Source organism: Rana temporaria, chromosome 4 (assembly GCF_905171775.1).
Source record: "Rana temporaria chromosome 4, aRanTem1.1, whole genome shotgun sequence".
NCBI lineage: Eukaryota > Metazoa > Chordata > Amphibia > Anura > Ranidae > Rana > Rana temporaria.
Window position 1 is genome coordinate 366451015 of NC_053492.1, and position 144179 is coordinate 366595193.

At 43.5% G+C, this 144179-nt stretch overlaps 1 protein-coding gene across 1 annotated transcript; it reads left to right on the forward strand.

The window, feature by feature from the left end:
* Window positions 1-26379: 26379 nt before the first annotated feature.
* LOC120935755 lies at window positions 26380-64204 on the forward strand (the record flags this gene model as incomplete). Its single annotated transcript, XM_040347815.1, has 6 exons — window positions 26380-27069; window positions 33631-33762; window positions 40365-40496; window positions 42652-42731; window positions 56440-56566; window positions 64043-64204. Coding segments are annotated over 6 exons (1323 nt in total), but the record flags the coding sequence as incomplete, so codon positions are not given.
* Between the last annotated feature and the right edge of the window lie 79975 nt (window positions 64205-144179).

Genomic DNA, 144179 nt, shown 5'->3' on the forward strand with positions numbered 1-144179 from the left:
TATACATTGTGACATCAAACAAATAAATAAAAAAAATTTGGGTTTACATCCACTTGAATTCCCAAAAACACATAACTTATTTTACCTCAGGAAATTTTTTGCCAAATTGAGATTAAATTTGTTTAGTTCACAAAAGTAAATATTGAATTTGTGTAAAGTGAAATGTCATTGTAATTTAGATAATAAAAGCAGGGAACCGATTGTTGTTGACTCTTTGTTTGTCCTTTTCTGCAGTTTTAATCGCAGCCAAAACTTAGCCTGTATTTAATTATATATTTCAATTAATTAAAACTGGACTCCAGGGAACTTAAAAATTCTCCCTTGCAGTAGAGCTGCACCTACACCTGCAATGGTTGTTTATATCTAGGTGGCACACAAAAGCAATTTTGCATACCAGATGCCCCACCCCTGCAGGCTCCTCTTTACTAGACCAACCCCCACAACATTCTTCCCCATGCTCTGGTAGTCTAAGGTCCTCGGACATCATCAAGACTGATGCAGGGTCAATAGCAGTGCATTACAGTGAGGACACCAGGGGACATTCCACTGTCAGAGCGTGGGGGAGTGACATCTGCCAGGGGAGTGGAAGATTAGGTAAGTAAAATTGCTTTTACTGTCTCCTAGACTAAATGAGCAGTTAAGCCTTGCAGTACAGACATGGTCCCCCTGCAAAAGAGAATTTTATGTTTAGACTTAGGCTTCAAATGTATTCATATGTATATATTTCAATATCATTTTGAGATCATTAAAACACAGATGGGTTGATTTAATAAATAGCTTCCTTTACCTTACTGCAGTCCTGGTTTCATGTCCTCATTGTTCGTTTTTGCTTTGATATTGCTGTAATTCCTCTCTGTTCTGGACACTTCCTGGTTGTCTGTTTCCTGAACACCACAGTACTGGGAGATTTCTCACAGTGGTGACTAATCAAGGAGGTGTGATTAAAACCCCTCAGCACCAATCCAGTTTCGTTTTGCAAAACCTTCACTGCCATCTATTGGCTCTCTGGCTCTGTACATCAGAGAACCAGGAAACAACAGCAAAAACGAAACTAAACTGCAGGCACATTATATGATTGTTTTTTTATCTATTTTTAATCATTTTTAAAAGGAATCAGTTAACTATTATGTCTCTATACCCTGTAAACAGTCATTTCAGCAAAAAAAAAAAAAATTCCTTTAGTGACCCTTTAATTTTGCATAGTGAGCATACTCTTTGCTAAGTTTGCAGCCTTTACTTAAAGTGGGAGTTCACCCTAAAAACTATTTTTAAGATTAGATTCATGCTCATTTTGTCTAGGGGAATCGGCTAGTTTTTTTTAAAAACAAAGCAGTACTTACCGTTTTAGAGAGCGATCTTCTCCGCCGCTTCCGGGTATGGGTCTTCGGGACTGGGCGTTCCTTCTTGATTGACAGTCTTCCGAAAGGCTTTCGACGGTCGCATCTATCGCGTCACGAGTAGCCAAAAGAAGCCGAACGTCTGTACGGCGCTATACGGCGCCTGCGCACCGACGTTCGGCTACTTTTGAAAAATCGTGACGCGATAGATGCGACCGTCGGAAGCCTGTCGGAAGACTGTCAATCAAGAAGGAACGCCCAGTCCCGCAGCCCATACCCGGAAGCGGCGGAGAAGATGTATCTCTAAAACGGTAAGTACGGCTTTGATTTAAAAAAAACTAGCCGATTCCCCTAGACAAAATGAGCATGAATCTAATCTTAAAAATTATCATTTCCGGGTGAACCTCCACTTTAAGTAAATAAACCACACAATATTATTTAGATTCATAATCTAACCAATTATAATGTTTGGCCTAATAGAGTGCAGATCAAAATGTGAACTAGTAGGGGCACTTATGCTGCGTACACAATATCATTTTTCGGGATGAAAAAAACTTCGTTTTACAAAAACGTCATTTAAAATGATCGTTTGTGGGCTTCACATTATTTTTCAGGTTCTGAAAAATTACAAAAAAATAAATTCAAACATGCTGCATTTTTTAACATCGTTTTAAACTATGTCGTTTTTCGGGTTGTAAAAAATGATCGTGTGTGGGCTAAAACGACGGAAAAAACCTGCGCATGCTTGGAAGAAAGTTATGAGACGGGAGCGCTCGTTCTGGTAAAACTACCGTTCATAATGGAGTAAGCACATTCATCACGCTATAACAGACAAAAAAGCGCAAATCGCCTTTTACTAACACGGAATCAGCTAAAGCAGCCCAAAGGCGAATGGAACCTCCCCTTTAACCACTAGAGCACCGGGCCATCGTCAAATGACGGCTCCACGGTGACTCTGAAAATTCAACAGGACGTCAATTGACGTCCTGTATTCTTGCGGCCACTGGGGGGCGCGCGAGCGCGCCGGCGGCGGTGCGCGCGCGGTGCGTCCCCGAGATGCCGATGCGCGTGCCTGGCGGTCGCGATGTCCGCCAGGCACTCGGAATCGGCGGCTACAGGGACAAGACGTGGAGCTCTGTGTGTAAACACAGAGCTCCACGTCCTGTCAGGGGAGAGAGGAGACCGATCTGTGTCCCTTGTACATAGGGACATAGATCGGTCACCTCCCCCAGTCACCCCCTTTCCCCCACAGTTAGAACACAATTTAGGTATACATATTAACCCCTCCCTCACCCCCTAGTGTTAACCCCTTGAATGCCAGTCACATTTATACAGTAATTAGTGCATATTTATCGCATTAATCGCTGTATAAATGTGAATGGCGCCAAAAACGTGTCAAAAGTGTCCGATGTGTTCGCCGCAATGTCATGGTGACAGTAAAAAAATCGCAAATCGCCGCCAATACTAGTAAAAAAATTAATAAAATAAAAATGCCATAAATCTATCAGCTATTTTGTAAACGCTATAACTTTTGCGCAAACCAATCAATATATGATCATTGCGATTTTTTTTACCAAAAATATGTAGAAGAATACATATCGGCCTAAACTGAGAAAAAAAAAACGTTTTTTTTTTAAAAAAATTGTGATATTTATTAAATAAAAAAGTAAAAAATAGTGTTTTTTTTTTAAATTGTCACTCTTCTTTTGTTTATAGCGCAAAAAATAAAAACCGCAGAGGTGATCAAATACCACCAAAAGAAAGCTCTATTTGTGGGAACAAAATGATAAAAAAATTGTTTGGGTACAGTGTAGCACGACCGCGCAATTGTCATTCAAAGTGCGACAGTGCTGAAAGCTGAAAATTGGCTTGGGCAGGAAGGGGCGTAAGTGCCCAGTATTGAAGTGGTTAAAGTGCCGTTGTACGTGTTGTACGTCACCGCGCTTTGCTAGATCATTTTTTAAAAACTATGGTGTGTAGGCAACATTGTTTTAATGATTAAGTTGGGAAAACATTGTTTTTTAGACATGCTGAAAAACGACATTTTCTTTCATGCTGAAAAATGATCGTGTGTACGCGGCATAAGATGTCTTGTATTATTGCATGTCCTCTTGAAAGAATTGTAAAAGCAATGTATTCAACTCATTATAAGTGCCAGACAAATCCTCCTTTACAGGACCTATGGGATGACATTTGATAGCAGGGATTTGTAGGATAACTACATATGTTACTTTAACAATGATGGGTAATTGTAATGTCTTGGTATGCAGCAACATCCGCGCCTGTCAAGGTTTTCAAATTTATGTAATTTACTGAATACAACTGAGTGATAGAGATTAACAGAAATACCTATGGGTTTCACAAATCTGCAGCTGCACTGCAATATATTCTTTGTCAATGTAATTCATACACCTGTTAGAAGGTCTTTTCCCATCAACGGTTTACAGCCGTTTAAAATGATTTACCCACAAACGTGTTAAATATATTTTTTTATTATTCATACATTTGACTAAACATTCATTGGGATAGCCTACATCATTTTTCCTGGCACTGAACCATCATCAAATCATCAAATGTAAGGAGTAAGCAATTGCATAATTCTCGTAGATTAATATTTAACCACTTAACCCCCGGACCATATTGCTGGTCAAAGACCAGGCCACTTTTTGCGATTCGTTACTGCGTCGTTTTAACTGACAATTGCGCGGTCGTGCGATGTGGCTCCCAAACAAAATTGGCGTCCTTTTTTTCCCACAAATAGAGCTTTCTTTTGGTGGTATTTGATCACCTCTGCGGTTTTTATTTTTTGCGCTATAAACAAAAATGCGGCGATCGCAACCGCAGGGCACGCGCGCTGGCATCAGGGGTAAGCGGGGGACACGACCTAGTGCGTGTCCCTTTGTGATGAACTTTCAAAAAGGAGCAAAGAAGGGGATGAAGTGTTCCTTTATATCTCTTGGTCTTCTGCTAGCTCGGCTGTGCGTGGCGCACTGCAATTTGGTAGCACGGTGGCATTGTGGGCATTGTAGTCTCAGTCCAACCCACAGCAACAGAGTCACTTCCTCTCACACTACAATGCCCACCATGCTTTGCTCTATGATGTAACTGAACTCAACAACTTCAACGGCATAGCACAAATCGGACATCAGAGGGAGCCAGATTCCCATCAAGGAACACACTGTAGTCTTTTAGGATATGTTTTGCAGTAACCTCTTGCTACACACTCCCCCCACTTGAAATCTTTGGTCCCCAAAGACAGTAGAGGTTTGAAACCTGTTACATGCTTAGTTCTATTAAAGAGGAGGAAAAACACAGTTAGAGTACACAGGAAATAAAAAAAATAGCTTTTTCATAAAACCCTGACAGAGGGTCACCAATGGGAATGGGAAGGGGGGTTGTCCTGTCTACAGGCCACCGTAACTAGAATGGCCCAGCCAGATGTGCCAGGGGGTGAGTTGGGGTTTTCCTCCACTAAAGGTGAAGTGGAAGGACCAGGCATCTCTAATGTCCTTTTTGAGGTAAACATGGCCTCTTCAGAGCTTTCACCCAATTGATCATATGTCAGTCTCTTGGGTGGGTGAATAGCCCTTCTCTCTCTCTGCTCTTTTGGGCAGACTCTGAGGCACAAAGCGCCTGTCACTTCGGGTAGAGACAAAGGAGGGTTTGTAGACTCTGGCAAATGAGATGGCCACAGCCAGTCCATTTCCATCTCTTCATCCTCACCGTCTTCATTATCCACCTCTTGGGGCACTGATTGCGACCTAGTGATGGGTCTGGGCCTTTGAGAGGCTTCTAGAGTCGCCTGTGAATCTGACAGTGGCGACAGACGAACTGCTTCCGACAGGGGCACCAAATGATTGCGGTGCCAAGTCTTTAGTGGGCCCACGCTCCCTTCTGGCCCTGGTAGTTGCTTGCAAACGACATAAGGCTGTGACTTCCTTCATAGGCAGTTTTCAGGCTTTTCCGCAGGTGATCTACATACCCTTTGTGGGAGGTGGCTGAGGTATGGTCGATGGATGTACCAAAGGCCAGATCTACTGGTAACCTGGCCTCTCTTCTGAACATTAAACGATAAGGGGAGTATCCTGTGGCATTGTTTGCAGTGTTGTTATAAGCATGCACAATGGCGGACACACACCTGCTCCAATGCTGCTTATTTTCTGAATTTAAAGTTCCAAGCATATCCAGGAGAGTTTGGTTAAACCTCTCTGGCTGAGGGTCTCCTTGATGATGATATGGGGTGGTCCTGGACTTTTTGATGCCTAACAGGTCTAATGCTGCGTACACACGGTCGTTTTTCGGCATGAAAAAAAATGAAGTTTTTAAAAACGTCATTTAAAATCATCGTGTGTGGGCTTCACATCGTTTTTCGGCTTCTGAAAAAAATTCATTTTTTAGGGTTGTAAAAAATGATCGTGTGTGGGCTAAAACGACGTTTTAAACCCGAGCATGCCCAGAAGCGAGTTATGAGACGGGAGCGCTCGTTCAGGTAAAACTACCATTCATAATGGAGTAAGCACATTCATCACGCTGTAACAGACAAAAAAGCGCGAATCGTCTTTTACTAACAAGGAATCGGCTAAAAGCAGCCCAAAGGCGAATAGAACTTCCCCTTCAGAGTGCCGTCATACGTGTTGTACGCCACTGCACTTTGTTCATAATTTTTTTTAAACGATGGTGTGTGGGCAACATTGTTTTTTTTTTTCATGCCGAAAAACGACCGTGTCTACCCCGCATAAGAGTCTTTTGATAAGGCTGCTCTCGAAGTCTCGAAGTCTCTTCCTTTGATCTAAATGAATGCATTGAGGAAGGCCATAGTGCACAAAAAACTTCTCCACTAAAATCTTGGCCACTGTTGATGCTTGCTAATCCCTTGTGTGGAATGCCAGGGCATATCTAGTAAAATGATCAGTCACCACCAAGATATTCCTCTGCGCACTCAGATCAGGCTCCAAGCATAGGAAGTCAATGCACAGCTCCATAAGTACCTGACTCTGAAGATGGCCCATTGGGGCGGCTCGGTGGGGCAAAGTCTTCCTCTGAATACATCTGATACAGGAGTGGCAGTAGCCCTCGACTTCAACTCTCATGCAGGGCTAGTAAAATCGGTCCCGGACTAAGTGGTAGGTCCTTTCTGGCCCTAAGTGGCCATGGTTGTCGTGGAGAGCAGCTAATACAGTCTCCCTGTGTTTCCTAGGTAAGAACAGCTGCCACTTTTCTTCAATGCCATCAGAGGGGCCCCTTCGGTAGACCACCCCTTGATGCAACTGCAACCGTTCCCACTCTCGGTGTAGTAGCTGGGCTTCTTTTGGGGAGTCAGTGAGTAGCATGTCGGGACATTGATCCTCCAGAGCCTTCAATGCCAAATTCCCTGGGGTCTTCCAACTGGTCCCTTCAAAGGTCCTTCTTTGAAAGTTTTGGCAGACCGTCATCTCCGACTTGGGTAGCATTTAGGGACACCAGCAGCAGAAACTCCAATGTCTTTAGCCCTGGGTCCTCCCTTTGCTTGATGTTCGGCTCCCTGCTACAAGGCTAACACTTCTTCAGGTGTCAGCTGGGTCCACTGTCCTCTGGGGTCACTAGAACAATGAGGCCTTCTAGACAGGGTGTCTGCATCTCTGTTCCCAACCCCTGGTCGATACTTCAAGCTGAAAGTGAACCCCGATAGGGCAGCCAACCACCTGTGTCCCATGGCATCCAGCTTAGCAGTGGTGTGAAGGTAGGTGAGTGGATTGTTGTCGTTCTTGATCATGAACTCTGCTCCGTAGAGGTAGTCTCTCAATTTATCCACCATAGCCCACTTTAAGGCCAGGAACTCGAGTTTGAGTGAGGGGTAGTTCCTTTCAGTGGGCGCCAAGCTTCGACTCACATAGAACAGGCCGCTTCTTAATACAGTACTCCACCAAGTCTATCTTGACTGGCATCAACATGTAGTTCATATGGCTTGGTGGTATCCGCATAGGCTAGGACTGGGGCAGTTGTTAGGCTCCATTTCAGTTGTTTAAAGGCCTCCTCACACTGGGCAGTCCACTGGTCCTGAATGGAATCTCTGGGTCTTCTGGGCCCTCGCAGGCTTAACTGAGTCTGGGACTTCATCCTCTCCTTCACATCTCAGTAGTTCATTCAGTGGGCAAGCTATTTTCACACAAATCTTTAGTAATAGGAGCAGAATCTCAAAAAACGACCGAAGTTCGGTCACATTAGTGGGTCTTGGCCAGGAGGTGACAGCTTCCAGCTTCTCAGGGTCTGTGGCCACTCCATCAGCAGACACTATGTTTCCCAGGTAGTAAACTGAAGGCTGATAAAACTGGCATTTTTCTATGGCAAGCTTCAATCCTTCGTCATGGAGTCTCTACCAGAACCTTCTCCAAACGCTCTTCATGCTCTTCCAGAGTTCTGTCAAACACTATAATGTCATACAGATACACCAACACCTCGATCAAGTTCATGTCACCCACTGTCTTTTCCATCAGCCTTTGAAAGGTGGCTGGGGCTCCAGACAGGCCTTGAGGCATGTGATCAAACTAAAAAAAAAACACTGGGGTAATAAAGGCAGTTTTCTCTTTATCCTCAGGATGCATGGGGATTTGGTAATACCCACTCTTCAGATCCAGTACACTGAGCCACTTGGCCCCTGACAGGCTCTGCAGAGCGTCTTCTATGCGGGGGGTGGTATACTGATCAGGGATAGTCCTTCTGTTCAGCGTTCTGTATTCAATGCACAGTCTCAGTGACATTTTTTCCTTTTTTATTGACACATTTAAAAAAAATTGCACAATTGAAAAATATTAGAATATATAGAATAGTGGAAAAGTCATTTGTATATAACTTTCCATGCTTTGTAATAGAAACAATATTCTGTAATTTTAAACATGGCAAATTAATAAAAAGATATATATGCATAGAAATTACATAATCTTTGAAAGACATCATTGGCAAAATAAAAGCCCTGTTTGCATCAAAACATACACGTGTACTGTATTGCTTTGTTTCCTAAATAATGACAAGGTTATTGCCAATAAAATGTAAGTAAAATGTTTTGGTCTATAACGATTATACAGGTGTGAGAGCTGAAATGGTTAAGCAACACCTTCCAAAGCCATAGGGGGGAGTTTTCTAAGCCATGCCAAAAATTGAAGTTATATTATTCAGAAATTAAGTGTGAAATAATGTTATATACAGCTGTATGCTAATAAAGTACATTTTATGATGTATGGAAAGTCTGAGGATTAAAACAACATTCTTGTACATGGTGAAAAAATCTTGATGAATACAACTTGCCCCAAAATATTTTTTATGGTCAATTGATTGTCCCACTGCCATTCCCAGACATTTTCTTGCATCACACACAAATTACAACACTGGGACAGATCATCTGACTCTAGCAGTAGGGATGAGCCGAACACCCCCCTGTTCGGTTCGCACCAGAACCTGCGAACACACCAAATGTTCGTGTGAACTTTAGAACCCTGTTAAAGTCTATGGGACTCGAACATTGGAAATCTAAAGTGCTAATTTTAAAGGCTAATATGCAAGTTGTTGTCCTAAAGAGTGTTTGGGGACCTGGGTCCTGCACCAGGGGACATGTATCAATGCAAAAAAAAGTTTTAAAAACGGATTTTTTTTTCGGGAGCAGTGAATTTAATAATGCTTAAAGTGAAATAGTAAAAGTGAAATATTCCTTTAAAATTCGTACCTAGGGGGGGGGGGGTGTAAAGTAAGCATGTGAATTAGCGCATGTTTCCCGTACTTAGAACTGTCTCTGCACAAAGTGTCATTTCTGAAAGAAAAAAAATAATTTAAAACCGGACTCGCCGCTATAATGAATTGTTGGCTCCCGGCAATTCAGAGAGAATTCATTCATAAAAAAAAAAGCGTGGGGTCCCCCCAAATTCAATTACCAGGCCCTTCAGGTCTGGTATGGATATTAAGGGGAACCCCGCCGTCAATTTAAAAAAAAAATGACGTGGGGTTCCCCCCAAATATCCATTCCAGACCCTTCAGGTCTAGTGTGGATTTTAAGGGGAACTCCACCCCAAATAAAAAAAAATGGCGTGGAATTCCCCCAAAAATCCACACCAGACCCCTTATCGGAGCACGTAACCTGGCCGGCCTCAGAAAAGAGGGGGGGACAGAGAGCGGCCCACCTCTCCTAGACCGTACCAGGCCACATGCCCTCAACATAGGGAGGATGTCCCCATGTTGATGGGGACAAGGGCCTCATCCCCACAACCCTGGCCGGTGGTTGTGGGGGTCTGCAGGCGGGGGGCTTATCAGAATCTGAGGGGACCCCCAGATCCTGGCCCCCCCATGTGAATTGGTAATGGGGTACATTGTACCCCTACCATTTCACGAAGGAAGTGTAAATAGAAAGAAAAAAAAGAAAAAATCCAGTGGTGGTAACCCACTCGGTCCCGGCTCCCCGCTCCAACGTTGTCGGTATCCAGCAACGGTTGATCTCCTCTCCGGTCCAGCGATGAGAAGATCGTCCGGGATCCAGAGCGCAGCATCGGAGACAACCTGGCGAATGACGCTGCTGAAGCTGTGACATTTCATTTATAGGTGAGGCGGGGCCACCCGTCACGTGACCCCGCCCCCTCTAATGCGAGGGGAAAGCCTGGGATTCCCCAGTGATGTAGCAGAGGGTGCGTCAGAGGGGGACGGGGTCACGTGACGAGTGGCCCCGCCTCACCTATAAAAGAAATGTCACAGCTTCAGCAGCGTCATTCACTGGGCTGTCTCCGGTGGAGACAGGCGGCAGGCAATGCTGCGCTCTGGATCTCGGACGATCTTCTCATCGCTGGACCGGAGAGGAGATCACCCTTTGCTGGATACCGACAACGTTGGAGCGGAGAGCCAGGACCGAGTGGATTACCACCGTTTTTTTTTTATAAAGGACTTTTTTCCACGGTGTGTGTGTGTGTGTTTTTTTACAACTATTTACACTTCCTTCGTGAAATGGTAGGGGTAAAATGTACCCCATTACCAATTCACATAGGGGGGGGACAGGATCTGGGGGGTCCCCTTTGTTAAAGCGGTCTTCCAGATTCTGATAAGCCCCCCGCCCGCAGACCCCCACAACCACCGGCCAGGGTTGTGGGGGTGAGGCCCTTGTCCCCATCAACATGGGGACATCCTCCCCATGTTGAGGGCATGTGGCCTGGTACAGTTCAGGAGAGGGGGGGGCGCTCTCTGTCCCTCCTCTTTTCTGCGGCCGGCCAGGTTACGTGCTCGGATAAGGGGTCTGGTGTTGATTTTTGGGGGAACTCCATGCCATTTTTTTTTTAATTTGGGGTGGAGTTCCCCTTAATATCCACACCAGACCTGAAGGGTCTGGAATGAATATTTGGGGGGAACCCCACATCATTTTTTTTTTAAATTGACAGCGGGGTTCCCCTTAATATCCATACCAGACCTAAAGGGCCTGGTAATTGAATTTGGGGGGACCCCACGCTTTTTTTTTATTTTTTATGAATGAATTCTCTCTGAATTGCCGGGAGCCAACAATTCATTATAGCCGCGAGTCCGGTTTAAATGACTTTTTTCACTTCAGAAATGACACTTTGTGCAGAGACATGTGGGAAACATGCGCTATTTCACATGCTTACTTTACACCCCCCATGGTATGAAATTTAAAGGAATATTTCACTTTTATTGTTTCACTTTAAGCATTATTAAATTCACTGCTCCTGAAAAAAACTGTGTTTTTTAAAACTTTTTTTTCATTGATACATGTCCCCTGGGGCAGGACCCAGGTCCCCAAAAACTTTTTAGGACAATAACTTGCATATTAGCCTTTAAAATTAGCACTTTAGATTTTTCCCATAGACTTTATCAGGGTGTTCCGCGGCTTTTTGAATTTGCCGCGTACACCCCAAATTGTTCGTTGTTCGCCGAACAGGCGAACAGGCAATGTTCGAGTCGAACATGAGTTCGACTCGAACTCGAAGCTCATCCTTATCTAGCAGGAAGACCCATAAAACTTAGCATTCAAGAAGCATTAAGTGGCTTCTGGAAGTAGAAAATGAATGTAGACTATGGGGCGGATTTACTAAAGGCAAATAGGCTGTTCACTTTAGACAGAAGGTTGAACTTTGCAGGGGTTTGCAAAAGAGCTTAGTGAATGGTGTGACGTTTCACTTTGCAAAAAACACCCAATCACGTGCAAGAATTAAAAAAAAAAATTCTTGCACATGTTTGGATGATGGAAATCATCAGATCATCAGAATTAACTCATTCACTAAGCCAACGCTGTATCTTGACCTAGGCCAACAAGGCCCAGGCTTAGAGCAGCACTTTGCAGGGGAGGCAGCATGAAAAGAGTCCCCGCCGGCTTGCGCTACACATTTAGTGCAGTGCCAGTCTTATGCGGTGGACTAGGCTGCAAGACAAATCGGTCTGGTGCCCCCATAAAGCGGCTGCACTGCTACCGGTATGATAGGGATGACGCATACACAAGAGACACTGACATGGTCACCTATACCTGTCAGGTAGTAGGACTCTCCTGCAATCCTTTGCTTGTGTCAGTTGTACATATTAGGGAATCTTAATTTTACTTCTGTTGATTGCTAATGAGAAAAATAAACAGATATATGTATTTGTTCCTGCCCCCAATCCTTCCCCTGCTCACTGCCTGGACCACATACCTTCATCACTCTGCTATATGTTTTCTGCTGCACCACTGGCATGGTTATATCCTTTTAGTCCTCCATAAATTTAGCAAAAATGTGTGCTTACAATAAAATATAGACACATTCTCCTGGCAGCCAAGCTTTTGATTGCCAGGAAATGGAAGACTAGTGTGGCTCCCAAACTTACAGAAGTGGTTACCTTAGTACAAACTCATTACACCTATGAAACTGTCCTAGCTAGGGGCAAGCCCACATACACCAGCCTACTGAACCTCTGGAACCCCTGGACCCTTTGGTACTCGACCAATTTTAACCATTGATGAATTATTACCTATGATACGAATGTTCTTTCAGTGCTGCTCTTCCCCCCCCTTCCCCCACTCCTCCCCTTCCTCCATTTTCCCTACCCTTACCCCCCCTCCCCTCCCCTTTTCTCATTTTCCAGTGCTCCACATGCACTTTGTTAAAGACCCAAACTTACTGCTAGTATATCACCATTTTTTTCATTGTTCTGTTGACTACTGTTAACTTAGCTTTGTGACTTTGTGCGTTCCAGGTTAGGGACGCGCCCACTTTGAGTTTACTTCCGTGTTTAACGTCAATGCCTACTCCTTATATGTTCTTTGATGCATTTTATTGATGTTCTTGTATAACTGTACACTTTGATAACTTCAATAAAAATATTTGAAATAAAATAAAACAGACAACACTTCTTTTTCCATTTTGGATAGAGTAAGGGATGGTTATAGCCCCTGTTATTTATTTATTTTTGCCATTCAATTATTTCTCTTTATTTCCTGCCCCATAGCCAAACAGGAAGTGAGAGGAAATCTCTGCAGATTAAGGGAACCCCCCCCCCCCTCCAAGGCCCTCAGAACTAATGTCCCCACTGGAAAATTTGAGGACAGGTCTTAAACAGGAGGGGGTGTGACCTTGACAGGAAGGGGTGGGTCATATTTAAATTAGGGGTTGCACGAGTTTAGTCAGGCCTAGGGCAGCACAAAACCTAAATACATTACTGCACTAAGCTCTGGGCAAATTTGAAAATGTTACCAATATTCTTAGGAAAGTACCCACCCACATGGGTGAAAAAGTGCTGCTCACCCCGAAATATATAGAACAAAAACAAAAAGTGTTCCCAAGGGCTATCAGGCAGCAGAAGAAATCAGACTTATATGAAAATGTATGTATAGAAAAGGATTCTTTATTATTAACTACTTGCCGACCGCCCACCGTCCTTTTACGGCGGCAAATCGGCTCCCCTGCGTCAGAGCCCGCAGTATAACGTCGGCTCTTGCGCAGGCCACTAGGGGCGCGATCGCCGCCGGGCACACGCGATTGCTCGTTACAGAGCGGGGACTGGGAGCTGTCAGGGGGGGAAATGCTGATCCTCTGTTCATACAATGTATGAACAGAAGATCAGTCATTTCCCCTAGTGAGGCCACCCCCCCTACAGTTAGAACACACCCAGGGAACATACTTAACCCCATCCCTGCCCCCTAGTGCTAACCCCTTCACTGCCAGTGGCATTTTTATAGTAATCTAATGCATTTGTATAGCACTGATCGCTATAGAAATGCCAATGGTCCCAAAAATGTGTCAAAAGTGTCCGAAGTGTCCGCCATAATGTCGCAGTACCGGAAAAAAACGCTGATCGCCGCCATTACTAGTAAAAAAAAATATTAATAAAAATGCCATAAAACGACCCCCTATTTTGTAAACGCTATAACTTTTGCGCAAACCAATCAATAAACGCTTATTGCCATTTTTTTGACGAAACATATGTAGAAGAATATGTATCGGCCTAAACTGAGGAAAACATTTTTTTATATATATTTTTGGGGGATATTTATTATGGTAAAAAGTAAAAAATATTCATTTTTTTCAAAATTGTCGCTCTATTTTTGTTAATAGCGCAAAAAAAGAAAAACCGCAGAGGTGATAAAATACCACCAAAAGAAAGCTCTGTTTGTGGGAAAAAAAGGACGCCAATTTTGTTTGGGAGCCACGTCGCACGACCGCGCAATTGTCAGTTAAAGCGACGCAGTGCCGAATCGCAAAAAGTGCTCTGGTCTTTGACCAGCAATATGGTCCGGGGCTTAAGTGGTTAAAGACGCTGTACACAAGGATTGGATGTCAGACGATTTCTATTGAATTAGCCAGCGGATGCTGCCCTACATTTGGCCGTGTGTACCAGGCTTTAGTGTTAGCATCTTAAAAGTCCTATATACTGTACATCAATTTGTTTGGTTTTTGTTTTCATAAGAAAGGTTTGTTTGGAAATGTAATCTTAATTTATTGATATTGTGAAGAGCCGCAGTTCAGAGGTGTCGATGTGGCCAGACCTTTGGACTTCAGTGCACAAGGATATGAAGCACCAAAAAATATGTCTGGAACCATATATTAGGTGTTCCTCTTGGTTCTACACATCTGCAGTATATGCTACAATGTGCAGCTGTTCTTCTAATATGAAACACAAGAGCCCATATTATGGCAGTATGCCGTGATTTTTTTAATTTTTAATTTTTGAGGTTTGCTAACATTCTGTCATATTGATTACCATTTGGTCCTCTTGAAAACAAATTACAGTTTGCAAGTTCTTTAACTTAAATCAAATTAACTGTCAACCTGGCTGCATTATACTGTATGTCTCTTCATTCAGAACTTTTGATTCAAATTTTATATACAGTCATCCACATATTTTATCACTAAAATTATTTCACAATCCACTTCAGAGGCTTTTTCTTCCTGCACAGCGTTTTTCAATTAAAATACAAGCCAATTTTAGTTTATTTTTGCATTTGTTTACCATTTTTGCAAAATAGCTGCTCTTCCCTTAACTAAAAGGAATGTTGTAATGAGCCTTTTGATATAAAATAATAAGACAACTGTAAGTGGCTGAGCCACCATTGCTATGTAGAATGTTTAGGCCGCTTTCACACTGAGGCGTCAGCGGTAAAGAGTCGCTATTTTTAGCACGCTTTACCGTAATTTTTGCAGAGGTTTTCGGCCACTAGCAGGGCGCTTTTAACACCCACTAGCCGCCGAAAAAGGAGGGCAGTGGTTCGACAGTGCTGCCCATTGATTTCAATGGGCAGGGGCACTTTAGGAGTGGTGTATACACCACTCCTACAGCCATAGGCGTGCGCACAGGGTGTGCCAGGTGTGCCCAGGCACACCCTAATCACACTGTGCAGCATACATTCCCCCTACTGCCTTGGTTCCCCCACTCCTTCCCCTTGCAGCGCTGCCAGCTTCCCTACTCTCCTCTCCCTCTGGCTGCAGGGATGTTTTAGGATGAGTGGGGGAAGGGGCCGGTAAATATGTAACTTACCGGCCCCTTCCCTTTCATCGTGAGTGATCGGTAGTATGTGTTTGAGCTTTGGGGTGCACACCCTAATGCTATAGGCTGTGCACGCCTATGCCTACAGCACTGCAAAGATGCGGCTAGCAGGACTTTTTTTTACCATCCTGCCAGGGATTTTATATTGGAGTGAAAGGAGAGACACTTTTAAGGTGCTTTGCAGGCACTATTTTTAGCGTCACAGCGCCCGCAAAGCACCTCAGTGTGAAAGTCTTTGTTCCATTGACATTAACCCTTTCATGACTAAGTACATTTCTGACATTTGTTGCTTGCAAGTTAAAATCCGTAATTTTTGCAAAAAAATTACTTAGAACCCCCAAAATATTATATATAATTTTTTTAGCGGAGGATCTAGAGAATAAAATGGCGACCATTGCAATATTTTATGTCACATGTATTTGCTCAGCGGTCTTTCAAATGCAATTTTTCCATGAATTAAAAAAAAAAACGAAACAGTAAAGCTAGCACAATTTTTTTGTATAATGTAGAAAATAATGTTACGCCGAGCAAATAGATACCCAACATGTCATGCTTTGAAATTGCGAACACTCGTGGAATGGTGACAAACTACGATTCCTAAAAATCTCCATAGGTGGCGATTTAAAAAATAAAATAATGGTTACCACATTAGAGTTACAGAGAAGGTCTAGTGCTAGATTTATTGCTCTCGTTTTTATGATCGCAGCAATACCTAACATGTGTGATTTGAGCACCGTTTACATATGCAGGTGCGACTTAGGTGTGCTCGCAGGGACAGTGGCACTTTAAAAAATGTTTTTTTCTTTTTTTGTCACTTTAAAAAAAAAAATTATCACTTTTAATGCTGTCACAAGTAATGTAAACATCCCTTGTGACAGAAATAAGTGGTGACAGGTACTCTTTATGGAGGGATCGGGGTCTAAAAGACCCCAAATCCCTTATTTGCACTTCAAAGTATTCAGATTGCCAAAAACGGCGATTCTGAATACTGTATTTTTTTTTTAATGGCGCTATTGGCAGGCAAGTAAACTGGAAGTGACATTGTGACGTTGCTTCCATGTTTACAGAATAAAGACTGTATCGAATGCGTTTCCGGCTTCCCTACAGTCTTAGCCGAGGGAAGTGCTAGTGCCGGTGGGACGAGAGGCCCGGGAAGAGCGGCGGAAGGTGGGCGGCGGAAGGGGGGGACATCCCCTCTTGCTCCTCCAGTTTAACAGCCGAGTGGCTTTTAGCCACATCGGTTGTTATCCCTGAAGAGCCGACCGCCCGCTCTAAAAAACGGTACCAATATGATGCCTGCAGATGATTTTTTTCGTTTTTATTTTTTAATAAATTTGCAAAGATTTCAAACAAACTTCTTTCACATTGTCATTGTTCTGTCCACCAGACTTTTATTTTGATTACCTGTATCTATGCTACTAAAATAAGATTTAAAGGGATGGTAAAGGTACAATTTTTTTCCCTAAATAGCTTCCTTTACCTTAGTGCAGTCCTCCACTTACCTCATCCTTAGATTTTGCTTTTAAATGTCCTTATTTCTTCTGAGAAATCCTCACTTCCTGTTCTTCTGTCTGTAACTCCACACAGTAATGCAAGGCTTTCTCCCTGGTGAGGAGTGTCATGCTCGCCCCCTCCCTTGGACTACAGGAGAGTCCGGACACCCACTAACACACAGTTCCTTTCTCTATCTGCAACGTAGAGAGCGTCCTGACTCACCTGTAGTTCAAGGGAGGGGTCGAGCATGACACTCCACACCAGGGAGAAAACCTTGCATTACTGTGTGGAGTACAGACAGAAGAACAGGAAGTGAGGATTTCTCTGAAGAAATAAGGACATTTAAAAGCAAAATCGAAGAATGAGGTAAGTGAAGGAGGACTGCACTAAGGTAAAGGAAGCTATTTAGGAAAAAGAAAATTGTACCTTTACAACACCTTTAAGGCCGAGTACTCACGACCAAACATGTTCGCTCGAAATGTCCGACGGGCTGTTTCCGGCGTACAAGGCTGTTTTTTCATTTGGCCCGCTGGCTTGTACACACCAGCGGACGATATTTCCCTGCGGACCTGAACGCGTGCACGTAATCCACGTTTGACGTCACTATAAAGGGAAAGGCCAAAGTCAATGGCGACGCCCTCTGTTCCGCTTTTGCTAGTTACGGCTTTGCTCGTGTTAGTGAAGGTTTGGTTAAAGCTGATTCGCGCTTCTCGGTCTCCAGGCTTTAGCAGGTAGTATTTTCTCGTTCAGTGCGTGTGCTTGTGGGTACGTAGTTGGCATTCGGGTACAGGCGTGCAGTTCGTTCTGCTTAGCAGATTCGTACTGTGCGTTCGTATCTGTGTGTCGTGCGTTCTTTGCAGGTACCGCTGGATTTGATTGTGCTTTCTGTTGGAGTGTGTTCTTGACTGACCAGCCGGCCGGTTTGAAGCCATGATGGAGCAGCAGCGTCAATTTTCGCGAGTTGGTGCTGTTTATGGGATGGCTGCTGGATATGTTCATTATTCCAGTACTTTGGCCAGAAACAGGGGGCGGAGGCGTTTCTGGACCAAGAATTGGTTGCGCCAGCGTGACCAGTTCTCACATATGCCTCTGCTTAGGGAACTCCAGGAGAATAATCCTAATGACTATAGGAATTTTCTCCGCATGACGGACCCCGTATTCAACAGTCTGCTGGAACTTCTGTCCCCCTATATCACGAGGCAGGACACTGTGATGCGCCAAGCCATCACGGCCGAGCAGAGGCTTATTGCCACGTTGCGGTACCTGGCGACTGGGAGGAGCCTGCAGGACCTCAAGTTCTCGACAGGCATCTCTCCGCAGGCGCTTGGGGTCATCATACCGGACACGTGTGCTGCCATCATTAAAGTTATGCACGAGGAGTATATGAAGGTAAGTTTCCTCATTTTAACCTCACAATGTGTCTTTAATAATGTGGCAAACTAACTTTTTATTTTATTTCCCAGATATGCTGTGTGTTTAACTAACGTTCCCTTTTCTCACTATGCATGTTGATATCAGCTTTTACATGTTCTTTTTATTTTGGCCTACCTGCATATTTTGATCTTACCCAATATTAACCTGTCCAGCATGCTATCTTCGGGCCAACCCCCACCATGCCACTTTTTTTTTTTGTTTTTGTTTTCTAAAAACAGTTTAAACACCCCCCACCCCCCCTTCAAAGTGTTTTTGTCCCCATCAGAGGGCTGTGGAGTCTCTTATTAATTAAGTGGGCCTATCTATTTGTGCCCCGAAATTCTCCCTTCATAATTTGCAAATGCTATTTTAAAAATGTAAAGTTGCACAAGGATGCTTGTATGATTATGTTTGCAATGTTTATGTGCCAAAGTACTAAATCTCTTTTTTTGTTTGTCCCCACAGCTACCCTCCACACCACAGGAATGGCAGTCTGTGGCTTCCCAATTTGCCGAGCGGTGGGATTTTCCTAACTGCGGTGGAGCAATAGATGGGAAACACGTCCGCATTGTGCCCCCACCCCACTCGGGGTCCTTCTATTATAACTACAAGGGTTATCATAGTATTGTGTTGATGGCGGTGGTGTCGGCACAGTATGAGTTTCTATATGTGGACGTGGGGAAGAACGGCCGGATGTCAGATGGGGGAGTGTTCGCACGGACTGATTTCTATGATCGTCTCCAAACTGGTGGTCTGGCATTGCCACCAGATGAAGATAATGTGGAAGGACTTCCGTTTGTGTTCCTAGCGGACGAGGCTTTCGGCCTTGGACCTCACCTAATGCGGCCTTTTCCCCAGAGGACCCTCACCTCAGAGAGGAGTGTGTTCAATTTTCGGTTGTCCAGGGCTCGGAGGGTAGTCGAGAATGCCTTTGGGATCCTCAGCAACCGGTTCCGCCTGTTCCTGACATCGATACATTTGGCGGAATATAAATTGAACACCATTATATTTGCCTGCTGCATTTTGCACAATTTTCTACGCAGGCACTCCCAGACGTACCTAGCCTCCATGGGCTCTGAGGCAGGACTACCCTCAGAGAACATTCCTGGCCTGGACACTGGTCGCGCTGGCTTGGCCCCCCAATCTGCTCGTGAGGTACGCGACAAATATGTTGAGTACTTCATGGGTCGGGGGGCCATTGCTATGCCAGATCATATTTCTTTCTAATTCGGCCCCCAAAGAAAGGAATATTCTCACAACTAATAAATAATTAGACCATTGGACTTTATACAGTTGTTTGTCATTACTGCTTTTTCTCTATTTTTCTGTCTTCCAGGTTATCTCCAAAAATAGTGCACTTCTAGTGCCAGATTTACTTACTCAGATGTATTAACTAACCACATTTGCACATTATTCACTCATCTACTAACTGGGTATTCAGTCTAGAAATAAGAAGCCACTCATTTTTCTGCTTTTGATGTCACAATATTTTTTATTGATTTTAGTCATTTTTTAACAAGAAATGTGTATTTTTAGGCAGAAAACATTTCCTGCAAATTTTTGTAACAAAATATTGGCTTTTAATTATTTATTTTTTTGTCTTTATTGACAGTGATTAGCAATAATACTGATCGAAACACAATGTAAGAATAATTTCACTGAAACTATACGCAAGAATTTTTGGGCTTGTCTCCTATATATCTATCTCTAGAGATATATATAGATATATATATATATATATATATATATATATATATATATATATATATATATATATATATATACACACTTCTAAACATAATTTTTTTAGACTTTGGTTCAAAATTAAAGTTCTTATTTAGTTTGGTTTTCAATAACCCAGACTAATTTATGTATAAATTTTTTTGGTTATTTTTTAGTTTTTAATTTTTTTTTGGGTATTTGTTTCGAAGACATTTATTTACATTTAGAAATGTTTGTGTATTGTTTTTATACAAAACATTTTTTGGCTTTGTATTTGTTTGTGTCTAATTTTTTCAACAAAATTTTAACACAACACAAATTTTTTTATTATTTTTTGAAAAATTAGTTAACTTCTTTCTTTAGGTGCGATTTCTTGTTCGTTTTGTGATCTGAAACTGTAAACATTTACAAACCAAAAAAGATCAACACCAAACAAAAATTTAAAAAAAGAACAGCAGTCAGTCATATGGATGGTGTGCTTTCACACTGGAACACGCCAAAATTTCTAAATGCACACATTCAGTGAAAACTCGCCAAATGTCATGGGTTAAACAGACAAATGGCCACATGTGCTATCTGACATCATGGGTGATCAATGTCTGTGTTTTGTGGGAGCAAACCCTTCCTCTCAACTACTTGAGGATCGAGGAGGGGTTTGTACCCACAAAGCACAGACAATAGATAGTCTGTGATGGCAGATAGCACATATTGGCACACTGTGTGTGCAATTAGAAATTTTGGCGTATTATAAAGTACAAAAATTAAAAAGGGTTTTGTGGGCGGGGGATGGGCGGGGGATGGGCTTCTGTGGTTCAGTCTTTGACACGGCCCATCATGTCAATGATATTTTTGTAATTTTGTTCGATGACTAGCATCCTTTGTCGCATGTTGTCCATTTCCGTGCTACACTCTGAAATGACATTTCGCACATTCTGCTCCATGACTAGCATCCTTTCCCGCATAATGTCCATTTCCGTGCTGCACTCCATTACCTGCTGTACAATTATAGAAGCACTTGCACGTGAAAAATGTGCTACACCATCTTCATCCCCTAAAAAGAAACAAATTGGCATTCAAAATATGTAAATAGTTTCCAGCCTATCTGCATATGTTTGGCCCTATTAATATAGGGGTGACACTGACCTGATGGCCTGATAATTTCCACATCACCAATTTCTTCATCTTCTATCACTCCTCCTTCTTCCACCACCTCCCCATCATCTTCTATCACTCCTCCTTCTTCCACCACCTCCCCATCATCTTCGACTCCTCCTTCATCCATCAATCCACCTTCTTTCAATTCGCCAAATTGTTCTTCCGCCACTTGCCCTTCATCTGCTATAAATTCTAAGTCCAAAATTACTTCTTCCTCCTCTCTTCCTTCCTCCTTTCTTCCTTCCTCTTCTCCTTCCACATCCTCTTCTCCTTCCACATCCTCTTCTCCTTCCACATCCTCTTCTCCTTCCACATCCTCTTCTCCTTCCACATCCTCTTCTCCTTCCACATCCTCCTCTCTTCCTTCCCCAGCCTCCTCCTGCTCAACATGTGGAGGTGTTTGATTTTGTGGGTGTCTGGCCCTCTCTGCCTCCTCCAATTGCTGGCGTCTTCTTTCCCCTATAAGAAATAATAAAAAACAAAAGGTATACTCATCAGCACACAGATATTGGATATCATAAATCGCACACATTGCATAGACGATACATTTATGATGATTTTTGGTTGTTTATTCTTTCAGCAATCCTCCATTTTTGGCGTAGTTCTAGGCCAAGCTCTGATCCTGCCCCTTTTTTGCAAAGAAGTGACACACATGGATGTCCCCCCAAAACATTAATTCTCGTCGACCCTCCAAATAAATATACTTAGATTTTTGAGACACAGGTGCTTTGCATTTTAAGATGTTAAAACATCATCTTTATTTGCATTTTGGAGAATGAATCTTGTTTGCCTGTCACATTCACTCAATTTAATTTCTGTGATTTTGCTATTCAACAATGTTGGAAAACCAAGTTTGGGGCCAGTCAGCCATGTCCAGGTGTGTTGTTCCTGGAGTAACGTCACATTTTAGCAAAACAATGTCATATTACACGTGTTTACTATTTCACGAAATTTGGTAAGGGTTGTTATTTGACATAAACACAATACAGTATCTACACGTGTTCAAAAGTACAAGCAGGCCAAGGAGGCAGATGTGAAAAAATACATGTCAACACATTATTGCAGACATTCCCCCCCCCCTTAAATAATATGGACTTACTTTTACGCAGAATTTTGAGTATCTTCTTCATGTGATGTGGCTCCCTCAATTTTAAATCGGACCAACGCTTCCGTAGTTGCTCCTTTGACCTGGTGACACCAAACATTCTCCTCATTCTCCTTGCCACCTTGTCCATTATGTGTGACTTTCTACGGTTCGGTGTTTTGTAGGGCCCACATTCACCATCATAATCCTTCCTCCTCATGATGTAAACCAACTCCACCATTTCTTCGAACGCCATATTAGTGGCTTTATATCTTTTAGGCCTGGATCGGGACGGTCCTGCCTCTGTCCCTTCACTTGCGCCATGAGACCTCCGTGCCCGCTCGTGTGACATCGCCATCTTTCCTTCCCACAGAGATTAGGGGCGTGGAAACGAGGAAATGTCCCGTCAGGGGCGGAGATGAGGGCGGGGATTCTTGCATATGCGGAGTGTCGCGAATGCCAACAACGTATTGACGTAGGTTACGCGGAGAATATTCGCGCGATTCCAGAACCTACACAGTTAACGCCATATTTACTTTTTCAATTGATTAGGGGCATGGCAAAGGTGACGAGGGCGGCGTTTCATACATACGCGGAGTGGATAAAAGGCGCTTGACGTGATTACGTAGGTTACGTGTTAATTCAGCGAGCGTAACAAACGAGGATTTTGAGAGAGGCAGGTAAGAAATTTAAACATGGGATCAGCAGCGGGCTCTAAAATGTAGAGCCATGGGATGGGGGTTTGGTCTGTTGGTTGCACAGTTTTATTAAGCTATTATGTCTCTTGGATACCAGAATGTGATTTTCGTACCCAAATGCTTTTGTATACATCACAAAATAGAGAGGTCAAAAATGCTGTGACTCATTATCAATTATGTAGGGTGTATTCAGATCAGGCCAAGTATTGTTCTGTGTTGGTTGGACAGAGGTCATTAGGAAGTTTCTTTCATGTAATCAATGCTGAGGGGCAGGATATCTACACATGCAATAGTGCCTTGATGAATGCTGTCATTTGTAATAATTGTGTATGGTTGTAGATTTCTATTATTTCCTGCAATGTAACCAAAGGGGCGGCATGTATAAAAAAAATGTTAGCTAAAACCAACCAATGGGGCAGAGCTGGCCAGCATTTTCTAAACAAGAGACACTGTGTTTGTATTTCTATATAGGTACTACTTTTTAAACAACATATTCTATCAATGTAAATGCTGAGGCTTTTTTTAATTGTGTTTTTGGTTTCTTTTTATTTTTTCAATCTAGAATAAAAAAGAGTAAATCATAATTTCACAATGGATCTCCTGCAGACCCAAGAGATTATCCAGCACTTGCTGGATAAATTTAGGGAAATGCCCATCCGGTGGGATTCAAAGCAGCCCACCTACCACAATAAGGACGTACGAGCGGCAGCACTTGAACAGCTAGCAGCATACATGAGGACATGGGTGCCAGAATGCAGTGCCAACATGGTGAAGGATAAACTTGCCAACCTCAGGGGCACATATAGGAGAGCGTACAAAGCTCACCAAAAGCAGCTAAGATCTGGAGCAGCAGCAAGACCACCAAAGGAACCCAAGCTGTGGTATTACAGCCAGATGTCATTTTTGCGGGATCAACTGGAAGGCAGGCCATCAATGTCAAGTCTGAATCCCAACCTTTCCTCCACGCTACCTCCCAGCGGGACTTCCCCAGATCACCACAGCCCTGCAGAGTCGGATGAAGAGGGCCTGGCTGACAGAGAGGCAGATCTGCGCCTCTACGATGATGAGGTATAGTAGTTTCATAACTATTTATGTAATAATCTTAATTATTGTTTGATTCTTGACTTGATATTGTTTAATAAAATACAAGCTGGGAAGTAAAAATCTAAAATCGTGGGCAAACAAATAGGTGTCAGGGATGACAACTGCAGGGGTCAGAGGGTGAGTCTGTTTTCAAGTTTAAATTCAAGGCAAAAAATAAGATTCAAGCATGAAAATGTGAGTGAGTATATTCCTAAATATATTACAACATGTCCCTTTTTTTTACACAGGAAGAAGAGACCAGCCAGGAGGTGGCAGATCCTCTCCTCACTGTCAGCCAGGACGAAGGGGTCAGTGGCAGCCAGGAGGAGGCCGGGCCCAGTGGCGTTCAGCAGCTCCCCAGGACAAGCACCACCAGCCAGGCTCCTCCCCTTTATATTAGGCCACCAGTGTCATGGTCTTACCTCTCTCCTGTCTCCTTCGTTTGACATGTGCTGGCGGCCATCTTGGTTTCTGGGACTCTTGTAGCCTCCCACCCTGCGGCTCCTCCTTCCCACTGGGAGGAGCTGGATGCCTGGCTCACATATATAGGAGCTCTGTGGCTTCAGTTCCTTGCTTGGTCCTCCTGTGTTCACATGCTTCTAAGACTGCTGCTGCTTCTGGTTCCGATCCTGGCTTCGTCTGACTTCCCTGCTGGTTCCTGATCCTGGCTTCGTCTGACTTCCCTGCTGGTTCCTGATCCTGGCTTCGTCTGACTTCCCTGCTGGTTCCTGATCCTGGCTTCGTCCGACTACCCTTCTGGTTCCTGACCTCTGGCTTCGCAAGACTCTGTTTAACCATCCGTTTGGACTTTTGCTTTACAGCTTGATTTTCAATAAAGCCTTCTTATTTTCACTTATCTCTTGTTGTACGTCTGGTTCATGGTTCCGTGACATTAGGACCAAGCCATGAATTTTGACGGTACAGGGCCATCCTCGCTACCCACGCTGGTTGCCAGACTTGATCAGCAGGATTACCTGTTGGGTCAGTTCGCCGTGGCGTTGCAAACCCTGCTTGAACGCACGGCTCATTTCGCTCCCGTTGCCGATGGGTCGGTTGTCGCTCCTGGGCCCGCTCCTACTGCCGCTCCGGTTGTTGCGCCAGAGTCTACCCCGACACCTGTTGTTGCGCCTGCGGTGTTTCGGGGTATGACCGGTTCTGCCCCCCTTCCACAGCGATTTGGGGGAGAGCCAACTCAGTGCCGAGGTTTCCTTAACCAAGTGGGCATTTATTTCGAGTTGCTGCCACATGCCTTTCCCACTGAGAGATCAAAGGTGGGCTTCTTGATCTCGCTGCTCTCGGACAAGGCCTTGGCCTGGGCCAGCTCTTTATGGGAGAACAACAATCCGGTGGTTGCCGAGTTTTCCGGTTTTGTTGCTTCTCTTCGGAAGGTATTCGATGTGCCGGCTCGCGCCGCCTCTGCTGCGAAGCTCCTTATGTCCGTCAGACAGGGTTCACGATCCGTAGCCGAATACGCCATTGAGTTTCGTACCCTGGCAGCAGAGGTGGGCTGGAATAATGAGGCTCTGGTCGCTGCTTTCTCTCATGGTCTCTCGGATGCCTTGAAGGATGAGGTTGCAGCTAAGGACCTACCAGTGGAGCTCGAGGCTCTTATTTCTTTCCTGATTTTGATTGACACCAGACTCAGGGAGAGACCTTCCTTTAAGGAGAGCCTGCGGAGGCCTCCTAACAGTTTGGCGCCTACGTTTGCTGTCCCACCCGTGCCTCCCTCTCCTCCCACGCCTCCTGGGGTTGACTTGTCTGGGGGTGAACCCATGCAGCTGGGGTTTGCTCGCCTGTCCGAGGGGGAGAGGGTACTCCGGAGACGCGAGGGCCGATGCACGTACTGTGGTCTCGGTGGGCATTTTCGGTTGGCATGCCCGAACCGTCCGGGAAACGCTCGCACCTGAGATCCTGTCGGGGGCAGATCTTGGGTGGAGTCTCCTCGTCCCCGGTTTCCCGTGTTGATAAACCACTGATCACTGTTGTCCTCTCTTGGGTCGGGGGCTCGGTGACGACCCAGGCGTTGGTGGACTCTGGTGCTGGTGGTTTTTTCATTGATAGTGAGTTCGCTGCCGCCAATTCCATTCCTCTGCAGGCTCGAGGTTCCCCGCTGGCTCTAGAGGCGATAGACGGCAGACCCCTCCAGCCGTCACACGTGACTCATGAGACCCTTCCAGTGGGGATAGCCATTGGTGCCGTTCACAGAGAGTCAGTCTGCTTCCAGGTTATTTCGTCTCCACACTACTCTGTGGTCTTGGGGTACCCCTGGCTCCAGAAGCATAATCCGACTTTTGACTGGAGATCGGCCGAGATCCTCTCATGGTCACCACAGTGTGGGGCTAGTTGCATCCATGGGCCTGTCAAGTTGCTGTGTACTTCCTCGGACTCCCTGTTGCCTCCTGAATACGAGGAGTACCGGGATGTATTCGATAAGGTGCGCGCAGTTGCCCTACCTCCGCACCGCCCATACGATTGTGCCATAGAGTTACAACCTGGTGCCGTTCCTCCTCGCGGCAGGGTCTATCCACTGTCGGTTGCGGAGAATGAGGCCATGGAGGAGTACGTGATGGAGGCGCTGTCCCGTGGTCACATTCGCAAATCCTCGTCCCCGGCAGGGGCTGGATTTTTCTTTGTGAAAAAGAAGGGCGGTGAGTTGAGGCCTTGCATCGATTATAGGGGCCTTAATCGCATCACGATCAAGAACGCTTACCCGATACCCTTGATTTCCGAGCTGTTCGATCGCCTTAAGGGGGCCACGGTCTTTACCAAACTCGACTTGAGGGCGGCATATAACCTGGTAAGGATCAAGGCGGGCGATGAGTGGAAGACCGCGTTTAACACCAGGACCGGTCATTATGAATCCTTGGTTATGCCCTTTGGGTTGTGCAATGCGCCCGCAGTCTTTCAGGAATTCATCAACGATGTTTTCCGTGACCTGTTGCAGCAGTGTGTGGTGGTCTATTTGGATGACATCTTGGTATACTCTGAATCCATGGAGGCCCACATTCTGGATGTCAAACGAGTGTTGCAACGGTTACGAGAGAACAAGCTGTTCGGTAAGCTTGAGAAATGCGAATTTCACCGATCCCAGGTAACCTTCCTAGGTTACATCATTTCCGCTGAGGGGTTCTCCATGGATCCTGAGAAGGTTTCGGCTGTCTTACAGTGGCCTCAGCCCAGTGGTCTTCGTTCCTTGCAGCGCTTTTTGGGCTTCGCCAATTATTATCGGAAGTTCATCAGGGACTTCTCCATGCTGGCCAAGCCTCTCACGGATCTGACCAGGAAGGGCAGTAATTCCCAGGTCTGGCCGCTCGAGGCCATCCGGGCTTTTGAGGCCCTAAAATCCGCCTTTGTGTCGGCCCCGATTCTGTCTCATCCCAACCCTGGGTTGCCCTTTGTCCTCGAGGTGGACGCATCTGAGACGGGAGTAGGCGCCCTTCTGTCTCAGCGTAGAACACCAGAGGGTCCGCTGCTTCCTTGTGGGTTTTACTCCCGGAAACTGTCACCCGCGGAGTGCAACTATCAGATTGGTGACAGGGAGTTATTGGCCATAGTGCAGGCTCTCAAAGAGTGGAGGCACTTGCTCGAGGGCTCCGTGGTTCCGGTTCTCATCCTGACGGACCACAAGAATCTGACCTACCTTTCTGAGGCCAAGAGATTGACACCACGTCAGGCCAGATGGGCTCTGTTCTTGTCACGTTTTAATTACGTGGTCTCCTACCTACCCGGTTCCAAGAACATCAGGGCGGATGCCTTATCACGGCAGTACTCCGAGCTGTCCAGGGAGGAATCTATACCGACTTCGGTCATACCTCCGAATCAGATCCTGGCCGCCATTCGCACCAGCCTGACCTCTCCCCTTGGTGAGCAGATTTTGGCGGCTCAATCTGGTGCTCCCTCTGGGAGACCCAACGGCAGATGTTTTGTGCCTGAGGAGTTGCGCACTCGGTTGTTGCGAACCTACCATAACTCCAAGACCGCGGGGCATCCTGGTAAGAATCAGCTGTCCTGGGCTGTTTCACGTCTGTTCTGGTGGCCTTCCCTACGTTCCGACATCGCCGCATATGTAGCGGCATGCTCCGTTTGTGCCCAGAGTAAGTCCCCTCGGCACCTTCCGTTGGGCCTGCTGCAACCCATAGCCACCGGGGAGCGCCCATGGTCACACCTGGGGATGGATTTCATTGTGGATCTCCCTGCATCCCGAGGCCATACGGTCATTCTCATGATTGTGGATCGGTTTTCCAAAATGTGCCACTGTGTTCCTCTCAAGAGGTTACCCTCTGCACAAGAATTGGCCACGATTTTTGCCTGGGAGGTCTTCCGGTTGCACGGTTTGCCCAAGGAGATAGTGTCGGATCGGGGGAGTCAGTTTGTGTCCAGGTTCTGGCGCGCCTTTTGCTCCCAGTTGGGGATTCATCTCTCCTTCTCCTCGGCCTACCACCCTCAGTCCAATGGGGCCGCAGAACGATCCAATCAGGCCTTGGAGCAATTCCTTCGTTGCTATGTCTCCGATCACCAGGACAATTGGGTTGACCTCCTGCCTTGGGCTGAGTTTGCCAGGAACACGGCGGTGAACTCTTCCTCTGGGACGTCTCCCTTCATGGCCAATTATGGGTTCCAACCTGCCGTGTTACCGGAGGCATTCTCTCCCCAGGATATTCCGGCTGTGGAGGATCACCTTTCCGTCCTACGCGCCTCTTGGGTACAGATCCAGAAGTCCCTTGAGGTCTCTGCGCAGCGCCAGAAACTCCAGGCTGATCGCAGACGAGCGCCTGCTCCTTCCTACCAGGTCGGAGACCGTGTATGGTTGTCCACTCGCAACCTCAACCTTCGAGTGCCCACTCCCAAGCTGGCTCCTCGCTTTGTTGGTCCCTTCCGAGTGCTTCGCAGGGTAAACCCGGTAGCCTATGCCCTTGCGCTTCCTCCTGGCATGCGGATCTCCAACGTGTTTCATGTCTCCCTGTTGAAGCCACTGGTGTGCAATCGCTTCACTTCCTCGGTTCCTCGGCCTCGTCCGGTCCAAGTGGGCAATCATGAGGAGTATGAGGTGAGCAATATCCTGGACTCACGCCTGGTCCGCGGTCGGGTGCAGTTTTTGGTCCACTGGCGTGGTTACGGTCCAGAGGAGCGTTCCTGGGTTCCCTCCGCAGATGTCCATGCTCCTGCCTTGCTCCGAGCCTTCCACGCACGTTTCCCTCAGAAACCGTTTTTTGCACCGCGGAGGAGGGGCCCTTGAGGGGGAGGTACTGTCATGGTCTTACCTCTCTCCTGTCTCCTTCGTTTGACATGTGCTGGCGGCCATCTTGGTTTCTGGGACTCTTGTAGCCTCCCACCCTGCGGCTCCTCCTTCCCACTGGGAGGAGCTGGATGCCTGGCTCACATATATAGGAGCTCTGTGGCTTCAGTTCCTTGCTTGGTCCTCCTGTGTTCACATGCTTCTAAGACTGCTGCTGCTTCTGGTTCCGATCCTGGCTTCGTCTGACTTCCCTGCTGGTTCCTGATCCTGGCTTCGTCTGACTTCCCTGCTGGTTCCTGATCCTGGCTTCGTCTGACTTCCCTGCTGGTTCCTGATCCTGGCTTCGTCCGACTACCCTTCTGGTTCCTGACCTCTGGCTTCGCAAGACTCTGTTTAACCATCCGTTTGGACTTTTGCTTTACAGCTTGATTTTCAATAAAGCCTTCTTATTTTCACTTATCTCTTGTTGTACGTCTGGTTCATGGTTCCGTGACAACCAGGCCGTAAGAAGAAATTGGGGGCAGTGGAGGAAGCCAGCCTCAAAATGATTCAGGAGGCGAGTGCCATCATGAGGGCCCCCCTCAACCCCACTGAGGCCTACAGTGCCTCCGTGGCACATGATCTCAATAAAGGCACGGAGGAGCAGAGGCAATTGGCCAAGGGCATCATCAACCAGGCCCTTTGGTGGATGCAGAGGGAGCTGCTGACCCCAGACACTGGGCTATGTGACCCGGCCCGGCTTGCGGAACATCATACTCCTGCTGCCACATCATCCCCACCTGCAAGGGCCCAGGGAAGACCCGCTGTAAGGCAGCCTGGAAGGAAGGTTGCAAGGAAGAGGAGACGTTGATGCCCTGCCTTCCATTTGATCCCCCACAAATGGCATCTTGTTTGGACTACCACAGCTTGGGTTCCTTTGGTTATGTGCTGCTGCTTCAGATTTTATTTTGTGTGCTTCCTGAGGTTGGCTAGTTTATCCTTCACCATGTTTGAAATGCAAGTTTGCATGTATTTTGCTAGCTGTTCAAGTGCTGCCATTCTGTTTTTGATCCTTTTTATAATTTGCTCAAATAAAAGCCTTTTTGTTGATTTGAAAAACGTGCCTATTGTTTGTAATACTGTGGGTATTATTTTAGGCATCAAACATTACAAACGAATAAAATGTTTAATCTAAAATATTCACTAACTCATGGGGGGGGGGGGGGCATTTGGTGTGCCAACATGGTAGACAATTTAAACAACCTTCAAAATAATCCTGTTAAATATACAAACAAAAGCAAAATCAAAACTATTTCCTATTAAAATATTCTAAATGGTGACATAACTATAAACACCTAAATAAAGTGGGAAAGATAACCATTAAACATTAAAAGCAAAAAATTTGAAATGTGGAGGACCACTAAAAATATGAAACGTCGGGCCAATAAAAGTTTGCAAAAATATTACTACATCACAGCTAACAAATGTCACTTTTCAGTATGGAACAACTCAGTTGAAATAACATGAGCTAAATAACTGATTAGTTATAGCAAGAGAAGAATGAATAAAACGACGGCATCAAGCGTTGTTTATTGTGTGGTTTGCTTCAGTGTTCTATTGCTAGAATTAATCTTTCTATTGACGAATGTGCCATATCCCAAACAAACGTGAGTTTTACCTGAACGAGCGCTCCCGTGGCCTCATTTAGTCTGAGCATGCGCGGGGTTTTTGTACGTTGGTTTTGTGTACTCACCACCAAACATGTCCGTTCGGACAGGATTTGAGCGGACGGTTTTAAAACAAGTTTGGAAATAAATGTCTGCTGAAAAACGGCCCGGCGGGCAAATGTACGGTGAAATTCTGTACGCTCGTAACTACACACGACCAAACATGTCTGCTGAAACTGGTCCGCGGGCCAGTTTCAGCAAACATGTTTGCTCGTGAGTATGGGGCCTAAGTGTTGTAATTTACATAAGACAATCATTTGCGGAGTGTAGGCTCCATCTAGTGTTCTTTTTTGGTATTGCTTCAGTTCTGTTATTTAATTCACTGTGTGTTTATTTAAGGAAGTTGTTAGTAAGCAGGGAATTCTGGATAGAATCTTCACAGGAAAAAAACAGCCACCATGTTTTGAGAAGACATTGCAGGGAGCAGGACATGTCTTGCTCAATCTATCGCTATCACCCCTTAGAGAACTTAAGTAAGTTTTCAATATCTCATCTTGTATTGTATATCGTTGTTTCTGCTATGTATGCTGTATTGTATGCAATAGTGTACTTATTGAGGTCTATTTCTGTTATTTTGTAGTTTCACCTAGCTTGTTCTAATAAACTGAGATCAAAGAAATATGGTATCTGAAGTTTATGGGATAAGAAGGTTTAGCTGAATGTCCTTGAGACATAACAGTCATTATGGGGCATTGTTTGTAGAATTTTGAGGAAAATAATACATTTAATACGTTTTGGAATAAGGCTGTAACATAACAAAAGTGGAAAAAGTAAAGCTCTGTGAAAACTTTCCAGATACACTTTAAATGTGCTTGTAGATATAAAAAATACTGCAAGCATAAAGTGTAGGCAGTAATCTTATTAGTCAACTTATTAGTTAGTTACTTTTGTTATACCAGATGCACTATTAGCTAGCTATGATCAGTGGTGTATCCAAAGTATGGCAGATATGGAAAGTGCCATGGGCGCCATATGAAGGGGGCGCTGGTGAGTGGCTGGCAGTTTACACACTGCTCAGAGATGACCCCAAGCAGAACACACAGTCCGTGCTCTCATGAGTCTCCTCTTCAAGAAAGCGTTTTAGTGTGTGGGTTAGGTGACTCCCCCCTCCGGCACATCCAAATGTTCTCCCTGCAGGGTGGGCGCTCACTCGCTGTTCCACGCCCGTGCAGTGTATACATGTGGGCGGTGGGAGGAAGTTGCTGTACATGGGAAGAAGAGCAGAGTTATTGCACAGCTGTGCCCCCCAATTAAAACGATCGGCATGTCAATTACAGAGCGATTCTCTGTGTGTGTCTACATCCCCCTCCTGTAAGCTCTCAGCTGCTGGAAAGTTAAACACAGAGAATCGCTCTGTAATTGCTGTGCAGATCATCCATTCCTCCATGTCCTGTTCAAAGTTTGCAGTCCGGGTCTCCTGCTTGTCATAATGACAGAAGACAGAGCCAGCTCCAGCAGCAGAGCTTCCACCCCTAAGCACACAACATCTCCAACCTGTACTGTGTGCAGAAGGGCTCACAGCAAAGCAATAAGATTCAGGGCTGCATGATGGTATTTCATTGTCCCGACTCCTGACCATCAATTGGAGGGGAGATATTTGCATCTCATCTCAGTGTTAGCCAATACTACTTTGTCCATGTCGCAGCCCCTCCCTCTTCCCCTCCCACCCGCCACATTTTGACTTGAGTTCCAGGAAGAAGAAGAAGCCAGAATCAGTTTGCTTGCACTCATGTGAATTTTTTTTCTTTATGTTTACTTCAGGAAAGGGGGGGGGGAGGTTCTGCAGCAGCAGGGACAGTCATAGATTCATGCTTTTAGTTCAGGTGATGGAGGAAGAGGGCAACATTATTTTATATATTCATGTTGTCATGTATTTACTCCAACACTATACTACCTAACTTGGCACTATACCACCAAACCTGGCACTATATCACCTAACCTGACACTACCACCCTAACCCGGCACTATACTATCCTAACCTGGCATTATCACCTAACCTGGCACTATACCACCCTAACCGGACACTACTGTGTATCACCTAACCTGGCACTATCACCTAACCAGGCACTATACCACCCTAACCAGGCACTATACTGCTCTAACCTGGCACTACACCACCCTAATCTGGCACTATCGCTTAACCTGGCACTATATTACTCTAACCTGGCACTATACCACCCTAACCTAGCACTATTGTATATCACCTAACCATGCACTTTGTGTTGGTCACATAAAATCTCAATAAAATACATTCACATTTTTGGTTGCAACATGACAAAATGTGTAAAATTTCACGGGGTATGAATACTTTGTCAAGGCACTGTGTGTGTCTGTATATCATTTTTATAGTTGGGCCCCCTACTTTTGTTCCTGTCCCCCCATGTGCCCCCTAAATATGAAAGCTAGAGACACCACTGTTGCACAGAAGACAGAGTGACAGCACAGCGGCAGGAGACTCAAGGGCCCCACACCTGCAGCCAGGAGCCACTTGTGCAGTGATCGGCGGCACAGCACTGTCCCGGGAGTGAACTGCAGGGACAGATGGCGCTGATCGTACCGTTGCTTGGGTATCGCTATGTCCTGAGGCTCAGGATGATGCAGAATAGTGTGAGCTGTAACGAGGGTGACGCTTTGTACCTGGCTCTCCTTGGGCACCAAGAGGGGGCAACTCAGCAAGAAGGTAGCCAAGACCATCAGGTGGCATGAAAAGTGGTTCACCCTCTTCCAGAATGTCCTCTTCTGCTTCGAGGGAGAGCAGAGCGCCCGACCCTCTGGACTCTACATGCTGGAGGGAGCCAGCTGCGAGAGGATCCCCCCACCCATAGTGGGCAGCAGGGTCAAGGAGATCATGGAGAAGAAGGTACACTCTACCAATGTCTTCATATATATATATATATATATATATATATATATATATATATATATATATATATATATATATATATACTGGGCTCCACTCCTCCCCCGGACACTAGCTACATGGAGTTAGAATGTTCTCCCTGTGGGGTTCCTCTCCCACTCCAAACACATGCAGGTAAGTAAATTGTACCCTGTGTACAGACTGGCAGTGCACATGGCTGTTCACATTCTACACTGACCCTACAATCATAGAGGACCCTACACATATCTATGTATGTAAAATATACAGTAAATATAAAACTTCTAAAACCATAAAGGTCCAAAGTTCAAATAAAACACTGTAGCAGCGCTATTCCCAGACCAGCGTCTGAAACACTTCTATATGTCCATAATATATAGGAAATCAGATGATAGTGCTGATAGATAAGCAGAGAAAATCTTCAATTAGTGCTTCCTTCACCAAAGGGGGCGTTCACCACGTGAGGGGATAAACCCCTTAAGGGGATGCACTCACCACAAGTAAGTAAAAGTAAAGCCTTGAGCATATGTCTCTCTGTATCTCCTGGATGTTGCACTCTCCACCAGCCAATGTGTTTATGTTCAATCAAATCGCCATCACATGGAAACAGAGGGAACTCAAATAGTGTGATATTGTTTTAAATAAATGTAAGTTTTATTGAGCCCCAAACACATCCCTTAATACATTCAGCGTACCATAAATATAATAATGACAAGCATAGATAACAAATAGATGCCAGTACTGTGCCTGTGAGTCTTTCTGGCCGGACAGCGCAGTGTGCTAAGAGCAGACTTTTTTTCTCCTGTTCCTGGTTCCAAAAAAGGCTGTACACAGTGTTAGGTCATTGGATTAGCGTCACGCCCTGACGTTTCGTCCTTAATTGACTTCTTCTGAGGGCGTGACTAGGCTAATCCATGACCCAGTATTAGTATCCCCCCGTGGAGCGCATCTCTGCTCTCATTGGCTCTTTAGCGGTCACGTGTGCGTGTCATGTTGCACATGCGCACACGCGATCCGTAACTGCAGCCTGGGAGGAGGAGTGGTTTGACCAGCAAGTGGAGCGTGTCTCCTCTCTTACTGGTCAACTACAATCACGTGTGCGCGTCATGTCGCACATGCGCCCTACGCGACCGGAGCCAACCCAGGGCGGAAGAGTAGCATCAACAAGTGAAGGGCATCTCCTCGCCCATTGGTCGGAACGGGCCACGTGAGCGCATCACACCGCGCATGCGCGCACTCGCTTAATTCTATGAATCATACAGTTGAGGGGCTAAAACATTTATACAACCCACATTTTCAAGGATATACCTTAATATTGATAAAGCATAGCGGTACTCTAAACCTAATGCATTTACATCTAACACCATCTTGGTTATAATACCGTGGGTATATTTATACACAGCAACGTTTCAAGATATGATGATAAAATCAACTTATAAAATATGATGACATTATTTAAAATATATCATATTGTTAAAAAAGAGAAAGAATAACACCATTTAAGAAAGGATAAAATACACCATGAGAGTTACAATCAACGCACATGACTAAAAAGTATACTTAAAATGGTGTATAAATGAAAGACCATGCATAGCATGCATTATAAAATCAGAAAATAATAAATATTATATATATTGTATATAAAATATATAAAATCAATAAGAAAATAAACCTGAGCCTGAGAAAACTTATTAAGCGTTACTAATAAAACAATTAATGTCCAATTCTATATTGAGGCCTTTTGGCGCTAAAACATCAGTAGAAAAAATCCAACGAGTTTCCCGTTTGGACAATTCACGTACCCTATGTGAGCCTCTCCAATTTTTTTCGAGGTGCTCCACACCCCAAAATTGAAGCCCAGAGGGATCTTGCTTGTGTTTAAGCTTAAAATGCCATGACACATTATGGTCCTTATAGCCTGACCGAATATTGTTAATGTGTTCTAAGATACGTACTTTCAGCTTTCTTTTGGTGCGACCAATATAAAGTCCGCGGTCGGGTGCAGTTTTTGGTCCACTGGCGTGGTTACGGTCCAGAGGAGCGTTCCTGGGTTCCCTCCGCAGATGTCCATGCTCCTGCCTTGCTCCGAGCCTTCCACGCACGTTTCCCTCAGAAACCGTTTTTTGCACCGCGGAGGAGGGGCCCTTGAGGGGGAGGTACTGTCATGGTCTTACCTCTCTCCTGTCTCCTTCGTTTGACATGTGCTGGCGGCCATCTTGGTTTCTGGGACTCTTGTAGCCTCCCACCCTGCGGCTCCTCCTTCCCACTGGGAGGAGCTGGATGCCTGGCTCACATATATAGGAGCTCTGTGGCTTCAGTTCCTTGCTTGGTCCTCCTGTGTTCACATGCTTCTAAGACTGCTGCTGCTTCTGGTTCCGATCCTGGCTTCGTCTGACTTCCCTGCTGGTTCCTGATCCTGGCTTCGTCTGACTTCCCTGCTGGTTCCTGATCCTGGCTTCGTCTGACTTCCCTGCTGGTTCCTGATCCTGGCTTCGTCCGACTACCCTTCTGGTTCCTGACCTCTGGCTTCGCAAGACTCTGTTTAACCATCCGTTTGGACTTTTGCTTTACAGCTTGATTTTCAATAAAGCCTTCTTATTTTCACTTATCTCTTGTTGTACGTCTGGTTCATGGTTCCGTGACAACCAGGCCGTAAGAAGAAATTGGGGGCAGTGGAGGAAGCCAGCCTCAAAATGATTCAGGAGGCGAGTGCCATCATGAGGGCCCCCCTCAACCCCACTGAGGCCTACAGTGCCTCCGTGGCACATGATCTCAATAAAGGCACGGAGGAGCAGAGGCAATTGGCCAAGGGCATCATCAACCAGGCCCTTTGGTGGATGCAGAGGGAGCTGCTGACCCCAGACACTGGGCTATGTGACCCGGCCCGGCTTGCGGAACATCATACTCCTGCTGCCACATCATCCCCACCTGCAAGGGCCCAGGGAAGACCCGCTGTAAGGCAGCCTGGAAGGAAGGTTGCAAGGAAGAGGAGACGTTGATGCCCTGCCTTCCATTTGATCCCCCACAAATGGCATCTTGTTTGGACTACCACAGCTTGGGTTCCTTTGGTTATGTGCTGCTGCTTCAGATTTTATTTTGTGTGCTTCCTGAGGTTGGCTAGTTTATCCTTCACCATGTTTGAAATGCAAGTTTGCATGTATTTTGCTAGCTGTTCAAGTGCTGCCATTCTGTTTTTGATCCTTTTTATAATTTGCTCAAATAAAAGCCTTTTTGTTGATTTGAAAAACGTGCCTATTGTTTGTAATACTGTGGGTATTATTTTAGGCATCAAACATTACAAACGAATAAAATGTTTAATCTAAAATATTCACTAACTCATGGGGGGGGGGGGGGGCATTTGGTGTGCCAACATGGTAGACAATTTAAACAACCTTCAAAATAATCCTGTTAAATATACAAACAAAAGCAAAATCAAAACTATTTCCTATTAAAATATTCTAAATGGTGACATAACTATAAACACCTAAATAAAGTGGGAAAGATAACCATTAAACATTAAAAGCAAAAAATTTGAAATGTGGAGGACCACTAAAAATATGAAACGTCGGGCCAATAAAAGTTTGCAAAAATATTACTACATCACAGCTAACAAATGTCACTTTTCAGTATGGAACAACTCAGTTGAAATAACATGAGCTAAATAACTGATTAGTTATAGCAAGAGAAGAATGAATAAAACGACGGCATCAAGCGTTGTTTATTGTGTGGTTTGCTTCAGTGTTCTATTGCTAGAATTAATCTTTCTATTGACGAATGTGCCATATCCCAAACAAACGTGAGTTTTACCTGAACGAGCGCTCCCGTGGCCTCATTTAGTCTGAGCATGCGCGGGGTTTTTGTACGTTGGTTTTGTGTACTCACCACCAAACATGTCCGTTCGGACAGGATTTGAGCGGACGGTTTTAAAACAAGTTTGGAAATAAATGTCTGCTGAAAAACGGCCCGGCGGGCAAATGTACGGTGAAATTCTGTACGCTCGTAACTACACACGACCAAACATGTCTGCTGAAACTGGTCCGCGGGCCAGTTTCAGCAAACATGTTTGCTCGTGAGTATGGGGCCTAAGTGTTGTAATTTACATAAGACAAGCATTTGCGGAGTGTAGGCTCCATCTAGTGTTCTTTTTTGGTATTGCTTCAGTTCTGTTATTTAATTCACTGTGTGTTTATTTAAGGAAGTTGTTAGTAAGCAGGGAATTCTGGATAGAATCTTCACAGGAAAAAAACAGCCACCATGTTTTGAGAAGACATTGCAGGGAGCAGGACATGTCTTGCTCAATCTATCGCTATCACCCCTTAGAGAACTTAAGTAAGTTTTCAATATCTCATCTTGTATTGTATATCGTTGTTTCTGCTATGTATGCTGTATTGTATGCAATAGTGTACTTATTGAGGTCTATTTCTGTTATTTTGTAGTTTCACCTAGCTTGTTCTAATAAACTGAGATCAAAGAAATATGGTATCTGAAGTTTATGGGATAAGAAGGTTTAGCTGAATGTCCTTGAGACATAACAGTCATTATGGGGCATTGTTTGTAGAATTTTGAGGAAAATAATACATTTAATACGTTTTGGAATAAGGCTGTAACATAACAAAAGTGGAAAAAGTAAAGCTCTGTGAAAACTTTCCAGATACACTTTAAATGTGCTTGTAGATATAAAAAATACTGCAAGCATAAAGTGTAGGCAGTAATCTTATTAGTCAACTTATTAGTTAGTTACTTTTGTTATACCAGATGCACTATTAGCTAGCTATGATCAGTGGTGTATCCAAAGTATGGCAGATATGGAAAGTGCCATGGGCGCCATATGAAGGGGGCGCTGGTGAGTGGCTGGCAGTTTACACACTGCTCAGAGATGACCCCAAGCAGAACACACAGTCCGTGCTCTCATGAGTCTCCTCTTCAAGAAAGCGTTTTAGTGTGTGGGTTAGGTGACTCCCCCCTCCGGCACATCCAAATGTTCTCCCTGCAGGGTGGGCGCTCACTCGCTGTTCCACGCCCGTGCAGTGTATACATGTGGGCGGTGGGAGGAAGTTGCTGTACATGGGAAGAAGAGCAGAGTTATTGCACAGCTGTGCCCCCCAATTAAAACGATCGGCATGTCAATTACAGAGCGATTCTCTGTGTGTGTCTACATCCCCCTCCTGTAAGCTCTCAGCTGCTGGAAAGTTAAACACAGAGAATCGCTCTGTAATTGCTGTGCAGATCATCCATTCCTCCATGTCCTGTTCAAAGTTTGCAGTCCGGGTCTCCTGCTTGTCATAATGACAGAAGACAGAGCCAGCTCCAGCAGCAGAGCTTCCACCCCTAAGCACACAACATCTCCAACCTGTACTGTGTGCAGAAGGGCTCACAGCAAAGCAATAAGATTCAGGGCTGCATGATGGTATTTCATTGTCCCGACTCCTGACCATCAATTGGAGGGGAGATATTTGCATCTCATCTCAGTGTTAGCCAATACTACTTTGTCCATGTCGCAGCCCCTCCCTCTTCCCCTCCCACCCGCCACATTTTGACTTGAGTTCCAGGAAGAAGAAGAAGCCAGAATCAGTTTGCTTGCACTCATGTGAATTTTTTTTCTTTATGTTTACTTCAGGAAAGGGGGGGGGGAGGTTCTGCAGCAGCAGGGACAGTCATAGATTCATGCTTTTAGTTCAGGTGATGGAGGAAGAGGGCAACATTATTTTATATATTCATGTTGTCATGTATTTACTCCAACACTATACTACCTAACTTGGCACTATACCACCAAACCTGGCACTATATCACCTAACCTGACACTACCACCCTAACCCGGCACTATACTATCCTAACCTGGCATTATCACCTAACCTGGCACTATACCACCCTAACCGGACACTACTGTGTATCACCTAACCTGGCACTATCACCTAACCAGGCACTATACCACCCTAACCAGGCACTATACTGCTCTAACCTGGCACTACACCACCCTAATCTGGCACTATCGCTTAACCTGGCACTATATTACTCTAACCTGGCACTATACCACCCTAACCTAGCACTATTGTATATCACCTAACCATGCACTTTGTGTTGGTCACATAAAATCTCAATAAAATACATTCACATTTTTGGTTGCAACATGACAAAATGTGTAAAATTTCACGGGGTATGAATACTTTGTCAAGGCACTGTGTGTGTCTGTATATCATTTTTATAGTTGGGCCCCCTACTTTTGTTCCTGTCCCCCCATGTGCCCCCTAAATATGAAAGCTAGAGACACCACTGTTGCACAGAAGACAGAGTGACAGCACAGCGGCAGGAGACTCAAGGGCCCCACACCTGCAGCCAGGAGCCACTTGTGCAGTGATCGGCGGCACAGCACTGTCCCGGGAGTGAACTGCAGGGACAGATGGCGCTGATCGTACCGTTGCTTGGGTATCGCTATGTCCTGAGGCTCAGGATGATGCAGAATAGTGTGAGCTGTAACGAGGGTGACGCTTTGTACCTGGCTCTCCTTGGGCACCAAGAGGGGGCAACTCAGCAAGAAGGTAGCCAAGACCATCAGGTGGCATGAAAAGTGGTTCACCCTCTTCCAGAATGTCCTCTTCTGCTTCGAGGGAGAGCAGAGCGCCCGACCCTCTGGACTCTACATGCTGGAGGGAGCCAGCTGCGAGAGGATCCCCCCACCCATAGTGGGCAGCAGGGTCAAGGAGATCATGGAGAAGAAGGTACACTCTACCAATGTCTTCATATATATATATATATATATATATATATATATATATATATATATATATATATATATACTGGGCTCCACTCCTGCCCAGGACACTAGCTACATGGAGTTAGAATGTTCTCCCTGTGGGGTTCCTCTCCCACTCCAAACACATGCAGGTAAGTAAATTGTACCCTGTGTACAGACTGGCAGTGCACATGGCTGTTCACATTCTACACTGACCCTACAATCATAGAGGACCCTACACATATCTATGTATGTAAAATATACAGTAAATATAAAACTTCTAAAACCATAAAGGTCCAAAGTTCAAATAAAACACTGTAGCAGCGCTATTCCCAGACCAGCGTCTGAAACACTTCTATATGTCCATAATATATAGGAAATCAGATGATAGTGCTGATAGATAAGCAGAGAAAATCTTCAATTAGTGCTTCCTTCACCAAAGGGGGCGTTCACCACGTGAGGGGATAAACCCCTTAAGGGGATGCACTCACCACAAGTAAGTAAAAGTAAAGCCTTGAGCATATGTCTCTCTGTATCTCCTGGATGTTGCACTCTCCACCAGCCAATGTGTTTATGTTCAATCAAATCGCCATCACATGGAAACAGAGGGAACTCAAATAGTGTGATATTGTTTTAAATAAATGTAAGTTTTATTGAGCCCCAAACACATCCCTTAATACATTCAGCGTACCATAAATATAATAATGACAAGCATAGATAACAAATAGATGCCAGTACTGTGCCTGTGAGTCTTTCTGGCCGGACAGCGCAGTGTGCTAAGAGCAGACTTTTTTTCTCCTGTTCCTGGTTCCAAAAAAGGCTGTACACAGTGTTAGGTCATTGGATTAGCGTCACGCCCTGACGTTTCGTCCTTAATTGACTTCTTCTGAGGGCGTGACTAGGCTAATCCATGACCCAGTATTAGTATCCCCCCGTGGAGCGCATCTCTGCTCTCATTGGCTCTTTAGCGGTCACGTGTGCGTGTCATGTTGCACATGCGCACACGCGATCCGTAACTGCAGCCTGGGAGGAGGAGTGGTTTGACCAGCAAGTGGAGCGTGTCTCCTCTCTTACTGGTCAACTACAATCACGTGTGCGCGTCATGTCGCACATGCGCCCTACGCGACCGGAGCCAACCCAGGGCGGAAGAGTAGCATCAACAAGTGAAGGGCATCTCCTCGCCCATTGGTCGGAACGGGCCACGTGAGCGCATCACACCGCGCATGCGCGCACTCGCTTAATTCTATGAATCATACAGTTGAGGGGCTAAAACATTTATACAACCCACATTTTCAAGGATATACCTTAATATTGATAAAGCATAGCGGTACTCTAAACCTAATGCATTTACATCTAACACCATCTTGGTTATAATACCGTGGGTATATTTATACACAGCAACGTTTCAAGATATGATGATAAAATCAACTTATAAAATATGATGACATTATTTAAAATATATCATATTGTTAAAAAAGAGAAAGAATAACACCATTTAAGAAAGGATAAAATACACCATGAGAGTTACAATCAACGCACATGACTAAAAAGTATACTTAAAATGGTGTATAAATGAAAGACCATGCATAGCATGCATTATAAAATCAGAAAATAATAAATATTATATATATTGTATATAAAATATATAAAATCAATAAGAAAATAAACCTGAGCCTGAGAAAACTTATTAAGCGTTACTAATAAAACAATTAATGTCCAATTCTATATTGAGGCCTTTTGGCGCTAAAACATCAGTAGAAAAAATCCAACGAGTTTCCCGTTTGGACAATTCACGTACCCTATGTGAGCCTCTCCAATTTTTTTCGAGGTGCTCCACACCCCAAAATTGAAGCCCAGAGGGATCTTGCTTGTGTTTAAGCTTAAAATGCCATGACACATTATGGTCCTTATAGCCTGACCGAATATTGTTAATGTGTTCTAAGATACGTACTTTCAGCTTTCTTTTGGTGCGACCAATATAAAGGAGGTCACATGGGCATTTTAAAGCATACACCACATAGTCTGTATTGCAGGTCATAAATTGTTCTATTTTAAATTCCTGGTTATTGGATGGAGACAGGAATCTATCTATTCCCCTTAATGGTCTTGATATGGACTGACATGCTTTACATCTTTTGCAGGCAAAGAAGCCATTCTGGTCCCAAAAGGACTTTGGTTTAGCAGGGGGATCCAGAACCTTTTTAACTATCCGGTCTCCATGGTTGGTTGATTTCCGGTAGATAAATTCAGGGTTTTGGGGGAGAGCATTCCCTATTTTCTTATCCAACTTTAAGACATGCCAATGTTTATTAAATATCGCCTCTACTTCTTTATATTGCATATGATACTGTGATATAAACCCCCATTCTTTACTATTTGTAATACTAGTTTCAGAAATAGGTTTTGGTTGTAAACACTTATCCCTTGGTATAGCCAATATATCTTCAACCAATTTTTCCATCACTATCGGTTTATATCCTCTGGCTTCAAACCTATCTGTCAGAGTCTTTGATTGTATCAGGAAATTGGAATCTTCAGAGCAATTCCTTCTTACTCGCATAATTTGTCCTTTGGGAATATTTCGAATCCATGAAGGACGAAACGTCAGGGCGTGACGCTAATCCAATGACCTAACACTGTGTACAGCCTTTTTTGGAACCAGGAACAGGAGAAAAAAAGTCTGCTCTTAGCACACTGCGCTGTCCGGCCAGAAAGACTCACAGGCACAGTACTGGCATCTATTTGTTATCTATGCTTGTCATTATTATATTTATGGTACGCTGAATGTATTAAGGGATGTGTTTGGGGCTCAATAAAACTTACATTTATTTAAAACAATATCACACTATTTGAGTTCCCTCTGTTTCCATGTGATGGCGATTTGATTGAACATAAACACATTGGCTGGTGGAGAGTGCAACATCCAGGAGATACAGAGAGACATATGCTCAAGGCTTTACTTTTACTTACTTGTGGTGAGTGCATCCCCTTAAGGGGTTTATCCCCTCACGTGGTGAACGCCCCCTTTGGTGAAGGAAGCACTAATTGAAGATTTTCTCTGCTTATCTATCAGCACTATCATCTGATTTCCTATATATTATGGACATATAGAAGTGTTTCAGACGCTGGTCTGGGAATAGCGCTGCTACAGTGTTTTATTTGAACTTTGGACCTTTATGGTTTTAGAAGTTTTATATTTACTGTATATTTTACATTGTTTTCCAGTTTTAAGCAGCAGCTTTTATCTTGTTTGTTTATCTGAATACCTGTGCCCAATATTACCTCAGTTTGCATCTTAAGCGCAGAGCAGGGCTGTAATTTAGAAGGAAGGGCGACATCAGCTATTTTGAGCACATATCTATGTATACCTCCATTCAGTCCTGTCCAGCTCTTGGCGGATTTTGGGCCAGCGCTCATCTAGGATAGTTTTTCGGACATGGGGGGTGGCATGCAGAATGTGATCACCCATGTACATTGCCACTGACAGGGGACCATCACCTACCAACATGGCTTTGGAGTGTGCTCACACCAAGAGAACATACAAACTACATGTAGATAGCTTCCTGGCCCAGATTCAAACCAAGTAAGGGTAGTCCCAACCACTAACCTACTGTTCTCCCTATATACCTGTATATACTGACAGTATTATCTAAAATATGGGTTTCAAATGTTATGACAGGGGTGCACTTTCAGTGCTTGCCATAGACGCCATTTTCACTAGATATACCTCTGACTATGATTGTTCTGAATTTAGCCGTTCTGTCAAGACTGATTCTATCTTACTGTTATTTTTGTTCTACAACGTGAAGGCTATATTATCTGTCTTACAGCCTTCACGGACACATGATTTTTGTTTGCAATACTTTTATTTTTGTTTTTTTAATGAAAATTCTTAATAAACATATTATATAAAAAAAAGAAGGTAAGTAATTGCACCCTTCCTTCCCCCCCCCCCAATGTAGCTGACCTTTACAGGAGATGTATGGGGTTTTGTTAAAACCCCCACCGGCTCTGAGAAATGAGTGATCACATAACCTCTGATCACTCAGTTCTTGGTCAGCTTGGAGCAGAGAGCGGTAACTATCAGTCACCACTCTCCACTTTGCCCCTCTAGCGCTCACAGGCAGGCAGGGTAAGGGGCAGGTGAAGCTGCCCTCAGCTTTCAGCCAATGCGCTAAGAGCCGGAGCCACCTGTCAATCGGCAAACAATATAGTCAGAATCCTTCCAGAGCCTGTAGTGGGTCAGCTGACAGTGGATTTTAGCCCATTATCGACTGATTTTGGGTCACAGGATTGCAAAATAAAGTGTACTCTTGTGAGCCACAAGGGAAGGATGACCAAAAAAGCTTTAGCCACACTTCTCTTTTAGTGACAAAATTATGTACTAATTATTTGAGTGTTTCTTTCTAATGTACTTGCATAAATACAGAACATTCCATTACAAGTGGGAAAATGTGCTGTCTGTATCTTGAAAAGAAAATAATCTATCGTCATGGAAATGTAGTATGACAGGAATCTAAGGAGATGAAAGATCAAAATATGCCAAATTTGAAAAAGTACAGGGAGACCTTGTTTCCTACAGCATACGTGCACGCATCATTACACGCTAAATTCCAGCCATTCTGGGAGCAGCATCTATTGATCGATTACCTAGTTGATTTAACAAGAACTGTCTGCATAAAAAGGGCTGTGAGCAACACTCTCTATGCGTAGATACCTAAATAGTTAGACATTTGGGTATTTAGGTATCAAAATTTATATTCCCATGAAAAAGCACCTTTCACTGAGCCTCTGTCCAGTTTTTTCTGTAATCTGAGCAGTGTGTCTTCCTTCCAAACTAATGCTGATGTTCGCATACACAGCTGCTGTTAGAAATCATGGGACCCTGACTGTACAGACTATCTGACTAACCCCCCCCCCCCCCATGCCTGGGTGGCTATGTGAGTGCAGGTGTATGACCACTCTTTCACATGGCCAGAGTATCCGTGGGAATAAGACTTTAATTATGCTTTTTTAATTATGTTTTCTTTTTTTACATTATTAATAGCCCTAGGGGGGATGGGGGGACTTTGGTGAAATATCAGGGGTCTAAACAGATCCCTGATTACTCACTTTTGAGACAGAGAAAGTGATTGAGGACACAAATCCCCAATCCTTCCTCTGCAACCCCAGCTGCTACAGAATAAACGAACAGGAAGCACTATATACAGAGACTCCCTGTTCTTTCACAAACTGAAGCAAAATTAACATGAGGCGGGGGCGAACAGGGCGATTGATGGGATGATGGGATCCTGGACAGGAGAGGGGGTGAAGGGGCAATTCCCTGAAACCGATCCCCTTTGGCTCCTCCTGCAGCAGCTGACATTCTGCAAAAGGGAGAGGAGGAGAAGTCATATGTGCTGCAGGGAGGGGGAACTGCCTACACCATAAAGCTGCCTGGGCCCCCTGTTGAACTGATGGGGCTTGGGCCCCTACGGAAGGGTCAGTTCTACCCCCTTATCAGCAGTCCTGGTCACATAGATAGTAGGTGCATTTAAAATGATAGAGAATCTGGTAAAAAAAAAAGAGAGGAGAGCCCAGTCACATAACCCATAAAAATTACAGTACTGGCTCTTCTCCAGCTATGAAGCTCTCATTGCTGCATTAAGCACACATAACTCAGTGGACAGCACAAGCTTCACATCATGGTTTGAATTCTATGAATGGGCCATAATATAAAATTTGCACTGTGTGTAACCCTGAAGAGTATAATGGACAGAGTATAGTGATATCTGTTGTTTATTAAAATGAGAACCCTTGCTTAGGCCTACTATAAACAAAGAAGTTGGCTAAAATAAATGGAGAATACTTAACAATCAGCAACTGTTAAGATAATAAATATGTTGGTCATTAATATGTATTGTACAGTATAGTGTACAAAGTGCAGGGGATATGAGTATGTATGTAATATCTTAGGGAACCGGGGTTGGTAAGGTATAACACATTTTATATAGTGTAGCGGTCAGAAATAAGTAATAAACAGCATAGCGTATATTGTTAAAAGTCAGATATTTTGAATTTGGGTTTGGCAAAATCTGGAAGGCAGCTGTCATTCCTGAGCCAATGAGCTACAGCTGGGATATTCCCTGCCCCGCAGCTGCACTTATTCAAAGAAGGGGGGATGGTGTTCAACATCATTGACCTAACTCCTGCTGCTGTGGGGTGAGGAATCTCCTGCCCACAGCTCATTGGCCCAGCATGGACAGCAGACTTCAGGATTTAGCTGAACCTAGAGCTGAACCAAAGCTCTTCCTATAGCCAGAAGTATGTAATGTACAGAGTGCAGGTGTCAGGGGTAAGCAATATACAGCATATAGGGATCAGGAGCATTTAACTTGCAGCCCAGTGTACAGAGTGCAGTCATCAGGAGTATACAACATTTTATGTAAAAGCTATATCCTAAGAGGAGGTGTTATTGCAGAGGCTCAAGTTGTGTAATGTAATGTAGCCACACAACTATAGAAGACTTTACTAATTTGTCAGGAGTATACAACATGCAGAGTACAGGGGTCAGGAGTATGTACTGTACCTTGCAGCCCAGTGTACAAAATGTAGTGGTCAGGATTATCTAATTTACAGCTCAGTGTACAGAGTGCAGTAATCAGGAGTATGTAACATTGTATATAAAAGATTTATTCAAGAGGGAGGGGTTGTTGCAGAAGCTCAAGTTGGTAATATGATTTAGCCACACATGTCATTAGAAGATTTGGAGGTTTGTTAACCCAAAAAGAAAAAATAGAGCCTGGTCCCTTAACCTCCCTGGCGGTATGATTCTTTCAGAAAAAGGTGCTGAAAGCGGTACCATTATTTGCAAGCAAATTTGGCGTTTTATATTGTAGGCCTGTAATTTTTAGAAATAACTCACTTAAATCTGACCAAACAAGAGTAGGCATCCCAGGTATGACATTTTTTTAAAAACAAAATGCTAAATTATAATATAATAAATAATTATAAATAATTATAACAAATAATAAAATAATTATAATAAAAATTATTCAATAATGTAATCAAATCAAAATCACTGAAATTTGCTCAGTTGCAGAATTGTCGCTGTCATTATTTATTTATTTTTATGACGAATTTCCCCACAAATCGCTATCGCACAATTCTGCAAGTGATTATAATTTATTATCGCTGTTTTCTAGCTGCTCTAAAACCATTTTTGACATAAAAAGACACTTTTGGTTGCTATGGACAATCTACAGTTTGCAGGCAGAAAGAAAGGTTTTTATTATATAAAAGTACATGTAGGGCACTGGGCAGACCACTAGGGACAAGGGGGGTGTGTATTTTTTACATACAGTACTGTAATCTATAAGATTACAGTATACTGTATGTAATGTGTTTGTTTACATTTTTGAATTTGGCGCCGTTCTCCGCTCCCGTGCGTCGTAACGTCGCAGGGAACGGAGATCGGCGGCACAGGAGGACGCTGTGTCAATCGAGCAGGGACCGGCTCGCTCACACAGCGCGGTGGCTTGGCTGGATCCAGGGACAAGGTAAGTAAACAGTGCCTGTGGATCTAGCGAGGTAAGCCCGAGTCTGACTCGGGGTTACCGCTCGCAGCATGAAAATCTAACCCCGAGTCAGACTCGGGAATACCGCCAGGGGGGTTAAAGCAGATTAAACAGAACAGTGCTTGTGCTGTGTAACCTCCCTCTTTCTAAACTGTAATAAAAAAACTGCCTGATGCTGCCGCTTCCTGTGCCTCACTCTTTGCGCTGACCACAAAAATCATGGCTGCTGAGCCCTGACCACCGTGGTCAGCATACGTCCCTCTGCTATCTGCAGATCTCCTCTCTCTCCCTCACCCCCTCCTCCCTACTTGTCAGCTCCACGTCTGTGTCTCTGTCTCCCCCCACATCCCCACCGTTATTAGTATAAATAACATTTTATAAATGGTCACTGCCAGCCCCTCTATTATAGTTAGGTATAGCATACTGTATACGTCTTTTTATAAAAACGAGGCTTGTAAATACTGATTAAGCGCGATCTTCAGGCTGGTCACGTGACTCTTGGACGGTTTCCAGGCCTACTGCAGGAGGGGCTGAACGGCCATATGACCTCTCCGGCTAATGTCAGAGGGAGATCTCGGCCCCTCCTGCAGTAGCCATGTATCGGAGATGTTAAGTGGCTGCAAGTCACGTGACCGGCCTGAAGATCGCTATAAATTGGTACAGTATTTACAAGCCTCGTTTTTATAAAAGACTAATATTTGTATGTATGGTTTAACAAACATTTTACCGGTAATCTACAGTCAATAGATGGTGCTGATGTACTAGCTAGGATTCTCTGTCTTCTGGTCTTTTTTTCTGTTTACATGCTTGTTGATAGTTTCAGTTCAATGACCAAGCACCATGCCAGTACATTTCTTTCTTGCCCCCTTTATAGGCTGCTGTGTTAATAGTTGTATATATTAAATCCTTTTCCATGTTCAGCATACTGTAGAACAAAACTGTGTATTATACTGCTCTTTCCTTCTCTGCTATCAAAAAGCATCAGAAAAGCAGAGATAGAGACAAAGCAGTGTATTTAGTACATTGCTTTATCACATGATCTTTCAGGGTAATCAGAGTGTGAAAAATTTCAAACTGCACATTTAGGTTACTTTGGGACATACTGTATTTATAAAGCAGTGAATGGAGCTTCCACTAAACATTCTTTGTTGGTGAATCAATTACTGGTAAGTAAATGAACTTTCTGCTAAAAATGTGTGTTTTTAAATTCTACAATGTAGAAAAAGTTGGATGTGGCACTTTAAGGAATGCTGAATTATTTTTAATATTTACACTTTTATTTGTGCTCTTGCTATACTTCCAGCGCTGTGGCAGGAGAGCCATATCTCTTATACCCTGAAGCTGTGCTGTTGTTTGTCTGCCCCTCCTTTCCTCTTAAGCCCTGTACACACGATCGGATATCTGATGGAATCTAATCCGATGGATTTTTTCGTCGGATATCCGATGAAGCTGACTTTCATCAGTCTTGCCTACACACCATTAGTCAAGAATCCGACCGTGTCAAAACGCGGTGACGTAAAACACTACGACGTGCTGAGAAAAATGAAGTTCAATGCTTCCGAGCATGCGTCGACTTGATTCTGAGCATGTGTCGATTTTTGACCGATGGACTTCTACACAGAGGATCGTTTTTTTTCTATCATTTTTTTTATCCATAGGAAACATTTAAAACATGTTCTATTTTTTTTCACAGATGAAAAACAAACTGATGGGGCCCACACACGATTGGTTTGTCCGATGAAAACAGTCCAGCGGCCTGAACCAAGTTTTCTGTGAATGGGCAAGGAGATGGAGGACATAGAAAGACACTGCCACTTTTTGGTATGAAAGAAAGTGTAAAAATTACAGATAGTACAGCATTCCCTAAGGGGACATACACATTATCAGATTTAACCACTTGGGATCCGCCTGCCGTCAATTGACGGCTACAGTGCGGATCCCAATTTCCAAACCGCCGTCAATTGACGGCCGCCCCTTAGGGCGGTCCCCGCGCGCGCTCCAGAGCGCGCTGCGGGGAAAATCTCTGTTGGCCGTGTCCCTCGGACACAGCCAATTACAGATCGCCGCGAACGGCCAATCAGAGTGGCCGTTCGCGAGGCGATCTGTGCGGCCAATGAGAGAGGATCTCATATGTAAACATATGAGATCATCTCTCATTGCCGTTTTACACAGAGACAGCGGTGCTGTCTCTGGAGAGGAGACGGATCTGTGTCCCTTGTACATAGGGACATAGATCGGTCACCCCCCCAGTCCCCCCCCCCTCCACCTACAGTTAGAACACTAAGCAGGGATACATTTAACCCCTTCCTCACCCCCTAGTGTTAACCCCTTCAATGCCAGTCACATTTATACTGTAATTAGTGCATATTTATAGCACTGATCGCAGTATAAATGTGAATGGCGCCAAAAATGTGTCCGATGTGTCCGCCATAACGTCGCAGTCCATTAAAAATCGCAGATCGCCGCCATTTCTAGTAAAAAAAATAATTAAAAAAAAATAATTCTGTCCCCTATTTTGTAAGCGCTATAACTTTTGCGCAAACCAGTCGCTTATTGCGATTTTTTTTTTTTTTTTACCAAAAATATGTAGAAGAATACGTATCGGCCTAAACTGAGAAAAAAAAATGTTATTTTTTTTTTAAATTGGGATATTTATTATAGCAAGAAGTAAAAAATATTGTATTTTTTTCAAAATTGTCTCACTTTTTTGTTTATAGCGCAAAAAATAAAAACCGCACAGGCGATCAAATACCACCAAAAGAAAGCTCTACTTGTGGGGAAAAAAGGACGTCAATTTTGTTTGGGAGCCACGTCGCACGACCGCGCAATTGTTAGTTAAAGCGATGCAGTGCCGAAAGCTGAAATTTCACCTGGGCAGGAGGGAGGTATATGTGCCCAGTAAGCAAGTGGTTAACTCTGTTTTACGTTGCAAATTAAAAAAAAAAGAGAAAAATAAATTGTGTGGTGTTTTTGCTATAAACATATTCACCTAGAGTTAATGTTTAGTAAATGTCATATTCACTGCTTTAAAAAAAGGACCCCTTTGTGTTGCCATACAAAACTTTCAATTTAAAGAACAAGCTTCTATACTCCTACATCTCATTATTATATAGGCATGCCTTATGACCTGTAAATCACAAGCCTTAGCTTAGAACTCCCAGCACAGGCCCAAAGACTAAAAATTGTAGCTGTCAAATAAATCCTACCAGTCTTGCTAAGCATCTTTCCATCACTAAAAAACAGGTAGCTATAATATGTTCACAAGTTAATGTCTTACCAACTGATACAATAATGGTGGAACCATCCTATACTTTCTTTTGTTCCTCTTTGGGCACCATCCCTCAGTTATAAAAATGGGGGAACTAATGCGCAAACCAACCTATCAAGGGCAAGGGAACTAAACTAATAATACCAATAAAATTAACCATTAAGCAGCAGCTACGACTAATAGTGCTCACACACTGGTAACAGATATAGAATGGGGGGGTGTAATGGCGCTTGCAAATATAAAAATGAATAAATAATCATAATAACAATTCCTATTAATAAAGTAATTTTCCAAGAATAATAAGAACAAATCCCAATTACTAGTGAGTAAATCCACCACCTGCTGTGGGTCTAAATGTGTTCCACTCTAGATATATCCAAGAATACCACCCAACATCAATAAAATAATGTGGAGGGTACTAAGAGTGAAATAATAATAAAAATACCTAATCAGGTAAACAGACGTGCCAATCGCAGCACAGTGTTAATAAGGTGAAAAACTGAAACAATATAATCACCATGAAGAAAAAATTCAGATAATAAAAGCAATAATTATTCATAAATAGTAAATAAATAAAATATTGTGAAAATCCATAAAGTGCTTCATCCACTAAAAGTGCATAGTGCAATATTCTGTGAAATACATAGTGAATATAGTCCAAAAAAAGTTTTTGTAGGCAAATTTCCCTGAAAATGAAATGTTCAATAACATGCACAGGTGGACAAGACCCAATCAATAATCTTTCTGCAGTGAAGGTGTCCCATATAATCCACCAAGGGATCAAACACAATCCATTGTAAATAAACAACGTGTCCAGTGCACAATCGTGCAAAAAAATATGTCCAAAAATAAAAATAAACAAAAGTCCATAGATAATACTTTAGTGATTGATGATAAGCGTGCACACGTGCTTGCAGATACAAACGCCAGGCTTTCCACAGTGTAAAGATGAGTGTTTTTGCAAGCCCCTTACCTTAAAAAGGCTTGTATTTAAGCCTATATAAATGCTGCTTAATGCGTGTCCCACAGCCAGCCTGCTGATCATATCCCATATAAGAAGGCTCATGGGGTTACAGCGATGGCACTCAAACAAAGAACAAGGAAGCCTCCATAGCATAAAATCATTTACAGTTTAATGTATAAAAAACGAGTAAACACTCACAGACAAAGCTGTATAATCAGCATGTGTAGTAGCATGTGTCTCCGCTCTGCGGCCGCGAGCAGATGACATCACCAGCAACCCTCCTTCTTCCTCACGCGTATCGTGAAAACCAACGTCACTTAATCATAGGAACTTTTTTTTTTTCATTTACATTTTTGGACATATTTTTTTGCACGATTGTGCACTGGACACGTTGTTTATTTACACTGGATTGTGTTTGATCCCTTGGTGGATTATATGGGACACCTTCACTGCAGAAAGATTATTGATTGGGTCTTGTCCACCTGTGCATGTTATTGAACATTTCATTTTCAGGGAAATTTGCCTACAAAAACTTTTTTGGGAATATATTCACTATGTATTTCACAGAATATTGCACTATGCACTTTTAGTGGATGAAGCACTTTATGGATTTTCACAATATTTTATTTATTTACTATTTATGAATAATTATTGCTTTTATTATCTGAATTTTTTCTTCATGGTGATTATATTGTTTCAGTTTTTCACCTTATTAACACTGTGCTGTGATTGGCACGTCTGTTTACCTGATTAGGTATTTTTATCATTATTTCACTCTTAGGACCCTCCACATTATTTTATTGATGTTGGGTGGTATTCTTGGATATATCTAGAGTGGAACACATTTAGACCCACAGCAGGTGGCAGATTTACTCACTAGTAATTGGGATTTGTTCTTATTATTCTTGGAAAATTACTTTATTAATAGGAATTGTTATTATGATTATTTATTCATTTTAATATTTGCAAGCGCCATTACACCCCCCCATTCTATATCCCTCCGTTATAAAATCAATGAGACTCCTCCTGCTCATAGGGCACGGGGAAGAGGACGTAAACCCTCTTTTTTTTTTTTTTTTTTTTAACCCCCTGCAAGGCAAAGGCATAATGAGCTAGTATGCATGAATAGCTTGCTTCCTCAGGATCCATGCCTTTTACATATACAGTAAATGATCCATTCTCAAACTACCAGTGTCTTTAGTCATGACATAAAGTATTAAACCCCCTTCGTGCCCAGACCAATTTTCAGCTTTCAGCGCTGACGCATTTTGAATAACAATTGTGCGGTCATACAACACTGTACCCAAATTATATTTTCATTTTTTTTCCCCACAAATATAGCTTTCTTTTGGTGGTATTTGATCATCTCTGTGATTTAAATTTTTTGCAATATAAACATAAAAAGACAGAACATTTTGAAAAAAAACACAATATTTTTTACTTTTTGTTATAATAATATCCCAATTTAAAAAAAAAAAAAAAGAAATGTCCCTCGGTTTAGGCCGATACGTATTCTTCTACATATATTTGTTAAAAAAAATTGGAATAAGCGTTTATTGACTGGTTTGCGCAAAAGTTATAGCGCCTACAAAATAGGGGATAGATTTATGATTTTTTTTTTTTACTAGTAATGGCGGCGATCTGCGATTTTTTTGTCAGACCTGCGATATTGCGGCGGACGTATCAGACACTTTTGACACAATTTTGGGACATTCACATTTATACAGCAATCAGTGCTATAAAAATGCACTAATTACTGTATAAATGTGACTGGCAGTGAAGGGGTTAACACTAGGGGGTGAGGAAGGGGTTAATGTGTATCCTGGGTGTGTTCTAACTGTGTGGGGGGAGGGGACTGACTGGGGGAGGTGACCGATGCTGTGTCCCTATGTACAACAGACACAGATCGGTCTCTTCTCTCCCTGACAGGACTTGGAGCTCTGTGTTTACACACAGAGCTCCACGTCCCTGCTGTGTCACCGACGATCGCGGGGTACCTGGCGGACATCGCGACCGCCAGGCACACGCATCGGCTCCCGAGCGATACGCCGGACACGTTGTTTCCCTGCTGCGTGCCCCCCAGTGGCGCGCACGGGGAATGACAATAACAGGACGTCCAAAGACGTCCACTCAGCACTTGAGAGCCGCGCTGTGGACGTCTTTCGTCCATAGCGCGGATCCCAAGTGGTTAAGCACCCCATATACTTCAGTATATTAAGCATGTGCAGAATATGGGACCCACATTTGTGTCTCCAATGGATTATTTACAACAGTTTATGAAACTCCAATATGGCGCCCAGGCAGAAAGAACAGAAAATGCTTGCTACACAGTTTGTTAAAATTGATGCAAAGTACATTGATCGCCCCAAGGGGATTTTTTTGTTTTCTTAGTTAAAGGGTCACTAAAGGAAAACATTTTTTAGCTAAATAGCTTCCTTTACCTTACTGCAGTCCTGGTTTCATGTCCTCATTGTTCGTTTTTGCTTTGATGTTGCTGTAATTCCTCTCTGTTCTGGACACTTCCTGGTTGTCTGTTTCCTGATCACCACAGTACTGGGAGATTTCTCACTGTGGTGACTAATCAAGGAGGTGTGATTAAAACCCCTCAGCACCAATCCAGTTTTGTTTTTCAAAACCTTCACTGCCATCTATTGTCTCTCTGGCTCTGTACATCAGAGAACCAGGAAACAACAGCAAAAACTAAACTAAAGGCACATTATATGATTGGTTTTTATCTATTTTTAATAATTTTTAAAAGGAATCAGTTAACTATTATGTCTCTATACCCTGTAAACAGTAATTTCAGCAAACATTTTTTTTTCCTTTAGTGACCCTTTAAGGAAGGAAAATTTAGCCCCGTCCCATTTTTGAGAAGTGAAAGCATATAAACTGTATTTGCATCTGTTGTTAATTTGCTTTACTATTCTGGAGGGGGAACTGTGCAAACTGATTCTCATTGTATATTCCAATTTTTAGGATTACATTTTACTACCAAATTTGGACTGTAGTGTGGCCTCCTTCCTTGGCACCTTTTTGTAAAATACCGACCCATAACTCACAACTAAAAGGTAGAAGGTCCTTTGCTTTGCCAACTCCAAAAAATAAAATAAAAAAGTGTACACTGTATTGGCATATTTCAATGTATTAGACCTCCTTACTCCTAACTCAGTGTTTCTCAACTCCAATCCTCAAGGCTCCCCAACAGGTCATGTTGTCAGGCTTCCCATTATTTTGCACAGGTGATTTGATCAGTTTCACTGCCTTCGTTTTTACCACAGCCGTTTCATCTGAGGGAAATCCTGAAAACATGACCTGTTGGGGCGCCTTGAGGACTGGAATTGAGAAACACTGCCCTAACTTAACGGACCCTGGGTAAGAGTTGGAACTACCCATGTAGTAGGTACATAGTTTTGAGTCCTTTTCCTAAAAGTTAACTTGCGGTGAGAAAATCATAGGTTTTGTCCTCAGATGGTCGATAGGCACAGGGTGATGACTTAATGTCTGTACATAGGCCTTGGTCATAATGACCAAGGCCTATGTACAGACATTAAGTCGCCACCCTATGCTCTGGGGGTTGCCTTGGATCCCTAAAGCAGGTTCCCATGGTATTACACAACTCCAAGTGGCCATGGTTGTGAAAATAAGAACGGAGAAGATCAACTACTGACTCACTGTAGACATTTTCCTGTACATCTACTATTATGGTCCCCAGCTGACATTTTAGGAAAGGCCTCTTCTGACAGCTAAATGAGTCACCTAAATTAGTGCCACACTCCCTCCAACACTGATTGATAGGAACAGTGGCTTCCCTGGCTCAGGTCCCCCTGATTTTAGGCCTGATTCGTCTTGCTGAATTACGGAGGAAGAGGCAAATGATAGCATAAGGCAGTATATGGCCTTGTGAATGCAGACAAGTTTCTGACCTTTAGATATTGGAATCCAGTGACTGATCTGTCTATGAATCCTAATTTTCCTACACTGGACATTTAGAGACAACTAAAACTCTCTCACTTTTTGTTTTTAGGGAAATGGGGATGTGACCTTCAGAACTTCTTCCATCTTTGCTAAGCCATTTCCACTGCAAATTGACAGTTATTAACATTGTAATACACACAATGGAACATTATTGCTCAACTTTCAGGACTGTAGACTATTGTTCCTATTCTGGCATCAGGTTCCAAAAATCATTAAGCCAGCTCATGGATTTTACTTTCAATAACAACCGCACCACAGCCCTACTGAATTTGAGGTCTTCGGCCAGTAAAAAGGTACAAAAAAATCACTGTGGATTCAACTGGAGAATGTGACCAGGACGTGCATTTCCAATAACTGGAAACAGTCTCCCACCTTGAGTCAGTGATTTGTCATAAGAAATTGAATTATATCTAAAGAATACCTCAAAATGTCTCAAGACAGAGAAACATACAAAAACAAGGTTTCCTATGTACAATTTCTGCATTTCACAGACCTTTTTATAAAGTTTATAGGGTCACACAACTACAAACTCTACTTAAGCTGGCCATAGATGAGTGGGGTTCCTCCATCCACACAAGCCCACAAGCAAGGTGCATGGAGGAATCCCCCTCACTGGATCCCCACCTTCCACCCCAGAATCTTACCCTCCTTATTACCCATTTATTCTTATATTCCCCAAACTGTTTATCTTAAGATCTACCTTTGCCTATCCAACAGCTTTTGTGTTTTTTTTAAACAGAAGAGTTGGTATACACCAAATTTTCCCCATCCCAACTATATTTGGCATTCAAGTTAGGCTACATTTCTGAATTACTGTAAATGCAGACATATGTCTTCCTTCTGTGTCTTCCTTCTGGGCACAACACAACACATAATATTGTAGATAACAGTTGTACTTTTATCATTGATGACTTTGAATTCGTAAATTCGAAAATCCGAAAATAAGAAAGAAAATCTGAAAATTCAAAAGAATAACTAACTAACAATAACTAACTAATTATAGGTATTGGAATTTCCTTTCAAACTTAGCTGTTATTAAACATAACGAATACAAATTTATCCGAAATAACAAATGCCGCATCTAAACAAATGGAACGGCACAAATTAATAATAAATAATAATTGTCATGATCACTTAAGTGCTCCTGCTCCCTATTCCAGCAGCCGGGTGTTGGCTGTTGCATCCTCCCTGTCTGTGTTCACCTGTTAGGCGATTGATCGGTAAAATGTCTCCCTGCCTGTGATTAGCGCAGCGCCGTGCAGTCTTCCTGGCTGGCTCTGCACGTGGGGTGTGTGAACACGCTGGAGCTCATCCCTAGTTGCCAGTACTTTTTTCCAGTCCTATTCAGATCCTGCTCATGCCAACATTTCCAAATGTGACTACAGTTTACATAACCATGCCTTTATTTGACTCTGTTATAGCAAAAGACGCTGACAAGTCTGTTGAATTCTCTACAGAACACCTCTCCAGCCAATTACCCCAGCCTGAACCTTCTACTCCTAGAAACTGAGCTTGTCCATTTACTTGTAGCCTTGAGCTCTGTTTGGAAACTTCCCCTAAATCCTCAGAAGTCTAGCCCCCTGGATTACCCCTGCCTTTGCCTGTCGCTAAACTCCCTTTGACGCACAGCCAGGCTAACTTGTCGGCAAGTTTCACTGCTGCTACACCTGGCAATGCAATTCAGATGGTTGCTATGCCCGGTGATGCGATTCTGACGGTCACTATGCCTTTCGATACGGCTCAGTCGGCCACTGCATCAGTTATGCCAGTCCAGTCCATGCCCGTTGAGCTTCCTGCTTCTTCCTATTCTGAGCTTTCTGGTAATGCGATTCAGACAGTCGCTACACCTGTCGATGCGGCCCAGCCAGCCACTGCATAATTTATGCCCGTCCAGCCTATGGCTGTTGAGCTTCCTGCTTCTTCCTATTCTGGACTTTTTGGTAATGCTAATCAGACAGTTGCTACACCTGGCGATGCGGCCCAGTCAGCCACTGCATCAAGTATGCCAGTCCAGCTCATGCCCATTGAACTTCTTGCTTTTTCTTATTCAGGACTTTCTAAAGCCTGGCCTCACCCTACTTCTCTAACTGGTCTAAGAGGTTTAATCCAGGGCCGGACTGGCCTACCGGGAGACCGGGAAAATTCCCGGTAGGCCGCCTGGTGTCAGTCAAAATAATCAGCTGAGCTGCCTGTGGGCCACCGTGGCGGCCGCCATCGCGGCCGCACTTTGCAATTATACGCGGCCTGCCCTATGCCTAGCTGCATTCAGTGTCATGTTAATGGTCACATCACATAATGTATGTTGATACAAAGCAGCGGCGGGCCGGCCGCCGGCGGGTTGCGGCCGCAATGCTAGCCGCTGCACTTTCCTTCCCGCGCTGTGTACTGTGGACTGGAGCAAACGTGTCTGAGGAAGGGGAGGAGCCGAGCAGGAGAACCGAGCGTCAGATCTTCCATCGTCCCGTGCGGCGCCAGCAGCCCAGCACCGCCCACTATGTTTCTCTACTCATGTGTGAAGGCAGAGCCGCAGAGGAGAAGCGCCGGCCACCTGTGGAGAACAAGGTAAAGAACAAATAGATTTAAAAATCCTGTACTGTATCTCGACTCTCTCACCATATAACGGTGCACCTCCCCGCCCCCCCCCCCTCCTCTCTCTGTCACCTACCTTAAACTATCTGTATGTATAATTCAGAGAGAGGGGGGGGGTGCACCGTGCAATGGTGGTGTGTGAGAGAGAGAGAGATTATACAGTTTACAATTTGCAGGGCAGAAAAGGTAGGTGCAGAGAGAGGGGGTGGGGGGTTGACCATGCAATGGTGAGAGGCCGTACTCCCCTCCCTCATCCCAGTGTCCCCACTGTGCTCCCATCCCAGTGTCCCCCCCCCCCGTACTCCCCTCCCTCATCCCAGTGTTCTCCCTGTGCTCCCATCCCAGTGTCCCCCCCCCGTACTCCCCTCCCTCATCCCAGTGTCCCCACTGTGCTCCCATCCCAGTGCCCCCCCCCCCGTAATCCCCTCCCTCATCCCAGTGTCCCCACTGTGATCCCATCCCAGTGTCCCCCCCGTACTCCCCTCCCTCATCCCAGTGTCCCCCCTGTGCTCCCATCCCAGTGCCCCCCCCCCGTACTCCCCTCCCTCATCCCAGTGTCCCCCCTGTGCTCCCATCCCAGTGTCCCCCCCCCCCGTACTCCCCTCCCTCATCCCAGTGTCCCCCCTGTGCTCCCATCCCAGTGTCCCCCCCCCCCCCGTACCCCCCCTCCCTCATCCCAGTGTCCCCCCTGTGCTCCCATCCCAGTGTCCCCCCCCGTACTCCCCTCCCTCATCCCAGTGTCCCCACTGTGCTCCCATCCCAGTGTCCCCCCCGTACTCCCCTCCCTCATCCCAGTGTCCCCACTGTGCTCCCATCCCAGTGTCCCCCCCCCCCGTACTCCCCTCCCTCATCCCAGTGTCCCCACTGTGCTCCCATCCCAGTGTCCCCCCCCCGTACTCCCCTCCCTCATCCCAGTGTTCTCCCTGTGCTCCCATCCCAGTGTCCCCCCCCGTACTCCCCTCCCTCATCCCAGTGTCCCCACTGTGCTCCCATCCCAGTGTCCCCCCCCCCGTACTCCCCTCCCTCATCCCAGTGTCCCCCCTGTGCTCCCATCCCAGTGTCCCCCCCCGTACTCCCCTCCCTCATCCCAGTGTCCCCACTGTGCTCCCATCCCAGTGTCCCCCCCCGTACTCCCCTCCCTCATCCCAGTGTCCCCCCTGTGCTCCCATCCCAGTGTTCCCCCCGTACTCCCCTCCCTCATCCCAGTGTCCCCACTGTGCTCTCATCCCAGTGTCCCCCCGTACTCCCCTCCCTCATCCCAGTGTCCCCACTGTGTCCCCCCCGTACTCCCCTCCCTCATCCCAGTGTCCCCCCTGTGCTCCCATCCCAGTGTCCCCCCCCCGTACTCCCCTCCCTTATCCCAGTGTCCCCACTGTGCTCCCATCCCAGTGTCCGTCCGTCCCCATACTCCCCTCCCTCATCCCAGTGTCCCCCCTGTGCTCCCATCCCAGTGTCCCCCCCGTACTCCCCTCCCTCATCCCAGTGTCCCCCCTGTGCTCCCATCCCAGTGTCCCCACCCTGTACTCCCCTCCCTCATCCCAGTGTCCCCACTGTGCTCCCATCCTAGTGTCCCCCCCCCCCCCGTACTCCCCTCCCTCATCCCAGTGTCCCCCCTGTGCTCCCATCCCAGTGTCCCCCCCCCCCCGTACTCCCCCTCCCTCATCCCAGTGTCCCCCCTGTGCTCCCATCCCAGTGTCCCCCCCCCCCGTACTCCCCTCCCTCATCCCAGTGTCCCCACTGTGCTCCCATCCCAGTGTCCCCCCCCGTACTCCCCTCCCTCATCCCAGTGTCCCCCCTGTGCTCCCATCCCAGTGTTCCCCCCGTACTCCCCTCCCTCATCCCAGTGTCCCCACTGTGCTCTCATCCCAGTGTCCCCCCGTACTCCCCTCCCTCATCCCAGTGTCCCCACTGTGCTCCCATCCCAGTGTCCCCCCCATACTCCCCTCCCTCATCCCAGTGTCCCCACTGTGCTCCCATCCCAGTGTCCCCCCCCGTACTCCCCTCCCTCATCCCAGTGTCCCCACTGTGCTCCCATCCCAGTGTCCCCCCCCCGTACTCCCCTCCCTCATCCCAGTGTCCCCCCTGTGCTCCCATCCCAGTGTCCCCCCCGTACTCCCCTCCCTCATCCCAGTGTCCCCCCTGTGCTCCCATCCCAGTGTCCCCCCCCCATACTCCCCTCCCTCATCCCAGTGTCCCCACTGTGCTCCCATCCCAGTGTGCCCTCTCCCCGTACTCCCCTCCCTCATCCCAGTGTCCCCACTGTGCTCCCATCCCAGTGTCCCCCCCGTACTCCCCTCCCTCATCCCAGTGTCCCCACTGTGCTCCCATCCCAGTGTCCCCCCCGTACTCCCCTCCCTCATCCCAGTGTCCCCACTGTGCTCCCATCCCAGTGTCCCGTCCCCCCGTACTCCCCTCCCTCATCCCAGTGTCCCCACTGTGCTCCCATCCCAGTGTCCCCCCCCCCATACTCCCCTCCCTCATCCCAGTGTCCCCACTGTGCTCCCATCCCAGTGTGCCCTCTCCCCGTACTCCCCTCCCTTATCCCAGTGTCCCCACTGTGCTCCCATCCCAGTGTCCCCCCCGTACTCCCCTCCCTCATCCCAGTGTCCCCACTGTGCTCCCATCCCAGTGTCCCCCCCGTACTCCCCTCCCTCATCCCAGTGTCCCCACTGTGCTCCCATCCCAGTGTCCCGTCCCCCCGTACTCCCCTCCCTCATCCCAGTGTCCCCACTGTGCTCCCATCCCAGTGTCCCCCCCCGTACTCCCCTCCCTCATCCCAGTGTCCCCACTGTGCTCCCATCCCAGTGCCCCCCCCCGTACTCCCCTCCCTCATCCCAGTGTCCCCACTGTGCTCCCATCCCAGTGCCCCCATACTCCCCTCCCTCATCCCAGTGTCCCCCCTGTGCTCCCATCCCAGTGTCCCCACTGTGCTCCCATCCCAGTGTCCCCCCCGTACTCCCTTCCCTCATCCCAGTGTCCCCCCTGTGCTGCCATCCCAGTGTTCCCCCCCCGTACTCCCCTCCCTCATCCCAGTGTCCCCCCTGTGCTCCCATCCCAGTGTCCCCCCCCCCCGTACTCCCCTCCCTCATCCCAGTGTCCCCACTGTGCTCCCATCCCAGTGTCCCCCCCCCCGTACTCCCCTCCCTCATCCCAGTGTCCCCGCTGTGCTCCCATCCCAGTGTCCCCCCCCATACTCCCCTCCCTCATCCCAGTGTCCCCACTGTGCTCCCATCCCAGTGTCCCCCCCCCCCGTACTCCCCTCCCTCATCCCAGTGTCCCCCCTGTGCTCCCATCCCAGTGTCCCCCCCCCCCCGTACTCCCCTCCCTCATCCCAGTGTCCCCACTGTGCTCCCATCCCAGTGTCCCCCCCCGTACTCCCCTCCCTCATCCCAGTGTCCCCACTGTGCTCCCATCCCAGTGTCCCCCCCCATACTCCCCTCCCTCATCCCAGTGTCCCCACTGTGCTCCCATCCCAGTGTTCCCCCCCCGTACTCCCCTCCCTCATCCCAGTGTCCCCCCTGTGCTCCCATCCCAGTGTCCCCCCCCCCCCCCGTACTCCCCTCCCTCATCCCAGTGTCCCCACTGTGCTCCCATCCCAGTGTCCCCCCCCGTACTCCCCTCCCTCATCCCAGTGTCCCCCACTGTGCTCCCATCCCAGTGTCCCCCCCCATACTCCCCTCCCTCATCCCAGTGTCCCCACTGTGCTCCCATCCCAGTGTCCCCCCCCGTACTCCCCTCCCTCATCCCAGTGTCCCCACTGTGCTCCCATCCCAGTGTCCCCCCCCGTACTCCCCTCCCTCATCCCAGTGTCCCCACTGTGCTCCCATCCCAGTGTCCCCCCCGTACTCCCCTCCCTCATCCCATTGTCCCCACTGTGCTCCCATCCCAGTGTCGTCCCCCCCGTACTTCCCACCCTCATCCCAGTGTCCCCACTGTGCTCCCATCCCAGTGTCCCCCCCGTACTCCCCTCCCTCATCCCAGTGTCCCCACTGTGCTCCCATCCTAGTGTCCCCCCCCCCCCCGTACTCCCCTCCCTCATCCCAGTGTCCCCACTGTGCTCCCATCCCAGTGTCCCCTCCCGTACTCCCCTCCCTCATCCCAGTGTCCCCACTGTGCTCCCATCCCAGTGCCCCCCCCCGTACTCCCTTCCCCCATCCCAGTGTCCCCCCTGTGCTCCCATCCCAGTGTCCCATATCTGCACCCATCCCCGGGCCCACCCCCCTTCTCTCTCTGTCACCTACCTTTGCTGCCCCTGCAATAAAATTGAAATCTGTATAATAATCTTAGAGAGGAGGGGGGAGGTGCAACGTGCAATGCCTTGTGAGAGAGATTATTATACAGATTACAATTTGCACCCCTCTCTGTCACCTTTGCTGCCCCTTGGGTGCTGATATTACTGCAATCTTGGGTGCTGATATTACTGCAATCTTGGGTGCTGATATTACTGCAATCTTGGGTGCTGATATTACTAGGGTTGCCACCTTTTCTTCAAGCCAAACCAAAAAACACTTTAGCGGCACAGGGGACGTTTTTTTTTCCGAAGTATACACAATAGGATAATAAAAGACCTGGGTCACCTTTGGGTGCCTCAAGGACAGTGGTAATGCAGCGCGCTGCGGAAAACAGTGGGTGTGGCCAAACTGCTCTTGCTGAAATCGTGGCTCCCCCTCAGTGATGCCAAACCTGCCCCCAGACAGCGGCCCGCATCTCCCGAATGGCAACATATTTTTGTGTGACTACCTCAGTTACTTGGGGAGCCACAGCCCAGTCTAAATAATGTGTCCGGGTTTCAGGCAGACTGAAACCCGGACACAAGATCCCAAACCCGAACTGTCCGGGTGAATCCTGGACAGGTGGCAACCCTAGATATTACTGCAATTTTTTTTTGTTATGGTTATCTGAAAGATGGGTTTCAAATGTTTTGACAGGGGCGCAGTTTCAGTGCTTGCCATAGGCGCCATTTTCACTAGAAACGCCTCTCCTTTTGCCGTTGCACCCCTCTCTCTCACCATTCCAGCCCGGCCCCTCTCTGGCTCTCTCATGGATTTCACTCTTTTTTTTTGGGCTGGTATATTAATGCTGTGGGGCTGGTATGAAATTATTTCCAGGGCTGGTTTTCATTCCCAGTCCGGCCCTGGTTTAATCCACCCTTTGGATAAACTGCCTCATTCTTTTTTCAGGGCTCTTTGCACCCCGCTCATGTTTCAGCTGTCAGGCTCGACCCCTGTGACACGTCCGCTGCCAACCAGCTTGACCTCGTGGATCCACAGACCTCTGCCCAGTCTGATGGTTCTGCGATGGATGTCCAACTGGTCTTTGAGGGTCCGGGGGCCCCTCCTTAGATGGGGGGTGATGTCATGATCACTTAAGTGCTCCTGCTCCCTATTCCAGCAGCCGGGTGTTGGCTGTTACATCCTCCCTGTCTGTGTTCACCTGTTATGCGATTGATCTGCTCAGTCATCTGATATAAGCAAACTGAACACTATCCCTTGCTTGTGATAGAGACAGAGACCTGCATTGTTCTGATCAAGCCTCCCGTTTACCTGCACTACTTTGCTGTTAGATCTCCCTGTGTATGACCCGGATCGAATATCGGACCACCCCAAACCTCTGCCTGCCGTATTACATGGACCATCTTGGAACCACGCTATCTGCTAAACTGCAATTAATCTGTTGTTTTCTCTATTCGCATCTACCCAGGTGGGCTGGCCAGACTCTATAGCATTGTGTTTAAGTCCTGGGGGGAACCAAGTACCGGTAGGCCTGTTTGCCTAAATGAAATACAAAAAAATGTAGCACTAATAAATGATGAACAGACACTAATTGTCTATATTGGACACCAATTGAAACGGTGTAAGCAAATATAAGTCCGTGAGGTTCTCATAAACCCAATAAATAAATAAACGGATGAATGATGAAAAGAGAAAGACACTGATGGCCTAAGTCCAACATCAAAGGTGTGCAGAAATATAAGTCCATATGAATAAACGTGAACTTGATAGATGAGTGAAACAATTCCAACAGTAGTTATTGTGAACCCACGGTGATTCTTATTGAACTAAACATATAGTGATAATACCCACCACCAGAGGGGGAGGCTTACCAGATGGATTGAACCCAAGTGAGCATACGCTCAAAGGGTCAATAAAGCTTTAGGTAAATAGATGAGAAGATGTACCAGCAAACACCAGATATGCGATCAGCAGGAAACAATGAAGTCTTCACTTGATAACAGATGGGGGAGGTATCAGCAGCTTGGAGATGGCTCATGGAAAATTAAAACCATACCCAGGGTACATGAAGGAAAATAAAAGGCACATAGTGTAATTCCGTACAAACATGGAATGTGTAATACCGGTTAAAAACACTTACAGTTTGGTTGAAATAAAAGGACATCAATATAAGAATGTGCATGGCAGCAGTAGAGTCCCGACGCGTTTCGCAATAACTTGCATCGTCTGGGGTAAGACTCCACTGTTGCCACCATGCTTAAATATACAATGTGCCCCCATGGGGATACTCCCCACTGTTTGCCTAAATGGGAAAGGGGGCTACTATAGGTGAAGCGCACAGTAGCCAGCTATAGTGTCTGATTACCTGCGTTGGGGTAGACGTGACATTTGTGACAATAATAATAACAATAAAAAGTTTTTATTATTATTATTGTTATTTATTATTATTAATTTGTTACGTTCCATTTGTTTAGATAAGGCATTCATTATTTTGGATTATTCATAACTTCGGAAAAATTTGTAGTCTTTACGTTCACTAAGGCCTCGTACACACGGACGGACTGTCCGCTGAAAACGGTCCGCCGGACCGTTTTCAGCGGACATGTCCGCCTGGAGATTTCTGTCTGATGGTTGTACACACCATCAAACAGATATCCGCGCAGACACGATACGCGGTGACGTGGCCGCGCCGTCGCCGTGACGATGACGCGGCGACGTGTGCGGCCCTGGAAGTTCAATGCTGCCACGCATGCGTCAAATCACTTTGACGCATGCGAGGGCTTTCGGCTGATCGGACATGTCCGGTGAGTCTGTACAGACGACCGAACATGTCCGACGGACAGGCTTCCAGTGGACATGTTTGTTAGCATGCTAAGAAAATTGTCCGGTCGGACGTACAGACGACCGAACATGTGCGCTGAAACTGGTCAGCGGACCAGTTTCAGCGGACATGTTCGGTCGTGTGTACGGGGCCTAACAGCCAAATTTGAAAGGAAATGGCAATACCTATAATTTAATAGTTAGTAATAGTTAAGTTATTATTAGTAAGTTATTATTTCATATTTTCAGATTTTTGAATGTCGAATTTCCGAATTTTCGAATTTCCGATATTTAAATATCTAAATTTAAGAATATTCTTAAAAATTTGTTAATAGGGTAAAAAAGGAATTCGGAACAAAACGAATTGCACATGTCTACAATTTATGCACAGTTTTTTTTCCTGGGAACCTCCGTGCAATCACTACAGAGCCAGTGGACTCCACTGGGGCATAGGAAATAATACCCTAAAATGAACAACTAAAACTGCTGATGCAGAATCTAGTGTTCTCCATCTTACTTTAACAGGTTGTTATTCACAGGGCTTTTTTTTAACAGCACCTCCAACACTAAATGTTTGCAATGGCAAGGTTAGTTCCCCCTCATAGGCTGTTCTGAAGGGCCCAATGATGGCAGCTGCTGGGAGATATATTGTTGCTTGAGGGTGTTGGGTTATTATGTTGCTAGTGGGTCAATTGTTGCTGGGAGGGATCTACTGTTAAGGGAGGGTTCTCTTGTTGCTGGCTGCAAGAGGGCCTATTATTATCAGCTGCTGGGAGATCTATTGTTGCTTGGTAGAGATGGTACTGGGAGATGGGTATGGAGTAGAAACAAGGGATGGTGCTTGGAGGTGGGTAGGGGCAGAGACAAGGGGTGACTTTGGAGAAGGGAGGTTCTTCACCTATTCTCTGAGAAAAAAAGCCCTGATTATTTATTTATACAAAATAGAGTGGTTTCCAAAATATTACATTATGGCCACAATCTGGTGCTCAGGATCATAGGAAATACTTATAACTCATAAAATAGAGCCAGAAAAAAAATCACAATACGTTCACCAGAAGGAGCTGAGGATCATAGGAAATACATTTCCTATGATCCTCAGCTCCTTCTAGTGGGCGTAATGTGATATTTTCACGAGCCTCTCTATTTTAAGAATGTATAACATTCAACACATAGAGAACTTTAGATATTGCCCTATTTACACAGGGCAAATGTACTAGCAATTTCACTGGACAAATAGCCATGAAAATGATTGTAATAAAAACACCCTTTTAGTATTAGATACCAAACACAGGCCTAAAGGACGTTTGATATTCTACAATACCATAATATATATTTTAAATGTTATTATATATAGCTAGCATGTATACTTTCAAATGTGTGTTCATAATTTTACAATAACATAATAAATAATTTATTAAAACAATATATTGATACATTAATATATTGGCATTGTCTTTAACAATTGTGTGCATATAGCATTTAACAAATCATAGTAAGATCTTTTTCTAATAAATTAGATATTAGGATGACTATATTTATATTTTTCCTTGAAAAGTTTAGTACATTTATTGATATTTATGAAAAAAATAAAAATAAATAGAAAAGCAATTTACCAAGTGAAAGTGCATGTACATTAGTTTTTTTCAAATGGGGGCAAGGAAAACAAAACAAAAACAAATGTTATTGGGCTTTTTAGGCCTATTAACCACTTAAGACCCAGACCTTTAGGCAGCTAAAGGACCCGGACAGTTTTTGCGATTCGGCACTACCTCGCTTTAATTGACAATTGCGCGGTCGTGCGACGTGGCTACCAAACAAAATTGTCCTTTCTTTTTACCACAAATAGAGCTTTCATTTGGTGGTATTTGATCACCTCTGTGGTTTTTATTTTTTGCGCTATAAACAAAAATAGAGCGACAATTTTGAAAAAAAATCGATATTTTTTACTTTTTGCTATAATAAATATCCCCCAAAAATATATAAAAACTATTTTGTTTTCCTCAGTTTAGGCCGATACGTATTCTTCTACATATTTTTGGTAAAAAAAACGCAATAAGCGTTTATCGGTTGGTTTGCGCAAAATTTATAGCGTTTACAAAATAGAAGATCGTTTTATTGCATTTTTATTATTTATTTTTTTACTACTAATGGTGGCGATCAGCGATTTTTTTCGTGACTGCGACATTATGGCGGACACTTCAGGCAATTTTGACACATTTTTGGGACCATTGTCATTTTCACAGCAAAAAATGCATTTAAAATGCATTGTTTACTTTGAAAATGACAATTGCAGTTTGGGAGTTAACCACAAGGGGGCACTGAAGGTTTTATGTATGAACTCATCTATGTTTCTAACTGTAGGGGGGTGTGGCTGTAGGTGTGACATCATTGATTGTGGTTCCCTATATAAGGGAACACGCAATCGATGACGGCGCCACAGTGAAGAGTTTACACACAGCTCTCCCCGTTCTTCAGCTCCGGGGACCGATCACGGGACTCCAGCGGCGATCGGGTCCGCGGGTCCCGCGGTCACGGAGCTTCGGACCGGGTCGCTGGAGCGCGCCCGCGACCCACGGCTGGGCACTTAAAGAGGACGTACCTGTACGTGCTTGTGCCCAGCCGTGCAATTCTGCCGACGTATATGTGCAGGAGGCGGTCCTTAAGTGGTTAAAGCGGAGTTCCACCAAAAAGTGGAACTTCCGCTTAATCCACTCCTCACCCCCTTACATGCCACATTTGGCATGTAATTTTTTTTTGGGGGGGGGGGAGTGGGGGCTTCAGGAGGAGTGGGACATCCTGTCCCACTTCCTCCTTCCGCCCAGGGGCCGATAAGGAAATACGTCATATAGCCTTTTGGCGGCCCCTTCTTGTAGGCGATCGCCTGGGACACGTGACAGGTCCCAGGCGATCGCCTGACCAATCACAGTGCGCAGCGCAGCTCACGCATGCACAGTGAGTGCCACGGCCGTGAAGCCGAAAGCTGTCACGGTCAGGTGCCCAAACTAACAATGAGGACGCCGGCCGGAGAGGGGGGGGAGAGGAGCGGAGCTCCGGCCAGCGCATTGCTGAACCGTGGAGCAGGTGAGTGCATGTTTATTTAAAGCCAGCAGCTACACTTTTTGTAGCTGCTGACTTTTAATAAACATTAAAAACGCCTGGAACTCCCCTTTAATATTTTTAGGCTATCTCCTGTTCTGATTAGCCACTAGATGGGGCTACATATCATAAGAAATTCCTATGATACTCAGTGCCATCTAGTGATGCAATACTGTATTTTTCATTTTAAATTGAATGCAAACATTCAACCAGCACAAGAAATAGCCGAATAACATTCGTTATTTTGCCCCATTTGCAAAGAACGTATGCATGTGCACTGTGAATGAAATATTATGATCAGCGCTTACATAAAACAAAATAAAACCAAATCATATATAGTAATCACATATAACAGTGCAAACCTGTCATGGAATAAATACTGTGCTTAAATGATTGGCTGCAGCAGCTGGTCACCCTAGGGTGATAAACCAATTAGCTGTCAGACCAAATACAACAGGCAGTGATCTCTAACCAAAAGAAAACACAGTGAATAAATAATTGGGGAAAGAAGGAAATAGTCAGTATAAATAAATGGCTACAAAAGTCACTGTGCTAGTGTGGTAACACTCATAAGTGAAGATGGGAGATGAGTCTTCTACATCTGGTGTATGCATCCAACAGCAATCTCACAATGCCCTTACCTTCAATAAGTGGTAAAATAGCATGAAGGGCAGATGCTGTCTTCTCCTGTGGATTTGCCGTCACCAGTCCCCTGTTCCTCCAGAGCTCCACTGTATCCTAAACAGACGGAAGGTCCTCGAGTGCGGTGTCCTCCGGTCCGTCCGTATGTGTGACAAAAGTAGAGCCCGGTGTGGAGGGAGATGTATAAAAAATGGTGAAGCACGTCCAGGTAAAGGGTAAAACTATTTATTCTCGATGGTACCGTTACAGTGCGTTTTTAAATTCGCCGCCCAGCACAGAGCTCGGCTTCAGACTAGCCTGCTACAGTCTGCTGGCCTCCGGTTGGTTGCCTGTGTCACGTGGTTCCTTATCCTACGTCATTGCGTCACCGTCTCGTGACTTCATCAGGGATCTGGATTGGCTGTTCAATCCGACCTTATAACACAGAGGACCGGAAATAAACAAAGCGCCATTTTGTTGAAGTCCTATTCTATGGACACAAAATAGCGCTGGACAGAGCCTAATGTCACTGGAATGTGGAGATACAAGAATGAGTACCGCCGAGTCGACAATGCTCATTACTGTAATATTCCAGTGGCATAGTTGAACAATACCAAAATGAATTTTAATGATTCATTCATTTTGGTATTGTTAAACTATGCCACTGGAATATTACAGTAATGAGCATTGTCGACTCGGCGGTACTCATTCTTGTATCTCCACATTCCAGTGACATTAGGCTCTGTCCAGCGCTATTTTGTGTCCATAGAATAGGACTTCAACAAAATGGCGCTTTGTTTATTTCCGGTCCTCTGTGTTATAAGGTCGGATTGAACAGCCAATCCAGATCCCTGATGAAGTCACGAGACGGTGACGCAACGACGTAGGATAAGGAACCATGTGACACAGGCAACCAACCGGAGGCCAGCAGACTGTAGCAGGCTAGTCTGAAGCCGAGCTCTGTGCTGGGCGGCGAATTTAAAAACGCACTGTAACGGTACCATCGAGAATAAATAGTTTTACCCTTTACCTGGACGTGCTTCACCATTTTTTATACATCTCCCTCCACACCGGGCTCTACTTTTGTCACACATACGGACGGACCGGAGGACACCGCACTCGAGGACCTTCCGTCTGTTTAGGATACAGTGGAGCTCTGGAGGAACAGGGGACTGGTGACGGCAAATCCACAGGAGAAGACAGCATCTGCCCTTCATGCTATTTTACCACTTATTGAAGGTAAGGGCATTGTGAGATTGCTGTTGGATGCATACACCAGATGTAGAAGACTCATCTCCCATCTTCACTTATGAGTGTTACCACACTAGCACAGTGACTTTTGTAGCCATTTATTTATACTGACTATTTCCTTCTTTCCCCAATTATTTATTCACTGTGTTTTCTTTTGGTTAGAGATCACTGCCTGTTGTATTTGGTCTGACAGCTAATTGGTTTATCACCCTAGGGTGACCAGCTGCTGCAGCCAATCATTTAAGCACAGTATTTATTCCATGACAGGTTTGCACTGTTATATGTGATTACTATATATGATTTGGTTTTATTTTGTTTTATGTAAGCGCTGATCATAATATTTCATTCACTTTACTTCACGGATTGGTGCACTCCTAGATTCAGCAGCTGCATATATATTATATACACAAGTTCTTTTTTTCACGTTCCAACACTCGCAGTAGCGCAATAGTCTTTTTCACCGATTTTATGCATGTGCACTGACGGAGAAAAACTTTAACTTAAAGTTTTTCAGTAAAGTTGACTGCTGAATCCAAATTCATTTAAAAAAGATGTATTTAATATACAAGCAAGCCTCTAGAAAACTCTAAAAGCTTGGAGAACAGTATGTATATATACTGACATACATGCACTTTTGATGGGCAAATTGCTATGCACTTTGTTTAATACATACACTCCTTAATGTGCTTTTAAAATACAATTTACTCACAATCACATACAGATATACTGTTATTTTGGAAAGATGAGTTCAATGTCCTATTGCATAATATTTCAGATTCAATCAGACTCCTTGGAAGTAAATCTTTTTCAGTTCCCAGAATATAATTATTATTTTTTTTTATTTTTTTTTTTGCTTTTAGCCATCTGACTTCTTTAGAAGTTACACATGAGTCATACTAACTCTTCTGAGAAGAATCATGACTCCAATTTGTGAATGTGCTGTCTGTGGAATACTGAAAAGCTTCATAGTCTAGATACAAGCAATAGCCAATAATCTCTGGCTCTTCTGATAATATGTGTAAATCTCAGAAGTCGTGTAAACCACTCTTCTGTCTGTTTTTGCTCACAGCTTGATATATCTATTGTATGTGTTTGCACTTATGAACTCAGCCAGCACTGATTCTAGAATTAGAAAATGGGGGCAACAATTGGGGGAGATGCTTTCTCTGCTACGTACAAGTCACATCGTTACTGCATTATGTTTCACCTTTGCTCCAACAATAGGTTACATAATAAAACATTTCAAGAACAGTTAAGCTTAGTATTAAGCGATGACCCCATACAATCATAAATTCATTTTATTTTCCTCCCTATAAGATAACTCCCTTTTAAAGTCTATTAAAGACCAACTCATCATCCTAAAGGTATGGGTTCCCGTTCTTTCTAAAAACTGTATGTAAATGTTTTAAGAATTAAACTTAAATCTGCTTCTCTTAAAGAACCACCGACACCGAAAAATGTAAAGTATTATTTGCATGTGGATAATACTTGTAAAAATAGATTTCAGCATATTAAAGCATATCTAAACGCAAAACAAAACTGTAATATATTGCGGCATTCCAGTCCTTAGATGTGGTGAATATTTTGTTTTTTCTTTTTCAGTCTCTTTAGCTTTTTTTGACCCGGTAATCCTTTAAATAACACACTTCCTATTCCTTCACGTCTTCACATTTTCTCCATTGTATTTCGGGGGGCCAGTGATTTATACATTTTTACATTTATATTGGTATTTTACATGTAAATTATTAGAACTCATTAGGTGTATTCACCAGTATACATTGACAATAACTACACTATATTGTCAAAAGTATTGGGATACCTGCCTTTACACACACATGAACTTTAATGGCATCGCAGTCTAGCGTTCAATATTGATTTAGCCCACCGTTGGCAGCTATAACAACTTCAACTCTTCTGGGAAGACTGTCCACAAGGTTTAGGAGTGTGTCTATGGGAATGTTTGACCATTCTTCCAGAAGTACATTTGTGAGGTCAGGCACTGATGTGGCCGAGAAGGCCTACTCACAGTCTCCGCTCATCCCAAAGGTGTTCTATTGGTTCAGGACTCTGTGTAGGCCAGTCAAGTTCCTCCACCCCAAACTCGCTCATCCTTTATTGACCTTGCTTTGTGCACTGGTCTAAATCATTTGGTGGAGGGGGATTATGGCGTGGGGTTGTTTTTCAGGGGTTGGGCTTGGACCCTTAGTTCCAGGGAAGGCATCAGCATGCCAAGATATTTTCATGCTCCCAACTTTGTGGGAACAGTTTGGGGATGGCCCCTTCCTGTTCCAACATGACTGTGCACCAGTGCACAAAGCAAGATCATTTTCAGTCATTTACAGGGGTATTTACTTAATGGAGGGATCCAAATTAAAGAGAGAAATTATAAAAAATTAAACCTAATAGATATATATATTGGACACCTTATGGACTTAAAGGAGAAGTATAGCCAAAGCTATTTTGGCTATACGTCTCCTATAGATTACAGGAGTGCAGTTAGTTATACACTCCTGTGATCAGTTTTCAGCCAACAGCAAGCTGAAGCCCACTGGCGGCTGATGTCACAGAGCCCATCCAGGCTTGGAAAAAATCCCAACCATATGGTCAGGTTCCACCCACAAGCTTGGATTAGCACCTGGCTCAGCCTCTAAGTGATCCGCTAAAAGCCTAAGCCAACCGATCTTGCCCCCTCTACAGCCCAGTGCTATAGTTAGCACTGGAGGACAAAGCAGAGAGTGAGGGACTGATAGTCCCAGCTCTCTGTTTAGAGCAGAGGGGAGAACAGAGCGATCATCGGTAATTAATCGCTTAGTTCTCACTGCATAGCCGGTGGAGAACAGATGCAGCATTGTATTGATGCTGCATCCTCCAAGGTGAGCAGTGGCAACCAGGACCTGGTGTTCCGCTACTGTGGGGGCCCTAAGATCCTGCATCTCCCCCTGCATTTCTGGCTGTCAGTTCACTGTGGAGGGGAGGGGATGATCGGCAGCTCTGTGGCCAGAAGGCATATTTTCTTCTGTTTAAGCCATTCTGTTGTTGATTTACTTCTATGCTTTGGGTCTTTGTCCTGTTGCAACACCCATCTTCTGTTGAGCTTCAGCTGGTGGACAGATGGCCTTAAGTTCTCCTGCAAAATGTCTTGATAAACTTGGGAATTCATTTTTTCTTTCATGATAGCAATCCGTCCAGGCCCTGACTCAGCAAAGCAGCCCCAAATCATGATGCCACCACCACCATACGTCACAGTTGGGGTGAGGTTTTGATGTTGGTGTTGGTGTGCTGTGCCTCTGTTTCTTCCAAACAACTCAACTTTGGTTTCATCTGTCCACAGAATATTTTGCCAGTACTGATTTGGAACATCCAGGTGCTCTTGTGCAAACTGTAAACGTGCAGCAATGTTTTTTTTTGGACAGTAGTGGCCTCCTCTGTGGTATCCTCCCATGAAATCCATTCTTGTTTAGTGTTTTACGTATCGTAAATTCACTAACACGGATTCTTCTTCACCTCATTGAGCAGTCTGCGCTGGGCTCTTGCAGTCATCTTTACAGGACGGCCACTCCTAGGGAGAGTAGCAGCAGTGCTGAACTTTCTCCATTTATAGACAATTTGTCTTACCGTGGACTGATGAACAGAAAGGCTTTTGGAGATACTTTTATAACCCTTTCCAGCTTTATGCAAGTCAACAATTCTTAATCGTAGGTCTTCTGAGAGCCCCTTTGTGCGAGGCATCATTCACATCAGGCAATGCTTCTTGTAAAAAATGAAACCCAGAACTGGTGTGTGTTTTTTATAGGGCAGGGCATCTGTAACAAACACCTCCAATCTCTTCTCATTGATTGGACTCCAGTTGGCTGACACCTCACTCCAATTAGCTCTTGGAGATGTCATTAGTCAATGGGGTTCACATACTTTTTCCACCTGCACTGTGAATGTTTACATGGTGTGTTCAATAAAAACATGGTTATGTAAAAAAAATTACTATAGCGCTACTAAATATTAATTATAGGACACCACAAAAATAACCAAATAATAATCGCTGCATAAAACAAAGGTGAACCAACCAAAACGTGAGTATATATAGAAAAGATATGCGCTGAAAAAATTAACTTAGGTGGTGAAAAAAACATTTACAACAGTAGTGTGATAAGTGATCCAGTAGAAATTATACACATATATAGTGAAACACAAATAAACAATGTATCAAAAGCATAGCAATAGTCCCAATGAATTGCTATGTGTGCACACGTGCAGCACACCCTCTATGAAGAGGAGAACTAATTGCTGGAAAGGACTTGAAAAATGTGTGGGATATCCCTCCTGTGTCTCAACTAGCTGCTACACGCCCAGGTGTCAGATCTTCTATACTGCACAGCTCATGTAAGACAGGGAGAAGACACAGATCCTCATGGTACAATACCGTTGGGCCAGGAATAGACACATACAGACTATAGCTTGTGACAAATGCACACTCACGGATCCCCCGGAAAAACAGACACCAAAAAACACTCCTTTAGCCGCTCAGGTTTGATGGTCTCCTCATGCGGATGTCTGATCCGTCATTCCCATTATGTGGCTCCTCCCCCACGCGTTACGTCACTAGACACGTGACTTAGTCATGGGTAACTCATGTTACCCATGGCTAAGTCACGTGTCTAGTGATGTAACACGTGGGGGAGGAGACACTATTGCTATGCTTTTGATACATTTGTTTATATGTATATAATTTCTACTGGATCACTTATCACACTACTGTTGTACACGTTTTTTTCACCACTTAAGTTAATTTTTTCAGCGCATATCGTTTCTATAAATAAAAACATGGTAACATTTAATTATTTTTGTGTTATTAGTTTAAGCAGACTGTGATTGTCTATTGTTGTGACTTAGATGAAGATCAGATCACATTTTATGACCAATTTGTTCAGAAATCCATTTCATTCACATACTTTTTCTTGCAACTGTATCTGGGGAGATCCCAACCTCTTCCCCAGCAGCAGATTAGGCGGTGCTTGGATACACTCGCCCCTACTCAACTAAATCAACAGATCTGGTAAAAAAAGTTGTCAACTATGCAGGAAGGGGTCCCGCTGCAGAACACGTAAACGTGTCCTGCTGTGGGACCGCAATAAATGGCCCCACAATGGCAGTAAAAGGCCCTGGATCAGTTGCAAGGGCCCCTAGACAGCAACCGGGGGGCCCTTCATGGTTTCTTGCACTGGGGCCCTAAAGATTCTAGTTACGCCTCTGTAGATGAGTATCATTTTTTTTCTCAAATTCCACACTTCTCTTTCAACATCAAAATAGATTTACATTGCTACCTGTCAAACGATTAGCGTGTAATATATAATTAGCATGTATGTATTTTTTTATGATCATACAATTTATTAAGGAAATGGGAGATCTTAATGTAATATTTAACTTAACATACCATTTGTTATAAACCTGTTACTGTCATAGCCTTGACTGCTTGACTATATGTATGTAATTAATGCTATGGTTGATATATTGGTTTTGATGCTACAATGCAGCTATGCTGTTATCCAACCACTACTATTGCTATGAAGCAACTATGGTACTGCTGGTGCTATGATTAAATTATTGGTGTTATATTGTTGCATTGCTATAATGGGGATATGCATAATGCTGCAATATACTGTTGCTTTAGCAGTAAATCCCCATGTTACAGTGGTGATATTGTTCTGCTATATAATTTAACACATTAATCTTGTTCCTGATGATACAATATGATGATACAATATGATGATACATCATTGTTCCTGATGATACAATATGTTTATGCTGTCATGCTCCTATAAATTAACTACAATTTCTAGGCTAAACCTAACTAGTCTTAAAATGCTGCCTCCCCTCTCCTAAACAGCTATGGTGACTAACCTGTGTACGAAAGATGTATATATTTCCCTTGTAAAGCCTGGAGCGGTGACATCGCCCATAGGCTTCTATGGCCCATCCATTGTTGGCACTCCCTCCTCTTCCCTGCAGTCGCCGCTGACTGACACAGGGGAGCTGAATCATGTGATTGGACACAGAAGGCTAAAAATAGGAAAATAGGTTGGAATTCTAATGTTAATAGTGTGTCTTACATTACTGGAAGCTGTGCTAGAAGCCCTACTCAGTTCTTTCCTACTGGACTACAGAATACATCCCCCTCTGTTCATCTCTATAACATAAGAAATAAGTAAATTTTATAACAAAGAATTTATGCTTTCTCATCACTATCATCTCATAAAAACACGCACCGCAAATTATCCCCTTTCCTTTTTGGGAAAAAAACGTTCTCTACCTATTTGGGATTAGGTGCCTATTTCTCTGGGTGAAACTATCTTTTCTGGACCATATCTATACAAATAAGAAATAAGTGTTCTGTAGGTCAGAGTGAGACAACTCAGACAGAGTTTGGAATTTCTATGGAAAAAAGGCAACCCAGGATGCTTAAATAAGAAGTTAGAAGCTCAATAGATTTCTGGCAGATTTACAGGTATTTCTCTTTACTTGCAGTGACAGCATGCTATGCTGGGAACTCCTTAGGGGAGATTAATGACATTCCCTTAAAGACACCCTAACATACTGTACTCCGATCAGCCATAACTTTATTACCATGACCAAATATTGAGTAGGTACTGCCTAAACAGCCCTGCCCTGTTATGGGAAAGATGGCACTAGACCTCTGAAGGTATGCTGTTATATCTGGCATCAAGCCATTAGTAGCTCTAGGTGGGGCATCCGTTAATCGGACTTGTTTTTCCAGAACATCCCAAAGTTGCTTGATTGGATTTGGATCTGGGGAATTTGAGGGCCAAATCAACACCTTGAACTAGTTGTGTACCTCCAAACCTTTCTTGAATTTATCAGGTTACTTTATTCCATTGCTCTGTGATCCAGTTCTGATACTCATATGCCCATTGTAGGTGCTTTTGAATGTGGACACAGGTTAGTATGGGCATCCTGACTGGTCTGCAGCTATGCATACCCATACATAACAAACTACGATGCCCTGTGTATTCTGACACCTTATTATCAGAACCAGCAACAACTTTTCCAGCAATTTGAGTTACAGTAGTTCTTCTACTGGTTTAGACTATACAGGCCAGCCTTTACTCCCTGTGGGCATCCATGAGCCTTGGTTGCCCATGAACCTGTCACCAGTTTTCCTTTTTTTGGACCACTTTTGGTAGATCCTGACCACTGCAGACTGGTAATATCTTACAAGAGCTGCAGCTTTGGAGTTGCTCTGACCCAATCGTCTAGCTGTTACAATTTGGCCCTAGTCAAAGTCACTTGCCATTTTTTCTTTTTTCAACACATCAACTTCAGGAGCAATATGTTCACTTGCTTCCTAATATATTCTATCCACTTTAAGATGCCATTATTTTCAATGTTAAGCACTTTTCCTATCAGTCATCATAATGCTATGGCTGATCGATGTATACACACACCCAACATATACATTAAAAATAAAAAAATATTGCATTTGACCCAAAATCATTATAGTTTCCCATTAAAAAAAAAAAAAAAAGATTGCCAGAAACTGGTCCCTAGATACAGCTGCTGACCAGACTACTGTGTTTTAGATGTGGTAAAATGTGGCATAAGAGCTGGAGCACATTGGTTTTATTATATTTGGTGAGGTTTTCTTTCCAGCTTATCCATTTTCATGGTCTGCTTTAGTGCTGTAGTGTTTTCTACAAACTCTATGCTGTACTATTTCAAACAGCAACAGTCCCAGTGGAAATTCTTTCTCCTTTGAATTTGGCCACACAAACAGACAATTTAATATTCTCATGGATTCTTTTGTTTGCTAAATTATTTCATTTAAATATAAAACTAAACTGCTAGGAAGATAAAAATGCAGCCCTTGCAAATAAAGTTACAGTACATCTTTATCATCTGGCTGCAATATGCCTGCATTTAGAATTAGCAATCCAATATACGCAATGAAATATTTAGTCCATGTATCATCTACTAAAAAAAAGCACTAATGAACCTATTTACTGTACACATACAAGCAATAATGTAGGGATTGGAACCACCTTGTGTTTAAATCCCAAACCAGACCAGCTGTTTTTGGTTTTAGATTGAGTTGGAAAAGGATTCAATTGGTGGAGAAGTATCTGAGGGTTTTGGTAGATCATAAGCTTAATAATGGCATGCAATGCCAAGCAGCAGTTTCCAAAGTAAGCAAAATCCTTTCTTGTGTTAAGAGAGGTATGGACTCCAGAGAGGGAGATATCATTTTGCCCCTGTACAAATCATTAGTAAGACCTCATCTGGAATATGTAGTTCAGTTTTAGGCACCAGTTCTCAAAAGGATATCGGGGAACCGGAGAAAGTGCAGAGAAGGGCAACCAAACTGATAAGAGGCATGAAGTAGGTCAGGTATAAGGAAAGATTAGAGGAACTGAATTTATTTTCTCTTAACCTCCTTAGCGGTATTCCCGAGTCTGGCTCGGGGTGAATTTTTCATACCAAAAGCGGTAACCCCAAGCCAGACTCAGGATCGCATTGCAGGGTACAGGGGAAGTTACTTACCTTGTCCCTGGATCCTGCGATGTCTCCCCACTGTGTGTGCAAGCTTCCATCTCGCTCGATTCACACACTGGTGACTGCCGAGCTCCGTTCCCGAGCGCTGCAACGCACGGGGGCGGAGTTCAGCGCCAAATTAAAAAAATGAAAAACACAGTATAGATGCAGTGTACTGTTATCTTACAGATTACAGTACTGTATCAAATAATTACACATCCCTTTTGTCCCGAGCGGTCTGTCCAGTGTCCTGCATGCAGTTTTATATTATAAAAACTGTTCTTTCTGCCTGGAAACTGGAGATTGTCCATAGCAACCAAAAAGTGTCCGTTTATGTCAAAAGTGGTTTTAGAGCAGCTAGAAAACACTGATAATAAATTAGAATCACTTGCAGAATTGAGCGATAGTGATTTGTGGGGAAATTCAACATTAAAAGTAATGACAGCGACAATTCTGCAACTGAGAAAATCTCAGTGTTTTTTATTTGATTACATTATTGATTCATTTTTATAATAAGTACATTATTATTTGTTATAATTATTTATCGTTATTTATTATTTTATAAATTTATGATTTTGTGTTTCAAACTTTATCATATCTGAGATGTCTAGACTCTTGTTTGGACAGATTTAAGCAAATTCCTAAGAATTACAGGCCTACAAACGCCAAATTTCCATGAAAAATAATGGTACTTCCAGGGAGGTTAAGAAGAGGAGATTAAGGGGGGGATATGATCAACATGTACAAATACATACCGTAAGTGGTTCATATAGTGAACTTGGAGTCAAGTTATTCACTTTAAGGTTATCACAGAGGGCAAGGGGCACTCTGTATGTCTGGAGGAAATGAGATTTAATCTCCAAATATTCAAAGGTTTCTTCACAGTAAAAGCTGTAAAAATGTGGAATAGACTTCCGCAAGAGCTGTTTCTGGCCAGCTCAGTAGATTGCTTTTAAAAAGGACCATATTCTTTCCTAAATGTACATAATGTGATGGACCCCATACTCAAGAGGAGTATGTCTGCTGTATAAGCTTCCCTTGCCTGGTACCAGCACGATTCAAGATCCCTTAGTCTACCCAGTCAGTCACTTGTCGAGACATCAGTGTAGGGTGGTAAGAAACAAAAGACTGTTTATTCAAACACAGGTACAAAGAGATATTCACTTAGGGGACAATCCCCCATGCATAATAACTCAGGGCAGGGTAAACTACATTCAGTAACAAGAGACACACAAGTATATTCAAACTTTCAAAGTAGACAGTCTTTAGTTTAGAAAGCTAATCCACATAAGCATCTACATCCCATAACGGTTTGCTCCCAAGGCAAACAAACAATAGAACAATAGGATACAGTCACTTAACATTAAACAAATAGCAACCCCCACCCAACCTAAAACTATCGAGCAATGATCTATGAGACACTCCTACAATATTCTAACAGTCTAAAAGTTTGAATTATTTATCTTCATATATTTCTTGAGAAATATAAGAATATAAGAATATCTCTCAAGAAAGATATTGTTCATAAATATTAATGTCCCAAGTAAAAGAGCCCCATTTTGTCAGGGCTCCATTCCCGGCTCCATTGAGCTCCCGCGCATGCGCGGGGCGACTGGGCACGGGCGCACGTCCGGGCGCAATATGTGCGCGCGCATGCGTGGTACAGCGGCGCGCTGTGTGCGTGGACGCGCGCACGGCCGTGCACGTGACAGCTCTGTGGCCAATCAGAGGACTGACTCTCCTATTTAAACTGGCCTCATCCCCTGAACAAGTTGCTGGCTTGTCTTCAGCTCCTATGTGTTTACCTGTTGCCGTACCTGCCTGTTTTGACCCGGAATTCCTGACGACTCTCCTCTCACCTGGAACCTCTGACCCTTTGGCTAACGTTACCTGGATTGCTGTTGTCTCCTGCCCCTTGACCTTGGCTTGCTCTCATGGACTCCCTCTGAACTCTCCTGCTCTTGACCCTCGGCCTGTGACTCGGATTTGCCTTCACCTCCTGTGGACCCTACCAGACTTACCTACCAGTTCCTGCCTGACCAACGCTTGTCTCCAGTCTTCTGCACCTGCCCTGCTCCTGTCAGCTGCACCAAGTCTGCCTACCAGCTCCCGGCACCGGTGCCTCCTTGTGCCGTCCCTCCTCTGTCCCAACTCCAGGGAGTGGTCTGCACAGGGTCGCAAAGGTGAGCCGCCCTCAGCATCTCGGTCTCGGTGAGTACAGGTTCTGACACATTTATTCTTTCAACACAAACCACACATATAGAACCCAGGAAAACAGGGGTAAAACGAAATGCTGAGTTTAGTGTGGTTGTACTGGGAGTCTGGTTAGTGTAGACCCAACTGGGGTTTTTGGTCACCCTGTGCCCCTAATAGACACGGGGGACTTACACATAGGAGGGGCCTGTTAAGCTGAACAAGGAGTTTCTCAACCTCACTAAGGTAAGCTGGGATCCACGGGCCCCCGCCAAAAGTTACTTCCGTCACACATAATATTTATAGGTAAAGTTGATCCTGGGAATATCCAATTGCCTCTTGTGGATCAGAAAGGAATTGGAGCAAATTGGATCCTGCTTTGCTGGGGTTTTTTGCCTTCCTCTGGATCAACTGTGGGTATGAGATTGTGTATATGGGATTGTATATATCAATTTTTTTTATTCTCTTTTATAGGTTGCACTAGATGGACTTGTGTCTTTTTTAAACCTGACTAACTATATGTAACCTCCTTGAACTTTGAAGTAAACTTCTACAGGAGGAACATGGAGGAAGCCAGTGCAGACTTCTCATTCTACAAATGCTAGTTGCCTGTTTTGCCCTCTTGCTTAAAGCAGAGGTCCAGTTACTCCAATACAGACCCCTTCCCCCCACTTCTTCATTTAATGACTTATGAGTGCTGTTCAGTGTAATAGATCCATAAGCCTAGGCTGATGTGACAACTTGTCCCAGATAAATGTTTTCATGATGAGGCTCACAGAAAGTGGGTTTAATTATGCTGGCCATCATTCAACTCAAAAGAAAAGTGTCATCTGCTGGTGGAACAGACCTTCTATGGGAGGACAGAACTAGATGAGGGCGAGCATTGCGGTAAGAGATGTTGTTTTTTTACTCATACAAATTCTATCTGAACTGCTTTGAATTACTAACCAAGAACAAGTATACTGATAAGGAGTTCTGAAACTACTCTGACTTTTTTAATCGGCATCCTTATTCTGGGTTATACTGAAAACCAGATGGTCACTGTAATAGAAAAGAAGGCAGGCACTTACACTTAGAAATTACGGGCCAGATCCTCAAAAACCCGGCGCAACGTAATTTTTGACATTTAAGTTACACCTCGCCGCAAAATCTCTACCTAAGTGCCCGATCCACAAAGCACTTACCTATAAATTTTGAGCGGTGTAACTTAAATCCGTCCGGCGCAAGGCGTTCCTCTTCAACTGGGGGCGATTCCCATTTAAATTAGGCGCGCTCCCGCGCCGGCCGTACTGCGCATGCTCGTGACGTCATTTTCCCGACGTGCATAGCGCGAAATTACGTTACGCCAAGCTTTGTGGATCGCGACGGGTCAATAAAGTTGCGTCGGGAAAAAAAAAGATAAGGCAAAAAAAAAAAAATTCAAAACAAAAAAAAAATCTCGTCGCTGGACAGAAGGGTCTGCTTTTACATGGTGTAAACAGTTTACACTTTGTAAAAGCAGCCCTAATTTTGAATTTGCAAACTAAAACTTACGGAGAAAAAACGAAGCGTAAAAGCTTTGTGGATCTCCGTAAGTGCTAATTTGCATACCCGAGGCAGCATTTCGACACAAAATGCCCCCAGCGGCGGATGCGGTACTGCATCCTAAGATCCGGCAGTGTAAGTCCCTTACACATGTCGGATCTTCTGCCTAACTATGGGAAACTGATTCTGTGGATCAGTTCCATAGTTAGAAACAGGGATAAGACGGCATAACAGCAGTTACGCTGGCGTATCCCTTTTGAGGATCTGGCCCTATATCCCTACTAGTGGGCAAAATAACGGAATAAAACATTCAGTACAGTACTCACACATGGCAGCATACAAATGAACAATATGTGCATATACAGTAAACACAAATACAATTATATACAGTATGTTAAACTTTTTTTTTATAATTGCAGATAGAGTGGTAAAAAGAACGTCTGTCTGGTTTTTGCTATCTAGGGCTCTATTAGAGAGATTTACCCTTACTTTGTGTAAAAATGACAATGTTAGTATAGCAATCACCTCGCTAAGCTATTGTGTTCTGACCGGGGGACTGCCACCCCACCAGAACACACCGATCAGCATTCACAGCCATTGGCTACGAGTGCTGATTGTATGCCGGTTGGCTGCTGGTTTTTCATCATGCCTGTTTGACAGAAGCCGGACGTTATGCAAGCTTCTGTCAGACAGACTGCTCTATACACTGGCTGGTTTCCGTTCAGCTGGCTGATACCAGCCCGTGTGTACCAGCCTTAAAGAGGTTGTAAAGGATTTTTTTCCCCCTAAATAGCTTCCTTTACCTTAGTGCAGTTCTCCTTCACTTACCTCATCCTTTGATTTTGATTTTAAATATCCTTATTTCTTCGGAGAAATGCTCACTTCCTGTTCTTCTGTCTGTAACTCAACACCGTAATGTGAGGCTTTCTTCCTGGTGTGGAGAAAGCCTCTTGGGGGGGGGGGGCAAGCAGGAGTGTCAGGACGCCCACTAACACACAGCTCCTTTCTCTATCTGCAAAGTAGATAGTGTCCTGACTTGCCTGCTCGCCCCCTCCCCCCTCAAGAGACTTTCTCCACACCAGGGAGAAAGCCTTGCATTACGGTGTTGAGTTACAGACAGAAGAACAGGAAGTGAGCATTTCTCCGAAGAAATAAGGACATTTAAAAGCAAAATCGAAGGATGAGGTAAGTGAAGGAGGACTGCACTAAGATAAATGAAGCTATTTAGGGAAAAAAATATTTCCTTTACAACCCCTTTAAAGGGTTTGTAAACCCTTGTGTTTTTTCACCTTAATGCATCCTATGTATTAAGGTGAAAAAACACCTGGCAGTGCTTGGCCCCCCAGCCCCCCGTTTTACTTACCTGAGTGCCTTCATTCAGTTGGCAGAGACGCACTCTACCTCTCTCCACGGGGTCCTGGCTCTTGATTGGATATATTGATAGCAGCACATATTAGTGAATCAATTCAAACATCAGACCTTATAGTAGATCCACTCTTTTCCCCCTAAAACAAGGGTTGAACTGGTAAAGAGGTTCTAAGGACAATTTATTTGGACTTGACATAGATCTCTCATAAAAATATGAAAACCATATGTGAAAACAAGAAAGCAGTAGTAAATCAAAGCCTTTAAAAAAAAAAAACAACAGAAAGCAAACAACAAAAAACAATGGCATAATGTGCTTGTATGCATCGCATACTAGCTCATTATGAAATGCTTACCTTAGAACGAAGCCCTTCAGCGGAGTCTTTACTTACTTCTGGGTTTGCATGCTAGAGCCGTCTGACTGACAGAACCACAGTTACGTCACGGCTGCAGCACAGAGCTCTGAAGGGATGGCACAGGAATGTCATCCCTTCTAGAGTGCATGCATCGTTGACAAATTTGGGACCTGTAGGTACAATTTTCACTGTACCTACAGGCAAGCCTTATTATAGATTATAATGTTATATATATTGTAGCTTGATCGTTCTTATAGGCAGCGGGAGGGGACGTCCCCCCCTCCCGCCGCCATCCGGTGCTTCTCTGGGCTCTCCCGTGCCATCGGTCACCAGTCATCTCAATGACGTCACGCCCGGTACACGGAAGCAAACAAAGCCGCAATCGCGGCTGTCGGCCTGAGATCGTGAATTTTTTTTCACGATCTCATGCTTGTAACCCTGGAGGAGAGATGTGGGGTCTTATTAACCCCACATCTCTCCATAAAGAGGACCTGTCACACTGATTCCTATTACAAGAGATGTTTACATTCCTTCTAATAGGAATAAAAGTAATCAAAAAATTAAAAATTAAAAAAAAAGTGTAAAAATAAAAAAAATTAAGTAATATAAAAATAAAATGTACATTTTTTTTTTAACCAGTTGGTAACCGCCCTATAGCCAAAATACGGCTACAGAGCGGTTCCTGTACTCTAGGAGGGCGTCAATGTACGTCCTCCCAGAGACTGCGTTGTGCGCGCCCGAGCGGGCGCGCACACGCGATCGCCGGTGCTCGCCGGGTCTACGGGACCCGCAGCAACAGCACTCGCGGTAAGGAGCCAATGGAAGCGGCTCCTTACCACGTGATCGCGCCGTCCAATGACGGCGCGATCACTTGTAAACAAACCGGCGTCATGTAATGACGCCGGTTCCTCCCTCTCCTCTCTGTACCGTTCGGTACAGTGTGAGAGGAGAGGGAGGGGGGGGGGGGGATCGGGCGGCAGCAGCAGCCGCCGCACTGTGGGCTGGATCTGTGACAATTGCAGTCACAGATCCAGCCATCCCTGCGCAATACTCTGCAAAATAAAAATAATGATGAGTGCAATACTCTGCAATACCCCACCCCATACTCTGCAATACCCCACCCCATACTCTGCAATACCCCACCCCATACTCTGCAATACCCCACCCTGGGGGGGTGGGTATTGCAGAGTATGGGGTGGGGTATTGCAGAGTATGGGGTGGGGTATTGCAGAGTATGGGGTGGGGTATTGCAGAGTATTGCACTCATCATTTTTTTTATTTTACTCTGCAATACCCACCCCCCCATACTCTGCAATACCCACCCACCCATACTCTGCAATACCCACCCCCCCATACTCTGCAATACCCACCCATACTCTGCAATACCCCCCCCCATACTCTGCAATACCCCCCCCATACTCTGCAATACCCCCCCCCCATACTCTGCAATACCCCCCCCCCCATACTCTGCAATACCCCCCCCATACTCTGCAATACCCCCCCATACTCTGCAATACCCCCCCCCCCCATACTCTGCAATACCCCCCCCCATACTCTGCAATACCCACCCCCCATACTCTGCAATACCCCCCCAATACTCCGCAATACCCTCAATACTCCAATACCTTGCAATACGTCGCCTATGGGGATTTTTAAGTAGCAACGTTTGGCGCAATTTCACGAGCGTGTGCAATTTTGAAGGGTGACATGTTGGGTATCTATTTACTCGGCGTAACTTCATCTTTCATATTATGCAAAAACATTGGGCTAACTTTACTGTTTTTTTTTTTTTTTAAGCACAAAACTGTTTTTTTTTTAAAAACACGCGTTCAAAAAATTGCTGCGAAAATACCGTGCAAGATAAAAAGTTGCAACAACCGCCATTGTATTCTCTAGGGTCTTTGAAAAAAAAGCATATATAATGTTTTGGGTTTCTATGTAATTTTTTTAGCAAATAAATGATGATTTTTACATGTAGGAGAGAAATGTCAGAATTGGCCTGGGTGCTCCAGAACGCCTGATGGTGCTCCCTGCATGTTGGGCCTCTCTATGTGGCCACGCTGTGTAAAAGTCGCACACATGTGGTATCGCTATACTCGGGAGGAATAGAAGAATGTGTTTTGGGGTGTAATTTGTAGTATGCATATGCTGTGTGTGAGAAATAACCTGCTAATATGACAGAAACTAGATTTTTTTTTTTTTTTTACAGAATTTTCAGTCTTTTTTCTTTTATAGCGCAAAAAATAAAAACCGCAGAGGTGATCAAATACCACCAAAAGAAAGCTCTATTTGTGGGAAAAAAAGGACAAAAATTTCAGATGGGTACAATGTTGTATGACTGAGTAATTGTCATTCAAATTGTGAGAGCACCGAAAGCTGAAAATTGGTCTGGTGATTAAGGGGGTTTTCGTGCCCAGTGGTCAAGTGGTTAAACGCCCCTGTCCCCGGTAGCTTGCGCGCAGAAGCAAACATGCATGCAAGTCCCGCTCACATATGTAAACGTCGTTCAAACCCCACATGTGAGGTATCGTTGCGTGCGTTAGAGCGTGTGCAACAATTCTAGCTCTAGACCTCCTCTGTAACTCGAAAATAGTAACCTGTACAAAATGTTAAAGCGTTGCCTATGGAGATTTTTAAGTACCGAAGTCTGGCGCCATTCTATGAGTGTGCGCAATTTTAAAGCGTGACATGTTAGGTATCTATTTACTCAGCTTAACATCATCTTTCACATTATACAAAATTGGGCTAACTTTACTGTTTTGTTGTTTTTTAATTCATGAAACCGGTTTTTTTTTCCCCAAAAAAGGCGTTAGAAAAATTATTGCGCAAATACCGTGCGAGAAAAAAGTTGCAATGACCTCCATTTTATTCCCTATGGTGTCTGCTAAAAAAAATATATATATAATGTTTGGGGGTTCTGATTAATTTTCTAGCAAAGAAATGTTGATATTTACAGGAGAGAAGGAGAGAAGTGGCAAAATAGGCCCGGTTGTAAAGTGGTTAACATAACAAAATAAATATAAACTAATTTCGGGAGTAACTAAATAAATGTATTTTTCAGACGAAAACGAAATTCCAAAACTAAATATTTCAGTGTGCACATGTCTATAGAACGCTACCCATGCATCCCAGTAGGAATTAAATCTGGGTAGAGTTTGACTCCTCGTAGCAAAATATTTTTCAAGCCCTCTAATTCTCATTCCCTCAATATACAGTATCTCTAAATCAAACCTTAAACTATTACGTAGGTCTAATTCAGCCCTTGTCAAATGAAGGAATAATTGGATACGTACTTATGCACCAAAAGTATTGGCATCTAATACCAAGAATACCAGTGCCCTAATAGCAATGTCAACATCTCCACAGAAGGTGTAATGAAAAATAGAGTTTTTAGAACTACAATATTTTCCTTCATGTATGGCTCACTTGGCTCAGAAGGAAAAATAAAGGAAGTATAATATTAATTATAATGTTTTAAGAAATGCAGCACTACAGCACATGTCTAAAGAGTTTCAGTTACCTTATTATGTTCCATCCAGAAAACAAATGTTTTCATCATTTGACTACCAGTGATGATGTTGGCCTTGATGAAACATCACACACCACCTTCTTATAAACGTCATGCAGTCCCTAACAATACAGGGCTGCACTGACTTCAGATAACTTCATGCTTCAATATTATGTTCTGGTATCACATATGTGTTGGCACTGTTATATACAATGGCACTGTTATGTACAAAAGCCTGATACACATATGAGTTTTTTTCCATTCAACCCCTGTGGCCTGAACGCAAAAAAACTGTTACCTCCGGTCGAAGCTGCTGTACTAACAATCGGACGTTTGTACAGAGATCTCCCATTGGCTGGGAGTGCTGATCAGGAGTCGGTCAGCTGCTGGTTTTCCAGCATGCTTGTCCGACAGAAGTTGGCCCAGCTGGCATACACACAGACCGAATGTCGGGCGATTTTTATTGAACCGGCCAATGATGCCCGGAATTCTGGCTGTGTATATGGGGCTTTAGACTAGCTGTGAGGAGGAAGGCTGCTTCCTGAGCTTTCAATGAACAGAACAAAAGGCAATATGGAAAGAAAAGGTGAATATGCTTGACAACATAATAACCCAATTTAACAAATTAGACAGGTGATGAGTGGTGCCTGGTTTCCGCCTGACATGACGCTTGCCTTTCAGGCCAAATAGTTCAATCCTTGTTTCATCAGATCAGAGAATTTTGTTCCCCCAACATGGCTTCTCGCAAACTGCAAACAGGACTTCTTATGGCTTTCTTTCAACAATGTTTTTCTTCTTGCCACTCTTGCATAAAGGCCAGTTTCTCCCACCTGAGCTGTGGATCTCTGCAGCTCTTCCACAATTACCATGGGCCTCTTGGCTGCTTCTCTGATTAATTCTCATCAGAGTAAAGGGGCTGAATACAAATGCACACCACATTTTCAGATAATTATTTGTAAAAAAAATTGAAAACCATTTATCATTTTCCTCCCACTTCACAATTATGTGCTACTTTGTTTTGGTCTATCACAAAAAATCCCAATAAAATACATTTATGTTTTTTGTTGTGACATGAAAAAAAGGGGTAAATTTCAAGGGGTACGAATACTTTTTCAAAGCACTGTATCTCCATAAGAAGGGCACTATCTTTGGCCATGCATTACCTAGAGCCAGCATCTAATTCCTGCACTGAGATCCTGGCTCAGAGATAACACAATCCTTCAGTTCTTGGTGCTTGTGCTGTGTCCAAAAATGTTTGAGAGCCTCCTGCTGTCTCTCACCTTGAGGCCGCGTACACATGACCGGTCCAAACCGATGAAAACGGACTGAAGTTCAGTTTCATCGGTCCAAACCGACCGTATGTACGGCCCATCGGTCTGTTGTCCTTCGGACAAAAATTAGTGAACTTGCTTTAAAATCTAACCGATGGACGGCTGACCATCGGTCAAAACCGATGGTTAGTGCACAAAAGCATCGGTTCAAAACCCGCGATTGATCAGAATCAAGTCGACGCATGCTTGGAAGCATTGAACTTCGTTTTTTTTCAGCACGTCGTGTGTTTTACGTCACCGCATTCTGACCCGATCGGTTTTTGAACTGATGGTGTGTTCTCATCTGATGGACCGGTCGTGTGTACGCGGCCTGAGACTTCCTAAAGAGTTAGGCAGCCCATACATTGATTATTATTTTTTGTGTTCAACCGGTGGGTTCTGGTTCCTCTCCCCGAGCCTTCCCCGCTGTCAGAATACAATAATCAGTGTTGCCGGCTATAGATGGCAGCACTGATAATTTAGGAAAAACCTAACAGGCTGGTTGCACACAGGTCAATCTATCGATCTACAACAAGCCTGTCCATACATGGATCAAAATACGCCTGATCCCTGCTAAATCTGCCAAATTGCGATCCAATTTTGGTCACCTTTACAGTGTTGCTGTTGCAGTATGAGTAATTACTGGGGAGAGAAGACAGAGAAAAATTTTCCTCATGCCTGCATGCTGGCATCATCTCAGCCTAGGCAAGTCACTAAAAGTGTATGTTGTTCTAAACTGACCACACAAAGCAGAAAAGCCGATTTGTGTTAGTATGGTCTGTTTTTATCCTTTGATTGACCATTCAGAAGTACAGGACACTGCGCAGACCCACAGCATGTCTGTATTTGATAGTTTGTTCAGCCAAAATGTCCCCTACCCACAGCCTGCCTCTGGCAACTACCCCCTCCCAGTCTGCTCAACCACAGCATGCATCTTTCCTGAGGCTGAACAAAATATGGAATACAGGCACATTGTATCTCTGCACAGTGTCCTGTAACCCTTCACTATCAGCAAGAAGAGATACCTGGTCACATGACAGAACTTTTTAACCTTATACAAGGGTAATAAAGATAATTTATGAAACTTAAGAAAACTAAGAAAATAAATTGATTGTGCCTGCATAGTTATAACTGTATTAGAAAGTGCCTATAATATTGTATGTTCACAGCTATTTTAAGTGTCGTCCAAAGACAGATTTTTGAAAAAGTATATTGTAGCTGTATATTTTAATGAATTGATTCAGACTTGTAAAGTTACTTAACAGTCCAATTTGAGTGGCTTCCTAGCCATGCCCTCCACATATTTTCAGTCAGTCAGAGGATGAGAAGGACCTCAACATCCTCTAATAAATTACTTTTTATTAACATGTTTCTACTTTAAACACTAGTTTCCAACAATCAGAAAAAAAATCTAAAAGCTTATAGTAAAATTCCATAAAAATATGTGATGTACTTTTTCCATCTGTAAATCTAACATAAGAAAGGGTAATGAGCCTCTAGAACTGTGTGTGTAGACTTATATATTTATATAACTGGATTTACAATTTCATTTCTGAATACTTTCATTTAAATATAATTTCCTTCACCAGAATGGTAAAATATATCTAGGTCTAACATATATATTTGACACACAAGGTAATGCAACTTTCCACTGTTAGCTCCTGTCCTTAGGTAACCTTTGCCAGTAACACCCGTTTAAAATTTTGTTGTGTGTTATATCCTAACAGAGATGTGGATTTGTAATTTACTAAATTAAAAAGTCGTTAAGACCAATTTTTTTAATGGTGGGGAATTGGGTGGGGGTGTGTAAAGTTATGTATCGTTTGGAACATTAAGAAGGAATAACAAACAGTTTAATCAGCTCCATAGGGCCATAGGGATATGCATGGGGTGGGAGTTAAGTGTTAGATTCCTTTTTTGCTCCACACTACTAAGAATAAGTTAACTAAACCTCAACACCTTGCAAACATACTTGCAAGGGTTTTACAACTTCTTGATTCTGCTACCATTCTACCTTCTCTATTTACCAGAACAATGGCAATTATTTAGTCTTTCAGGGCAATACGTTTTTGAATACCCTAAACCTACTTCTTTAGAAACCTGTAAGACAATAGGATCTCCACCCAATCATAATTCCCCTGGGGTGGACAGTCTCTCTCATTAATTATATAGGAACCATAATTATATCCACTGTGACCGATGGTTTGTTTAGTGTGCCACTCAGGCTTGAACACTGTGGGGAGTAGTGTACCTGATGCTGAAACCACTGCAGGGGTGCCACCAAGGGATGGCGCTTATCTCAGCTCCTGTAGTCACTAGAAGAAACGAGGAAAGATCCCTGGTGCTGCACATCTACGAAGTCCTAAGGTGGTATGAGAGAGACAACCTCAGCCTGGGCTCCGGCCAGGCCACACCCCAACGCATTTCACTATGCCCCCCTGGAGCTTAGTCATGGGGTTCCCATGTCAGTGAGGATGACTTACCCTGTAATGTGATGGAGTTGGCATGTTCTCATCCTCCCCCACAGACCATGTTCTCTCTCTCCTCCCATACAGTAATGTTTGGTAACTTCTTCCCTGCCTGAATGCCCATTTTGACACATTTTAAAACAACCTGTTGCTGTGAAACTCACCCATCTTCTAATTACAGAGTCAGAGTCCCACACAGAAGCTGCCATGCCATGAGTTACTGCATGTGCAGAAGAGACAGCCAAAGCAGTCTTCCTGAAGGGGGGAGGGGGGAAGAGCAGCAGCGTGACATACAGACTCTGAGTACTCTGATATCAGCTGATCACAAATCGGCTGATATCAGAACTGTGACTGTCAGATATGCAAAGGTGGCCATCCTTACTGGAGCTTGTTCCTGTAAATAGCAAATAACGGCACTGGCACTTACTGTTACTCTCGGGTAGTGGTGGCTGGTGGGTCTGCCAGTCAGGGTACACAGTGCAGAGTGCTCCACTCGGGTCGCGCATTTCATGGAACTGCTGACATCCCTTCCGGTTTATCCCTGGCACAGGGAAAACCGGAAGTGATGTTGTAACTCGGATGGAAAGCACCGTCTATGTCCTAGGGCGGTGCAATGTCAATCAAAGCACCCGGCCGTGGGGAGGAAGTTGTTGGTGCGATAGGGCAGGTCAAAACCCTGCAAATGAAGTCCCTCGTCTCCAATCTCGTGATTGCATAGACGTGGAGCTTCCCATTGGACACTGTGTCCGGCGCCCGAACACAGTGCACTCAAGGATCTTTTTTCTATTTTTTGGGGGGAGGTGGCGCCCGTGCGCCCCCTATGGATGGGCCGCCACTGAGTGAGAGCCAATGGCTCTTGTTGCTATCATTAACATCATGCAAGGAGGGTGTGGGGGGGTGTGGTCAAGCTGTGCCATGTGTGTCTAAGGATGCAAACAGCCTGGCTAGAGAGTGCACAGGAGGTTTTGGGCCTCTCTGTTCAAAACTATTGCACAGAGCAGGTAAGTATAGCATAGTTACATAGTTAGTCTGGTTGAAAAAAGACATAAGTCTGTCTAGTTTAACCAACAAATTTGTTATTTAAAAAAAAGAAAAACATCCTTTACAACCACTTTAAGTTACCTTCTAGAAAGGATGTTAGCTACACTGGTTACTTATATGCTGTGATATTGTGATAAGTTGATGTAGGTATGCATTTTTGTTAGTATGATTCTAAATTGGTGACACCTTGTAACTTCTAATGCAAAACTCTTTATATTTACTACCATTTCTGTTTGCTTTATAAAAATAATAAAGAGTCATTGTGGCTAAGTGGATAGCACTTCCATCAAATAGCACAAGGGTTGTCAGTTTAAATCCCAACCACGGCACTACCTGCCTGGAGATTGCATCGGTTTCTTCTGGGTACTCTGGTTTCTGTCCACACTCCAAAACCATGCTGTTAGATTATTTGGCTCCTGTCTAAAATTGGCCCTAGTATGTGTATGTTGTAGTGTTAGTTAGGGACCTTAAATTGTAAGCTCCATGAGGTGAATGTACAATACATCTGTAAAGCTCTGCCTAAAGTGATAGTGCATATAACTACCTGTAATAAATAAATAAGTGTTTAAAAAAATAAATAAAAAAAGGCTACATTTAAAAGGATAAGTGCACCCTAACACTAAAATCTCTACATCTACAGACATCCACAATCTAACACTAACCTTTCTTACCCCCTCTAAAGGAGAAATCATACCCTTTTAAGTTGATCCGACCTGATGCCACACTGAGCTATCAGCTGTGGCTTCTCTGTGTAGGCGGGTGCAGAGGATACATTTGACAACGGAAGCCCCATAGTAAGTCTATGGGTGACGTCACTTCCTAATAATTCCAAAGCCGTTGTCGGCTGTGTCCTCTGCAGAGCTTCCGCTGCTGGAGACCTGATCGGCTTTAAAAAAGGTATGTATACTGATATCTTCTTTATAGGGTTAGATAGGTTAGGCTTAGATGTCTGTAAATGTAGTTGATTTTAGAGTTAGGGTATACTTATTCTTTTAATTATCTTCATATCAGTGGCACACCTGGTTTTATCAGCGGATCCCCACCTCCTGAAAGTTTTCTTTATGTGTGTAAAATATCAAACAAGTGTAGCACCCTCTACCTTAGGTAGCTAGGTGCTAGAGTAGTGGATTTGTTTTTACTATCGGCGTAGGTAAATTTAGGTAGGCCTATGCTGTGAGCTAGGCCTGTTTGTTTTGATCTGGTGGCAGGGGAGTGGTTTAGTGTAGCAGCTGGTGACTGACATGTGCCTCAGCTCTTGAGCGTCTCCTCTGTTTCCAGGTAGAATGTTCTGGAAAAGGGGCAGGTCTGAGGGCTGGAGTGACATGGGGTGTATGTGGGAGCCCTGACCAATCCCAAACTAGGATTGGAAGGGGGCGGGCCTCCTATATATACCCATGGACAGAGCTGCGCTGCAAAATGTGAGAAAATATCAACGTGACAGTCAAATATAAATAGGTGCTACATGCACAAACCACTAGTGTAATCTGAAATAAACCAATGAATAGTGCAAAGTCCAAATGAGTGGATGAGGAGATCCTGGAAACTGTCTCGGTGGTTTTACTTGGCTACATGCTTGATTATTTCATTTATCTGGTAAGCAGCTAGGATATACTGGTGGAGGACACTTTCATCTGTCTTACAGATTCACGGGATACTGCCAGGATACTTTTCACCCATTTGGAGAATTTTCTGCCTTCCTTTGATTTTCTCTACGATTCATCCACTCATATGGACTTTGCACTATTCATTGGTTTATTTCAAATTACACTAGTGGTTTGTGCATGTAGCACCTATTTATATTTGACTGTCACGTTGATATTTTCTCACATTTTGCAGCGCAGCTTTTTTCAAAACCATTTGTATTTATGTCCATCTAACATATGAGTTGCAGCAGCTTGTTTTTTGTTTTTCACAGTTATTTTTATTTCGTTATTTTTATCTTTTTCACTCATTCGTGGATGGTCTCATACCATTTATGTTTGAATTGACCAGCGCAGTATTTATTCCTATATACACTATACCCATGGACAGCCTGCTGTGTGAGGTATTGTCGGGTGGATGAACTGGATGATGGAGTGTTAGAATATCTTGGTCGGAGGGAACCCCCTTTCTGGGGGGTGTACCTCAGGCTGGGAGCTTGGGAGCTGGGAGGGAGCATCTTATTACACGGTCATTGAGAGGTGTCTTGGAACAGGAGCAGGAAAGAGGATAGTTGGGAGCACATCCAGAGTAAAGTCGTTCAGGAGGGATCCAGGCCGGGGTCAGCGAGTGAAAAGCACAGTGGAAAGCTCTGGAAGAGACACGCCAGGAGTTGGATGCAGAGCCAGAGGGAGAGACTGTGGGGTTGTTATAAAGTCAAGTTGCTGCAGCCAGGAGGGCTGCCAGGAATTGCATTGGACATGCTGGGATCAGTAGTCCATCAAGTATTAATTAGCACCTTTATTCTTCTCTTCTAAAATGGTTGCTACTTCGAAGGGGACTGCAGACTCCTGCCTGTAATGGGCTATCAGGAAAACGCTAGGACTTCTTCAATGAGGCCTAGCCATGTGCTAATGTGACAGGAATCTAGATTTGGACAGTGAAGTGAAGCAAGTCATCTCAAGTAGTGTGCTGGAGGAGATGTACCGAGGAAGAGGCTGTCAGATCTAGACTCAACTACTTTTATTCTAATAAGAAATATAGACGCAACTACTTTTATTCTCTGGCATTTGAGGCAAATGTTCAAGTCAACCAGTAATGTTTTATTTGACAGAGGTCCACCTATGGGATTTGTTCCACTCATAGGGGTTGGTTTACCAAAGGTAAATAGGCTGTTCACTTTGCAAGGGAATTTTCCCTTAGCTTAGTGACAGTGGTGAGATTTCACTTAGCACAGAATTCCCAATCACATGCCAGGAAAAAAAAAAATATGTATTTTTGCTTGAACATGATTGGATGATGGAAGCCAACAGAGTTTCACCTCATTCACTAAGCTCTGGCGAAAATTCCCATGCATAGCGAACAGCCTATATGCCTTTAGTAAATCAGCCCCCTTGATACTTCACGAAAAAATTATGGAACTATCACAGGTGTAGGTAAAGAGGATAATACAGGGTAAAATTGTGTTGCATGTCTACATAAGATACACTCACTAGAGGTACCAGATAAGGGTTACAATTATGAGTTAATTGAGTTTTTGTTCTGCCATTAAACTAAACTCATAAAAGAGAAAAAAAGACCTGAAAGATAATTTCCAGTTCAGATGAAGAACTTTAATATCCACAATATCTACAATGTCTATAATTTGTAGTATAACAGTGACACAACCCAGATTATTTCTTAAATAAATCTGGTTAATAGGGTCATAAATGTCTTGTCAACATTATTTCTTCCACTGTTCCTCCTAAACCTATTTTTTATTTATATTTACTGTATAACTGATAATTTAGTTATATGCTATGTTCTATGTTGCGAAGGGGACACAGCAGTAATTTTACGTCTGCATGGATACGTATTCCCCTCTTTAACATTGAGCTTTAGTCAATGATTAAGATGATATGATCAGCCTGGTGCAGGAAGGATGATGCATTTCCTCAGTCTCCTTTCCCCCAGAGGTCAGACTACAAAACAATCACCCTACAGTCAGAGACAAGAGACTGCCGTGGCAGGCTGATCTCTTGGAAATTTGTGAACAGAGCCAAGTACTTGTACAAGCTCCAGGATTTATATGAAAGTGTTATCTCTGAGTCAGCATTTCAGTCCAGGAAGTGAATTTTGACCCTGGATAATGACTGAAGAAGGATAGTTTCATCTTTCTGCAAAGAAAAGCAGATAATGAATAACTGTAGGCATTTACACATTATTTAACCACTTTATCCCCTTCCTGCCCAGGCTGATTTTCAGCTTTCAGGGCTGTGGCAATTTGAATGACAATTATGCTGTCGTGCAACACTGTACACAAACTACATTTTTATAACTTTGGTCACACAAATTGAGATTTCTTTTGGTAGTACTTAACCTCCCTGGCGGTATGATTCTTTCTGAAAAAACATGCTGAAAGCGGTACAATTATTTGCAAGGAAATTTGGTGTTTTATACTGTAGGCCTGTGATTTTTAGGAATAACTCACTTAAATCTGACCAAACAAGAATCTAATAGGCATCCCGGGTATGACATTTTTTTAAAAACAAAATTTTAAATTATAATATAATAAATAATTATAAATAATTATAGCAAGTAATAATATAATTAAAATACAAATTATTCAATAATGTAATCAACTCAAAATCACAGAAATTTGCTCAGTTGCAGAATTGTTGCTGTCATTATTTATTTTTTTTATGACGAATTTCCCCGCAAATCGCTATCGCACAATTCTGCAAGTGATTATAATTTATTATCGCTGTTTTCTAGCTGATCTAAATCCATTTTTGACATAAAAAGACACTTTTGGTTGCTATGGACAATCTACAGTTTTCAGGCAGAAAGAAACGTTTTTATTATATAAAATGACATGTAGGACACAGGGCAGACCACTAGGGACAAGGGGGTGTGTTTTTTTACATACAGTACTGTAATCTATAAGATTACAGTATACTGTATGTATAGTGTTTGTTTACTTTTTTGAATTTGGCGCCGTTCTCCGCTCCCGTGCGTCGTAACGTCGCAGGGAACGGAGATCGGCGGCACAGGAGGACGCTGTGTGAATCGAGCGAGGTCCCGCTCGCTCACACAGCGTGGTGACATCGCTGGATCCAGGAGAAGGTAAGCCAGCGCACGCTGCAGGCTCTGCATATCTACCCCGAGCGTGACTCGGGGTTACCGATTTTGGTAGAAAAAATCAACCCCGAGTCACGCTCGGGGATACCGCCAGGGGGGTTAAAGGGATTGTAAAGGATTTTTTTTTCTCCCTAAATAGCTTCCTTTACCTTAGTGCAGTCTTCCTTCACTTACCTCATCCTTCGATTTTGCTTTTAAATGTCCTTATTTCTTCTGAGAAATCCTTACTTCCTGTTCTTCTGTCCGCAACACCGTAATGCAAGGCTTTCTTCCTGGTGTGGAGAAAGCCTCTTGAGGGGAGAGGGGAAGGGGGCGAGCAGGAGTGTCAGGACGCCCACTAACACATAGCTCCTTTCTCTATCTGCAAAGTAGAGAGTGTCCTGACTTGCCTGCTCGCCTAGCCATGAATAAGCACTAAGTCAGTGCGAAACGTCGGTTATCCTCCTGTTTCTGTTGCTGTGATCTGGTATGTTTTTGCTGTTCGTTTAAATAAAGACAACCTGTTTGGTTTGGAGTGCGGTCATCCATCCTTCATTTTACGCCAATGCTTGCCTAGTGCACTGCCAGCACCCATGGAATCCTACACCTGTGTATGACCCTATAGCAGACCCACCTTGAGCGGTGATTTTCCTTCTGTTATTGCTTTTGGATTTTGTCCTTTCCTGACCGGCCGGGCAGCTTGCTAGGATACAGGTCTGGTATGGATTGTGGGGGGACCCCCACGCCATTTTTCGGCGTAAGGGGGGTCTACTTGCAATCCATACCAGACCTAAGGGCCTGGTATGCCCCTGGGGGGGAACCCATGCCGTTTTTTTATTAAAAATTTGGTGTGGAGTTCCCCCTCATGATTCATACCAAACGCCACCGCTAGAATTGGCGGGAATCCAAGTCGGATCCCCGTCGCTTCTATGACAGCTTGGCGCTGGCTCCCGCGACGGCGCTCGTAGGTGGTCAATCTCACCAGGAAAGGGAGCGAGATTGACACAATATCGCGGTCACCTACAGTAAAACCGCTGAATCTAATTTGAACCTGAAATCAGAGTCAGGGGCTGCGGGTAGCAAAGCCAGCAACCGGGAAATTAAAGACCTTCCCTTAGGAATGATCCTCATGGAAAAGTTCAACATGCCCAGAAGTGACTGCAAATCTTTCCTGGAGTAGGCATGAGATACTAAAAACCCATGGATCTGCTCCCCGATCCTCGTCAATTTATATACCGGGATGATTTGCCTGAATGGTCCGAGAATCTAATGTGATTCCCAAAAAAGTCAAAGTGATTACTGGGCCTTCCATCTTCTCACTTGCCGACGGGACATTAAGAGCAGAAAACACAGCCACCAGTTTCTGTAGATCAGAGCATGGCTAGAACTCTCAATCAGGAGGTAATCATCCAAATAATGTATGGCCTCCTGACAGAGTTCCCTATGCGTGAGGATCCAATTGAGCGCATCAGCAAAAACATTAAAAAGCCAAGGGCTACTTTTGGACCCAAAGGTAAGTTTAGTAGCGAAATAGTACACCCCCTCTACTTAACACCATGCCACTGCCAGAGAGAAGGCCGAATAGAAAGAAGCTTGAAAGCATCCGAAATGACGGCTTTGGATAACTAAGCATTCTTACCTATGCAGATGATGCGTTGGATAGCTTGGTCCACAGAAGCATATTTAAGTGAAAATTACTCTGATGGAATTAAGTAATTTAAGCTAGGCACATGAGAACAATGAGAAACTAACAAATCGTAAATTAGCCAAAGATTATTTAAAAATTTCCCTTTGACCAGGCCAAGGGGTTTGACCCTCCAAAAGGAGGTGAGGAGAAAGGCCCTATGACAAAGCCCTTGTCTGTGCCCGAGGACAATAAATTCCTACACTCAAAAGTGCCCTGAGGCAATGTGATGAAACCTGTATGAAAACCCTGAACGAAACCCCCCACCAAAAATTGACATAGCGTGGGGGAAGGATGGGAAGCCAGACAGGCCTGTAAGAAAACGACTTTGACACGGCTCAGTCACAAGGACTGTTCCAGTTTGAGTGAACAGGATGATTTGGGATGTGCCCTATAGCAGCTGGCACAGACATGTAGGAGGCAACACTGGCTATAATTGCATGAGCCATGATTAAAATTGTTGTATATCTGCGACTTACCAAGAAATTTAATCGGGCGGCCAAGCTTATCAAAAGAGGTTGACAGGGCTGGGGTTGACAACACATTAGAGGGCGCCCTGGAGGTACCTGGCACAGCAGGGGGTCCCATGAGAGGGCACAAGTAGGATGTATGTGTAGATGACTGGCATGTGGTACAAACAGGAGACCTTAACCCAGTAAAATGGCAACAAAAAAGTTCAGTATCTACGTTGCTCCAGTCGGTCATCACCTGATGCTGGGCAAACACAGCCGCAGCTTTAGCAGAAAACGACCGATGGTAGTCGTAGAAGGCTGAACCACCGTATTTTTGACCCAACTCGACTACTGCATACAAATATAAATCAAGCTCCTCCCTCCTTGGAAGACTGACTGAGCAAATAACATCCCTGAAGATGTTTAATGCCAGCACAAAGTCAGGAATGGAGAGCTTGCGACTCAGCCTATGGTCCCTAGTTTTGACCACCACGAGACCTCGCCACAAGCATACGACTTACTGTCGGCAATGTCATGGGCTGCTATTAAGAGGGAGGCTAAATTGACATCCTTGCCATCCAAAATGTCCTTTTTAATATTAGCAGGGATGAAATGGGCTGGAGTGACCGATAATGAACTAGTGGTTTAACGAAAGAAAGCCGACAGTAATGGAGATGCAGGGGCTGGATCATAAAGACGAGGCTCCTCCTACAAATTCAGGCGGGCCTGTGCCCCGCCTTCCTACATATCTGAAAATCGATCATTCCTAATCTCATGTCTTGAGGCCTAAAAATGTCAGGACAGTACAAAATATTCCCCCAAATTACCACCTTTTTGGAAAGTAGACAGTCCACAGTATTTAGTTAGAGGCATGGCGAGTTTTTTTGAAGTTGTACTGTCACCAATGCAGTACAGTGTCATCATATAACTGGTGTGGTGGTTATAAGGGACACTGACTGGTGACAGTACGAAAAAAAAAATATATATATAATATTATTTCCAATTTATTTCATTTTTATTAAATGTTTTTTTTTCTCATATTCACTATGACTAAAGCATTATAGTGTTACCATAGTAATATTGTACTACTCTGGGGAAGTGATAATTTTTTCAAAGCCCAGCAGATTCCACTGCAGATCTGTGTCTCCAGGTCAGCCCTGTTGTTCCAATCACCTGGCTGTAGGTCTCCCAGATCGCTCCCAGAATGGCACTCAATGAAAGCACAGTAGAATCCCCATAGTGTAGTAGGTATACACGTTTTTAATAAAAATTAATATAGCACTTACATTTAAAATGGCTGCAATCAGCATACAGACAGTATGTCATATGACTAAGTGGTGTCGTTTAGCCACGCACCGCGTCAGGAAGGAGGAGAGCCGTCGGTGACGTCATCTCCGCTCGCGGCCGAGAGCAGAGACATCTGAGATCAGAGTTACACTGCTGGTAAATCTGTATGCTGATTGCAGCCATTTTAAATGTAAGTGCTATATTAATTTGTATTAAAAATGTGTATACCTACTACACTATGGGGATTCTACTGTGCTTTCATTGAGTGCCATTCTGGGAGCGATCTGGGAGACCTACAGCCAGGTGATTGGAACAACAGGGCTGACCTGGAGACTGTATGTCGCTAAGGAAAAGAACAAGCTTAAGCATTTGAGCCCACTTTGGCTGAAACGCATCAGAGGGGCATGGCCAACAAATGGGGGCTGTAGCTGAAACTTGTACTTTCACTTTGAGACATGGTTGATACACATAGAGCATTGTATTATTGTACCTGGATACTGCTCTTCCTGTAAGACAGCTGCAGCAGCAGGGAGAGACTCAGCTGCACTAGGATGAATTATCCATATGGACAGTCTAGGCTCAGTGTGCCTCTACATTTGTATTTTATAAAAAATATGCTTAGCAATTTACCCAGTGGAAGTGCATGTACACTTGTTCTGTGTCATTGGGGCATTATTGTTGGTTAAATGTTTTTCATTGATTTAAATTGGAAAACAGAAAGTTTGACCACTAAATGGCTTTAAATATCATAGGAATTTCCTAAGGTCCTTCATGCTATATAGTGGCCAAATGTGGTATTTTCCATTTTAAATCAATATCATAGGAATTTCCTATGATACTTGGCACCAACTAGTGGCTTAATGCAGTATTTTATTTTATTTTAAATAAATGAAAAACATTTGACCAGCACAGGAATAACATTTGTTTTTGTCCCATTTGCACAGAATGAATGTACATGAACTTTCAATTGGTGAATTGCTATGCAATTGTTTTATAAATACACCCTTTAGTAAAGTGAATGCTCTCACTTTTTAGACAAAATATAAGCTTGATGTTTTCCATGAGAAACTAGTAAACTGGTGTGTGACTATGACCATGTGAAACTGCTGTAAAACAAAACAATCCCGAAGAGACTTAGACTGCTCAAAGATACTCACTTAAGAATAAGAAGGAGATTGTTGAGACTAAGACTCAATTCTAACTGTAAAGGATTTGTGTAGAGTTTATGAGCTACAGACAGATTACTTTAAGAATACTTAATGGGTAGGTAAACCAGTTAAAATTTATGTTGGAGCCATTTAGAGTAGTCAAAATCATATGTGGACAGACAAGGAATGGAACAAATTAGTAACATAGTCGTGCTGCATGACATATGATTCACAAGAAAAATAATCAGAAGGCAATTAAAAACACGTGAGGAAGCAGTGAGAATGAAAATTTTCTAAAAATAAAGTCAAATAACTGCAGGTGGTAGAGAATAATTGTTACCTTTATGTGCAAGCGTCGTGGCCTTAAATATTTAAAGCAGTATTAATCCCAAAAACAAAAATGCAATATATTGCAGCTTACCAATCCTTAGATGTGGTGGCTACATTCGTTTTCTTTTTTAGGCAGATACCTTTGGACAGAAGCATTGTTATGCCCTGTACACAAGAGCGGAATTTCCGTCGGAAAAAAGTTGGATGCTTGGCTTGCATACACACGGTCACACAAAAGTTCTCTGAACTTTCGAGCGTTAAGAACGCGGTGACGTACAACAGTACGACGAGGCGAGAAAAATAAGTTCAATGCTTCCGAGCATGCGTCAAATTGTTTCCTAGAATGCATGTTTTTTTTCCCATCGGAATTCCATACAGACGAACAGATTTTACGGAAAATTTGAGAACCTGCTTTCAAACTCTTGCTGGCGGAAATTCCGACAGCAAAAGTCTGATGGAGCATACACACGGTCGGAATTTCCGATGAAAAGCTCACATCAGACTTTTGCTGGCGGAAATTCCGCTCGTGTGTATGGGGCATTAGTCTGGGAAGAGGGTAGTGCGAGACTAGCAGATTAAGATGGACTTGACTAATAAACTAAAAAAGGAACTCCAGCTATCACTTTATAAGCAATTAGAGCAATAATTTTTTTCTCTTAACCACTTAAGACCCGGACCATTATGCAGCTAAAGGACCTTTCCCCTTTTTGCGATTCGGCACTGCGTCGCTTGGCTCCCAAACAAAATTGGCGTCCTTTTTTTCCCACAAATAGAGCTTTTTGGTGATATTTGATCACCTCTGTGGTTTTTATTTTTTGCGCTATGAACAAAAATAGAGCGACATTTTTGAAAAAAACACAATATTTTTTACTTTTTGCTATAATAAATATCCCCAAAAAAGATATAAAAAAACATTTTTTTTCCTCGGTTTAGGCCGATACGTATTCTTCTACCTAATAAGCGTTTATCGATTGGTTATTATTAGTAAAACAATTTAATAAAATATAAGTCCCTAAAGCTACAGTATCTCACAAAAGTGAGTACACCCCTCACATTTTTGTAAATATTTTATTATTTCTTTTTGTGAAGGATATGCTTCAGTTAATTCTCCCTGCTAGTAATGCTGTGAATGTTAAAGGGTAATTGTGAAATGTGTCTTCAGAGTCGGCGCCAAAGTTTCTGCCTATAATCTGTATGAGAGCCCCCACTGTGTGTGGAAAGGGGGTGGAGATTTCATTGTTCTTTGATTGAGGATTTAGCTTGTAAACTGCATATATACCTAGCAGCATGCTGCCATTAAAGTGTCTTGTTCCAGCAGTAAGCTTGGCTCATGTGTGGCTTATTGGGCGATTCCAGGAATATTCCTCCTCGTGGAATATTGGGTGATTTTCTTTATGGGAAGAAGGGAATGTTTGACGGGGATATCATTCTACTACCGTCACAACTGGTTGGCAGCAGCAGGATTTTCCCTTCTACTCTCCTTTACACCCGGATTCCAAGCAGACACTGGAAGAACTACTGGAAGTTCGTGGAAGGATTGCTAGCAACAAAACCAAGCGGTTCATCATAGCAGAATTAATGGAGCTAGACCAGGAGAACTTGGTTGCAGCAACGCCAGCAGTACAAGAGATGGAGACACCAGTGATTCAGGAGGAGGAATCGCCAGCCAACAAAGTAATGAGAGAGAAGCTAGCATGGTTCGGTCCGAACCCAACGGCGGATGTGGTGCTGAAAGTGATGGACCTGTTAGTAAACGCAGAGCTACAGTTAAAACTGGCAGCAGTCCAACAAGCAGCCGCACATTCTCCAAACAGTGAGTACAGCACAGCAGACACAAGGAAGATTCCGTTTAGCGCTTTTAAAGCTTTTGATGAAAAAGACTGTGAAATTGATAACTACCTGGCAGATTTTGAGCGACAATGTAACCTGCACCGAATAGCTAGAGGAGTGTGGGTTTCAATATTGTGAGGCAAACTGTCAGGCAAAGCTTCTAATGCTTTCCGGACCGCGCCAGATCAGGAGATCCATAGCTACGCCAGGGTTAAAGAAGTGCTCCTGGCTCGTTATGCAGTAACCCCAGAGTCCCACCGACAGAAGTTCAGGGACTCACGCAAAACCACGAAAGACTCTTACGCGGAATGGGCATGCCAGTTATCCCTGTCGGCCTCTAACTGGGTTAACAGCAGCCAGGCCACCACCGCAGAGGACATTTTGCAACTAATGCTCCTGGAGCAATTTTACAATCACATCCAGACGGATGTCAAAGACTGGGTGAGAGATTGCAGGCCCATGACTCTACCAGAGGCCGCGAAGTTGGCGGATGAATATGCGGACACTCGCAAGACAAACCAGGTCACACCACGGGTACAACCTCCATGACCAACGGCGCCCTCACACCCACCCGCCGCTAGATACCATCCTCCCAACAGACCGTGACATCTGGCCCTCGCTATCCACGCCAGGAGGACAACGAACAACGCTGCTTCCGGTGCAAACAGCTGGGTCACTTCAAGCAGAATTGCCCCATGAACGAACAACACCAGGTCAAATTGGTCTCAACCTGGGTACCGCCCACCAGCAGCAGCCCATTGTGTAGACTCGGCTTGGGATCCCCAGGAGCTGGGTCAGGAAGAACCATTGGGCACCCCTTACGAAGCCCTCATGGTACAATCTGTTATTACGGACAACAGGGAACACCATTGTCAGCTGGTCATGGGTAACGGAAAAACCGCCTGGGGATTAAGAGACAGCCGGGTGGGCGACAGCCATGAGCCGGAGGGGCCCTGGAGGGAGCTGGGCAGAAAGAGGCACCGCCGGCTACCCTCCGAGAAGAAGAGGTCCTGGAAGCCGTATAACAAGCTGACCTGGGAGGAGAAGAAGTGACTGGAGGAGAGGGAGTCGCAGCGGGCGTCCCAGATGCGGGCCGAGATGTTCGCCAAGGGCCCACCGGTTGCCCCTTACACCACCACCCAGTTCCTGATGATGAAGGACCACGTGGAGAGCCTGCAGGACATGAGCAAGCAGGAGCTGATCCGTGAGTACATGGAGCTGGAGGAGTACATAAGCCGCCTGGAGGAGGAGAACAACCGCCTGAGGTCAGAGCAGACTGACCCCCCCAAGCTCCATGAACTGGAGATGGAGCTGGAGAAGCTCAAAGAGGAGAACCGGCGTCTGCAGAGGGAGCAGGGGGTGGCTGACCCTATGGGGCACTGATCCAACCCCCCCCAGGACTCTGAGCACCAGTGCTACAGCAGTTCAACAAATATCAATTTTTCTTTTTATGAATCTCCTGTGATTGTCACTTCAGAGCCATAACCTGCCCCTCCCATAGCGGGACACCTAGACGGCGGCGCACAGACCCATTCGCGGTCGTCACACTGACTTCTGGTGACTCTGCAGATCACACAAAGACTTGGGGACTGACCGGCGTGTGATCTGACGACCCGGTGGCATACCTGAGTCGGAAGCTGTTGCCAAGGGAGGTCAGTTACGCCAAACGGAGTTAACCTCGGACTAAAAGCTCTGAACCCGTCAACCCTACTGGACCAGGAAAGGTCCAACCGGGTTGCCGGAGCAGGGAGAAAAAGGGGGGCCATTGTGAAGGATATGCTTCAGTTAATTCTCCCTGCTAGTAATGCTGTGTATGTTAAAGGGTAATTGATCGAGTGTGTTGTGTGAAGAAGCCCTGTGTTTACTGTTTACTGTGATTAGAAGGGGCTCATGTTAATTATTCTGATTGCTTCATTGTGGTAATTACCTCTTCTATATGCGGGGCCAAGCTGTCTAGATATTGTATTCTGTTACAACTAGTAATTACCTTCACTGATGTCATTATCTAAAGAAATGTGTCTTCAGAGTCGGCGCCGAAGTGTCTGCCTATAATCTGTATGAGAGCCCCCACTGTGTGTGGAAAGGGGGTGGAGATTTCATTGTTCTTTGATTGAGGATTTAGCTTGTAAACTGCATATATACCTAGCAGCATGCTGCCATTAAAGTGTCTTGTTCCAGCAGTAAGCTTGGCTCATGTGTGGCTTATTGGGCGATTCCAGGAATATTCCTCCTTGTGGAATATTGGGTGATTTTCTTTATGGGAAGGAGGGGATGTTTGACGGGGATATCATTCTACTACCGTCACACTTTTCATGTGACAACATTGAAGAAATGGCATTGTAAAGTAGTGAGTGTACAGCTTGTATAACAATGTAAATTTGCTGTCCCCTCAAAATAACTCATCACACAGCCATTAATGTCTAAACCGCTGGCAACAAAAGTGAAAATGTCCAAATAGCCCCAAATTGTCAATATTTTATGTGGCCACCATTATTTTGTAGCACTGAGCTAATGCTCTTGGGCATGGAGTTCACCAGAGCTTCACAGGTTGCCACTGGAATCCTCTTCCACTCCTTCATGACGACATCACGGAACTGGTAGATGTTAGAGATCTTGCACTCCTCCACCTTCCATTTGAGGATGCCCCACATATGCTCCATAGGGTTTAGGTCTGGAGACATGCTTGACCGGTCCATCGCCTTTACCCTCAGTTTCTTTAGCAAGGCAGTGGTCGTCTTTCAGGTGTGTTTGGGGTCGTTATCATGTTGGAATACTGCCCTACGGCCCAGTCTCCAAAGGGAGGGGATCATGCTCTGCTTCAGTATGTCACAGTATATGTAGGCATTTATGGTTCCCTCAATAAACTGTAGCCCCCCAGTGCCAGCAGCACTCATACAGCCCCAGATCATGACACTCCCACCACCATGCTTTACTGTAGGCAAGACACACTTGTCTTTGTACTCCTCACCTGGTTACCTCCACACACACTTGACACCATCTGAAGCAAATACGTTTATCTTGGTCTCATCAGACCACAGGACATGGTTCCAGTAATCCATGTCCTTAGTCTGCTTGTCCTTTGTCTGCTTGTCTTCAGAAAACTGTTTGCAGGCTTTCTTGTCCAGCGTGAAGTGTATGGTGTGAGCACTGATAGGCTGCCCTCTCCCACCCTTTTAACCTCTGCAGTAATGTTGGCAGCACTCATACGTCTATTTCCCAGAGACAACCTTTGCATATGGTGCTGAGCACATGCACTCAACTTCTTTGGTTGACCATGATGAGTCCTGTTCTGCATGGAACCTGTCCTGTTAAATGGCTGTATGGTTATGGCCACTGTGCTGCAGCGCAGTTTCAGGGTCTTGGCAATCTTGATGTAGAGCAACAATTATTTTTCTCAGATCCTCAAAGAGTTCTTTGCCATGAGGTGCCATATTGAATTTCCAGGGAGGCAGTATGAGAGAGTGAGAGCGATAACACCAAATGTAACACACTTGCTCCCCATTCACACCTGAGACCTTGTAACACTAACGAGTCACATGACCCCGGGGCGGGAAAATGGCTAATTAGGGCCAATTTGGACATTTTCACTTAGGGGTGTACTCACTTGTGTTGCCAGCGGTTTAGACATTAATGGCTGTGTTGAGTGAGTTTGAGGGGACAGCAAATTTCCACTGTACATACAGTATGTACATAGTGTACATACTCTTTTCCTTCAGATGGCAAAGAACAGGAAAAGATTATGTGACCACACAATAGCATTGCAGGAATAGGATTTAAAAGGAAAAATACGGTGGAATAATATATATGATTTATGTGAATGAATTATAACAATTGACACTTCTTGTTTAATATCATTTTAAGGGTCTGGTATGTATTTTGATTTATTAGGCTTTAGGGATAATTCAGATCCCTTTTAAGGTTGTAAAAAGCTGAGTCATCCTGTAAGCTTGTATCTTTAAAAACTCAAGTAAGCCAATAAACTGTATCACTCAAACCCCAGACTTTCAACCTTATACTTACAGTTGGTAGAACCAAATGTATATACTAAAAAATAATTACAGTTAAAAGAGTTGTAAAGACAGAAGGTTTTTTATCTTAATGCATTCTATGCATTATGATAAAAAGCCTTCTGTGTGTAACAGCCTCCCCAGCACCCCCCTAGTTATTTACCTGAGCCCCATCTCTCTCCAGCGGAGTATTTGTGGTAAGGGGAACGTTTATTAAAGTGTAAATGCTCTTACATCAAAAGATAAACACGAGTGCAATAATATAGATGAACAGCGGCGTCCTCAGCGCCTTCTTACGTCACTCCAGGTGTACGGAGGGGATTGGCCGTGGGCAGACGTACACCTGGAGTGACGTAAGAAGGCGCTGAGGACGCCGCTGTTCATCTTTATTATTGCACTCGTTTTTATCTTTTGATGTAAGAGCATTTACACTTTAATAAACGTTCCCCTTACCACAAATGCTACACCATTGGAGGTCCTCTCTGTTTGCTCTTTCCCCCTTATTGGAGCCATAATAGGGATCGATCGAGGAGGCTTTTGGAGTAAGCTGCCATACCACTTATGAGTCTGCAGACAGGTTGAGAGACATCAGTAGAAGTGTGGAAAGTGTGGATACCGTTTGGTTTGTGGAAGTGAATTGCTCTATGGAAATCCTTGATGCTGAATATATTTATTGATGAGGTGAGAGTTCTGAGAGACCAGACACACTTGTGATCAAGCCACCTATTTATTAGCATCTTTTCATGTTTAACCACTTAAGACCCGGACCAAAATGCAGCTAAAGGACCTTGCCCCTTTTTGCGATTCGGCAGTGTGTCGCTTTAACTGACAATTGTGCGGTCGTGCCACGTGGCTCCCAAACAAAATTGGCGTCCTTTTTTCCCCATAAATAGAGCTTTCTTTTGGTGGTATTTGATTTTTTGCGCTATAAACAAAAATAGAGCGACAATTTTGAAAAAAATGCAATATTTTTTACTTTTTGCTATAATAAATATCCCCCCAAAATATATATACATTTTTTTTCCTCAGTTTAGGCCGATACGTATTCTTATACCTATTTTTGGTAAAAAAAAATCGCAATAAGCGTTTATCGGCTGGTTTGCGCAAAATGTATAGCGTTTACAAAATAGGGGATAGTTTTATTGCATTTTTATAAATTTTTTTTTTTTTTTTTTTACTACTAATCAGCGATCAGCGATTTTTTTTGTGACTGCGACATTATGGCGGACAATTTTGACACATTTTTGGGACCATTGTCATTTTCACAGTAAAAAATGCATTTAAAATGCATTGTTTATTGTGAAAATGACAATTGCAGTTTGGGAGTTAACCACTAGGGGGCGCTGATGGGTTTATGTGTTCCCTAAAGTGTGTTTACAACTGTAGGGGGGTGTGGCTGTAGGTGTGACGTCATCGATTGTGTCCCCCTATAAAAGGGATGACACGATCGATGCTGCCGCCACAGTGAAGAACGGAGAAGCCGTGTTTACACACAGGTCTCACCGTTCTTCAGCTCCGGGGACCGATTGCGGGACTCCAGCGGCGATCGGGTCCGCTGGTCCTGCGGTCCCGGTCACGGAGCTTCGGACCAGGTCGCGGGTGCGCACCCGCGACCCGCGGCTGGGTACTAGTACAGGACGTACCTGTACGTACATGTGCCCAGCTGTGCCATTCTGCTGACGTATATGTGCAGGAGGCGGTCCTTAAGTGGTTAAGATCGGTGGACAACCAGTTCCTGCTCTGTTCTCCTCCTTGGCAGTGCATCTGCATTTATCACTTATGGACATTATTACTACTATTATTATTATTATTATTTTTGTTTATTGATCTATCACTATTCATCACTATTTGACTCACTTTATGTTATTATTATTGATGCGTGTATAAATTATGCGCGAGAACTCCTTTTATATTATTCCCTCCAGACATGCCGTGAACTGAATGGGCGGCTGTGAAGAGGCTGAGTGGGTGGCCGTGTGCTTTAGGAATAGCCCAGCTGGGTGGCCACAGGCATCAGAGACAGCCCTGCTGGGCAGCCAAAAATAGGCTGGGAGAGTGGTGCGGGCTTCAGGAACAGCTCAGGATTTGGTGACCCCTGGCAAATCATTATTTGACCCCCGAGGGGGTCCCGACCCCCCAGGTTGAGAACCACTGCTTTAGATTATCAGAACTATGGAACAGGAGGTCCCACCTGAACAATCTATTTAATTTGTATCAAATTAGGCAGGGCCTTGCACTATATAGTTGATGGCAGATCTAAAGGAGATTGAACAATAAGATTGTACTGTGTATGGCCACCTTAACCACTTGCCTACTGGGCACTTACACCCCCTTCCTGCCCAGGCCATTTTTCAGCTTTCAGCGCTGTCGCACTTTGAATGACAATTGCGCGGTCATGCAATGCTGTACCCAAATGAATTTTTTATAATTTTCTTCACACAAATAGAGATTTATTTTGGTGGTATTTATTCAGTGCTTTTTTTTTGTTTTTGTTTTTTTACAAAAAGAAAAAAAAAAGACCAAAAATTGTAAAAAAACAAAAGTTTTTTTTACTTGGTTTCTGTCAGCAAGTTTTGAAAATAAGATGGGCACTGATAGGCTGAACTGGTGAGCATTGATGAGGTGGCACTTATGGGCACTGATGAAGCGGCACTTATGGGCATGGATTAGGTGACACTGATGAGGAGGCACTAATTTGCTGCATTTATGGGCCCTGATAGGTGTCACTGATATGTGGTACCGATGAGCACTGATGGACACTTATAGGTGTTGCTGATTGGCACTGATAGGTGGCACTGGCACTGATAGGCGGCACAGGTGGGCACTGATAGGCTTCATGGATAGGCGGCACTGATGAGCACTGATGGTCATTGATGGGTGGCACTGATGGGTGACACTGATAGCCAGCACTGACTGGCATTACTAATGGCTATCACTGGTGGGCACTGATTGCTGGCACTTGTGGGCAATGGTGGGCACTGATTTCTGACTCTGATTGGTGACACTTGTGGCGCTACAATGTAATCAGGGCAGTGATGATCAGTGCCCTGATTACATGTTTTGTTGTCCCCTGTGAGGAGATGCTGCTGATCGGCTCTCCTTGCCACACACTCTGTCAGTGTGAGGCGAGGAGTGCCGATTACCAGCATCTCCATGTTTACATGTGACAAGCTGTGATTGGACAGCCTGATCTCATGGTTAAAGAGCCACGGACAGAGATCGGGGTCACGTGTGTCCTAGCAATACGGCACAGCAGCGATCACCACACTGTATACCCCCGCAGGAGTGCAAGAGCGGCCGTTCTGGGATGCCTTCATATGGCGGTGGGCAGGCGGCAAGTGGTTAAATGAAGGATTAGGAAAGTAGGGTGGAAATAAAAAAGAAGTGGTATATTAACCCCCTTCCTAACCAGACCAATTTTCAGCTTTCGGTGCTCTCACATTTTGAATGACAATTAATCAGTCATGCAACACTGTATCCATATCAAATTTCTGTCCTTTTTTACCCACAAATATTCTTTTGGTGGTATTTAATCACCGTTGTTTTTTTTTTTGTTAGTTTTTTGCGCTATAAAAGAAAAAAGCATATTGGGATGGCTTGGGCAGAAAGGCTTCTATTTATTATTGAAAATGAAATTCTGCCTGAAAAGGTGAACTTATCCTGTAATTGTTGGTAAGACATAGAGGGCTAGATTCAGAGAGAATTTACGCTGGCGTATCTATTGATACGCAGCGTAAATTCAAATCTGCGCCGGCGTATCTTCTTTCTGTATTCAGAAAGCAAGATATCCAGAAATTTGCCTAAGATCCGAATGGCTTAAGTCTCTTACGCCGTCGTATCTTAGTTGCATATTTACGCTGGCCGCTAGGTTGGCGCTTCCGTCGATTTCAGCGTAGAATATGCAAATGAGCTGGATATGCCGATTCAGAAACGTACGTGCGCCCAGCGGTATTTTTTACGTCGTTTGCGTAAGGCTTTTTCTGGCGTAACGTTGCTCCTGCTATATGAGGAGCAACCAATGTTAAGTATGGACGTCGGGCCAGTGTCAAATTTTGCGTCGTTTACGTTGTTTGCGTAAGTCGTTCGCGAATAGGGCTTTGCGTAAATTACGTTCACGTCTAAAGCATTGACGATTTGCGGCGGAATTTCGAGCATGCACACTGGGATTCTTTCACGAACGGCGCATGCGCCGTTCGTTAGAGACGTCATTTATGTGGGGTCATGTTTTATTTACATAAAACACGCCCACCTCTTGCAAATTTTAATTTGGCGTGCTTACGCTGGCTGATTTACGCTACGCCGCCGCAAATTACGGAGCAAGTGCTTTGTGAATACTGCACTTGCCCATCTAAGTTGCGGCGGGGTAGCGTAAATAACATACGCTACACCCGCACAAACTTACGGCGGGCTACGTGAATCTAGCCCAGAGTATGTGAGAGACACTGGTTGGTCTATTCTAAAGCAAGCAATTTGGCATTTTGCTTTTGTTGTAAATAATTTTTTACAGTATCCATAGTCATATGGAAAATGATCGCACAAAGCATTGGAAATTTTTCAACGTGAAACTTAAAATGCTGGAAACGTCCAGTAAACAAATTTACACATAATGGAGAAATGAAGTTAATGTGAACTGTGATTGTCTAAATCTCTGACAATAAACAACACATGCAAGACAGAATTAGAAAATAAAAGTTTCTCTGGAAAACCGTTCTGCTTAGAATCTTTCTAAAGACCACTTGGCTTTTCATGGAAAATTTGAGAAACTTTTTGAACCCTGCAGTGGAACTTTCCTTTCCATCATTGAAAAGACAGAAGAATTGAATTCTACAATGGAGGAGCAAATCAAAATCAGGCCCATTAAAGATTGGGAAGGATGCACAAAGGTTTGGCTTCTAGTTTCATTATGAAAAAGTGTAATCTGAAGAGTTAAAACTTTGCTTTAATTAGATCTTGGTTTGCAAAATAATAAATTCTAGAAATGTTAGTTTAGAAGTTTTACTAGATGAAGTATATAGTACCCCCTTACTTTTGAATATATCCAATGGCTTCATGCTTTTCCCACTTTTGTAACAGTCTACAAAATATTGCTTACCATGACCATCACAGTTGTTTTAGGAGGCTTTTAGATAAATAAAAAAAATTTAAAAAGTAAGAACTAGGCTCCAGAAATCAAAAACTGCTAGAAGGTAATTTAGCAGACATGCTAATTATTTCTGCCAAAATACTTTTTCCTCTTTCTTCTAGCAATTTTGTATTTTCTGAACATTTTATTTATAGCGCCCTGCTTCTGTTGAACACGCGCTGCTTTAAATTTAGTGGGGGTCTGAGCTGTTATTTGGCTCCGACTGGTGTGATTAAGGGCAAATTTGGCCTCTGTTCCAGCCATGCTGTGCTGGGAGTTCCACCATTGTTCGCCTAGGGGTGTCATTACCACCCCAGGGCAATGGTGGCAGCAGCAAGGTCAGGGTGTATTGGGTGTTCCCCTCAGCAGCGAATCAGTAGGAGTGGTCGCCCCGCTGTGCATGCTGGGGAGGGGTACTTAAGGGACAGATGCCATTGGTGCGTCGGTCAGTGTTCGCGCTTCGTGGCCCGCCTGGCCTGAGGTGCGTGTCCTGAATCCTGACTCCGGGACCACGTTGGTCCGGGGTCGCAGTTTCGCCTGGTAGGCCCAGTAGTCAAACTGGGGCCTGCATTTTCAGAGGTGATTCTGTGCTGTCCATCCTGCGGGAGGAAGCCACTTGATGAAGGAAGCGAGCCATGCAAGAGGCTGGTACCTTGGGAGTAGGCCTGGAAACTTCATCGAAGGATGCACCATACACTGAGAGGCTTGACGGTGGTCGCCTGTCGGATCTAAGTTCTACAGAAGCTAAGCTGGAGAGATCCGGGTGCTGAATCCTGTGGCAGGGGATTCCGGACCAAAGTGTCTCCTCATAAAGGAAGGTCTGTGGCAGAGACTGTACTTTATTCCGTGCGCCATCCCCACTGCTAGGCCAGTGAGAGGGACCTATCCGGGTGAGCAATACCCACTCTGGCTAGAGTGGCAACGAGAACTGTTTGCTGGAAGCAGGAGTGTTTCCTATTTGTGATTATGCACCTGAGACTACCTACCCTTCCACCCCTTTACTTCTTTTCTACTAAAGTTCTGCAAATAAATCGGACCGCGGACCGTTTTCATCGGACATGTTCGCTCGTCTGTACGAGGTCTCAGTGTTCTGAATTTATTACATGCTGGTGATGTGAAGTTTTTAATAAAGTCAAGTCAATGAAAATGCACTGCATCAATGCACTGTATCAAATCGTAAAAAAAAAAAAAAGAGGTTTGACCCTGTGAGAACCATTGTTCAACTATACCTAAATGCTCAGACTAAATTAAGCAGCCTAAGTAAGAACTGGTTAAGTTGAGGATAGCCCTATAGCTAAATTGTATACCTGATTCGTTTTTATTAAAAACATCATTTTTGGTACATCTTTTTCAGTCAAATGGAATCAATGGAAGATTGTTTTCTTTTAAGCCACCAGTAACATTTACCTATCAAGCTATATCAATATCATAAGTGCCATACATCAAAATTCTAGCAACATCTTGCAATGTATAGAAAAAAAATCTAACCAAATATTAAAGTATATGTTGACTCTTGGAACGTTACCAACCCCCTAGCTTAAAACATAAATCTGGGAAACATTATAGCCTTTTTATTTTAACCGATTTTCTAAAAACAATGAAAAAAAAAGTAAGTATCTGCAGTGGAGTTCTGTTATTTTAGAAAAAGCTACTATCACGCTTACATCTCTCACGAAATTTGTGGAAAGTCTCCAGGTGATTCTGAGAAAATACATTGAGCTGATGAACTTTTTTTTTTTTATAAAATTCATCTTATAAAAGCTACACATCTTGAATGAATATAGAATGATCAGAGGTCATTGATGCATAAATTCTCAGACAACATTTAGTAAAATTAGTATGTGTTTATTAACAACCATAAATTTATAGCACATTTACCCACCTAAATAAATGTTGCATTTTTTTTTAAAGAAAATAAAGGGCTTTGATTTTGTACTATGTTTTAATAGATATTTTTTTTTTATTTTTTTTATGACAAATGGACAAAAAATTAAAAAATACAGGGCCGGATTCACAAAGAGTTACGCCGGCGTATCAGTAGATACGCCGATGTAACTCGGAATCTAAGCCCGTCGTAAGTTTGTGGTGTAGATTCACGTAGATCTGCGTATCTTTGCGGCGGCGTAACGTATCCGATTTACGTTACGCCTCCGCAACTTAGACGGGCAAGTGCTGTATTCTCAAAGCACTTGCTCCGTAAGTTGCGGCGGCGTAGCGTAAATCGGCCGGCGTAAGCCCGCCTAATTCAATTGTGGGACAGGGGGGCGTGTTTTATGTTAATGTTCTGTGACCCGACGTGATTGACGTTTTTCACGAACGGCGCATGCGCCGTCCGTGGAAATCTCCCAGTGTGCATTGCTCCTAATACGCCGCAAGGACGTATTGGTTTTGACGTGAACATAAATTACATCCAGCCCCATTCACGAGTTACGCAAACAACGTAAAATTTTAAAATTTCTACGCGGGAACGACGGCCATACTTAACATTGGCTACGCCACTAGGGGGCAGCTTTATCTTTACGCGGCGTATCTCTTACGGAAACGGCGTATCTTTACTACGACGAGCAAGCGTACGTTCGTGAATCGGCGTATCTAGTCATTTACATATTCTACGCCAAAATCAACAGAAGCGCCACCTAGCGGCCAGCGGAAAAATTGCACCCTAAGATACGACGTTTCCGTAAGAGGTACGCCGCAAAGATAAAGCTGCCCCCTAGGTGGTGTAGCCAATGTTAAGTATGGCCGTCGTTCCCGCGTCGAAATTTGAAGATTTTACGTTGTTTGCGTAAGCCGTGACCTGGATGTAATTTACGTTCACGTCGAAATCAATACGTCCTTAGGCGTACTTTGGAGCAATGCACACTGGGATATGTACACGGACGGCGCATGCGCCGTTTGTAAAAAAACATCAATCACGTCGGGTCACCAATCATTAACATAAAACACGCCCCCCTCAATCTCATTTGAATTAGGCGCGCTTACGCCGGCCCCATTTACGCTATGCCGCCGTAAGTTAGGAGGCAAGTGCTTTGTGAATACAGCACTTGCCTCTCTAACTTACGGCGGCGTAGCATAAATACGATACGCTAAAATACGCCGTAAAAATGCGCGGAACTACGTGAATCCAGCTCACACTTTTTATTTTGGACATAGTACCAGAAGAAATCCAGTGCCTTGCAAAAGTATTCACCTCCCCTTGGCTTTTTACCTATTTTGTTACATTACAGCCTTTAGTTCAATGTTTTTGTAATCTGAATTACCGTATTTATTGGCGTATACCGCGCACTCGGGTACACTCGGCCAGGCTCGGCTCCCCTTGCGGTTATGCGAGAAGAGCCAAGAGGAGCCGAGCGTGCCTGTGTGTACTGCGCTCGGTATATGTTGGCGGCGGCGGTGGCGTTCAAACACAGCGCGGGAAGCGGGGATCGGCTCAGAGACAGCGCGGGAGAAGCAGGGAGGACACCACGAAGGCCGCAGACGGACGCCGGACCAGACAAGGCTGCCGATGGACGCCGGGCAAGACACCAAAACTGTAAGTAATACAAAAAAAATCCAGGAATTTCACGTCTAGATTAGGGGTGCACGCTATACGCCGGTGCGCGCTATAGGCAGATAAATACGGTATATGTGATGGATCAGAACACTATAGTCTAAATTGGTGAAGTAAAATTTGAAAAATATATACATAAAACTATTTTCAGAAATAAAAAACTGATGATTGGCATGTGCATATGTATACACCCCCTTTGTTATGAAGCCCATAAAAAGCTCTGGTGCAACCAACCAAAAAGGAGCACCATCAAATCTATCATAACTAAATGGAAAGAACATGGCAAAACAGCAAACCTGCCAAGAGACGGCTGCAGACCAAAACTCACAGACCGGGCAAGGAGGGCATTAAACAGAGAGGCAGCACAGAGACCTAAGGTAACCCTGGAGGAGCTTCAGAGTTCCACAGCAAAAACTAGAGTACAATAAGCTGTACACTCCATAGAGTTGGGCTTTATGGCAGAGTGGCCAGAAGAAAGCCAATACTTTCATCAAAAAACAAAATGGCACGACTCCAAATATGTATGGAGGAAGGTGCTCTGGTCTGATGAGACTAAAATGTAACTTTTTGGCCATCAAAGAAAACGCTATGTCTGGCGCAAACCCAACACATCACATCACCCAAAGAACACCCTCCACACAGTAAAACATGGTGGTGACAGCATCATGCTGTGGGGATATTTTTCAGCAGTCAGGACTGGGAAACTGGTCAGAGTTGAGGGAAAGATGGGTGGTGCTAAATACAGGAATATTCTTGAGCAAAACCTGTACCACTCTGTGTGTGATTTGAGGCTAGGACAGAGGTTCACCTTCCAGCAGGACAATGACACCAAACAAACTGCTAAAGCAACACTTGAGTGGTTTAGGGGAAACAATGTGTTGGAATGTCCTAGTCAAAGCCCAGACCTCAATTCAATAGAAAATCTGTGGTCAGACTTAAAGATTGCTGTTCACAAGCACAAACCATCCAACTTGAAGGAGCTGGAGCAGTTTTGCAAGGAGCAATGGGCAAAAATCCCAGTGGTAAGATGTGGCAACCTCATAGAGACTTGTACAAAGCGATACAACATATTGACTTGGGGGGGGGGGGTGTGAATAGTTATGCACATTGACTTTTTCTGTTATTTTGTCCAATTTGTTGTTTGCTTCACAATAAAACAAATAAAACATCTTTAAAGTTGTGGGCATGTTCTGTAAATTAAATTATGCAAATCCTCAAACAATCCATGTTAATTCCAGATTGTGAGGCAACAAAACACAAAATATGCCAAGGGGGGGGGGGGGGGTGAATACTTTTGCAAGGCACTGTAATTAAACATTGGTGTAAATCTGTATGAACCAAATAAGCATGGAAACATTACATCCACAATTTTGCATACAGAGCAGAATATACCATTAAAAACGTCATATGCATTAACTATGCCCATATAAGAGAGTCAGTATCATTCATGACTGTCATTTTGATTGCCATTGTTGCAGGTTAAGTCTATCGTTGCAAACCAAGGGCCAGATTCACAAAAGAGATACGACGGCGTATCTACTGATACGCCGTTGTATCTCTGAGAGTATCTATACGGCTGATTCATAGAATCAGTTACACATAGATAGCCCTAAGATCCGACAGGTGTAATTGACTTACACCGTCGGATCTTAGGATGCAATACTTCGGCCGCCGATGGGTGGAGTTCACGTAGTTTTCCAGCGTCGGGTATGCAAATTAGCTTTTACGGCGATCCACAAAGGTACACGCGTTCGTTACGTCGTCGCTAGTCGTTTTTTCCTGTCGCAAAGTTAGGCCTGCTTTTTCATGGCTTAATTTTAGACAGCCCATATTAAAGTATGGCCGTCGTTCCCGCGTCGAATTTCAATTTTTTTTTTTGCGTAAGACGTCCGGGAATACGAAAGTACGTTACGCACGTCGCCATTCCAAAACATTACGTCGGGCGACGTCATTTCGCTCAATGCACGTCGGGAAATTTTCACACGGAGCATGCGCAGAACGTTCGGCGCGGGAGCGCGCCTAATTTAAATCGTACACGCCCCATTTGAATTAGGCGGGCTTGCGCCGGACGGCTTAACGTTACACCGCCGTAAGTTTACACGCAAGTGCTTGGTGAATCAGGCACTTGCGCTAAATACTTGCGGCGGTGTAACGTAAAGACGGTACGTTACGCCGCCGCATTTGTACCTGAATCTGGCCCCAAGTGTTGTGATACTATTCTTCGAGCTTTTGGAAAGTGGCTGTAAGGTCTTCTATTGATTTTATTTCATACATTTTTGCAAATCTTATACGTTCTAAAAGATTACAATAATAATGCTTCATAAAAATAATTTCATTCGAGTTTTGTTAGCATGAAAAAAATAGCTAATTGGAGTTTGTCTCTAGATCCACAGATGTTAACTGAAGGGTAATTTATAAAACTTAAGACAAGAAAGGCTGTGAAGGACAGTGCCAGAAGATATGTCCCTGGCTTGAGCTGGCATTTTCAGAAAATTCTCAGAAGCTGGGGGAAAATTTTGCATAGAAGCATACTAGCATGATAACGATTTGTAGCCTTGTTCCTGAAAAGGATTAGCAATCAAGTAATGGCTCAAATGATGTGTGGCATTGTGAGGGCCATGCCAAGTTTGGATTCCCACTTGTGGTTGTAGGGAGAGAGAAAACCCTCTTTTGGCAACATTGAGAAGCTAATAAATTTGTGACAATAGGAGAAGGCTTATAGACTGCATACTAACAACTTATCTCAAAACTAGCAAGATCTAGAGAGGAGGTTTGCGGTTTGGTGTGGAAATTTAAAAAAATATCAGACCTGGTAGGCAGTCCAGCTGTCTAAAGAAGGCAAAAGTAGATTTTGAATTGCTTCCTGGGAAAGCCATCCATTTAGGCCTCGTACACACGATACGTTAACCAGCGGACAACGGTCTGATGGACCATTTTCATCGGTCCAAACCGATCGTGTGTGGGCCCCATAGGTTATTTAACCTTCGGTTAAAATAATGGCAACTTGCTTTAAAATTTAACTTGCTAACCGATAGGTCAAAACCGATCGTTAGTACGCACAACCATCGGTTAAAAATCCACGCATGCTCAGAATCAAGTCGAGGCATGCTTGGAAGCATTGAACTACGTTTTTTTCAGCACGTCGTTGTGTTTTACGTCACCGCGTTCTGAAACGATCGTTCTTTTAACCGATGGTGTGTAGGTCTGTTCTCATCGGATGGACTGATCGTGTGTATGCGGCTTTAGGGTCATAATATATAAAATACAAGATTTACCCAATTAACTTTTTCTTCATAACTTTTTTTTTCTGTCTAAAAAATGTTTATTAATTTTTTTTAACACAATTTTTTTTTTTGTAAATACTAAATTTCTTACTCTGCATTCAGAAAATGTGATACATTGACAGCTGGAGTAAAAAGAGGTTTGTGTACAAACAAATCTCATGTGCTTACAATGAGTGACTGCTGTGCTGATCAGCAGCAGGCACTGCTTGAGGATGTTAATCCTCTGATTGCAGGCCTGGATAGGCTAAACTACAGAAAGGAAGCAACACTATAATTTCTTTAACAACAAATCCATCAACTACCCTTGAAATAATATATCTTAGATGTAAATACATGTATTTTACAGCAAACATATTGATAACATTTTTGCAATTCACAGCCTGCATAAAGTACTTTTTCTCAGCACCAGTTCAAGTGTTTAACCCCTCATCATGCAAAGGCAAAGCTCTCTTTTTCTCAGTTCTCCTGCATATGATTAGATGATTGAAGTACTGTAAGCATGGGTTCACTTTACTTTGCTACATCTCATTTATTTCCACCCATTAAAGCGGGAGTTCACCCTAAAAAAAATTTAAGATTAGATTCATGCTCATTTTGTCAAGGGGAATCGGGTATTTTTTTTTAAAAACGAAGCAGTACTTACCGTTTTAGAGAGCGATCTTCTCCGCCGCTTCCGAGTATGGTCTTCGGGACTGGGCATTCCTTCTTGATTGACAGTCTTCCGACAGGCTTCCGACGGTCGCATCTATCGCGTCACGAGTAGCCAAAAGAAGCCGAACGTCGGTGTGGCTCTATACGGCGCCTGCGCACTGACGTTTTCGGCTACTTTCGGAAAATCGTGATGCGATAGATGCGATCGTCGGAAGCCTGTCGGAAGACTGTCAATTAAGAAGGAACGCCCAGTCCCGCAGCCCATACCCGGAAGCGGCGGAGAAGATGTATCTCTAAAACGGTAAGTACGGCTTTGATTTAAAAAAAACTCCCCTTGACAAAATGAGCAAGAATCTAATCTTAAAAATTGTAATTTCCAGGTGAATAATAAATAATACTTTAATAAATCACCCCAATGTTTTTGTTTATCCAAATGTAGTTCTTGTCCTCCACATGTACCTTACATTACACGTACCTCTTGCTCATAGCAAACATTCTTTTTCTAAATAAAAGTTAGAGCTACAATCTCAAATGCAAGAACTCTGGATTAAGGGATTATCAATGATACCATCAGAGAAAGATATCCTAAAGGATATAGATTTCACATACATAAGCTATAAGGAAATTTAAATGCTTCATTCATTTCTAATTGCATTAAAAGCTTCCATGCTTTTCTAAAGGAATACTTTGAAAAATATAGAACATAAACAATTGTTACATAAGCCATTTTTTAATTCAATGCTATTAAAATAATTATTACAGTCCCAAGATGCTGAAATTTTCAACAACTGTCAAGAAAATCGAACGCTCTCTCTTTGCAATAACAATGCCCTCATAATGCTGCGTACACACGATCGTTTTTCGGCTTGTAAAAAATGAAGTTTAAAAAAAATGTAATATAAAATGATCGTGTGTGGGCTTCACAGCATTTTTCGGGTTCTGAAAAACGCCAACATTTTTTTTCCAACATGCTCTATTTTTTAACGACGTTTTAAAAAATGTTTTTTTTTTGGGTTGTATAAAATGATCGTGTGTGGGCTTAAACGACCTGAAAAACCCGCGCATGCTCAGAAGCAAGTTATGAGACGGGAGCGCTCGTTCTGGTAAAACTACTGTTCGTAATGGAGTAAGCACATTCATCACGCTGTAACAGACAGAAAAACGCAAATCGTCTTTTACTAACACGAAATCAGCTAAAGCAGCCCAAAAGGGTGGCGTCATCCGAATGGAACTTCCCATTTATAGTGCCGTTGTACGTGTTGTACGTTACCGCGCTTTGCTAGAGCATTTTTTTTTAACAATCGTGTGTCGTTTTAATGATGAAGTTGGAAAAAAATTGTTTTTTCTAGAGGCTGAAAAACTTCGTTTTTTACAACCCAAAAAATAATCGTGTGTACGCAGAATAAGTCTCATATAATAATTGGGTGATTGGCTCAATCAATTTCCCAGAAGTTGACACTGAGATACAAAATTGTAGACATCTTCTGTAATAGACTTTTCATTTTAGCTAAGATACTTTCCAAGTTTTATTTCCTGTCCATGGATCTCCAAACTATGGCCCTCCAACTGTTGCAGAACTACACATCCTATGAGGCATTGCAAAAATGTGACATTCACAGACATGACTAAGCATGCTGGGAATTGTAGTTCCTGAACAACTGGAGGGCTATAGTTTGGAGACTTCTCTGCTGTAAACCATGCATCTATTTTCATCACAACACTGATTGATACTGCCCAGAGTTATTATAATGAAGTCACACATTGAATTTAAATATGGGTTTGAGACAAGACATGGTGAAGCAAACAACAAGTTATTCAGGACAGCGAAGGGTATGGACCTGAAGAAACATCTAGAAGGCATGGGGGATCATTTTTCTCTTAAACAACTCAAGGTAACCTTGTGTTGTATGCAGTTTACTCCTTATAGATGCCATTTACATATTTTGTACTGTAAAAAAAAACTTTACTCATTGCACAGAGCCAGTTTCTGTCCAAGAGAAATATACAATTAAAGGGGTTCTAAAGGTAATTTTTTCCCCCTAAATAGCTTCCTTAGTGCAGTCCTCCTTCACTTACCTCATCCTTCGATTTTGCTTTTAAATGTCCTTATTTCTTCTGAGAAATCCTCACTTCCTGTTCTTCTGTCTGTAACTCCACACAGTAATGCAAGGCTTTCTCCCTGGTGTGGAGTGTCGTGCTCGACCCCCTCCCCTGGAACACAGGAGAGTCAGGACGCTCTCTACGTTGCAGATAGAGAAAGGAGCTGTGTGTTAGTGGGCATCCTGGCTCTCCTGTATTCCAGGGGACGGGTCGAGCACAACACATTTTTACCTTTACAACCCCTTTAACTGCTTGCCAACCAGCCGCCGGCAGGTCGGCTCGGCTGCGCGAGATCACGTAGCTATACGTCATCTCGCGTTTCAGCCAATAGAGCCGCGTGCCCCTGGTGCCGACGTGCGTGCCCGGCGGGCGCGATCACCGCCGGGCACCCGCGATCGCTTGTTACAGAGCGAGAACCGGGAGCTGTGTGTGTAAACACACAGCTCCCGGTCCTGTCAGGGGGAGAAATGACGGATCGTCTGTTCATACAATGTATGAACAGCGATCAGTCATTTCCCCAAGTCAGTCCCACCCCCCTTCAGTTAGAACACACACAGGGAACATAATTAACCCATTCCTCGCCCCCTAGTGTTAACCCCTTCCCTGCCAGTGGCATTTTTATAGTAATCAGTACATTTTTATAGCACTGATCGCTATAAAAATGCCAATGGTCCCAAAAATGTGTCAAAAGTTTCCGAAGTGTCCTCCATAAGTTCGCAGTACTGATAAAAATCGTTGATCGCCGTCATTACTAGTAAAAAAAAAATATTAATAAAAATGCCATAAAACTATCCCCTATTTTGTAAACGCTATAACTTTTGCGCAAACCAATCAATAAATGCTTATTGCGATTTTTTTTATGAAAAATATGTAGAAAAATACGTATTGGCCTAAACTGAGGAAAAAAATAGTTTTTTTTTATATATTTTTGGGGATATTTATTATAGCAAAAAGTAAAATATATATTTTTTTTTTTAAATTGTTGCTCTATTTTTGTTTATATTGCAAAAAATCAAAGCCGCAGAGGTGATCAAATACCACCAAAATAAAGCTCTATTTGTGGGAAAAAAGGACGCCAATTTTGTTTGGGAGCCACGTCGCATGACCGTGCAATTGTCAGTTAAAGCGACGCAGTGCCAAACCGCAAAAAAGGGCCAGGTCATTGACCAGCAATATGGTCCGGGGCTGAAGTGGTTAAAAGGTTTATCATAATGCCTGCACGCTCTGGGGCAAGGTGGTCATTTAACCAAAACTCCTGGTAATGCTGGAAATTTCAATCAGCTATCAGTAACAAACATTATTAAGCAGATCAAGGAAATTTTCACCAACAGTTATTAATTGTATTACAATTTCAGCAGAAACTGTTCACAGTAGGTGGATTAGTCCACTTTTTTTTTTTTAACTGTTTGAAAGTGCTTGAACCTGTTACATATTTGCTTAATGTTAGGTCAGCATAACCTGGTGTATGCAAAAAGAAGGGGATAATACTGCGCTGCCGGTATGTGTAAAATGGAAAAAGCTGCTAGCACCAACAAACAGATGTATTTGTGACAAAAAATAGATAAAGAAAAAGTGCAGCACTAAAAGAATGGTGTCAGTGTATGACCAGGTGTGCACCATATAGGTAAAACTCAAGAAGTAAACACCAAAAGTTGCGATACAACTTAACTCATGAAACACTGGTACGTGTCTTTATATGAGTGAAAACAAATAAATAAAAATAAAACATCAAATTCATGAATGTGCTAAAAAATAAATAAATAAGTCCCAAATGCGCAAAACACAGGGAGATGTGCAGCAACTGCATCAAAAAAAGTTAATGTATATAACATAATGTGCAAACGATAGTCTTTCCATTAAAGTCTCTGACTAGTAGTGCTCCTGACGTTGTGCAGATACTGCCACCACTACAAACTCGTGAATCCACCACCGAAAGGAAGAAGATGGGTACTCTTACCATGAGATGTGGACTCTCCCACTGGCCATGGTGAGTCAAAACAGCATAGGGGTGGTTCACGCTGCCTCATACGATCCTCCAAGGCACACCTGAGAGATGTCTCCAGAGGGTAAGTTAGGAAATCCAGCCAATGATTGGTATCAAAGGAACTCCGTGGTAAACAGTATGACCCCTCACATAAACAGCATCAGGGATGGTATGAATTGGATCATAAGAAAAAAAGAAGAAAAAAGCCTCCACATGGCATAGATCAATAGGGATTTAATATAAAAAAAAGGCTATTGTACAAAATACACCCCAGTTGAAGTTCTATGGAACGAAACATGTCGGGTTCCCTTGCCTACGATTGCCCCTAACCCTTTTTTTTATTTTGTGATCACTTTTTAATCCATGTACACACCGAAGGGTGTATTTTGTACAATAGCCTTTTTTTATATTAAATCCCTTTTGATCTACACCATGTGGAGGCTTTTTCTTCTTTTTTTCCTTTTGATATACGTCGGCAGAATGGCACGGCTGGGCACAATCACGTACCTGTATGTGTCTCTTTAAGCCCAGCCGTGGGGTCACGAGCGAGCCGGTCCGAAGCTCCGTGACCACGCCCGCGGGACCCGATTGCTGCCGGCGTCCCATGATTGGTCACCGGAGCTGAAGAACGGGGAGAGGTGTGTGTAAACACACCTTCCCTGTTCTTCATTGTGGCAGTGATCGTCTGTTCCCCGATATAGGGAAAGACGATCACTGACGTCCACCTCCAGCCTCGCCCCCCTACAGTTAGAAACACATATGAGGTCACACTTAACCCCTACAGTGCCCCTAGTGATTAACTCCTAAACTGCAATTGCCATTATCACAGTAAACAGTGCATTTTTATAGCACTTTTTGCTGTGAAAATGACAATGGTCCCAAAAATGTGTCAAAATTGTCCGATGTGTCCGGCATAATGTCGCAGTCATGAAAAAAATCGCCGCCATTAGTAGTAAAAATTTTTTTTTTCATAAAAATGCAATAAAATGTTACCAAAAATAGGTAGAAGAATACATATCGGCCTAAACTGAGGAAAACAAATGTTTTTTTTATATATATTTTTGGGGGATATTTATTATAACAAAAAGTAAAAAATATTGATTTTTTTTCAAAATTGTCGCTCTATTTTTGTTTATAGCGCAAAAAAAAACGCAGAGGTGATCAAATACCACAGAAAGAACGCTCTATTTGTGGGAAAAAAAGGACGCCAATTTTGTTTGGGAGCCATGTCGCACGACCGTGCAATTGTCAGCTAAAGCAACGCAGTGCCGAATCGCAAAAAGGGGCAAGGTCCTTAACCTGCATAATGGTCCGGGTCTTAAGTGGTTAAGGTAAATATGTTGCTTTGCTCTGCATGGGCTAATATTGCTTTAATCACATCGCTTAAAGCGGTTGTAAACCCGAAAAAAAAAAAAACACCTGCAAGACAAAGCCATAATGAGCTAGTATACTAGCTCATTATGCATTACTTACCTTAAATCAAAGCCCTGCAGCCGTCCTTGTGTCCCCCTCTGTTTGCAGACATCTCGCGTGGGAGATGGCAAATACGGCATTGCCGTTTTTATAAATGGAATTCATGCACCGTAGAAAACGGTGTAAACCTTTTGGCAAATATCTCCTAAACCATGTAGGTTTAGGAGATATTGCAAACACCTACAGGTAAGCCTTAAGCTAGGCTTACCTGTTGGTGTAACTTCCTGGGGGGGGGGGGTTACAACCACTTTAACTTGGAGTAGTCAAATTAACATTCTACAAATTAACATGTTGGGGCAACCTAGTTTTCAGTCCAGTATGTTACACAATTCTATAAAATTTCCAGAACAAATAAAAGGTTACAAAAGGCTACACAAGATAGTATGAACTTACAAATATTTTAGGTTTACTCCTATTAAAAGTATTTGGTAAATAATAGTAACTTCTTAGACAGAAACATGGGGCTCATTTAACAGCCCATGGGCTAATTTAAAGCGGAGTTCCGGCCACAATTTCACTTTTTGAATATAAATACCCCTGTAATACACAAGCTTAATGTATTCTAGTAAAGTTAGTCTGTAAACTAAGGTCCGTTTTGTTAGGTTGTTATAGCATTTAGACACTTTATAAAATAGAAATTGACTGGGGCCATCTTAAGTGTGGGCATCATGAAGCCAGACTGTATGACTTTCTGGATTTCAGCCTTGCAGATCTCGCACATGCTCAGTGCTGCACAAGCAGTGTCAGATCAGGTTTCAGCACCTGTGCTGTCCAAGTCACATGATTCTTTGAGACTGGGGAGTGCACAGACTCCTGGAAAGTTACACCCACTATATTCCCAGGAGTCTGTGTGGTGCATTAAGCACCTAGGTGCAGGAAGTGGGAAGATTAACTATTCTGCCTAGCAACAACACTTTGAAGGCATCTAAAAAAAAAAAAAAAAATTCTTAAAGGACTAATGACATTTTTTTAAAACTACTGATGTAATGTTATATGTATGGGTGGAACTCCACGTTAATATATGTAATTAACAATGTTAATGTGCGAAGCACAGTAGGGGAAAAGTAACCAATTGCCATGATCCCTTAGGTCATCTGACCAGAATACAGTATACTTTGGTTAGTATAAATTACTTCACTTTCTAGTTTATCATATTTGGACCATCATGTACATTAACTAACCAGAAGTCAAGTTTAAAGTTTTTAGATTTTGAAAGTGGCCATATGATATTATATACTGCTGGCCCAGGATGAGTATTATTAAACAAACTGATGTTTAGGATTTAGAAATTATTTTTATGAGCTATATATTGTTTTACAAAATGCATTTTTTCCTCTACATTTATCTTAGCATTTCCCACAAGGGATCAAAACACCAAAATAAATATCAATTGGCAATGTTTTGACTGGTCTTAATCCTTATTTTATATAGGAAACATGATTGTATAAAATGGGCAAATGGCCACATAATAGTTTCTAGTTATATATCTCCAAACTACTTTAAAATGGATGTAATTATGGAATAGAATAGTATATACCAATGATAAAAATCTATATGTTTCTCTCTCTCTCTCTCAAGTTGAACTAAAAAAAAACAACACATTTTTTTAATAAAAAGGCAATTTTAAAGATCAAATATTACCGACGTTAAAGTAGCATCTTAAGGTGGTTGGCAAAAAAAGGTATTGGGATGTGGAAAAGAATTTAGTTCATATGGAAAATACAGACAGATAATCACTATACTGCGAACCATATGAGCTTTACCCCTGTGACCTTTTCAACTCTCTTTAAGAATTTTAGAGAAAAATATCACCTGTTTATAGAACATACGATATACAGTATGTTTTTTATATATAATGTTTTATATATATATATAATATAGCTTACGATTTAACTGTGCGTATCATTTCAAACTACTGCTCTAAGTATATACACTTATTATTTAAGACTAAGTTTGATGTTTTATAAAAATGTTAAACGTGTTATATTTCTATAAATCTAGAATCTGCTCATCAACCCCAGGTTAGTCAAAGTAAAAGTATGTTGGAATGTGTGGCTTAAAGTGCACCTGTGCTCAGACTACAGACCATGGGCCAGATTCAGAAAGATGCGTGTATCTTTAGGCGGGCGAGTAGTGTCTGTAACTTAGTCAGGCGAGTAGTGTCTTCAGAAAGAAGTTGCGCCCGAAGTTACGGCGGCGTAGCGTATATGGGACGGCGTAAGCCCGCCTAATTCAAAGTAGGCTGGTAATGAATCGTGACCCCAAGTAAATGACGCACCTAACGAACGGCGCATGCGCGCGCATGCTCAGTATCACTTTTATTCCTATTACAAGGAATGTAAACATCCCTTGTAATAGGAATAGTGTTTGACAGTTCCTCTTTATGGAGAGATGCGGGGTCAATAAGACCCCACATCTCTCCTCCAGGCTGGAAAGCATAAAAATCGTGAACAAAAATTCACCAATCTCATGCTTACTAGCCACAATCGCGGCTTTGTTTACTTCCGGGTACCCGTGTGTGACGTCATCACATCGCGCCTGGGCCTCCGACAGTCATAGAGATGACTGGTGACCATCTGGTCACCAGTCATCTCTATGCTTCTCATCCGGCACTGGACGATTCTTTCTCCGGGCCCCCGATGGCACTGGAGAGCCCGGAGAAGCACCGCATGGCAGCGGGAGGGGGAGGATGTCCCCTCCCGCTGCCTATAAGAACAATCAAGTGGTGGAACCGCTGCTATGATCATTCTTATGGTGCGTAGAATCGCCGCTGGCAAATAATGATATCTGAATGATGCCACTAGCTGCAGGCATCATTAAGATATCCCCTCACAAAGCCCAGGACGTCATATGACGTCCACCCGGGATGGGAGATCCCCTCTGTGGACATCATATGGCTATGGGTCGGTACTGAAGTGGTTAATAAGCAATAAAGTTATACGTTTGTTATTTAAATAGAATTTACAAGTGCTGCATATCAGGAAACTTTATACAGCATATCCTAGGTTTTAAACCACAATTCACAAAGAATACAAAAAAAGCTATAAATTCGAGCTATAAATCTGAGTCTATTTTTGTTTAACACATGGAAATTAAACGTTACAATAAATCCAGAACACTATGAAAATAGCCAAAAATATTTAATGCATTATGGGTAACTCAAGATCCATGGAGATTAGACTAATCTTACTACTACTGTGTTCTGGTGAAGCATGATAAGTCACTAAATAAATTTGATTTTAATGACAAAGCCAAATACTTTCAAGCTCTTTTTATGTGAGTAAAAAGGCAGCTTAGGCCAATATGGCTTTAAAGGCTATTACATAAAACAAAACTATATTGAGTACAAGTGACTAGAGTTGAGCGGAAACCTCGATGTTCGGGTTCGGCGGGTTCGGCCTAACTTCGGAAAAAAGTCCGGGTTCGGGACCCGAACCCGAACCCCATTGAAATAAACTTAGAACTGTCCCTGCACAAAGTGTCATTTCTGAAAGGAAAAAAAGTAATTTAAAACCGGCTTTGCGGCTATAATGAATTGTCGGCTTTGCGGCTATAATGAATTGTTGGCTTCGGCAATTCAGAGAGGATTCATTCATAAAAAATAAAAAAAATAGTGTGGGGGTCCCCCCAAATTCAATTACCAGCCCCTTCAGGTCTGGCATGGATATTAAGGGGAACCCCACCGTCAATTTAAAAAAAATTATGTGGGGTTCCCCCCCAAATATCCATTCCAGACCCTTCAGGTCTGGTGTGGATTTTAAGGGGAACTCCACCCCAAATAAAAAAAAAATGGTGTGGAGTTCCCCCCAAAATCCACACCAGACCCTTATCCGAGCACGTTAACCTGGCCGGCCGCAGAAAAGAGGGGGGACAGAGTGCGGCCCCCCTCTCCTGAACCGTACCAGGCCACATCAGTAGATACGCCGGCGTACTCTCTCTGTGGATCTGCCCCCTAGGTACTTTGAATTGAAGCCAGCACACACTATTGAGACATTTGGTTTGTTAATTTTTAATTTCAGAGATTTATAACCGCTTTAAGCCTAGACATTGCTCTTACATTTTCATGCTTTTTGTGATGCCTTGTCTATGTTTTTCTGCCACCAAATTTCTGCCCAGGCTGTACATTATCTTTTTCAGTGCTTCCCAAATAAGAAGTTAATAAGCTGCTTTATGCCTGTAACAGGCGCTGCCTGTTCCATGTTAACAGGCACTCTATCTCGCCTGTTATCTCCTATGCTGGGCGCCTGCAGCGCCTTAATGCTTTCCACGCCCAGCGCCGAGATGCGTTCCAGCGTGGAACACAGAAGTGTGTCTTATACGGCGCTCTATTGAAAATCTCACTGCAATGTGTTACACCTGATCTCCTGCCTATAAAGGCCTGCATAGGAGATCCAGGTATTGTTCTATTATTGCCAGCCGTATCCAGCCGTATGTCAGTCGTGGAACAGTGCTAGTGTGAGCTACAGCTTGTCAGCATGGAGGCCCTGTTACACCAGCCGCTTCTTCAGCTCCCTATGCTGCAACACCATTCCTGGAAACCACTACTCCTTAGCTGCTGATGTCTTCTCTGTAATAGAGCTCACTGCAAGGCAACTACAGGGCATTTGGCAACCATCCTCCTTCATGAGAACTTTCTCTCCAATCTATAGAAGCTACAAACGGATAAGTAACCTTTGCTACATTTATAGTCCCATAGAAGATCGAATATTAGTGTTTCAACTGCTACCATAATGTTGCTACATATGCCGTCTGCTTATCAACATGTTATATGGGTGATACTACTATGCTAAATCCTGCTTGCTAAATACTAATTTAAAGGCTCAGCAACCTACAAGATATCAATGCTATGTCTATCTAATATATGCAGCTATAAATACCTCATCTATGTATAATACATACCTGAGCTATACAGCCTCTCTCATGCAACTAATAATGAGCCATACTGCCTCTCTCAAGCAATACTAATGTCTCAATAGGAATTACTTCAAGTATGCTACTGTAATTACCTTAACTACTTTATTACATATACGCAGGTGCTACTACCTTACTAGAGTACGTGTGGTATACAAATACCCAGTTGTTACTACAACTCTCAAAATATACGAGCTTGGCATAAGTACAAATGTCTTATAGGCCTCGGCCTAATAGTTCGAACTTGTTCTCTTTAAAACTTTTCTTGGCTGATGCCGCGTACACACGATAGGTCAAACCGATGAGAACGGTCTGATGGACTGTTTTTATCTGACCAAACCGGTCGTGTGTGGGCCCCATCGGTTATTTATCCATAGGTTAAAAAAAAGCAATATAAAAAACACACAAACTCCTGCGCACAAGTGGGATCCTTGATGATAGATCAAATGTCTACATATAGTTCTCTTTGGATGTCAAGAAAGAACCGTAGTATCAGAGGCCTTGCTGCCCTTCATGGATGGGGGAATCCTGATAGAAGACAAAAAAGGGAGAAAGAAAGGCGCACCAGCCTCGTGTACTACCGTTTGGCAAATTTTAATGAAAAATAAGAATGATGAAAACTACTCACAAACAAAGGATGATAAAAGGCTTGTCAAACGAAAATTGAAATACCCCTCAAACCACACTCCAGAATGTAAGGGGGGGGGGGGTGGCGAGGTGCGTTGCTGCTTGGCTGACGCGTTTCGAGGTGTCAGAGACCTCTTCCTCAGAGCCCAGGAAGAGCTGGGCTCTGAGGAAGAGGTCTCTGACACCTCGAAACGCGTCAGCCAAGCAGCAACGCACCTCGCCACCCCCCCTTACATTCTGGAGTGTGGTTTGAGGGGTATTTCAATTTTCGTTTGTCAAGCCTTTTATCATCCTTTGTTTGTGAGTAGTTTTCATCATTCTTATTTTTCATTAAAATTTGCCAAACGGTAGTACACGAGGCTGGTGCGCCTTTCTTTCTCCCTTTTTTGTAAAAAAAAGCAATCTTGTTTTAAATTTAACCGATGGATACCTAACCGATAGAACAAAACCGATCATTTGTAGGCACGTCCATCGGTTAAAAATCCAGGCATTTTCAGAATCAAGTCGACGCATGCTTGGAAGCATTGAACTTCGTTTTTTTTCAGCACGTCGTTGTGTTTTACGTCACCGCGTTCTAATATGATCGTTTTTTTAACCGATGGTGTGTAAGCACGACTGACCATCAGTCAGCTTCATCCGTTAACCGATGTAAACGGTCCATCAGACCGTTCTCATCGGTTTGACCGATCGTGTGTACGCAGCATAAGGGTTGATGCTATTTCGTGGCATCTCCCTTAGTAACCCAATACATCCCTGCATGCTGCAGGTGATATGATGTAGTGAACCTCCAAACTCCTGTTGCTAGAAGCGATGCCTGGGGTTCCCTACTGATAATCACGCGCATGAAGAGGTGTATTGGAATATACTCCTTGAAGCTAAAATATATATTTTTGATCACTAAGGTCTGGTCGCATATTGTAATGCTTCCATCCTTAGTAAATCAACGCCCTTCTATATGTGACAGGAAGATGATGTAGAGACTCCCCAAACTCCTGTTGCTAAGAGTGACGCCTGGGGCTAATACTGAGTTGTCGCATACAGAAGCGCATTGAGGTCCTTGTATCCACAGTTGTGATTCACTCCCGTTTCTCCAGTGCTGTTACAATGCCTAACTTCACTTAAATAGCAGGCTATTGGGCAAAAAGTATAACATATGCAATATATTTATTACTAGTTTTATTTGTTAATTTTTTACAGTAAAATTATGTTGTCAACTAAAAAGCATTCTTTGAATATGCACATTACAATATACATTTTGGATTTTGTTGTATGTTAAAGCCAATTCATAAAGATTATTACAAAGGTTTTAACATATTCAAATACTGCTGCTTTCTAACTGGTAAAAACTGAAAAAGTCAGAAAGTTGATTCAGATAAAAAAAAGTTGTGTGTAATCCCTTGTAAGATAAACACATGCTGCTCAGTGCAGGGTCTGCATGGGCTTACCTCCTGGAGTCTGTACTGCACAAACGTGTCTCTCTCTGCTTTCGGCCACTGTAATCAATTTCAAACTTACAGGACAGACTTGAAAAAAACTGTTCATTGGATATATGACTTGTTTCTAGTGAAACATATACCTATCTTTAATACACTACAGAGTTACATAAGGTCCCATCAATGGAGCTCTTTAGGTATCTACAATTACGTAACTATGTAAAATCAATGCTGAAGTACACAAAATCACCTTTTAGGCTTCATTTCCATGGACGTTTTTGGACATTTTTACAGCCACTTTTCTGAGCTTTTTTTGCAGCTTAAAAACGGCTCTCCATGTTAGTCTATGGACGTTTTTGAGCTGTAGATGGCTAAACCAGGACCAGTGCTTTCTAAAGCTCCAGCCTTAGAGCTGTAAAAACGTCAGACGTTAAATGCTCAAAAACACGCAAAAATGCGCAAAAACGCTAAAAAACGCTACCGCAGCGTTTTTGAGCTCCAGCTCAAAAAAAAACAAAAAAAACATGGACAGGCGTTTTTAAGCTGTAAAAAAGGCTAAACAAAGTGGCTGTAAAAACGTCCATGGAAATGAAGCCTAAGGCCCCATACACACGACCGAACATGTTTGCTGAAACTGGTCCGCGGACCAGTTTCAGCAGACATGTTCGGTCGTCTGTACAGCCGAGCGGACAGGATTCCAGCGTACATTTGCCCGCCGGGCCTTTTTCCAGCGGGCAAATGTTTCTAAACTTGTTTAGAAACATGCCCGCTGGAATCCTGTCCGTCGGACATGTTCGGTCGTCTGTACAGACTTACCGTACATGTCCGAGCGGCCGCCATCCCTCGCATGCGTCGAATGACTTTGACGCATGCGTGGAAGCATTGAACTGCCAGGGCCGCGCATGTCGCTGCGTCATCGTCGTGGCGAGGGCGCGGCCTCGTCGCCGCATATCGTGTACGCGCGGATTTATGTATGATGGTGTGTACAGCCATCATACAGAAATCTCCGGGCGGACATGTACGCTGAAAACGGTCCGGGGGACCGTTTTCATCGTACATGTTTGCCCGTCTGTACGAGGCCTTACTCTTACCTTTTTTGAACATATGTATTGATGTGACTCATTATCCAAAGGCACACTGTCATCTATACACAAATCACTATTGGGGACTGATACTTTACATACCCCACTGGGATACTTTACATACCCCAATGGGAAAAAGTATTACGGTCTCCACCTGGAACTGATGCTATGTGGTGCCTTTTAGAATTGCAAAATTTGCTAAAGGTGCTTCAGATCATTATTTTCAGGGCTGTGATTTAGCTGGCACCTTAGTAAATGTTTGAGGGGAATGCCCAAGAATTAAAAGTTTTATTTACAAGTGTATACCAAATGGTTTACACCTTCCTGGGTAAGAGTCTCCCTAAAAAGCCTTATAAAGCCTTACTGAATCTCATACCTTTGGCCGGTTGTTCCAAACAATTCAAATTACTTACAATAATTTTTTACCACAGCCAGACAAACACTGGCGAGTATGTGGAAATCAGGTACTCCTACTACCGCCCAAGTGAAACAACAAATACCATGGTACTAATTTAACAAAAAGATGTATAAAACAATATAAAGTAAAAAAAAAAAAAATATGGGATTTGTGGATCTCTAACTACACGGGGGGAAATGTTGACAAAGCTATATGGACACTTTTACCTACAGTAGTTACTGTACCTGATGCAGGGGTTTGACCTACATGGGGGAACTGGCCTTGCCTTGACCCAACTTACCTCTTTTTCCTTTACCTCTCTCCTCCTTGTTTTTTCCTTTTAACCCATTTGACCTTGGTTTTCTTTTTTCTATCAAACTTCAAGTCTTATGCCGCGTACACACGGTCGTTTTTCGGCATGAAAAAAAATTACATTTTTAAAAACGTAATTTAAAATCATCGTGTGTGGGCTTCACATAGTTTTTCGGCTTCTGAAAAAAATTCGTTTTTCGGGGTGGTAAAAAATGATCGTGTGTGGGCTAAAACGACTTTTTTAAACCCGCGGATGCCCAGAAGCGAGTTATGAGACGGAGCGATCGTACAGGTAAAACTACCATTCATAATGGAGTAAGCACATTCATCATGCTGTAACAGACAAAAAAGCGTGAATCGTCTTTTACTAACAAGGAATCAGCTAAAAGCAGCCCAAAGGCGAATAGAACTTCCCCTTTAGAGTGCCGTCGTACGTGTTGTACGTCACCGCACTTTGTTCATAATTTTTTTTAAACGATGGTGTGTGGGCAACATCGTTTTTAATGATGAAGTTGGGAAAACTTTGTTTTTTGGACATGCTGAAAAATTTAGTTTTTTTTTCATGCCAAAAACCACCGTGTACGCGGCATTATGCCTCGTACACACAATCTGAATTTCCAATGGAAAAAGTCTGACTGACTTTTTTCATCGGATATTCCGACCGTGTGTATGCCCATCGGACTTTTTCCATCGAAGTTCCGACAGAGTTAAAAAGAGAACACGTTCTCTTGTTTTCAGACGGAAATTCCGTTTGTCTGTATGGAACTCCGACAGAGAAAAAAAACATGCATGCTCAGAATCAAGTCAAAGCATGCTCTGAAGCATTAAAGTTTTCTCGGCTCATCGTATGTGTTGTACGTCAACACGTTTTTGAAGGTCGGAATTTGGTGTGACAGTGAGTATGTGAATTCAGTCGGAAAAACCCGTCTGAGTTTATTCCGACGAAAACTCCAATCGTGTGTACAGGGCATTACAATGGACACTTTTATAGTGAGGGTATTTTTCAACAACTCTCTAAAAATGTACTAGATGCTTTTTATACTACTTATCTTTTTGTGTTGACATGTTCTTGGTGATATATTTTACCTACCATCCTCAGGGAAGTTTGCCATTCTATGTATTTAATAGAAGAAACATACAGTAGGTCTTTTTTTTGTCACTTTCATTTGTAGCTCATAATTTTGATACATATTGCTGTTAATATTGTTAATATTGTTAAACCTTGTGAAACTGAAATGTTGCAATATATATGTGGAAAATAACTATACTGGAAGTATAGATAAACACCGCGCTACTATAAAAAACTTATAAAATGCAGCCAACACCACAGAATGGATCAATTCCGAAAAACAAACAAAATAAAACATAAAGTATAGCGCTAATTATAAGTGGGATAAAGGATTGGGTATATTAATAATTAACCAATCATTGAAAAGTGTCCGTATGAAACACATTAAAGTAGTCCATAAAAAACTGTGAAAAAATTAATAATAAATGAATCCTCAAAATTCAGTTCACAGTGGATAAATGTGCAAAAAAAAAAAAACTTCAATAAAGAAATGGTAATAAATCTTCATAGGTAAAAAAGATGTATAAATCCAGCACCGAAATGAATGGAGGCTTACCAGAAGCTGTGGACCCAGAATAGGCATATACCTAGTGGGTCATTTGCGCTTTAAAGTTGATGACACCAGCGAGGAGGTGAAGTCCAACACAGGATCAGGTGAAAGTCGGTTCAGAAGAACCTTGTATTAGGTTGTAGACTTGGGTCCATATGGAGGTTCAGACACTCAATACAACGGAAGTTAGAAAAAAGAAGGCAAAAATGCACATAGTGTAAATCCGTTTAAAAGTTTACTTGATAGCAAAATCAAAAAATGGGTTACACTCACATTTTCAGCATTGGTAACAGGCATGTAACAAATAGCAGTATTGTCAGCAAATTCCCGACATGTTTCAATCTAAACGATCATCATCTGGGGTGCTGACACACTGCACAGGGAAAGCTTATAAAGACAAGACACCCTTACCTCAATGGTGGCTCCACCTGTGGAATCCCAATTGGTCCAAATTACCTTACAGATTAAGTAAAAGCAAAAATGTGGCACTGACACATAATCCAATCTCATTTGGTAAATGAGAAAGCCGATCGCCAACCCAGCTTAGCGCTAGCTCACCAGCAGCATCCAGAACGGAGTTAAAATGCACCCCAGAAACGAACAAACCTGTCCGGCCGGCGTGCGCTCCACCATGCGCTCCACGCCTCAGCCGGAAAGTATGACACTGTCACGTGTCAGCGTCAGAGTGCGCTCCACACAAGCGCACCAAGACTCGGTTTGGAGCCGCGGTGTCCTCAGAACGATGGTGGCTGAAACAACCAGCATGCGTTCCAGCAATGCGCTCCACGCCTCAGATTGAATCCACAATGCGCTCCACCGCTTATTGCTAGGTGTAAGGCACGGAAGAGGCCAGAAAACGAAAGGGAGAGGCACCAAAATTTGAAAACATCAGCAGCCAAATACATATAAAAAATATATATATATAATAAACGGATGGTCATCCATTTATCCAATGACCAAAGGGGAAAAGAGCCAAGGAAATAACCAAAAGAGGAAAAAATAAAAAATAATTTTGTTTGTATAGATAATACAACAAACTTTTCCTTTTTTTCTTCTTTTTTTTTTTTTTAAAAGGGGACTAAATGTCACAAAAAGAAGTTAAAATATTTTTTTTTTTTTTAAAATGCCTCATGGACTATAACATCCAAGGAGCAAAGATATTCAGAAATAAATGGAAAAAATAAAAGTAAAAATAAAATAAAAAGTCAAAAAGTTTAAAAACAATTACAAAAATAATTAAAAACTAACCCAACCAAAAATGGACACCTACCACAAAGATGTTTTTGGATTTGAAAATTAGAAGTATTTTATGGTAATGAAACCACATGGTACTTCTACAGATAAAAAGTTATAAAAACAAATATTAATTTAAAAATAAAAATTGGCAGAATAGACAATATTCTATGCCAAAATTCAAATTAAAAAGGTGAAGAACAAAAAAGTAGAAAAAAGGTACTGGAGCCACCATTGAATACAGAATGCATGTCAACAATATATAGATATTTATGATTGGTTGATAAATGCATTTATGTCCCAATCCACATTGAGGCCATATGGGACATAAGTGCGCAATTCGTAAATCCAATAGGCTTCGAGATGAGAAACCCCTCTAGTCTTGGCTCCTCCCCTCCAAGGTGCCACATATTTGTCGATGATGAGAAACTGGGAACCTTTAGGGTTACGAGCATGGCATTCCCTATAATGCCGAGGGACCGTGTGTTTGGTGCTTCCACCAATGATCTTTGTCACATGTTCACCTACCCGTATGGAGAAGGCACGTATGGTACGACCGACGTACTGCTTCCCGCACGGGCAGGTGACAAGATAAACAACATGCGTAGTTGCGCATGTGCAAAAAACCTTGATAGGGTATTGGCGACCAGTACTCGTAGACCCAAATTCCAATGATTTTGTTCTTCCATTGGTATTAAACTGACAGACTCTACACTTCTTACAGGGATAATATCCTTTCATATCCTGAAAAAAGACGGGACGCTCAGGGGGATCGACCACATTGGGGGCAATACTATTTCTTAATGTAGGGGCTCCCCTGAAGATCACTTTTGCCTGTTCAGGTAAACTAGGGCCCAACACTTTATCGCTTTTAAGAATGTCCCAATGTTTGTTGATGATATTTTTAACATCCCTATGTTGATTGGAGTAGGAAGTCAACATTGAGAACTTATAAGAGTCATCAATGGGACGTGGTTCCTTATCTTGCAAGAGACTGTCACGCTCAATTAATGCTCAATTAATTCTATTCTATAGATACTATTTTGCAATATATATGTGACTATATTTAAAAATATATATAGTTTATATGCTCAGTAAAAATGTATTGTAATGGAAAATAATTGGCAACTGTTATAAAGTTGTGAAACCCAACTATGCTACATTTTTCTTAGATGTCCCAGATGTTCTAAAAAAAAATCTGGTGTCAATTCATGTATGTACACCATTTAAAGTGATTGTAAGGGTTTGTTTTTTATTTTATTAAAATAACAAACATGTCATACGTACCTGCTTTGTGCAATGATTTTATATAGAGCAGCCCTAATCCTCCTCTTCTTGGGTCCCCACACCTGGTGTTCATGGCTTCACCCTCAAACCGAGTGCACTTCCTCCAACTCCATGTGCTCACTCCTGAGTTCCTCTCTGTGTGTTCAAAATACACACAGATTGAGGCACCACCCCGCCCCTGGCTTCTGGTTCAGATTTACAGCAGCGGGAGACAATGTATCTGAGCCAATTACAAGCCAGAGAGCCAAGACAGCCTTAGCTCCTGTGTACATTGCAGGATTGAGATCCATCACCATTTTTTTTCCTTACCTCTCTCCTCCTTGGTTTTTCTTTTAATCTCTTTTGACCTTTCATGGTTTTCTTTTTTCTATCAAAAACTTCAAGTCTTACAATGGACACTTTTATAGTGAGGGTATTATTCAACAACTCTCTAAAATGTACTAGAATATGCTTTTTATACTACTTACATTTTTGTGCTGAAATGTTCTTGGTGATATATTTTGCCCTTGGGGAATACCTACTACCCCTAGGGAAGTTTGCCATTTTAGGTGTCACAGTCTGCAACCCCTACACCCAAACAATCACCTGTTACTTTTCAAATTCGATCTGTGAATAGAGAGACTACACTTGCACTTAGCCAACACGTCAGATGAACTTATAGATTTCAACTGTGCACAAGTGTGATGATGTTACCACACTTTTAATCCATTGCTACTTCCTCCAACCCCATAACTGCAGCTGAAAAATAAGTCTGCAGGAGCCAAAGCATTGTACCCGCAATCCACTTATAACTAATGCAATGCTTTGCAGCCTCTAATGAAAAAAAAACCAATAAATGCACTTTTTTTTCAAAAGTTTAAATCTGCATTTAATAAAATAGACTGTGGAAATCTCCCCATATACTTCCTTTTCAGTAACTTATGGTATGTGAGGTGTGTTATGTGAACAAATGTTATGCTGACATCTTGATTTCTACAATGCAACTGCACGATTTGTGTTGAGTTAGCAATTCAAGAATCATAGCTGATTTACTTTAATTTTGGAAAAGTTAATGCATGAAAAAACATTTTTATGCTATGGCACCTTTTATATCTTATTTTTAATGGGATATCTTGGTGGTGAGGAAGTTGTTGTATGGAAGGCTACCCTGGTTCATCTTCAGTTAACATTCAAGCAAGTTTAAAGACCCACAAACCAAGCTCATTCCGACCTTTTTAGTTAAAGAGGTCATGTTTTTCTGGTGGTAAGGACATTTTAACCACACACAACTGCAAACTGCAAAGATTACTGCATATGGTGATGGTGTTATGCTTTGGCAATATATCACATAAGAATTCATGGACTTTTAAATGATTACATTTTTCCATCAATTGTTTGTTTCATCAAGTTTTTATCCACAAATTATTATGCACGGAGCACTTTATTATGTACATTAAGTTGTATGTCAAGTTTTCCATAACGTTATATCATTTCTCTGATTAGTTGCTAGAACGGCAATATTAGTGCCCCCCTATCACTGTCACAATTCACTTAAGTTAGCATTGTCTACACCAGTGTTTCTCAACTCCAGTCCTCAAGGCACCCAACAGGTCATGTTTTCAGGCTTTCCATTATTTTGCACAGGTGAATGGATCAGTTTCACTGCCTTAGTAATTACCACAGCCATTTCATCTGAGGGAAATCCTGAAAGCATGACCTGTTGGGGCGTCTTGAGGACTGGAGATGAGAAACACTGGTCACTCATTTATTTTTATTTTTATCTGTAGTGTGAGGTTCACAAAATATAAACACATGTAAAATGAATGGCATTTCTCACTGAGTTTTCTGATGATAACCAATGGAATATGCCTGTTCATGATGCATCAGCACAGGCATTTATAGTCTACACTGGCAGAGTGTGTGCCAAGTTGACAACACAGAAGATTTTTCACCCTATAAACTAAATGTGGTTCCCAAAGACCCTCACAGTAATATCACTAGATATTTTTTTAATGCTGAAGATTTGATTTTTTATTTTAATGCGTTAACACTTCAATGAGATGTTAGTGCTTGGACATATACTTTAAATCAGCATAATATCCTCAATTTTCCAGTCTCAATGTTAAATTAAAAAAAAAAATTCTAGTATATATGCCTGTAGACCTTCCATTCAAATAAGTATAAATGGTTTAGCTATTTTTTTTATGTACATATTTACGTACATAAATTTTGTATACAGATAAGCATGTATTTTTGCATATGGGTACATATTTCAATATTCTACTGAAGTTGCTTCATGAGTTATTATACCCTGGAAAGCCAACAGTTCCTGGAGTGTCAATTTCCTGGGTTCTGCGAAGCTCTCACAGGTTCCTCCTGCTGATTTCACATGATCGCAAGATAAAGTAGTGAGGTCAGAGGGAGCTACCAGTGAGAGCTGTAAAGGACGTAGGAATTGACAGTAGAAACTTCAGGGATTGTCAATCACCTGCATACTCTGCAACTCTGGTTCCTCCCTCTGACCCAACCCCACTATAGAAAACTGTAGTGATATGAGTTCAGAGACCTGTGGGGGACCCAGGAGATGGAGACTTTCAGAATTGTCAGTTTTCCAGTGGACTTTGTAGGATGGGAATGTGTGAACAGAGCAGTGTTCAGCATTGGGAAAGGTGAGTAAGCTCTCTTTTACAGGTACATTTTAATAATTTTTTTTTTTTTGCAACAGGGGCACTTAAAGACGTGGTGTGAGTTAAATAAATAGTAAACAAATAAAATATTTACTATTTAATATATAAATAATATATAATAATACATTTTATAGTTAAATTTGTAAAACGTAATTCTTAACTAAATTATATTTTGTGTGCTAAAGCATGATGTATTAAACCCAACTGCCATGTTTTTACCTTTTTTAATCCTTGCACATCAGTGCACCTGATCTGATGCATTCTCTTTTCAGCCACTTCTTGTCTAAATGCTTTATCTTCCGCAGGGGTTGCATGGCATTTCTCATGGCAAGATTTTGCTTGTAAACAATTGACCATGTCTGGGCTATTGCTAGAACATGTGACATGGAGACAACAAAGAAGCATAAATGGGCGAATGGGACAGAGCATTGTCACCCCAAAACAAAATATGCCTGCCAAAGAACCTTCACCAGATATTTTAATAAAATCTGCAGATTTGATAATATTGAACATTATTTGTGAAATAATTTTAATGTTAAAATACCTAATATTTTACCAACTTCCGGTTCCGGCGCCGCATGGAGTGACTGCTCCTCTCCTCGGCTCCCGCAGCGCGACTCGAATCTGCCTAAAGAACCGGCCTGAGACGCCCAGCCAACCCCCCTCCACCTCCGGGGACGCACCACGATCGCCATGGACCGCTTTGTGGAAAAATCGGGTGCGCGCACCCAAAAGGCCCAGACGGCGCCGACGGCTCTTCCGCAAATCGAGGCCCCGGTCTCGGCCTACTCCGAGGCACACGCGGCGGCGCCACAAACGGCGATGGAGGTAAGCGGCAGCTTGTCCTCCCCCCCTCCTACACACACTATGGGGACACCTCCGGATGATGACAGCACCACAGAGCGAATAGCTCGGGCAGTGGCAGCTCTTTTGAACCCCATGATTGCTGCATCTGTAGAAAAGGCAGTCAATGCGGGGATGGCGCAGATTAAATCGCAGCTCAAGGAACACGGCACTAGGCTAAATGACCTGGAACACTGCATATCTAATGCAGAGGACGAAATATACCAAGCACAGGCCTCCGAGCATGCACAAGACAAAACAAATCAGTTTATACTGCAAAAGCTGGACGATTTGGAAAATCGTTCCAGAAGGAGCAACCTTCGTTTTGTGGGGGTCCCGAATCACTTCGCTGATTTTTGCGTGCAGCGCATACCAGAGGCCCTGGGCCTTCCAGGCCCTTGCACTGTGGAAAGAGCCCACCGCATGGGAGCGTTTAACTCTGATCGTAAGACCCCTCGTCCTATTATCGCCAAGTACTTAAACTACTCCGCCTGCTATCCTCCGCCTCAGGGCCCCGAATGGTGACCAGCTTGCATTTCACGACCCCTCTGAGGCCGAAGCTTTCCTGCGCTCACACCAACCTGGCAGACAATCTCAGACCCCCTCGAAAACCCCTCTACTCAACCGTCCCATGGACCAGAGGAGCCCTCGCAAGGACTCCCCTAAACGCTTCAGAGCTACTATCTCGGACCCTTCCCGGATCACCCTGAACCTGACCTGATCCAGCCTTTGTGGCACCTAGGTCTTTATTTTTTCTTTCTTCCGAATGCATCGGAGGCTTTACCCCGATCTCTGATTCATTTCAGCCCTCCTTCTGTGTCACTGTCTACGGTGACTCACCCCGATGGAGTTGCCTCGGTCGTCCCCCCTACCTACACTTGAACTGACTCGTGACGGCCACCCGGCCGAGGTAACCCTCCTTTTTTGTATCTTGCTTTTCAT